Below are 144,179 nucleotides of genomic sequence, written 5' to 3'. Positions count from 1 at the left end.
CAGTGCAGCTGCTGGAAAGGACAGGATGTTGATCAGAAACCTACCTCCGCAGGTCGAGGGACACAATAAAACCCAGATTTGTCCAGGAGGAACCAACTCTGACTGAAGTGGGTCCTGACTGAGTTCACACTCCATGCATTTGCAGCCTTCCCCGCCAGGAGCGGGAGAGAGGGATTCTCTTATCAAACACCACCCCTATGTTACAGGGTGGGCATCCTTTGCCTGGCCCTCACCTCATCTAAGCATTCCTTTCTATGGCACAATCCATCGTTGAAGAGGAGACAGATGCTGGAAGCCCCCATCCAGAAACCAGCACCAGGCCAGGGCAGAAGACTGTAACAAGCATAAATGTCTGTTCAGACCCTACAACGTGTACCCCCAGTGTCAGCATTAAAACAACAGGGCAGCAGGGACCAGAGAAGGATGAAGACACATTTCTGCCCACAAAGAGCTGTGTTGGAAAAGATGGTGGGCCAAGCAGACAAAGCTGCTGACCGGAAATAAAGGCAAGGAGGGGGAAGAGCTCATCAACCGGGGCTGTGGTTCCTGGCAACCAGGGGCTGGGAGGGCAGGCGTGGTCCACCACCGGTTTTTGTTTTGTGGAGGGGACATTATGACGGTGTAGACTGGAACACACAGGTTGAGAGGCTGAGAAGGAGGCTGGGGAGAGAGAGATACTATCAGGCAGTTCTAGAAGAGACATTTTGGAAAACAGAGAGACATTGAAGTGGGACTGGGAGAAATTTTGTAGAGCTCTCAACTTTCCCCCAAACCTTTCATTACAACGAATTTGCAGAGGAGATGAATTCATGTCAATCTGGGGAATATGGATGATCGTTGGGGCCCCAATAATGGATTGAGACCAACTCAGAGGGTCAGAACTGGGGTTGGCCAGGGGATCAGATACTCCTGGGTTATAGAGCTTGAAGTGGGGTTAGAGTCTCCAGAAGGGGAGGCGGCAGGGGGCTCAGGCAGCTGGGAACGGAATGCTTTCTTTGCTGGGCCAGGAATGATGGCTGGGAGAGAAGAGGGTGGGCTGGGGAGTTGTCCAATGGGACTTGTCAGATGGTGTGAAACTGTGATGGAAAGTCTCAAGCCCTGGACAAGTGAAAGGATTTATTGGGATGGAAGGAAGGGAGCTGAGAGTGGGTAGGACACAGGTCACTGACTCTGACCTCTTCCAGCCTGTGTATCAAAGAATTTAACCTACCTCACCAAAAAGATGGGGACATTATTTGTCATCTCTCACCTGCGCTGATGAACAGTTTCTGATGGGGCCCCTGCCTGCGGTCTCTCCCTTTCTCCAAAGTGTCCTTCGCATACTGTGGCGCTAGAAGAATCTTTTGAAAGTCCAGCTCTCTGGGATTTCCCTGGTGGACCAGTGGTTAAGACCCTTCCAATGCAGGGGGTGTGGATTTGATGCCTGGTGAGGGAACTAAGACCCCGCATGCCACGCAGTTTGGTCAAATATTTAAAATAAATAAAGTCCTTCAATGACCTCTCATCAGCTACACCCTGCCTCCCCTACCTGAATTCATCTAATTGCTGAGCAGGGCACACAGCACCATGTAATCAGGCCCCATCCATCTTTTCAGCCTCATCCATGTCACTTCCTGTCACTCCCACACTCCATCACACTAAACTACACACAGGTCCTCAAACACAACTTGCTTTTACACATCTCAGGGACTTTCCAAATGCTCTCCCCACCCCCCACTCCCACCTTTACCTGGAGTTTTTCCCCAGTTCAACCGCCAACACCCCAGAGCCTCCTGTGACCCTTTCCTTCCACCTACTACTGTATTTCTACAGCATGCTGTATACAGCACTTCTGCATTGCTCCATCACCAAGTTATCATCTGTGAATGTGTCTGTAACTAGTGAAAGAACAGGGCCAGATGGTATTCTTTGCAGCCGAGCAGCATAGTGCCTAGCTCATTCCTGGTATTCAGAAAATTTTCAATGAATGACTGAGCTTGCAATTCAAAAGGGCCCACAAAGATGACATCTTTTAAGGAGTCTGTCCAGCTAACAAAGACACCCTTTTCTCATAGAACTGACCCCAGACACCAACTGGACTGGAGATGGCCATCTGATCTGAGCTGGGCCAAATGGACTCCTTCTCAGAAAAGAGGAACTGACTCTAAGAAAAGCAAATTTGCTTCTGAAACTACATGTAGTGCATTCATGCTTACTTGCTCAGTCGTGTCTGACTTTTTGCGATCCCATGGATCCCTCCGGGCTCCTCTGTCCATGGAGGTGCTCCAGGCAAGAATACTGGAGCGGGTTGCCATGCCCTTCTGCAGGGGATCTTCCTGACCCAGAGATCAAGCCTGCATCTCCCGCATTGCAGGCAGATTCTTTACCACTGAGCCCCCAGGGAAGCCCACAACACGTAGACTCTGGGATATAAAGTGTATGGGGAATGCAAACTCTACCATCTAAAATGGACAGTAAAACGTCATTCTTTAAATAGGAGAATGAAGTAACCATCTAGAGGACTTCATAAAGCTTTCTGATCCTCAGTTCTAGCCCTCCCCTGAGACTATGACAGATGCCTGTCCCAAGCTTCTGTGAGGTGACCCTCTTTATGGATAGCCTGCCTCCTATTCTGTTTTTGAGCTTCATGGGATTTCTGTTACTTTAAATTCCTGACCACACAAGCCAAGCTTTGCCCTTGGTAGAATTTCTTGAGGGTTCTTTTCTTCAAAACACTTCTATTTTAATACAAAAATCATACTCAGGCATAAATTAGACTTTAAGTCACCATACACAGGCAGAACCCAGCTGCATAATTTATGGGGCCTAATGTAAAATGAAACTGTGGGATCCTTTGTTCAAACGTATAGTTAGGGCTTCCCTGGTGGTCCAGTGGAAGAATCCACCTTGCAATGCAGGAGGCATGGGTTCGATCCCTGGTCTGGGAAGATCTCACATGCCATGGGGCAACTAAGCCCCCATCCTACAGTCACTGAGCCTGTGTGCTTGAGCCTGTGCCCTTCAACTACTGAAGCCCGCGTACCTCAATTAGGAAGCAGCCCTCAAATGCAGCAACAAAGATATGCCACAGACAAAAAATAAATTAAAAACATTTTTTAAAATTTTAAATTACAGTTGAGTGAGTGAAAGTCGCTAAGTTGTGTCTGACTCTTGGCAACTCCATGGACTATATATAGTCTATGGAATTCTCCATGCCAGAATACTGGAGTGGGTAGCCTTTCCCATCTCCAGGGGATCTTCCCAATCCAGGGATCAAACCCAGGTCTCCCGCATTGCCAGCGGATTCTTTACCAGCTGAACCACAAGGGAAGCCCAAGAATACTGGAGTGGGTAGCCTATCCGTTCTCCAGCGGATCTTCCCGATACAGAAATTGAACCAGGGTCTCCTGCACTGCAGGCGGATTTTTTACCAACTGAACTATCAGAGAAGCCCAAAGTACAGTTAAAGGCACAGAAATACTTATAAAGCTTTTTATTTATTTCTCCAGTCTCTCTTTCAGCTTGTCATGGTGTTTATTTGCTATTTAATGTCTGGGTAAACAAAAATTACAATATAAAATCCTTAGCATGAATCGCTTATCTTTATATTGTGCAATGCCCATATGGAGAATCACCAAAATGACTGTATTTCTTGGCTTCTCCCAGAAGATGCATCCAACTGGCAACAAGAGATGAGCCCAAGCTCCCCCGTGCACTGATTTGTCTAATGGAGGACTCCATCAGGCACAGGGCACTTTACAAGGCAAGAACAGATCCTCATAAGCTTCTGGAAGTCCCACCCTGAGACTCGGGCCCAGCAACCCTAACAAATGTTATGCCCTCCTTCCCACCAGTCCCCAGATCTATGTGTTCTGCCAAGTGTCAGGGAAGTCAAGCCACGCATCTCCCATCCCAATAAGCTGGCTGATCCAATTCACAGTAGGCAGGTGAATCCCAGGGTCATTACTTCCACATTGAGATGTGCTCAGTATCTGGTGGGTAAGAAACCCATGCTCACCAAGTTCCCTGCTGGATGTGCCATGAAGCTGCCAACCTGGGGCAGAGATGGCCACCATTATGTCTACCCCTAAGCTTCTATGAAGGATACAGACCTTCCCTGCATACACTGCACCCTAACCAGGGGCAGAGGGCACTAGTGTTCACTGGTTTCGGGAGAGAAAGGCAGGATCTTGGAGTACCAGCAAGCTGAGAAGTGGGTGGTCAAGAACCCATCCCAGAAAGATGCGTAGACTTCAAGAATTAGTACTTGCACACATGAGCCAAGGCCCAAGCCCCCAGCACGTGCATGGAAGTCCTACTGGACTTCACTTATAAAGCACACATTCAAAGATAAAAGTAAGAACTTCAAGATGGCTAGCTACCAAGCAGTAGACCCCAATTCAGTTCAGTTCAGTCACTCAGTTGTGTCTGACCCTTTGTGACACCATGGACTGCCGCACACCAGGATTGCCTGTCCATCACCAACTCCTGGAGCTTACTCAAACTCATGTCCATCGAGTCGGTGAAGCCATCCAACCATCTCATCCTCTGTTGTAGACCCCAACTGCTGGGCAATTCTGAGCATGGAGCTCTGTGTGACTGCACTCATCATATGCCCATGAAGTTGACCCTCGACACAAGAAAAAGAGTTCTGTGCAGGCATGCATGCTAAGTCGCTTCAGTCGTGTCCCCCTCTTTGCGACCCTATGGACTGCAGCCCACCAAGCTCCTCTGTCCATGGGATTCTCCAGTCAGGAATATTGGAGTGGGTTGCCAGGCCCTCCTTGAAAAAGAGGTCTAAACTTTATTAAGTAAAATAAGAACAAGAAGCAGAAACAAAAGAAGAAAAACACACTTCAAATACGTATTAAATTTAGGACACCCAGACGCATACATCAAGATTACCATTCACTCTCAGCTGAAAGATGAGCTAACGAGCAGATGTCTCTATTTCTTTCAGCCCAGACTGTAGAATTGACCAGGAGCTCTAGAATGTATAGAGAAAATGGAATTAGATTTATAAGCATTAAGTCAGGCTTTATTCCAAAGTATAATGCCTTTAGCTAGTCAGAGAGTATGTCATAAAGTTAGACTAATCCCAGGGCGGAACAGACGAGGAGATATTACCAGTTTGCTTTGCCCTAATAAGTTATATTTTTACGGCTTAAAAGTTCAACAGGAGCTTCACTTTCCAGAGGTTTATACAAAAAACTTCCTGTTGGCATTGGCTCCAAACAAGGCCTTTCGTATTTCTGGCATCTTTTGCTGAGATAAGAGATCCAGTCGACTTTCCAGAGTATTAGAAACCATTATTCTCTGATCGCTACTGTAGACCTCCACACCTCCAGTTGTGTCTGCAGCCAGTTGCACCTCTTTGTCAACTTGAACTTCCACACATCTGTGGGAGACTGAGGTGTACTGGGGGATGGCTCTTTGCACTGCAACCTCCACCAGGAGGTGGTCCTGTGGCCTGCAGCGTACAATCACCACAGGCTCCAGCAGTCGTAGCAGACCCTGGAGCACTAGTTTATCCAGCAGCCCCTGGTAAAATTTTGGGTCTGTCACAATCCGGCTAAGTCTCAGCTTTGCATCATTCAGCAACTCTGAGATGAGGTCGTTTTGGGCTCTCAGGACTTTCAGCCTTGCCTGATTCCTCATGGTAGACATCTGGATTTTCTTCTGCTGCTCTATCTGCTTCTCTTTCTTCTCATAATACTCCATAATCTTCAGTCGCTGGGTTTGCACAAGGCGTCCTTTCTCAATGTTGAATTCTTCCTCAGCCTTGGCATCTATTTCTTCGGCCTTCTCATTAGCTTCCTGCTCAATGAAAGCCATCATGTGCTTAATCTGCTTTTGCACATCGACATCACTCAGGGCCATGGCTGCTCCTGCAAAGAGAGGCAGAGGAAGAACTGGTGGACCCTCTGGTTCCTCAGACTTAGGGCAGAATTTCAGGTATGTTTCTGGAACTCCACTTTATGAGCTGCGGAGTGTATGAGGGGAGGAAGGATAGAGTTAGGGTCCAAAGGGAACGATCACAGAGACCATTTATTCACGACTCATTTCACAGATGAGGAAACTGAAGCCCAGAGAGGGAAAGCAACTTGTCCAAGGTCATACCCTGGTAGAATCAGACTCAAACTTGGGTTCCCAGAGTTCTGTTTCTACTACACTCACCACCTTTTTGTGATCAAATACTATGAGATGATCAAGACAAAAGATTTCTAGCCAGCAATGAAACAATCACAGATAACAAGTGGAGAGAATGGAAAGGTCAAATTAATACAAAAATGGAAAGTGTAGGCACATTTCAGGCTGGAGAGGGCTGGGGGAGTCATAAGAAACTTGTGGTTAAACAGGATTCAATCCAGGAAGATTGCCTAGAAAAAGAAAGATCTTTAGTGCTTCAAATGATACGAAGAGAAAAAATACTCGTGGACAGATGGTGGCATCCTGGAGAGAACTGGAGGTGGGAGAGGTGGATGGTAATCCCTTAACTGGAAGTGGTTTCCAAACCTAGATGTACGTATAAATCACCTGTGGACCTTTCAGGAATACAGCTTTCCAGGCCCCACTCCAGAATACTGAATTAGAATCTCTGCCAGTAGGGTCTGGGTGGGAATCCATATCTTTAAGTCTCTCTGGGCCCTCCTACACTGTTGGTGGGACTGTAAATTGGTGCAGTCACTATGGAGAAGAGTATGGAGGTTCTTCAAAATACTAGAGTTGCCAGATGATCCAGCAATCCCACTCCTGGGCACACATCCGGAGAAAACTATAATGTGAAAAGATCCCTGCACCTCTAAGTTCATTTCAGCGTTATTCACAAAAGCCAAGACATGGAAACAATCTAAATGTCCATAAACAGATGCATGGAAAAAAGACGTGATATATATATATTCACACACACATATATACAATGGAATATTAGTTTGTCATAAAAAAGAATGAAATAATGCCATTTGCAGCTATATGGATGGACTTAGAGATTATCAAGCTAAGCAAAGTAAGTCAGAAAGAGAAAGACAAATATCATATATATAACTTATCTGTGGAATCTAAAATACGACCCAAATGAACTTATCTACAAAAAAGAAAGAAACTCACAGACATAGAGAACAAACTTGTGGCTGCTAACGTGGATGGGACGCAGGGGCAACTATATTCAATATTCTGTAATAAACCATAATGGAAAAGAAAAAAAAAGACTCTCTGGGATGCTTAATGAGCCCAGGCAAATGATAAATGAAATTTTTTAAATGACATATGAAAAAATAAGGCTAGCAATAAAGAGGCAAAAAATATTAAAAAGAACCTAACAAAATTTGAAGCTAAAGAATATAATAGCTGAATTGAAAAATTCACTAGAGGTGTTCAACAACAGACTTGATTATGGAGAAGAAATAATCAGCAAACTCAAAGATAGGCCATTTGAAATTATCCATTATTGTTGGAGAAGCAAATTTTTTTTTAAGTGAAGAAAGTCTAGGGACATATGGAACACCATCAAATGGATTAATATATGCAGTAGGGAAGTCCCAGAAGGTGAGGAGAAAGAAAGAAAGGAGCAGAAAGCTTATTTGAAGAAATAATGACTCCAAACTCCCCAAATCTGAGGAAGGCAATGGACATCCAGATTCGCAAGCAAAACTGAAAAGCCAACCAAATCACATCTCTAAAACAAATCAGTGAAAGATGGAGACAGCGAGAGGGACAAAAAATGCAAGAAGACAGGCAGGAAACAGTGAAAAAACCGGCAACAGCGCAAGGAATTATTTAAGACGTAAACAGATTAAACTGCACAATCAAAAGCTGTAGAGGGGCTAAACGAAATTAAAAGCAAAACAAGATCCAGTCATATGCTGTCTACAGGAGACTCACTTTAAGAACACACATAGACTGTGAAACACCTCCTTTTACTTTCAAGTGAAAAGGCAGAGAAAGATAGTCTGTGCAAATGGTAACCAAAAGAGAGCAGGAATGGCCGTACTTAAGTTATATAAAATATACTTCATGTAAAAAACTGTCATAAGAGTAAAAGAAAAACATTTTATAATAATAAAGGTCAATTCAACAAGAAGATATAATAACTATAAATAGCTATGTACCCAACATCAGACTACCCAAATATATGAAGTAAACACTGACAGGACGGAAGAGTAATAGACAGGAACACAATAATAGTGAGAGAGTTCAATATCCCATTTTCAATAATGAATAAAATATCCAGAGAGAAGATCAATAAGGAAACAGAGGACTTTAACAATGATATAGATCAAACAGACCTAACAGAAAATATTCCATGAACAGCAGCAAAATACACATTTTTCTCAAGCACAATTTTAACATTCTCCAGCACAGATTACATGTTAGGTCACAAACCAAGTCTTAACAAACTGAAAAAGACTGAAATCACACCAAGCACCTTTTCTGACCACAATGGAACGAAACTAGAAATCAGTAGCAGAAGGAAAAATGGAAATTTCACAAATATGTGGAAATTAAAATGCTCTTGAACAACCAATAGCTCAAAGAAGACATCAAGAGGGAAATTAGAAAATATCTTGAGACAAACAAAAATGAAATACAACATACCAAAACTTGGGATGTAGCAAAAGCAGTGTTGAGAAATAAGTTTATAGTATTAAAAGCTTACAATTAAAAAGAAGAAAGGACTGCCCTAGTGGTCCAATGATTAAGAAACTGCCTGTCAATGCAGGACACACAGGTTTAATCCCTGGTTCAGGAAGATTCCACCTGCCTCATGATGACTTAAGCTGGTGCACCACAGCTACTGAGGTCTGCACTCTCTAGAGCCTGCGCTCCACAGCCAGAGAAGCCGACACAATGAGAAGCCTGCAGACTGCAACTAGAGGAAGCCTGCTCACAGCAACAAAGACCCAGCACAGCCAAAAATAAAATGCATATTTTAAAAAAAAAAGAAGAAAATTTTCAAATAAGCAGTCTAATTTTATACATTTAAGGACCTAGGAAAACAAAAACTAAGCCCAAAATTAGCAGAAGGAAATAATAAAAATTAGGGCAAAAATAAGTGAAATAGAAAAATGGGGGGGGGAATCAATAAAACTGAGAGCTTTTGAAATGATAAAACTGACAACCTTTAGTTAGACTAAGATAAAAAGAGAAGACTCAAAATTAAAAATGAAAGAGAAGATATTACTAATGGTGCCACAGAAATAAAAAGGATTATAAGACATTACTATGAACAACCATATACCAACAAATTGGAAAACCTAAAAAAAATGGATAAATTCCGAGATACATACAACCTACCAAGACAAAATATAAATAGAAAATCTGAACATAGCTATAACAAGTAAGGAGATTGAATCAGTAATCAAAACCTCCCAGTGAAAAAACCCCAGGACCAGATAACTTCAAAGGAGAATCCTACCAAAAAAAAATTAAAAAATCAATGTCAACTCCTTACAAACTCTTCCAAAAAATGGAAGAGGAGGGAGCACCTCCAAATTCATTTTAAGAGGTCAGCATTTTTTCTTGGGCTCCAAAATCACTGCAGACAGTGACTGCAACCATGAAATCAAAAGATGCTTGCTCCTTGGAAGAAAAGCTATGACAAACCTAGACAGCATATTAAAAAGCACTTTGCCAACAAAGGTCTATTTATTCAAAGCTACGGTTTTTCCAGTAGTCATGTATGGATGTGAGAGCTGGACCATAAAGAAAGCTGAGCACCAAAGATTTGATGTTTTGAACTGTGGTGTTGGAGAAGACTCTTGAGAGTCCCTTGGACTGCAAAGAGATCAAACCAGTCAATCCTAAAGGAAATCAACCCTGAATATTCACTGGAAGGACTGATACTGAAGCTGAAGCTCCAATATTTTGGCCACCTGATGAGAAGAACTAACTCACTGGAAAAGACCCTGAAGGTGGGAAAGATTGAAGGTAGGAGGAGAAGAGGGGATGACAGAAGATGAGACGGTTAGATGGCATCATCGACTCAAGGAACATGAGTTTGAGCAAGCTTGGGGAGATGGTGAAGGACAGAGAAGCCTGGTGTGCTGCAGTCCTTGGGGTCACAAAGTGTTGGACGTGACTGAGCAACTGAACAACAATAATTACCCTGATAACAAAGCCAAAGACACTAAAGAAAAGAAAACTGCAGCCCAATATCCTTGATGAACACAGATGTAAAAATCCTCAACAAAATATTAGCAAACTAAATTCAAGAGCACGTTAGAAGAATTATACACCATGACCAAGAGGGATTTATCTCTAGAATGCAAGGATGGTTCAACATATAAAAATCAAGGATCAGACAAATGATCATTCAACATGCAAAAATCAATCAGTGCAATATACCACATTAATAGAATGAGAGATAAAATCACATGATCATTTCAATAGATGCAGAAAAGGCATTTGAGAAAGTCAGACACACTTTCATGATTAAAAAAAAAAAAAACAACCAACAAAGTAGGAATAGAATGAAATCACCTCAATATAATGCAGGTCATATATGAAAAGTACACAACTAACATCATTCACCTGGCTTCCCAGGGGGCGCTAGAGGTAAAGAACCTACCTGTAATGGAGGAGACATAAGGGACATGAGTTCAATCCCTGGGTCGGGAAAATCCCCTGGAGAAGGAAATGGCAACCCACTCCAATATTCTTGCCTGGAGAAACCCATGGACAGAGAAGCCTGGAGGGCTATGGTTCATGGAGTCGCAAAGAGTCGGACACAACCGAATCGACTTAGCACACATCATCGTTCATACTCAACAGTGAAAAAATGAAAGCTATTTTTCTAACATCAGGAATAAGGCAAGGATGCCCACTCGTGCCACTTTTATTCAACATAGAATTGGAAGTCCTAGTCACAGCAACTAGACAAGAAAAAGAGACCAAAATTGGAAACATACAAGATCAACATACAAAAATCAATTGTTCCTATAATATTAAAATGAATAGTCTAAAAAGACAATTAAGAAAATAATTTCAATTATAATATCATCAAAAAGAACAAAATACTGTGACTAAATTTAACCAAGGAAGCTAAATACTTGAAAACTTAAAACTACAAATTACTGTTGGAAGAATTTAATGACAAAAATAAATGGAAAGATAACCTATGTTCATTAGAGGACTTAATACTGTTCATACTACTCAAATCGATCTACAAATTCAATATAATCTCTATCAAATGCCCAATGGCATTTTTTTAAGAAATAGAAAAAACAACCCTAAAATTAATATGAAACCACAAGGAATCCTTCACAGCAAAAACAGTCTTGAAAGAGAACAAAACTGGAGGCATCACACTCCTAACTTCAAAATATATTACAAACCTATAGTAATCGAAACAGTATAGTACTGGTAGAGAGATCAATATAACAGGATACAGATCCTAGAAATAAACCCACACAAACACAATAAAATGATCTTCAACAAGGGTGCCATGCCTACACAATGGGGAAAGGACAATCTCTTTAACAAATGGTACTAGGAAAACTAAATATCCTCAGGCAAAAGAATTAAACTGAACCCTTATCTTACACAGAAATCAACAAAAATTGGATTAAAGAATCCCATATAATCCAACAATTTCACCTCTGGAGATTTACCCAAAAGAATTGAAAATGGGATCTCAAAAGAGATATTTGCATTCCCATGTTCACTGGAGCTTTACTCACAATAACCAAGAGGTAGAAGCAACTTAAATGTCAATTAATGATTGAATGGATAAAGGAAATGTTGTATATACATTCAATGAAACATTATTTTGCCTTAATATGACAAGGAAATTCTGTCATATGCTATATCATAGATGAACCTTGAGGACATTATTATGCAATGTGAAACAAGTCAGTCACAGGAAAAATACTACATGATTACACTTAAATGAGGTATCTTAATCAACTTCATAGAAGCAGAAAGTATAATGATGGTTTCCAGGGGCTGAATGGTGGGGAATCAGGAAGTTGCTGTTTAATTGGTACAGAGTTTCAATCATGCAAGATGAAAAAGTCCTAGAAATTGGCTATACAACAATGCGTATATAGCTAGTACTGTACTGTACACTTAAATTTTTTGTTAAGAGAGTAGACTGTATGTTACCTGTTTTTTTTAACTGAAAAAAGAGAATGCTGTTCCTGAAAGATGTACCACTCACCAAGCTTGTTGGAAAAACACACCCATGTTCATGACAAAGACCAAGACTTTGGGTTCAACTTTGCAAACTGTCATCAGAAGTTAAAAAGAAAATAATTTAGCCCATCCATTCTCCATTATTTTAGGATGTAATTTTCCTTAAACTGCGCTTTTGTAAACAGAGCAAAACATTCTCTGTTCCTAAATAAGACAAGTCCATTAAATTATTTTTTAAGGCTCTCTGGGTAACCCTGCTGATCACCAGCTTTGAGAGCCACTGTAAATGAAAGACAGAGAGGGGGAGATGCAGGAAGTTGCAGGTTAAGTGTGTAGAGGAAAAAAATGTACCAGACAAATCCTTACCAGCCCCCCGCCAAGGGCCAGCCTTTGCTCTGGCGCCGGGCATCTGCAGGCGGAATGTGGAACTTGGAACACCTACTGGAACCTGGCACTGTTGCTTCCTTCTTTCTGCAGACGACCCTCTCAGTCTGACCTGGCAGCTCAAATCGAAAGAGCCAGGCTGTCACTGGGGAAGGCGAGCCAAGCCCACCAAAAGGAGGCCAAGAGGAATTTCCTTGGCACACAGGCCTGGGCTGGGGCTGTGCTTGCACACCCAGAATCTCAATTAAGTTGGCACACGGTGGGCTTCAACTCTGGGGTGGGCTCACCTTAACCAAACCATCAGAAACAGATATGTATGTGAACCCAGGCAGCCAGTTTATTAATTTACTAATGAAAAATACAGCCGTCAAGCTGGCAGGTCATTGGCCTCTTTCTTTGTATGTGAGTCACATGGGAAGCCAAATGCAAAAGTTGTCTAGTGAGAAACCAGGGCAAACAAAATGTGCCAGATGGTCTCTAAGAATGGCACGCTGGCCACAGGCGCTGGCACGCTCTGGTCTATAAGCAAGGACATCCTCTCCAAGTCCAGACAGGGCTTAAAGGGGGCATCACTGGCTTCCACAGTGTAAGTAATCTTCTGGAGTAAGATTGCTGGAATTGAGATCCTCGTTCTACACTTAACATTTGTATGACTTTGGGGAATCAGCTCATGCCTTGAAGGCTCAGTTTCCTCATCTGTATAATGGAAATAGTATAGCATGCACATCATAGGATTATTGTGGGCTTAAAGAACTGAGTGTTTAGCATAATGCTAAGCACACAGTTAATCATCATGCGTGGTAGTTACCATCATCATCAGCGTCATTACTACTACTGCTACTACTTTATAACTGGCTCTTCTCTGCTTTAAGCCTCATCATCGTCCCTCTGTGTATGTACAGAGTACTTATGACTGCTTTGATTTCCATTCTCAAAAGTAAGTAGAAACACATCCTAGTCTTGCTTCCTTGTATTAAACTTAGTAGCCTTGCAAGAAGCTCGAGAACCTCCCAGCGCTTCACGGCATATTCACCCGTGGTCTCAGGTGGCCAGCCATATCCTTGGTGATGGGAGGTGAAGTCCTGGAATTTCAGGGCTCTTGGGCTGGGGGTGAGGTGGAGTCATCTCACAGCCTGTAACAGTCCCTGAAACTGCAGTCCCAAGTTCTCATACCTCCTCTGGGACTCCCACTTCTAATCAGTCTCTCGGTGCTGGGACTTGGAAGCAGCTGCAGGGTGGGGTAGAGCTAAAAGTCAGGAATTGAGCAAGTGTCTCCACAGGAACGCGGCTGCCCGTATAATGCATCCGGCTGATGTAACTTCCAGTCTGTCTGGGATGGGGATTATGAACTCACATGAGCCTGTGGCTCAACCAAAACAGTGAAAAGGAGCTAAGAAATATGAAACATACATGTCTGCTCTTGCACGAGGGCACAGGACTCTCCCGTCCCACAAGGCAGGCTTGCACTGTAAGTGGCATCTGTCCTGCCCATGCTTGGTAGGGGACAGCACTAGAGGTCTCAAGACAGTCTTACTCCCATAAACTATTCAATACCAAGGTCTCTTCACTGCCCCCCAGACAGAGCAGGCTCAGCCCTACCTAAGTCATGTAGCTTGTGATCACACAGTTCCCTCAGCTAAACAGCCTTCCTCTGCTTCTCTCCACTTAACTAAATCACATCTGTATCTTCAGCCCAGTGTGAGTCCCACCTCCTTGACCTCTGGACTCCTCCTCAAAATGACAGCATGGCCTATTTTCCAGATATAATTCACAGTCTTTTGATGCTCCAGTTACCTTGCTTCCTCCAGGAAATTCCTTGAGGACAAAAATCTCCTTCTCTAGCAGGGGTTGGATCCAGACAGGCACTCGTTAAACATGAATTGATTGGATTAAAGGCTTGAGGCTGGAGTGGGGGGAGTACTTTTTTTAATCGTGAATTATAACACACATTCAGAAAAGTATATAGCTTAATGAATTATTAGGAGGCAAACATGCAGTAACCAGCACCCAGGTCAAGCACAAGGACATTACCAGCACCCCCAGAAACCCCTCCTTATGACTTTGGGGAAGAAGATATTTTAAAACTGATGATTTTATATTCATAGGCATGAGAGGTGTTCTTAGAGGAAGCGTGGGCTTGGAAACCTCTCTTCACCAGTCCTCACCTACAGGAGCCTGTGTGCACCTTGGAGGATCCTCACCACGAGAGGGAGGAGGGAAGGCAGGCATGCTTGAGGGGCCGAATGTGTCTGTCAGCCTGGAGCCCTGTCCAGACCCTGATGCTACTGTTCCTCATTCCAGCTGGGATTTGTAAGTCTGAGGGGTCATGTGTCCAGGTCTGGGCTCCCTAGTTTAAAGACAAACAGCACCAAACTGGGGCCTCCAGACACTTAGAGATGACACAGTGAGCAAGGGAAGGGTGCACAGGGCAACTTGCAGGGCCCAGGAAGTGGGTGAGGAAATTTGGAAAAATAAGGACTCCTTTGCGGGGTTTAAAATACTTAATATGTGGAAAGGGGGTGTCTCCTTTTCTGTCTCTGGACAAACATTTGCTGAACATCCACTACATGCCAGGCACTATGTAGGCACTAGAGATAAAGAACAAGCAAACACCAGCCCTGCCTCCCAAGCCCATGATGTCACAGGGGGGACCAACAGGTCAACAGGAAGTCACACTACAGGGTGGCCTGTTAGCAATCAGCAGCTCCAAGACAGCTAGGTGAGGACTTCGCTGGTGGTCCACCAGCTAAGATGCCAAGCTCCCAATGCAGGGGGCCAGTGTTCGATCCCAGATCAGGGAACTAGATCCCAGATCAGGGAACTAGATCCCATACACTGCAATTAAAGATCCCACATGCCACAACTAAGACCTGACATGGCCAAATAAATATATAGTGAAAAAAAAAGGCTAAGCAAATGAAGGGATCCAATGCCTAAAAGCCCCCTCCCAAGTTCACCATGGGCTCTTTTATAATAAACTGCTCTGCAACCATTAAACTATGTAGTGGGTGGTTTGAAACACACCATTAGTGACAACAAATGCTTTAGATGCAGGTCACTTCCCTGGTAGCTCAATTGATAAAGAATCCACTTGCAATGTAAGAGACCCAGGTTCTATCCCTGGATCAGGAAGATCCCCTAGAGAAGGAAATGGCAACCCATTCCAGGATTCTTGCCTGGAGAACTCCATGGACAGAGAAGCATGGTGGGCTACAATCCACGGGGTCTCAAGAGTCAGACACGACTTAGTGACTAAACCATCGCCACCACTTGGAAAAGGTAGCAAGTTGGTATATTCATGAAGGAGAGTTTTCCAAATAGATAAGAATCAGTCAAGCTGTTAGGGATATCTGTCTTGAAGCAATGCCTTGGGGTTTCCAGAAGGTTTCTGGCTCAGAAATGTAGAAGGTACCTGGACCCAACGTAGGAAGGAATAAGAGCAAGCAGAGGACACAGGCTGAGTGGCTGCAGACTGCAGTAGAAGGAGTGGTCCTCTGGGCAAAGGGTCAACCTAGGAGGGAGAAGCACAGACGGGCATTGAAGGACAGACACTTTTGAGACGCAGGAAGAGAAAATCGGAGTCTTTAGACAGGGAGAACGCTGTGGGCAGAGGCACTGTGCTAGGAATGTGTAGGAGGTCTGAGCGCAGAGAACAGATTGGATCAGCAGCAGCAGGCAGGCCTCCAGTGGCGGTGGGAGTGAGCGATGTCTAGAAAGCCGGAGCTCAACTGGGGAAGATTTGAAATGTCAGACTGAGGGCTAGGACACGAGGCTAAGGAGACCCATTAAAGGCTTTGAGTAGGGATGTAACTTGGCCAAACCCGAGTTTAGAAAGATTAGCCTCGTGGTGGTGAAAGCTGGTGAGTCTGGCTTTAAGTAAATGCCAGGTCAAGGAGACCGCATGGAGGAGGGCTTGGACAAGAACATGAGAACAGGTGGAAGGAGATGTGGTGCAAGAGCTGGCAGGTTTGAAGACTCAGGGTCTGGCCCCGGCAGCACCTGCCGAAGCTCCACCCACAAGGTTGAGCTGCTCAACTCAATGTGATGTGGGAAAGCAGGTGTGAAGCACACAGCTCCTTCCAGAGCCAGTTGGGGGTAGACAGAGCAACAGCCAGAGTTCATTTGGTTTGGAATTAAAGGAGAGGAATTAAAAGACCCGTCCTCCCAAAGAGGAAATTCGAAGCGTTCACAAAGCTTTATCTCTGCTTCAGTTGCTAACTAAGGGGACACATACAGTTTTAATCTAATAACTCCATCCCAGTGGCAAAGCAGGCTGTGATTGGGACTGGAGAAAGCTAATGCCCAAAAGAAGCAGGCAGGTAATATAAAGGAGAGAATCAGGTAGGGTCAGAGACATTTCTTCCCCAAATAATGTACATTAAGAATTTACAACTTAGTTTCTCCTTTTCACACATCTGCAGGAAGGTTCCTTCAAAGGTTCCTCCAAAACAAAACCCCTCCGTTTCATCCCTGCCTAAAGGGCCCAGGCTTCTGAGTCTTTTGGAAATGGGGACTTGGGGGCACAGGTTCTCATATTTTAGAGAAGCTGGAAATCCCATTTGAAAAGTAAAATCCTTTTATCTTTTTTCTTTGTCTTATTGTGGTAAAATATACATAACAAATTTTTGTCATTTTAACCACTAAGTAATGTTCAGTGGCATTAAATACATTCACACTGTCGTGTGACAGACATCACCAATCACCTCCAGAATGCTGTACCCATCAAACACTAACTCCTCATTCCTTCCTCCCGCATTTCCTGGCAACCACTGCATTACTTTGGGTTTCTGTGCATTTGACCACCCTCAGTTCAGTCCAGTTCATTCGCTTAGGCATGTCTGACTCTTAGCAACCCCGTGGACTGCAGCATGCCAGGCCTCCTTGTCCGTCACCAACTCCCGGAGCATGCTCAAACTCACTTCCATCAAATCGGTGATGCCATCCAACCATCTCATCCTCTGTCGTCCCCTTCTCCTCCTGCCTTCAATCGTTCCTAGCATCAGGATCTTTTCCAATGAGTCAGTTCTTCACATCAGGTGGCCAAAGTATTGGAGTTTCAGCTTCAGCATCAGTCATTCCAATGAATATTCAGGACTGATTTCCTTTAAGAATGACTGGTTGGATCTCCTTGCAGTCAAAGGGACTCTCAAGAGTCTTCTCCAGCATCACAATTCAAAAGCATCAATTCTTTGACGCTCATTTTTCTAGAGTTGACTACTCTTGAAACCTCTTGTGAGTGGAATCATTTGTCCTTTGTGACTGACTTATTTCACTTAGCAAAATGTATTCAAGGTTTATCCCCGTTGTAGCGCTTGTCAGAATTTCCTTCCTTTGTAAGGCTGAATAACATCCCATTGTATGTACCTGTCACATTTTGCTCAGTCGTCAGTGGCATTTGGGTTGCTTCTACCTTTTTGCTAATATGAATAACATTCCTCTGTGTGGGTGTGCAAATATCTGTTCCAGTCGTTGCCTTCAATTATTATAGGTATTTACCTAGAAAGGGAATTGCTAGATCACATGGCAATGCTCTGCTTTTTTGAGGAAACTGTGCCATTTTCCACAGTGGCTCCACCATTTTATATTCCCACCAGCAATGCAACAAGCATTTCAATTTCCCCATATCTTCACCAATATTTGTTATTTTCTGTGTTTTTGACAAAAGTCTTCCTAATGGGTGTGAGGTGGTACTCGTTATAGTTTTGATTTGCATTTTCCTAATGATTAGTGATGTCGAACATCTTTTCATGTGCTTATTGGGCATTTGTGTATTTTCTTTGGAGAAATGTCTGTTCAGGCCCATTTTAAAAACCAGGTTGCTTTTGTCGTTTAGTTGTAGGAGTTTTCATCACTTTGTGGTCCTGAGCTCTCCAGCTGCCATTCAGGTAGCCAGCCAGTCAGCAAACAAAGCTCCTAGATAGGGTTTTTCAAAGTGTGGGCTGTGAAACCAAAAGGAATAGAAAATCCAAAATTCATTACAGGTAGTGAGCTTAAGTGTTGCTTGTCAAATTCTTGTCATATACGTGATGCATACGTACATACACATTCTGGTGCACAATGGAAATGTATTTAACTGTGATTTAACATATAAAACCAAAGAATTGGTACTTTTGAACTGTGGTGCTGGAGAAGACTCTCGCAAGTCCCTTGGACTGCAAGGAGATCCAACCAATCCACCCCAAAGGAGACCAGTCCTGGGATTTCTTTGGAAGGAATGATGCTAAAGCTGAAACTCCAATACTTTGGCCACCTCATGGGAAGAGTTGACTTCTTGGAAAAGATCCTGATGCTGGGAGGGATTGGGGGCAGGCGGAGAAGGGGACGACAGAGGATGAGATGGCTGGATGGCATCACCAACTCGATCCACATGAGTTTGGGTGAATTCCGGGAGTTGGTGATGGACAGGGAGGCCTGGCATGCTGTGATTCATGGGGTCGCAAAGAGTCGGACATGACTGAGCAACTGAACTGAATATACAATACATTTGAACAACAGTGACCTCCGGACTTTCATGATGGTCTAGTGGCTAAAACTCTGTGCTCCCAATGCAGGGGACTTGGGTTTGATTCCTGGTCAGGGAACTAGATCCCACATACTGCAACTAAGACCCAGTGCAGCCAAATAAATAGTACTTTGAAAAACAAAACAACAACAAAAAACTTTGACCTCAAGTTAATTGAATCCAACCTCCTTAGAAGGCAACCAGTATTACTCAAGCACACCCTGGAAATTCTCCCTCAATCAATTTATGAAAGTATTCATCCCCAAAACACACCTCTTCTAGGTGGGGATGGGGATGGGTGGAAGTGGTCTGAGATTCTGGCTACATGATGTATGAAGAGCATGGTCAAGCAGGCATATCCAACTTTTTGTCAGCCCACGTACTGTAGCCTGCCAGGCTCCTCTGTCCATTGAATTTTCCAGGCAAGAATGCTGGAGTGGGCTGCCATTTCTTCCTCCAGGGAATCTTTCTGACTCAAGGGTTGAACCTGTGTCTCCTATGTCTTCCTGCATTGGCAGGCAGAGTCTTTATCACTGAGCCACCTGGGAAGCATGAGCAACTTACATGGCTAAAATCTGAGCATGCCCCCAGGGGCTGGGCAGTCACAGGACATCATGGGATGGTAACTGAAGTTAGGAACTAGGCTGCCCCTGAAGTAAGAGGCCTCTCTCTGCCCTGGATGCCCCCATGGACCATAACTGGTGTCATGAGAAGTGCAATGGATGGAGCATCAGAGGTAAAGGGTTCAATCCTGATGTCACTCACAGGCTGGGTGATCTGGATAAGGGCTCACAATCTGTTTGAACTCCCTCTGGATAAAGACACAAAGCCTCTCTGTTTACAGAGAGGGTGTTAAGCAGGAACTCTGTGAAAGCCAAATGCAGTGAGGAGTTACGAAGCTGTGTTAAATGCTAGGTGAACCACAGGTATCCTCATTCACAAAACACCACCCCAATCATCCTGCCCTTCCCAGAACCTCAAGCTGCCTTAAGGTAGGAGCAGGCCAGTAGTCAGAGCCCTAGAAAGCCTCCAGGCAAGTGGAGGGTGGGCTTGAGGTCATCCAGGGGCCCCAGGACACAAGCTTTTCTGAGGCAGCTGGCTGGCCAAGTCTCCAGCTGGTGGGCCACAGTCAGGGACAGCCTAGAAAGAGCAGATGCTCTGCTTGTTCAGGAACATCAGGAGCAATGTTTGCTACCAGTTCCCAGTTCAGGGGATGCATTCAGATGCCAAATGCTCCTCTAGTATTGACTTAATGCTTGCTGCTATAGGTCCTGACTAGCTTCACCTCTGCTAAGAGACACAGCTCAAGCCCAGAAGTAGGGAAGCTACTGGCTTGCAAGGAAGAGAGTGTATCCACTCAACTGTGTCCCTCACGGTACACAGGGACTTCCATATGACATAGTTGGGAAAAGTGCTCTTTCTGACCCCCTCTTTGCTCATCTTAACACTTTGCCCAGAGATCAAACCAGTCAATCCCAAAGGGAATCAACCCTCAACTGGAAGGACTGATGCTGATGCTGAAGCTGAAGCTCCAAGCCACCTGATGCAAAGAGCTGACTCACTGGAAAAGACCCTGATGCTAGGAAAGATAGAGGGCAGGAGGAGAAGGAGGCAACAGAGGATGAGACGGTTGGATGGCATCAGTGACTCAATGAACATGAGTTTAACCAAACTCTAGGAGATAGTGAAGGACAGGAAAGCCTGGTGTGCTGCAGTTCATGTGGTCGCAAAGTATCGGACACAACTTAGCGACTGAACAACAGAGTCCAATACATAGCATTTAAGCATAATCTGTTGGACTCATAGATAAATGGATGGATAGTGAGGAAAGAGCCTTCTGTATAGACTGTCACAATCCTAGGGATCTGCAACTCTTTTTCAGATGGAGGAGAGAGGAATGTGAAGACATGCTGCAGTGGTTGTCCCAGGGAGATACCTCTTCCTATTCCACCCACAAACTGGGAACATAGAGCTCAATAAGAATTTAACTCCCTGTGGCGTTTCACTTTGTGCCTGCACATGAGTGGAAACAGTGACAGATTTTATTTTCTTGGGCTCCAAAGTCACTGCAGACACATGACTGCAGCCATAAAATTAAAAGACACTTGCTCCTTGGAAGGAAAGTGATGACAAACCTAGATAGCATATTAAAAGGCAGAGATTTCACTCGGCTGACAAAGGCCTGTAGAGTCAAAGCTACGCTATTTCCAGTAGTCATGTGAGAGTTGGACCGTAAAGAAGGCTGAGCGCCGAAGAATTGATGCTTTCAAACTGTGGCGCTGGAGAAGACTCTTGAGAGTCCTCTGGACAACAAGGAGATCAAACCAGTCAATCCTAAAGCAAACCAACCCTGAATATTCATTGGAAGGACTGATGCTGAAGCTGAAGGTCCAATACTTTGGCCATCTGATGCAAAGAGCTGACTTGGTGGAAAAAGACCCTGATGCTGGGAAAGACTGAAGACAGGAGAAGGGAGCAACAGACGATGCAATCGTTGGATGGTGTCACCGACTCAGTGGACAAGAGCTTGGGCAAACTCTGGGAGACAGTGAAGGACAGGGAAGCCTGGCATGCTGCAGTTCGTGTGTTCACACACAGTTGGACACCACTTAGCAACTGAACAATGAGCAACTTAACATAAGCAACAGACTCAAGAGACTACTCCCTCCTCTCTGGTACTCAGTCTTGAAAAATCTCCTCAACTCAGCAAGACCACTAAGGTCAACTTTGGCTCAAATGTGCACTGCGATTCAGAAAGTACTTCCAGCAGAAAGGGTAATAGAGTTTGTCTCATTTGTTCCTTTCTTTCAGAAATCACAGTCCTGGGCTACATTCAATGTCTAAAAAGAGGGATTTAGGTATGGTAGAAGTTGGAATCTCTGCTTGCACTGCGTGAAGCACATTGAATCAAGCAATCCAGTCCTCCAATATCTTCTCAGGAGGCTGGAGTTGTGAGGAACAGAAGCTGGAAGTGACAGAAGAGGAAATTTTAAGGATCATGCTTGGCTCACAGGATGGTGGCAGGCTAGAGAAGCTGCTCGGGACTGTCTTTACAGGAACCACGCCCAACATACGCCTCAGGACCTGCTCCCATGAGAAAACCACTTCTGGTATTGTTGCTGCCAACAAATTCTAGATAGTCAGTGTATACAATAGTCACTTCTGCACCAGGAACTCAATTACACCACAACCAACACCACCACCCACCCTATGTGCTACTTCCTGTATTCAGCACTGAGTTGTGGGCCCAGCACCAAAGCTGCAAGAGTGTGCTCTGTATTTAACTGTAGTCACTCCAGCTCTTGAGTCTAACAAGGAAAGCAAGAGTCTGTAACAGCTTCCACAAGAGTGATCTTTTTCTTCCCACCAAGACTTACAAAGTGGAAGATTCCCCACATTCAAAATGTGCTTATAACACTCAGTGACCACAGGATCCACTATGGAAAAATAATCATCAACAAACCTTGGATGGTTTTCTGGTACTGTTAGAACTGAAGCCTGGAATAAAATCATTAATTTCCTTTCTGGAAGATGGATCTATGATCTGGCCTCCTTTGAACCTTACAGGAGGTGGCCACTCCCAGATCATAGACGTATTCTGTACCAGCAGCCTCTAAGAAGTGTCCTTTTCTATGATTCAGCAATGGTGGCAATGCCACCTGTTATAATGACTGGTCTCCTGACCTAGGCTGCAGCAAAAGATGGTTAGAAATGAAGATGGGAAAACATCAGTAAGGGTGCTTGAGCTAAAATTCTCAGAGGCTGGGATTTACTTCTGAGTTTCTGGTATGTAATGAGCTGGAAAAAAGGAGATCTCGATGTATTCTAGAAACATAACTAGAAGTGAAATCAAGTGAGCCAGATGTATTGGATTTTTTAAATCATCCTGATCATCAGGAACCACCGATCTTTAAGAAATTGCTGCAGTGTTTAAGCCATTAACATCTCAGCTAAAAAATAGTGTAATACATTACATCTGACCCCTAAGAGAAAAGGATGCAGATGGGAGGTTTTAGTGGTAGGAAGAAAAAGAGGAATAGGTATGGCACACAGTGTGATGCTACAGATGTGGGCCAGGTGGAGTCTGGGAAGCAGGAGAGCCCTGGGGAGTGAAGAGGCTGCAGTCTGAAGAGACTGGGCAAGTATGGAGGAAACAAGCATAACTGAAGAGCAGAGGAGGGACTTTCTTGGTGGTCCAGTGGCTAAGACTCTGGGCCTCCAATGCAGGGGGCCCGGGCTTCAATCCCTGGTCAGGGAACTAGATCCCACATACTGCCAACTAAAGATCCTGATGGCTGCGACAAAGATCAAAGATCCAGTGGGCTGCAACTAAGACCAAGTGCAGCCAAATAAATAAAAGAGCAGAAGGGACCAGGTAAAAGAATAATTACCATTTTACCTCCTTGCCAACAACTCCAAGAAGGAAGTTTGAACGGGGAAAGGAGTAACTACTGTCAGCCAAGAATTAGGGACTCACACCAAGCTTGGATTCACGTACTGACAAATCAACTGACTGAAATTTAGAACGAATCACAGATTTGACTAGGATCCTTCTCACCTCCTTCTTCCCTTGAAATCTGCTTTTTCTTTATTTCTAGTATAGCTTGGGGAGACCTTGAATCTTTGACTGTTGGCAACAATCCAGGGGTAATAGGTATTTTTGGTTGCCTCCCCAGCATATATTACCCACCATGCCTACTGTCCACTGTACAGGAAACATAGAATTTGAGGGGGAATAAAACTCTGGCCTTGGGGTGGGCCCTGGCAGGCCTAATAAGGATAGTTCCAAGCCCCTGTCCCAGCAGCGGTTTCCGGGACAGCCAGTAGCCCAGGCCTAAGGCAATGAGCATCTGACATTCTGCTGGCCACCGTGATGAACTCAGCTAATCTGATGAGAGGAAGTCCAAGAATTTTGTGTATTAAGTGAATCAAGAGAAGCTCTCTCTCCTCCTGGGCAGTGTGGTATATGGGTGGTAATGCCTGGACCTGGTATAACCATTTTGTTTTCAAGAGAGAAAGCAACATAAGTAGGACGCTGACCCAGAGAGAAGAGAAAAACTGAGAGAAGTGCAGGAAAAAAAGTTGATTCAGGGTTTTGATCAAGCCATACTTGAAGCCTGAGCTACTTCTGGTTGTTTTCAATCAAAGAAGTCCATACATTCCCTTTGCTGTTGAAACCATTTGGGGCTGACTTTCCTTTTACTTGGAACCCAAAGCGTCATGACACCGAATGATCTACTGGAATCCAGTTGTCCATTTCTGGAGTAAATGTGAAGGGGACACAAACAAAATGACTGAAAGCAAATACATTTTAGAAACTTAGTGTCCTTCTGGAGTTCTACTCTCAGCTTGGTTTAGGCAGTTGGCCACATGTTTAATCATCAAGAGGAGACCAGTAAGTTTTGAAAAGTTAGGAAGAAACCTAAAGAAGTAAAGAGGATAACACAGAGAAGATTTAAAAGGAAGAGAGAGAAGGGATATGTCAATGGAACCATAACATAGACACCTCAGAGTATCCCAGCCCTTTTCTGCATTACCAAGCCCTGTGAACTTGGTCATCTAAACTTCCTGCTTCCTCTTCATTTTCACAGCCATGCCTGATCCAGAGCTTCTTGACCTCTCTCCTCCTCACTTTCTCTGCCTTCACTCTGGTCCCTTCTAAATCCATGTTATATACCACTCCCAGAGTGATCATCTCAAAAGATAGCTCTAAACTTGTCATTCCCAACTGAAAACTTTTAATGCCTCCTTCCTGTAGAACACGGGAAACAGCATGAGCTCAGATCAATTATTTTGAAAGCTAGCTCTGCCACTTAGCAGCTACATGACTTTGAGTAAATGTCTTAATTTCTCTGCACATCATCTATCTTGACTGTAGTGATAATACTATCATAGACAAGATTGCTTACCAGTGACAGAAAATCAATCTATACCATCTAGGCAAAAAGGAAGGGAGGACTTATTAAGTGACCAACTGAAGTCTGCTAGTATACAACAGAGTTTCAGGGATACCCAGAATCAGGAACTCACAAATATCCTGTGTCATCCCTGCCACTTTTAAGGGGGATGGGTGGAGAGCATCTCTCTCCATTTTTGTTTCTCTGTGCATTGTTGCTTCATTTCCTTGAGTTGACTATTTTGTAAATGTCTGAAACATGAAGCAGGAATGACCCACTGCCTTTAGGCTCTTGTCTTCCAGTTTAGTTAGTACCAGTTTTGAATCCCAAATTCAAACTTCTCAAGAAGGGTTCTGGTCATCCCATCTGGCGTCAAGGGCCCAGGGCTAATTAATGGAGGTCAAGGACAGGATGTGTAAGAAGAGGGCATCTACCATTTAACCATATGATCAGAACTTCCCTGGTGGTCCAGGGGTTAAGGCTCCATGTTCCCAATGCAGGGAACCTGGGTTGCATTGCATGCCACAACTAAAAGATCCTGCATGCTGCAACTAAGACCTGGAGCAGCCAAATAAATCAACAGGTAAATGTTTTTTAAAAGAGAAAATAAACCACACGATCACAGAAAGAACGTGTAACACAAGCAAAGGGTGTTGTTTTGGATAGAGAAGCCAATAGGTATTCTCTATGAATTTTATTTTCTGTGGCTATTTTGGGGGTGTAATAGGATGACCCATGAAATGAGCAGCAAATACCCAGGACAGTGCCTGGGCACAGTACACAGTGACAGCACACAGCAAATCCTCCTTTCCTCCCTTCCTCACAGCCTTACTCCCAGAGCCACTGTTTACCTAGCTAGTGCCTTTGTCTGGATAGCAAGGAGATCAAACCAGTTGCTCCTAAAGGAAATCAACCCTGAATATTCATTGGGAGGACTGATGCTGAAGCTGAAGCTCCAATACTTTGGCCACCTGATGTGAAGAAATAACTCACTGGAAAAAGACCCTGAGCCGACTCACTGAAAGCAGGAGGAGAAGGGGATGACAGAGGATGAGACAGTTGGATGGCATCACTGACTCAATGGACATGAGTTTAGGTAAACTCTGGGAGACAGTGAAGGACAGGGAAGCCTGGCGTGCTGCAGTCCACAGGGTCGCAAAGAGTCTGACATGACTTAGTGAATAAACAACAAAAACAAATTAAAAAGGTGTCCTTCTTTGGGTGGATGCCACCCCACAGGCACAGGTCTGATAAGCAGAAGTTGCCTCTGTGATAAAAACGTGCCCCTTCTTCCCACGTACACAGCCTTAGGCCAGGGTCATGGCTTTGCAGGTATCACGTGGGCCTTCCTGGGTATCCTATTTCTCCCTCTGCCTTTGTGCAGTGCATAGACTGCCCAGCCCAGGTTGGCCCTGCATGCCCTGAACGTGGCATCCAGAGGCCCATGGCCTGGTGGCATCACACAGTTCTCAATTAAATACAAATCAGTTCTTTCACACCACTAATCCTGCATTCTGTCCACCTGGCATGGCTCACCATTCCCAAGAAGTCGTGTGCTGTTTCTTCTTTCTGTCTTTCCCAGGCATCCTTATCTTATTTTACTCCTATTAAACCCCAGGCCAATGACACCCTTCTGCACACCCAGAACTAGGTCCTAACAGCCTCCCTGCACTTCCCCAAGACTGTTCTCCATCCCCTACCACAGCACTGAACACATTATATAGTACTTATCTGTTGAGATCTGTTTGGTCCTTCTAGCTAACCTATCAGTGAGCTGACCTGGGCATCTGGGATAATACTCCCCTCTGCCTCCTACTCCATATACAACTGGTGGAATCAACCCAGAGCTTGAAGTACTCCTGGCAGTCTGTTTTGGCTTTTCTACAGGCCAAAGGGATGAGGTCACCATCATCAATGAAGTCACCATTGCATGATTCATCTGACATCAGTTCCCCACTTGGAATGTCCTGATATTCCCAGAACTTCTCCCAAAGGATCCAGAACCTAGAGACCCTTCCATCTGTCAAGGTTCTGGAACTAATCATCCAGCTCTCTGGATCCCCAGTAAATATCTACCCTTCTGAAAAGCAGCAAAAGAACTCAGAGGCTGGAGTCTTGAATGGAGGAAACCTCCATCCTCCCAGTCCTGGAACAGACCTCATTATCCCTCATAAAAGCCTTCCCCATGTCTCTAGCAGCTGGCCCAAAGCCTTTACCAGGATCTTTCAGAGCACACTGTGAAGAGCTCTAGAGTTGTCAAAGGTCAGCCTTGATCACAAGCTATGGACAAGCTCACATTTAAACCTGAGGCCCCGAGAAGAGAGGTGGCATGCTCAAGGTCACACTGCCAACTACTGTCAGTTCAATTGCTCAGTCATGTCTGACTCATTGCAACCCCATGGACTACAGCATGCCAGGCTTCCCTGTTCATCACCAACTCCCGGAGCTTACTCAAACTCATGTTCATTGAGTCCAATCATCTCATCCTCTGCTGTCGCCTTCTCCTCCCGCCTTCAGTCTTTCTCAGCATCAGGGTCTTTTCCAATGAGTCAGTTCTTTGCATCAGGTGGCCAAAGTATGAGAGTTTCAGCTTCAGCATCAGTCATTCCAATGAATATTCAGGACTGATTTCCCTTAGGATTGACTACTGTCAGAGTTGGAACCAAATGTCTTCTCTTGGCTGAGTATGCAGTAGCTCCTTCACCTCTCTTAATAGACTCCTTTCAGAATTCTAGTCCCAGCAAATGCTGCCTGAAGAAGTGGTCCTGCAGGCAAAGGAGGCAAGACCTCCTTTCTTCCCCTGTAGACGGAAATGGCAGAGATTGGCCTTGAACTGAGATCTGACTTCAAGACACTGAACTGCCTTCCTCAACCCGGGCATTCAGTACATATAAAGTGTCTTTCAGATTGACTGCATAATCTAAAGCAGCTGGCAATGTAAATACTCACACTCAAACATGATGGAGGGGTCTGGTGAGACATCCAGTGGGACACCACAAGGAACTTCTGAAAAGCCAGGATGTCTTTCAGGACAATGGAAATCAGATTTGGGATTTGAGAGTTGAGGCCTCGGAAGCATGGCGTGAGTACATAACTAACTGAGCATTTCCCACGGTGTGTTCCCAGAACCTGAATGCTGGAAAGAGGTGGAGACCTTTGGGTTAACCACTTCACCTGTCTGCATCTCAATTTGTTTACCTACAATCTGAGAGAGATCTCAGGGAGACCGTATGGTTGACCTCTGCGGTGCCTCTCAACACAGCGTTTTCTGATCCTGTGAACTGATGACAGGAAGCGATTTATCTCGCATCAGCAAGGGGAGGGAGAGTGTGGTGTCACCGTGGAGTGTATCATCCCCGCCTTCCCTGTCCTCCAAGGCCTAAACTTAGAAGCAGCACTTTTGGCCAGTGAACAGATGGGTGTTTCCAAGCTTCGTCCAGGCGAGAGGGCAGGGGTTGTCGCCTGGCTCACTGGCCACGTCTTTGAGCTCTGGGGTGTATCACTCCTCAGGGATCCCAACCTAACACCTTCGAGGGATCCTGGGACTGTAAAGGGGCCTCAGAGAATGTCGCCTCTAGGGGGAGCACAGGTACATCCGCAGCATCCAGAGTCTCCCAGTCTACCTTTTCTGGCAAGGGGGACGGGGGGTGGAGAGTGCGTCAGTGGTTCAAGATGCTGTAACTCCCTTAGTCACCAGTTTCATAGCAAATGATGTGGACAGCATGGGTTGGGTTGGTGGAGGGGAAGGAGTGGAAACCAAGCCTCAGTTCAGGAGTTCCTACTTTCCAGCTCAGGGACTACCGCCACCCCTCCCCTGTCACCCCCGTGCGCCTGAAAAAAAAAAAATTTTTTTTCCCCCAAACTCTCTTGGCCTTTCTTCCTTCCCGATTTCTAGTTCTATTGTGCATTTAGAGGCTAATAGAATGGATCCTGCCTTCCGGGTGGAGTTTAAATATATATGAATAATTTTGCACGACTATTGCGTCATCATAAAAGTCGTCGTGGACCCCCCAAGAGGGCTCCACGTCGTCTCCCAGCTTCGGGGCCTTGGGACGCTTCTGGGCGCTGCGGGCACTTTCGCGAGGAGCCCTCGGCTCCGCCCGAGCGCGGGTCTCTCGGCCCCCCTCCCCCAGTCTCACCTTCCTCCCAGCTACGCGGCTCCTCGGCTCCTCCTCCACGCCCCCTCCCCGCAGCCCCCGCGCGGAGCCAAGCTAGGGTGAGCCGGCAGGGCAGAGCGGCGGCTGCGGGCGGGGCGCGGGGCTCTGGAGCCGGCGGGCGGGCGGGGGCGCGAGGCTGGCTGCCCGCAATCGGGGGAGGCGCCTGGGCCCGCCCTCCTCCGGGGCCCAGCGGGGAGGGGGCCCCGGCCCGGCGCGGGGCGGGGTGAGCCGCCTGGCCCCTCCCCTCCGCTGCCCTCCCCAAAGTTGCCGTCTCCCCCGGGGCCGGCCAGTCTTATGATCCAGTGGATCCTCCTGGGGAGGCCGGGCCGGGGAGAGGGCGCGGGCGCCGAACGGCGGGGGCAGCGGGCGGGCGCAGCGACCGGGGCCTGGGCGGGGATCCGGGCAGCGACCGAGGCGGCGGCAGCGCCCCGGGCCCGTCGCCCCCTCCCCTTGGGCGGGGGGAGCCGCTGCATGGGGCCGGGGGGTCGGCCCTGCTGCGCTGAGCGGCGGCGGCGGCGGCGGCGGACCCCCCAGGCGGGCTGGGGCTAAGCCCGGGGCCGGGGCGGGGGCTCCGGGGAGACCATGCCCGGAGGCCGGCCGGCCGCAGCATGGCTCACGGGCCCGGCGCGCTGATGCTCAAGTGCGTGGTGGTCGGTGACGGGGCGGTGGGCAAGACGTGCCTACTCATGAGCTATGCCAACGACGCCTTCCCGGAGGAGTACGTGCCCACCGTCTTCGACCACTACGCAGGTAAGCTTCGGAAGTGCTGACTAAGGGGCAGCTCCCCAGGCCGGGAACTTTGGAGCAACTTTGGACGAGCCCCCTCGCCGCCTCCCCTGCGTGCGCTCCCCGCCCCTCCCCCGCCGCGCCCTCCACTGGGCGCCCGGCCCCACCCCCAGGCTATCCCTCGGGCAGCCCCCTTGCCAGCTAGACCTACTCCTCTTCCCACCCCGCCCCCCCAATCCTGGAGCCCAGTCCCGCGTCCCGCGTCCCGCGTCCCGCGTCCCGGCATTTCCCAACCCCCTCGGTGCTCCGGGCCGACCTCCTTGACCTTCCTACAGTCGCCTTCCCAACAGTCTCAAACCCCTAGGGGGAAACGTGGCTACGGGACTTGGGAGAAGGGAGTGGGCAACTGGGGGCCACTTCATCCCAACCTCACCCCCCACTTCACTGTGAGCCTGGGAAAAAGGGTGGCATCTCCCTGGGAGCTCCCGCCTGCGAGCGCTGGTTTGGGAGGCGAGGGTCCTGGTGGGGAACAGGATTGCCCCAGAGTCTAGGTAATTGAGCTTCTCTCCCCGCCCCCACTTCTGCCCTTGCAGTCAGCGTCACCGTGGGGGGCAAGCAGTACCTCCTGGGACTCTATGACACAGCGGGACAGGTGAGTGTCTTGGCCCCGGCCAACACCCCGCTCCCTTTCCCCAATTTAGGATGATCGCGAAGAGCCTTTAGAAACTGAGGTGTCTAGGAGCGAGGGTGTGTCTGCGAGGGTCCCTCTGGATCAAGTATTTCTTTGAGTCAGCACATTGGGAAAAAGATAAAACCTCAGCAGCAAAGGCAGACCAGCCCACCCCATGTGAACCCCTGGGCTGAAAGTTTTTGCCTGTGTGTGCCTTCGGTGTGGTGCCTGGTGTGTGGGTCCCAACTCCTGTTGCAAAGTGGCAGCAGCCAATCCTGAAGCGCCCTTATTTTTAGTTGCAGATGACCAGGTCTCCCCTCACAGCCTTTGTCTGGTCCCTCATTGGTGAGTGGTCTGCCTGCCCGAGGAGCCTGATTGGTGGGAAATGGCATCATCTAATATGATGGGAAGGCATTTGGTCCTGGTTATGTTTATTACAACATCATTGCACTCTGGGACTCAAGTCCCTGGAAACGTAATTTGTGGTGTTACTGAGGACCACAGGGAAAAAAAGAAAAGAAACAACAACCATCCAGCCACTCCCTGGGGCAGGGAGAGGAAGGAAGGGTTAGGAGTTCAGCCTGAACCTTGGAGGAAGAGCTTTTGTTGTTGTCATTCCCTAGGAAGGCCAGGTGACTTTGTCTGGGTTTTCTTTGGTAGAAATCACTGTGCAGAAAGAAAATGCACCCTCCTCCTGTCAGCCTCTAACCATTATTGGCAAATTAGAGGTGGCTTCTGAAGGACTGAAGTCTCCTTTCTGACTCTGTCCCAGCTCCACCCTTTTCCCAAACCCACTTTTGCTGTGGGCCTAAGATGTGTGATGAAGTTTTGCAAAATCCAGCCGTGTGATTAGACCTGAAAATTCAGATGGAAGTTTCTACGTGTTATCCTGACTTGAGTTCTTCAGGACATGTGGGCAGTTGAGGGCCTTAGAGATTGTCTGTAGGGAGTGTCCAACAGTGCAGTTTCCTTATGCGTAAAAAATTCAGACCATTCCCCTGGGCATATATTATATGCTAGATGCTTAGCGTTGAGTCTGGCACAGACTTGGTAGGTCAGTAAAGAGGTGGTTTTCTTTGTAACTCATCTAGATCTGGGTTTCAGAATTGTAGTGTCAGGTTAGATTCTGGAAAATGTCTTCTCGGGGGGCACCTCAATGTGACCTCTGGTTTCTGTACTGTGAAGTTAGCGGAGCCTCTGAGAGAGACTGTTAGAATAGACTCTATAGAGTAGTCTCAAAAGAGAGACTGTTGGCAGAGAGAGGTGCCTAAGGCCACCCCCTCTCACCAAACTGACCCAGGTCAGTATAACCGGTTCTTTTTAGATTTTTTTTTTAATGTGGATGATTTTTGAAGTCTTTATTGAATTTGTTACAGTATTGCTCTGTTTTATATTTTGGTTTTCTGCCCGGGGGCATATGAGGTCTTAGCTCCTGATCAGAGATAGAACCTCCACTCCCTGCATTGGAAGGCAAAGTCTTAACCTCTGGACCACCCGGGAAGTCCCAGTATAACCAGTTCTTAGCTTTCCAGGACCGCTTTTCATTACCTGCCTTGTAGCTACTCCTTCTGTCATGGATGGCAATAGGCAGAACCCATTCAATCAAATAAGACCAATGTTTAAGCAGTACAGCTGGTAAACAACAGGTTGAAATTATTGGTTGAAAGGAGAGAGGTTTTTAAGAATTGTCTCTAATTTTAACTTCTCTCACTAGTGCCTCTTCCCTTTTCTTTGTTACTTGTCACCATGACTGTGTTTTGACCACGAGCCCCGTTCAACAGGACGTGTATATGTCAGAGCTGTTCTGTGCACATTCAAATCTGACTAATATTTGCTGACTTTCTTCTTTGTACATATCAGGCCAGGGTCATCCACATGCAAATATTATATCATCTTCTCCACTAAACAACCCCATGAGATAGGTGATCCACTTTCTTTGCAGATGAAGAAAGCGGCTTAAAGGAGCTAGGTCGATGATCTAAGGTCACGCAGCTGCTGAAGGGCGTTGCTGGGGTTACATCATGGGTCTGAATCTACCCTAGTTAGAGGTGGTTATATACACAGGAAGCCATGGGAGGTGCTGATATACTATGGGAGGTGCTGATATACCACCTGGGTTGATTGGGTTGCTTGTGTGTCTCTAGACATGGTCCCTGGAATCTTCACAGCTACTCTCTGTGTGGGGGTTATATGCCAGTCCTGCAAAGGAAATAACTCAGGTCCGAAGAGTCAACTGCTCTGTCCAGTGGAGATTGTAAGCTGTATACCTAGTGGGATCAACCTATTAGTGATCAAAGTTTACTCTTTTTACCCAGTGGTGGATCACCTATTCTGTTGACCAAGAGGTGGACTTAGGCCCCCTTGGTGTTTCTCCCAGTGTCTAAGACTTTTCTTAGCAATAATTCATCTTTCAGCATCCAAGCATTTATTATTAATAAGCAATCTTATCGATATAATCCTCAATGAGATTAAATGAGTGCCTATTTTGTACCTGTGTGTGTCTGTGGTCAGTCTCTTCAGTCATATCCGGCTCTTTGCAACTCTATGGTACCTAGCCCTGCACTAAGCACCTGGGGGCTACAAAGAATAAATTTAAGATAGGGATCTGCCATGGCCAATGACAGCATAGGTGAAAGTGTTTGAGTTAGATACCATGTGTGTTATATAGGAGGTACTTGTGTTATACTTGGGCATTAAGGCATCATACCTTTATGAATTGATATCAGATTAATCTTACAATAATACTAGTGATCAAGAAACACATATACATGTAGAGAGAAATTTTAAAGTCTAATGGGCACCGGAAAAAAAAGCCCATGGGCTTTGGAACCAAATGAGCTTGGGCCCGGATCTCTACTTGGCTGAACTGTTCTTGTGATTCTTACCACATTATTAACCTTCTTTGTGATCTAGTAAAAATGTAGATAATTAAAATCTGCCCTGCACTGTTGTAGGCCAACTTAAATTGTTTAATGTGTAGAAAGCAGCTGACACTATTCTTCATTCATAGTAGTAGATGTGTAATAAATATTTGGAGAAATTACTGTGCTCCACTGTGGGCAGTTTTGTGGGGTGAAGGGGTCGCAGGTGGAAGAGGGCAGCGTGTTATACTTGGAGTTGATAGAAATTCCACTAGGATGCCAGATCCTAGAGCCTTTTGAGTGGAGCCGTGGTGCCAACTTTGTCCTTCAGAATTCCCACAGTCCCCATCACATGTACCCCATGGGTACATGGACACAGTTGAATGCTCCCTTCTCTAAATGCCCTGTTGTGTCAGATGATTTTCCTTTCTCAATCAGAACATACATCCCCAATGACAGAATTCTTAGCAAAATGAAGAGTTCAGTGTAGAATTTGAGGACCAAGTAGGATATGTAGGTTTCAGTGGATGCTACTTTGGGAGGTAGGTTGGGATGGGGAAGGAACTTATTCAGATGTTCACTTCTGGGTACTTCCCTGGTGGTTCAGTGCTTTGGATTCTGCACTTCCAATGCAGGGGGCACAGGTTTGATCCCTGGTTGAGGAGCTAAGATCCTACCTGAGGCCAGAAAAAAATATAAAAGGTTTTTAAAAATAAAGTATAATGTTCACTTGTGTACTTGTGTGCTCTCTGTATTTGAGTCATTGCAACAGCACCTTCCTCGGGTTGGTTGGGAGTTCTAGTCTGGTCACCTACTCTTGGGTTCCCTCTTAAAAAAATTGTTAATTTTTATTTTTTAGCTGCCCTATTTGGCATGTGGGATCTTGGTTCTCCAACCAGGGATCAAACCTGAGCCCTCTGCTTTGGCAGCATGGGGTCCTAACCACTGGACCACCAGGGAAGTCCCACTGGGTCCCCTCTTTGACCCCCGTCGAGTTCAAAGCCATGTATCAATGGCCCAATTTATGTATTAAAGAGCATATTAGAACAATTCAAGAGGTGGCTGTAGCAGATGACCTCTTGCCTTCCAGAGCAGGCAGTTTCCCCCTTCACCTCTGCTGGTGGCGGAGAGAGAGAGAACATGAGTGTGATGGGCACTGTTAGTCCGGTCACGTGCTCTGCCTGGACACATCCCTCAACACCACCAGATTAGGCCAAAGGGAAGTCCCCCTCTCTTGGCCAAGACCCTGGGTGGCCCAGGAGAAGGCCCAATATTTTACTGCCAAGCCTTTCAGAGTGGAAGTTGAGGACACTCCCTCCTCTTCCCTGGGGCCTGTTGAGGGTCTGGCTTCCGGCCTGGGCCTCTGCAGTGCTTCTCCTTTCTTGCCCAGCTTTCAGGGCTCTGAGGTCAGCTCTGCAGCCCTTCTGTCTGCTCACAGAAGGGCTAGAGGGTGAGATTTTTCCCTCCTGCCTCTGTACAGGGAGCTTGGGGGAAGTGGAAAGGGCTCTGGCAGATGAGCTGGTGGGAGCTGCCTGGCAAGCTGCTCTCCAGCACCCGGCTGATCTCTTAATCCTTGGCAGGAAGGCAGAACTTGATACCTTGAAGAGGGAAGGACAGATGCCCAGTTTATCCCAGGTCCCGGAATACCTACACTCAAGAGGGTGTGTGTTGGGGCTGAGTTTGGGTTCCCAAGAGTTCCAGATTTAGTCACTGCCTCAGTGTGTACACATCCATATGTGTGCTTTGGGGTGTACTGTTGCTATATGTGTTAACTTGAACACACACAAGTTCAAGGATGCATACAGGAGAGCTATAAATACCTTAGCTCAGGTGTCCCCAGGGGTTGGTGCAGGGACAGGCGAGGTCTGTTTCTTACTTGTCGTAACGCAGCAGCTGTGGCTCCCTTGCAAGCCCTCTGGGTGCCCAGGAAAGCACTTCCCTTCCAGAAGGGAATCTCCAGGGCCGGCAGCCTGGGAATGCCCCACCTTCAGTGTTTCCTTGGGCAGCACCCAAGGGCCCAGGGTCACGGGAAGGGGGAGGGGAAAGCCCAGGGAATTGCCATTCATGGAACACCTCCTGCCTTCAGGCCAGCATCCTCACGAAACCTTCCGAGGTGGACTCTTCCCTGCTGAGGGAGTTGAGGGAGTGGGCTTGTGAAAACCAGACCCAGAGAAAGGTTTTCCTTAGTTTGGAGGGGTCTGCAGGGAAGATCAGTGGGACTCAGGAAGTGCCTACTCTCGTCACCAGGCCTCCAGGTCCCTGTACCCCCTCACTCATCCTGAGGGGCCAGGGAGCAGAGTTTGAGAGGAGCTGCAGTGTCCTTTTCAGACACCAGCCGCAACAGGTGAGATGCTGGCACTGAGCACCCTGGTTTCCCTTAGTAACCTACTGTAGCTTTGTCATCTCTGCGTTTTGCTAACCTTTTTAGAAGCTATTTATATCTCTAGCCTGCACTGCATCATAGGGAATGCTGGTTTCCTCCCCCGCCTGGGGAAGGTGGATGGCCTTTTTTTGCTCCAAAGCCTTTGCGGTGGCCAAAGGTCCTGTGTCCCCTGTCTTGGGACTCTGATGCGGGTTTGGGATGTGGTCCTCTGATCCATCTGGCTTCACTTCTGTTATGATTCTCTCAAAGTTTGGTGACATTTACGCTCTGGGAACCAAAGCTTCACAGCAGGTGTATCAGGAACGGTGTCACAGGTGTGCCCAGACACCATCCGCTCGGCTCTGCGGGGGACGGGGCAGTGTGCAGCCTCCAGGGAGCTGAGCACATGCGGTCCTTTCTATGTGTGCCAGGATGTGAAAAAGGTGGGAAGCACTGCTTTAAAGCTCATGGGTCAGAGGCCTTATGGGGCGCTGGGTGTTTGCGGTTTTGTTGTGGAATTTGGGGTTTCAAGAGATGAGCCCTAATGGTATTAAAACAACACAAAGCAGAGCTACTCTCCCTGGGGCTATCAGTTTCTAGCAATGACACATGTGTTGGCAGCAGCTGGTACTACTGAGAGGCCTCAGACACAGAATAGCAGTATACAAGGAGGAGGAAAGAGAGGCTGTTACAAAGAAATTAAGCCCAAGACCACACATGTCTTTAAAATTCGTGTGCCTCAGCTGAATTTGTTTGCAGTCAGAGGGCTTGGTTTTGCCCTAATTTGGCGTGCTTGGGTCAAGGAGCAGCTTTCCTTGCCCTCAGCAGTTTGCTGTTCCTCTTTTAGTTCCTGGCAGACAGCTGCTTTGCACGAGGAAGCGAGGGGAGACCCAGCCAGGGCGGCTGCGCACGGTGGCAGGCTGGCCGCGGCGAGCTGTCAGAGCCCTTTCCCGGGTCTCCCAGCCCTCCTGAGTTCAGTCCTTCCAGATCTGCTCCCTGCAGGTCTGGCTCCATTCCCTCTAAGCTCTGTGAGGACAGGCAACTGTATTTCTTTTTCTCCATCATGTTTCCAGCTCGTAGCCCAGTGTCTGGTGCGTGGTAAGCCTACAATGAATATTTCTTAAATTGAGTTGATTCCCATTTGGCTGCCAACCCATTTCTGCTAAAAGGTTAACCAAAGACTAGGGTTATTGCTCTTAAATAAGAGCTTCTGGTGTACCCCCTTTCTTGGGAAAAAAAGCTTTGTAAATTTAGTAGGAGTTTCTTAAGTTTCAAAGAAGTGACAGGCATGTAGGTAAGCAGCAGGCCAACAGTGTTATCCCCTCTTTCGGACCCTGGGGTCCTTTAGTATCACCTGTGGGTCCGTCCCCCAGTGCCGTCTCAAGCATCTTTCCTGAGGCTTCTCAGTCTCAAATCCCCTGGGGAGGAGGCAACTTGGCAGTAAATGTATGGGTGTTGGATTGTCTGGAACATCTTTGAATCCCGCTTCTCGTCTCTGTGTGAGAGCGTCAGGCAGCCCAGCTTCTTCCCTCCCTATAAAGTGGGGAGATAATGGCCACCTTGCAGGGTTCCATCAGGGTTAGAGATGGTCCCAAATGGCCTGGCACTCAATCTGTGACAATGGTCCAGGTCAACTTTGGGGGTTTCACCAGTTCAGTTCAGCTGGTGTTGATTCAGGGCTGGCTCTGTGTGTCAGTCTCCTGGGGGAGGAGAAAAGGGGGATCAGATGGCATAAGGGTCCTCCTATGCAACAGGGAATACTCCACGTGTGAAACCGAGAGCCACATGGTCCCGCTGAGAGGAGGTAGTCCAGACAAGCTTTTGAAAGTTGTTGGCTTGCAGGAAGAGATAGAAGGCAGCGCAGTAGGCTGGTTACAGTGGTGGGCCCCCACATTGGACTGCCAGGATCCACTTCTCAACAAGGGTCTTGACCTCTCAAAACCTCAGTTGCCTTATCTGTAAAATGGGGATTATTAAATCAGAGCTTTCCAGCTCCCAAGTAAGGGATTTTTCTCAGCCTCAAGGCAGCTGGGTGGGGCCTAGGATGGGCAGCCCTGGGCTCAGGTTGTCCCTTCCAGCTCAATCAGCCTGACCTCAGTCACTTACCCCAGGGCCCCTCTACCCCACCCATTGTGTGCTGAACACATATCTCTTTTCTGTCCTGTGGAGTGAAAGCTTGAGAAGCAATGGGCTAAATGAGGTCACACAGGCAGAGGTGCATGGAGAACTGATATTCTGGGTAGAGAGGAAGAGCATGGGGAGTGCAGGCGTGGAGTGTCCCTTATGTGTCTTTTCATGGTACCCCAGATCCCTGCTATCAGTGTCAACATGTGGAGTAGGGATGAGTACTAAATTATGGAGTTTTTCACCTGGTGACAGGTTAGTAATTAGAGAGATATTAAGCTGGTGCTGCGTTACTTGTTGATTTTAATAGAAGAGCAGAACATGGGGGAAGGGGCTGCTGTTTCATTTAAAGCGACTGAGTAGAGGCTTAGCCACCACTTGTCCCCATCCCCACACAAGCCAGCCCTTTCCAGACAGAGGGTGGACTCTGGGCTTCAATAATGACACCCTCATCATTGAATGGTATTCTTACAGGGTACAAAGCATGTTTCATGTCATGCCTCCATGAGGCCTCTCACCTGCTCTGTGAGTAAAGAAAGCGGGTTGCCATTGTCTCCTGTGCAGGTTCAGGGAAGTTAAGTAACTTCTTTATACCACAACAGCTGATAAAAGGCAAAATGAAGGTTGAGGGCCAGACTGCCCAACTGCAAGGCCTGGGTTCTTTATGTTAAATCGCTCACATGAATCAGCTTGATGGTGTTATATGTCTCCTTTATATCATGTACACTCCACTGGTATTTCATTTAACAGTGTATTCCAGGCCTGTTGCTTTTCTGGATGGAAGAGCGAGTGGGATGGGGCACCCACTCTTGGGACACCAGGGGCTGCTCCTGAAATGACCGTTAAAGAGACTCCCACCGCACCCCCACCCTGGGAGATTAAGGGCATTTCCGTGTGTTCATTAACTTCCATTCTTGCTGAAAGAGGCCGTCCCCTGCGTGGTACTGGAGGCTGCACTGCCACTGAGGCTGTGGAAGAAGCTTCGTGCTGCTACCCGTGTTGCCTCTTCCCAGGAAGGAGGACCGGGCTGTGCTTGGTGCACCTTCGTGTTGTCAGCCCTGCTTGCCTGCCAGCCCTGACTTGACTGGAGTATGTGTGCGGCAGCAACTGGGCAGGGCCGTGACAGCCAGCAAATGGCAGGTGTCTTTTCCATCCCATAGGGGCTGCCCCAGGCTTTCCTTTTCTCCCTTTAGGAGTTTTCTTATTTAGGTAAAAATTGCTGTTTTCCACCTGTTTGTCCCTCTTCCATCGGGTATGCCCTGCATATGCACCCAGAGGCTCCCTCTTGCCACCCGTGCCTCATTTTGCCTGCCTTCCTGCGTATCCCGTTGACACCACCTCAGCTCCCACATCCCACAGCCTGGGCTGCATCCTGCCACTGAGGCTGCCAGGACTGGATGAAAACGTTCATTCACTCAGTCAGCAAACATTCCTTGAGCACCAGTCTGGGCCACCGGTACCTGTGCCAGGGGCGGGGCTTAGAAGACAGGTCAGGCCCTGCTGCCAGAAGCTCACAGTTCAGCAAAAGGGGCATGGGAGTAGGTGCCTGTTCATCAGGGGACGCAGAGGGGGCTGGGTTCTGTCCTTCCCAAGCAATGACCTGCTCCTAAGAGCTAAGCTACCTAGAATTCTCCAGGTCGATTTTAGGTGAAGAAAGTGCCAGGTTGGATTCTTACATGTACTCAATGCTCAGCAAGGGTTTGAATTACTACGTGTGTGCATGCTGAGTTGCTTCAGTCGTGTCCGACTCTTTGCAACCCTAGGGACTATAGCTGCCAGGCTCCTCTGTTCATGGGATTCTCCAGGCAAGAATACTGGAGTGGGTTGCCATGCCCTCCTCCTGGGGATCTTTCTGACCCAGGGATCAAACCCGAATCTCTTATGTCTCCTGTGTTGGCAGGTGGGTTCTTAACCACTAGCACTACTTGGGAAGCCCTTGAATTAAACTACACTGATTCTCAAATGTGGTCCTCAAGCCAACAATGTGTCTCTTAGGAATTTGTTAGACATCCAGACTCTTAGGCTTCACCCCAGACCTCCTGAATCAGAAAATCTGGGACAACTCTGGTATAACAGGCCCTCCAGGTGATTCTGATAGAACTGAAATATCAGAGCCACCATTAATGAATAACTGAACCTCATGTATCTCCTCATAGCAAGGCACCTCCTCTCCCCCAACACGTGTGTATATACACACATACACACACACGTGCTGTATACCTGCTCTGCTTACACATTGTCTCCAGAGTGCAGTACATAACGTATTCATCTTTTAACTCCTATCCATCCAAACACGCCTACACACCCCTCGTCTCTAGTTCTTTACATGCGGTTGGGACGCTCTGTATGTTGGAATGAATTGAATCATTCAGCCAATGGTGCCGCCTTCCTCACTCGTCTGGTGGAGATGGGGCCAAGGCAGTATCAGCAGCAGAAAACGGAAGCAGAACTTCTTAAGCTGCCCTTGGCTCCAGTGGTATGCTGTCTGGGCCAGGGTGTGCACACAGTAGGCTCCATGAGTATACTTTGATGAAACCCAAGTGTCAAGCCATGTTCTCCCCTGTACTGTAAGCAGCCAGACACATTTGAGGCTTAGGCCCTGCTGTGTTCACTGTAGCTGAGGTTAGCACTCTGGGAGGTGACAGGCCCGCCCCTGAGGACAATGCTGCTTCGGTTTGTGCTAAATTAGTTACAGAGCAACAGGTGGGCATGACATCCTTTTATATTGAAACTCCCCAGGCAGGTCACTGGGACAGGCCATTACTCAGACACTCTTCTCAGCTGTAATTACTTTTCAGGCTGACCATGGCTGGCTGTGTAAGTGTCCTCCTCCAGTCCCCTTCCCTTCCCCCACTTTTGAATTCCTCCTTCATTCCTTTCTTTCCTCCTCATTTTTTTCTCTTGCTCTTTCTTCTGTTCAAAACTTGTTCCAGTGTAGAAAGACCATCCTCTTTCAAATGAGCTAATGGTTGGGATTATAAATGAGTTGGCTCAAGTGTGCCCTCTGTAAGAGTTGTAAGAAAGCATTTAATTCTTATTGTCCAGCTTGATTAAAATTCCATTTACCCCAGCTTAATTTTCAAAGAGCTGTCCTTCCCAGTTAGCTGATTAAGGATTCCTAATTAAGGTGTTTCTCGTGGCCTCCCTGGCCCTGGAGGAATGGGGAAGGGCTGGAGGTGAGAGGGTTTCTTGCAGTCTTCAGACAGGGGCCTTGTCTGGCAGGAGGGAGTTTCTGGTCTTTATCCAGTCTGCAGAAAGTGAGAAGGTCCTTCTGAGTCCCAGGCATCCCATGAGCTCCTCCTCTGAGGCTCCAGCCCTCTTAAGGATTGAACTCCTTTGAATTTCAGCTGAGAAAATCATCTATAGGCTCTAGCCTAGCACTTCATTTTATTCTTGTGTAAATCTTTACTCAGCCCCGGATTGTAAGCCCTGGGAATGGGGAGGAGCGGGCTGCAAGTGGCACGTGCACTCAGCACAGCTCACAGCCAGGTGTGTGTTGGATTTAGGGGACTCTGTCAGAAAGATAATCATGGAAAGTACTTTCCCCGTGACTTTACATCTCCTCCATCAGCTCGTTTTAAAGGGGATTCTGACCTGTCTGGATGTTATTGAAGTTCTTTAAAATCAGGTTATATGTGGTCATTATAAGATGTTGTTCACTGAAGCATAGTAAAACTCTTTTCTTAACTCATGGATGCCATTAGCAGAAAGGCTTCCAGGCCTATTTGGATAAAATACTGGACAGGATGTGTGCTGTTCTCCAGCAAGTCTGGATCTCTAGGATCCCTTCAATGTGTTTTATGTTAGGTGTCTCTCTGTTAAAAGCAGGGGGTTGGTGGGGAGCCTTGACATCCTGCTGGTGGGTCAGGCATTGTGGAAGCATCAGTCTAGGCAAGCTGGTATTATGAACAAAGCGATTCCTCAGAAGTTTCTCATGGGCCAGACTGCTTGATGTATAAGTTTACTCCTCTTTCCTTTTTAAAAGTTGAGGTATTATTCATATTCAGCAGGTTTTACATATTCACAAAGTTGTATAACCATCACCACTATTTAATTCCAGAACACATTCTCATCATTCCCCAAAGAAACCCTGTACCTACTAATACTCTCCACTCCCCTCTCCCCCTAGCTTTTAGCAACCACTAACCTACTTTTTGTCCCTGTGGATTTGCCAGTTCTGGCCATTTCGTACAAGTGGAGTCACACAATAAGTGACCCTCGTGTCTGGTTTCTTTCCCTTAGCATCATGTTCTTAGAGTTCCCTCATGCTGTAGAGTAACCCGTACTTCATTTCTTTTTGTGGCCGAATAATCCTTGCCTGTCCTTTTTATTCCTTTGTCTCAGTCTTCATTACATGAATGTTCTGCCTGAACCCTGGAAGCCGCTTTCTGAAGTTCTGCCGGTCGTGTCTTCTGGTGCGGTCTTCATCGCGGCCTGCAGAAGGGGTCGGGGCTGGCCTCCCTCTGCTCTTTCAGTGTTCCAGTTCTGCTGCCTGTGTTCATAATCCTCCCCACCTCCCGCCATCCACACCCTTAAGTACATGAGTATCTGTTAAATATAGGTGACATGAGGAGCATAAAGATCCGTCAGATAGGATTCTTCCTCTGTAGGAGCTTAGAGTCTATTGCAAAGAGAAGATACAGACTGTGAAAGTGAAAGATGCTCAGTCGTGTCCCACTCTTTGTGACCCCATGGACTATACAGTCCATGGAATTCTCCAGACTGGAGTGGGTAGCTGTTCCCTTCTCCAGGGGATCTTCCCAACCAAGGGCTGGAACCCAAGTCTCCCGAATTGCAGGTGGATTCCTTACCACCTGAGCCACCAGGAAAGTCCATGTGACCAAATGAAAGCAGAAAATGGGATGTGCCAAGAAAAGGTAGGAGTGTGAGGATCGTCATAGAGGTGCCTGACTGCCATGCTGCTTGCCTGGAGCCTCCCAGAGAGCTCAGCCCTCAGTGGGGCCATTGAGACTTAGAAACCTGATTTCACTGAGGCATTCACACATCATCAGGTCCATGGGTCTGATTTGTGTTAATTCATACAGATCCAGATACAAACAAGGCTGTGGAGGGATTAACTTTCCATGTGGTCTCATTGGAACAGTGGACACAAGCCATAAACCAGCAGCTCACACGGAAGAAAAGCCAATAGCCAAAGAACACACAAAATGCAGAGATATGAAAATAAAACCTTTTTTTCACTTATCAAATTGAACATGAGAAAAACTGATATTCAGAAGTCAGGGAAGAGGATGCTTTATGTACAGTTCAGTAAAAACTGATACAGTCCATTTGGAAGTTAATTTGGCAAAGATAGTTACATTTTCAATGATTCATTTCTATGAATTTATGCCAGGGAAACATTCAGTGTACACAAAGATTTACATAAAATAATGTTATTCAAAGTGATACTTATAACAATGATAAATATAAACACAATGCCTAGTAAAAAGGGATTTGTTAAACGATAGCATGATGTGTATTAGAGTAATCACAGCCATTAAAAACTGCTTTCAACGGATATGTAGAGATATATGAAAAGGCTGGTGGTATGTTAAGTGTGAAAAAGCAGGAATCAAAACTGTAGCATGATTACAACTTTGAAAAAGATGCATAATGTGTAAGAAAAAAATTGGTACAAAATTGTCAAAATGTTAATCTGTTGGCTCTAGGTGGTGATGGTGAATATTTTTAGAAATTTACTTCTTTATTCTGTTTTCCTTCAATTTATACAAAAAAGGTTGCTTTGTTTTATTGAATTTATACATACAAATGGCTTAAGTTTTAAAGAGTCAACAGTTCTATAGGATCCTGTTATGGAAAAACAAAAGATTCCTCTCCACTTCTCTGTAGAAAAGTCCTTCCACTCCCCCAAGGCAAGTACTTTCAATTCTTAGCAGTTTATTTTGGTAAGAGAAATCCTCTGTTGCCTTCACACTGTGAATGATGAGGCTTTAGCTCTCTTTCAGAGTATCTTCCACTTCCCATCCACCCATCCCCAGGAGCAGTATGGTCATTTTCGTTTGATTATTGACCCATCGTTATATCTACTTCTGCGTTAGCACAGCTGAGCCATGCAATGTACTCTAATTACTTTTCCTTCTTTGTGCTGCGTTTTGTTTCCCTGGAATTACTACTCATTTCGCTTCTTCCTTTGCTAAGTTTCCGTTGTATGTCTATTTCATCCTGAACTTGCCTTTCCAGGCATTCCAGTGTATCAAGTCTTCTGTCCGTCTCTTCTTGGAGACTTTTGCCATGAGCCTGCTGTTCTGCTTCAGACTGGGCTAGTTGCCTCTAGCTGCTACACAGCTGTCATCCTGGGATCTTCCTTCATCATTACTGGGCTTCCCTTTGGCTCTATCTTATGTATTCCATCCTTATTTTTATTTTTCTTATCTGCATAGTCTGGTTCCTCATTTTGGTAGAGCGTCTATTTTATCAGTTTCCTGAGAAAAGGTGCGTTGTAGGCAAATTTTTTGATGCCTGTGTGTTTGAACGTGTTTTTATTTCCATCATACTTGATTGACATTTTGAAAATAGATTAGAAATCATTTTTTTCTTCAGAACTTTAAAGGCATTGCTCCTTTGTCTTCCACTTTCAGTTTCTGCTGTCAGAAAGTCTGACCCCAGTCTGGATCTGGATTCATTGTCCAGAACCTGGTTTACCTCTCTGGAATTTCACACTCATGGTCTTTGGGTTAGGGTCCAGCGAACTGTTGTGAGACCTTTCACTCTAGAGGTTCATGTCCTTCTGTTCTGAGAAATTTTCCTGGTTTATTTCTTTGATTTCTTCACTTCCAGTTAATCTCTTCTGTTACACTAGAACTTCCACGGTTTAGATATTGGAGCTTTGGGGTGGTTCTCTGAAAGTCACTCAGTCATGTCTGACTCTTTGCAACCCCATGGACTATACAGTCCATGGAATTCTCCAGGCCAAAATACTGGAGTGGGTACCCTTTCCCTTCTCCAGGGGACCTTCCCAACCCAGGGATTGAACCCAAGTTTCCCGCATTGCAAGTGGATTCTTTACCAGCTAAGCCACAATTGCCTTATATTTGCCCTTTCTGTGTCTTTTTGCTCTATTTTGGGAGAGTTCCTCAGTTTTGTCATCTACCATTACCCTTTGCTTGTTTAATGTCATTCTAGCAGAACCTTTTCCTGTTCTTTGGATGTTCCTTTCTCTTTTTCTTTAGCATCTTCTAAGTTTAGCTTGGCTTACTTTTGGTTTGAGTATCTTCTCTAATTTCTCTGAAGGTTTTTTTTTTTTTTTGTCTTTTTAAAAAAATTTATTTATTTTAAATAAAGATGAATATTTTTAATGATAAAAGGTACAATTCACAAAGAAGATAGACCGCATAAACCATTAGACACCTTAACAACAAAGAGATAAAGTTACATAAAGCGAACATCAGAAGTCTCTGCGGGTATTAATGATAGGTTTTTGAAATTTTTGTTTTCCCACAGTCTTTTGCTTCAGTCTCTGCCTTTTGCGGCAATTTCTCGAGTGTCTAATTATATTTATGAGAGTGACACTGGAGAATGTGGAAAGTGCTGTGTATACATGGGGCTGGATGACTCTGGTCCTTACTGAAGGTCTGGGTTTCTCACCCTAGCACCATTGTATTTTGAGCTGGACAGCTTGTTGTGGGTGTTGTCATGTGAACTGTAGGATGCTTCGCGCATCCCTATTGCCTTTCCCATCCCAGTTATGATGATCAAGAATGTCCCAGACATTGCTAAGTGTTCCCTTGGGGCAACATCACCCCTTACTTCCCGTCCCCGTTTGAGAACCACTGCTGTAGGGTGAGCTGTCTGGGCCTTTTCCCTGGGGAACCTGGTCCTTCCTCCTGCATTAGTCATGTTCCCCAGAAAAGAATCTTCTTCTCTGCTGCCTGAGATGGTCCTGCTAGGCTCCACTGTTCTGGCCTGTGTGTTAGGTATGTTCAACTGGGCCCTGTGTCTTCCCACCCAGGGAACCCTCTGTTCTGCACTTTCCTGGGAATAAATATCTCTGCCTTTTGTCAGGGTTGGGGAGAACATTCATCATGATAGAGAACGGTATCTGGGGTGTAACTGCTTTACAAGCAGACTATCAACCCACCCCTTGTTTGTGGCTCCGCTTTCAACCCACTTTCAGAACACACTGTGTGAGCTCCCACACCTTTAAAGGGTTCTGTTGAGCAGAACAAGGTGCTTTATAACTTCCCCTCGTTGTTGGCCCAGGATCCGGGATTTGGCTCCCAAGGAGGGTCTGCATATCAGTTCTTACTTGTTCTTTGGCTTTCTACCTTCTAAAATTATGTGGCTGCTTAATTTGTCCTGTGGCTTTATGCCTTTTTTTAAAATTACTATATATGGCAGAGGATTTGGGAAAGATCAAAGATAGATGCACGTGTTCAGTTGGCTAAGATTTAACTGAATTCTTCTCCAATTTGTTTTAATAGTCAGAAAACATACATATGAAGAGCAAAGCTATAGTGATAGATACCTGTTCAGTGCCTGTTATCCAGTGTACCTTCCCTTAGCATTAAGGTACCAGCGAAAATTAATTCATTAGAGGCTTTCTTGGGATTCAGGCTTTGGAACAAAAGGTGGTAGAGGCTGTATGAATTTCATCTGGATCCTGGAACCGTATGGTTAATTGTCCCTTCCATGTGAGAGCTTGGCTTTCTAGTGTCCAGGATCAGTTTGTCCACCAAGTCCAACATCTTACTGTTGGGCAAAGCTGGATGGGCATGAATATTTCTGATTATTCAGTTTCTCCTTTGCTAGACTCTACTTAAGGGTTGGGAAGATCCCCTGGAGAAGGAAATGGCAACCCACTTAAGTATTCTTGCCTGGGAAATCCCATGGACAGAGGAGCCTGGCTGGCTACAGTCCATGGGCTTGCAAAAGAGGCAGATATGACTTAGCAAATAAACAACAAGAGTCTACTTAGAATCTCTATGGTGAAGGTGAAGTCACTCAGTCGTGTCCAACTCTTTGCGACCCCATGGACTGTAGCCTACCAGGCTCCTCCGTCCGTGGGATTCTCCAGGCAAGAATATTGGAGTGGGTTGCCATTTCCTTCTCCAGGGGATCTTCCCAACCCAGGGATCGAACCCAGTCTCCGGCATTGGAGGCAGACGCTTTAACCTCTGAGCCACCAGGGAAGCCCGTAGAATCTCTATAGATAATGATTTTTAAGTCAACATTTTTCAGACAGGCTAAAACATACTCTATCAGGTTACAGCTTCCTTTAGTTACATTTTATTCACCTTGATCAGATTTGGGTGTTTTCAAGCATGTCAGTGATTTCTTAGTAATGTGATCTCTTAGTAATGACCCGTATTGCAGATAACTAATGACAATTATGGTTTCATTTTCATGACTTTCGTTCTTAACATGTTGCTTTGTGTCAAACTGTTAGGGTGTCCTACTATAGTTCCGCTGTATTTATTAACTGCATCCCCAGATACTGACATTGGGAAGCAGGAAGGAGCAATTCCACTTTGAGGATGGGGACGGGGAAGGTCAGGACAGTTTTCTTAGGTGAGGAGGTGATGGGAGTATGTGCGTTTGAGGTTAAGAGGGAATATGGGTAGGACAAGGTATTCCATGCAGCCTTCTCTAGTCCTCAGGCGGTAGACATAGCATATGAATTCCTGTGGCACTTAGCGTATGTGTCTCTTTGTGCCTGTATCAGGGGGCCTTCTTTGGACCTGTGTATCCCATTTGATCATAACAACAACCTCTGAAGTAGGTGATATTATCTACCCCTCCTCCTGCCTTTGCTTAAATGGATGAGAAAACAGACACACTGAAATGACTTGTGTAAGTTACACGCACAGCCCAGGAGAGCAATGCTGGACCTCAGAGCAGGCCCACAGGCTCCAGATCTGTAAGTCATTATTCTAATTAGTGACTTCCCCTGCTGCCAGGGTCTTACTAGATTGCTTAACTGAGCTAGTGGCTCTCTGAAAGGAGATGTACACTGTTTGATTTTCCAGGAAGCACATAACACAGACTCCATAAAAGGGTTGACATGTCAGCTTGGACGGGACTCAGCTTAGTGGGTGACTTAGGGCGGTGCTGAAAGCTGGAACCTCACAGATTGCTGGCGATTTGACCAGACTCTGGGGTCCACAGCTCTGCAGTTGAAAACTGCCTCCAGCCCCACGCTAACGGGCCCGACCGCTCCAGCCACGGCCTCACAGCACTTCACCCGCTGCTCTGGGTTTGGCTGCTGCTCTCTGCCCTAGTTGAGGGGCAGCCCCTGTCCCAATGCTGCCTTCGAGTCTTTCAGAGGATCTAGGAAAGAGAATGGGCATTCGAAACCGCTGGAAATGACTGAGGTTTTTCTTGAAAATTTTGTCTCCTCATCTGCTGCTTTTTGAATTTGTTGCTCTGGTTCTTGGTGTTTTGGCCAGTGTCACATCTTCTTCTAGCCAGATTCTCTGTGGTGGGCAATCCAGCTCCCGGACTGGCTGAGTTTCTGGGAGCACAAAGATGCTGATGCAAATGTGGGTCCAATGAACCTTTCACAGGCAGCAGCTGAAAACCGCCTGTGCTGAGTGCAGGGCCGGACGGCCACATCAAAGTCCGCACACATCTTGACTTTTTCACTTCTCAAGTCTTGTTAACCATTGTTTTAAAACAATACTTTTGGGGTCTATTGATTTGGCTATCTTCAGCTATTTTAGTAAAACCTCGAATTTCAGTTCTTGCCTGCCGTGGTAAACATGCTGTTAGTAAGCAGCCAAATTTCTCAGTGTGTTTCTCACAAAGTCGATTTTCAGTCCTCCTTTTCCTCCAATTTATTCCTTTGCATCAAATCTCCTGAAACTGAACAGAGAATGTGTGCCATCGGGTAGGGTGATAAGTTTGCAGCCACCACACAGGCTCAGTGTCTGTCGTTTAATCTTCCAACAGTTGAGTCCATTTTATAGAAGGAAATGGAAACAGTAAGTAACTTGCCTGAGGCCACATAGCCAGTAAGACTATGATTCAGAGATTTAAAAGGTCTGTGTCTTAAATCTACTGCTTGCTTAGAACAAAGAGGCCATGAGGGTCCTAAACTAGTGGATAGGAGAAACTGCCTTCCTGCCTCACTTCTGCCCAACTCAACTGTGACTTTGGACAAGTGATGAGCTTCTCTAAGCCATAGTTTCCTCATCAGTGTATCGGGAGCCAAAGGTTTGGTGGGCTGGTCGGACTAGTGTGGTAGCGGAAGCAAGGCTGTGCTTTCTCTGCTGTGAAGTGAAATAAGGCTAAGGTAGCATGGTGCAGCCACTCCATAATAAGCCTGGCAAAGAGCTCTGCTGGCAGCCTCCTGCAGAACAGGGGGGCCAGAAATGGAGGGAGAAGATGATGCAGGTTATGCAGAACTGGCAGGGTAGGGGGTGTGAGACGTGCCTGAAGGAAGGTAAGTCGTGCTCCACAACGTGGAAGCGTGTCATGGTGATGAACGCACCACCTGAAGAGTGGATGTCTTGGGAGTTTCTGCCAGGGACTCTGTGGGGGAAGAGTATTTCTGCCATGCGCAGGCACCTCTCTGAATTTTATAGAAATCTGTGTGTGTGTGTGTGTGTGTGTGTGTACACACGTGTGGGGGTGCCCACAAGGACCTGGCTTTGCACACTTGTGAACCCATGTATTTTCCTTAAATTAAGGTGAAATTCATACAATGTAACATTAATCATTTTTAAGTGTACAATTTAGTGGCACGTAGTACATTTATGGGCTTCCCTGGTGGCTCAGATGGTTAAGAATTTGCCTGCAATGCAGGAGACTCCCATTCAGTCCCTAGGTTGGCCATCCTCTGGAGAAGGGAATGGCCATCCATTCCAGTATTCTTGCCTGGAGAATTCCATAGACAGAGAAGCCTGGCAGGCTACAGTCCACAGGGTTCCCACAGAGTCAGACATTACTAACACTTTCACTTCACTTCTTTTCAGTACATTTACAATGTTGCACAACTGCCACCTCCGTCAAGTACCAACGGAAATTGTGTGTACTTCCTAAAGGGTCTGTTCTGTGACAGTATTTGTGAATGACATTAAGTGATCCTGATTTTGTCTACCTGCCCGGAAGCCTCCTTCCCCCATCTGCCTGTACTATGTGTTTGGCCAGGGAGTGTAGTTCAAGTATTCAGATTCCAGATATGTTTGCTAGTTATGATTTAACTCCTCTGTGTAGCGTGGCTGCCTCAGGTGGGCATGGAGAAAACCAGCGTTTCAGGCTTAATCAGAGGGTAGTTCCTGAGTCTTCTCTTGCTGTTTGTCCCTAGTGTATTAGAAGTTTGTGTGTAAAGGTGTCTTCCAATTAGAGACTTTAGTCATCATCAGCCTCTTTCTCTGGAGAAGGTAATGGCACCCCACTCCAGTACTCTTGCCTGGAAAATCCCATGGATGGAGGAGCCTGGTGGGCTGCAGTCCATGGGGTTGCAAAGAGTCGGACACGACTGAGCGACTTCACTTTCACTTTTCACTTTCATGCATTGGAGAAGGAAATGGCAACCCACTCCAGTGTTCTTGCCTGGAGAATCCCAGGGACGGTGGAGCCTGGTGGGCTGCCGTCTATGGGGTTGCACAGAGTTGGACATGACTGACCAACTTAATAGCAGCAGCCTCTTTCTCAGCTTCAAAGGCAAAGAATGTAGGCCTTAGTCCACAGTCAAGAAAAATGGTGTTTCCTCTGGATTTGGCCCATCCATAACTCCTAGTTCTATGTTGGCACCCTTGCCCACGGGAAGCCTAGGTGACCTGCATCCACAGTGCCCAAGGGTCCTCTGAAGCTCAGGTGTTGGAAGGGTAGGAGGGCTGCTCCCCTGGAAGTGTCAGGCCTGCATTGAAAGTATCCAGGCCTGCATTGAAATAGCTAGCCCTGGGCAAAAACTAGTCCGCTGTGATACAGGGACCACAGCATTGGGCAGAGTCGCTGAACAGTCTTCAGGGGCTGCAGGGATGGGGCCAGTTCAGTTCAGTTGCACAGTCATGTCTGACTCTTTGTGACCTCATGGACTGCAGCACGCCTGGCTTCCCTGTCCATCACCAACTCCTGGAGCTTGCTCAAACTCATGTCCATCCAGTCAGTGATGCCATCCAGCCATCTCATCCTCTGTCATCCCCTTCTCCTCCCACCTTCAATCTTTCCTAGTATCAGGGTCTTTTCCAATGAGTCAGTTCTTCACTTCAGGTGGCCAAAGTATTGGAGATGGGGCCAGTGAGTGGTAAATCCTTCCATACTTACTTTGGCCAGGGGGTAAGGAATGAAACTCCATGATTGGCTTAAATCCAACCAAGACTTACTTTAAGCTAAATATGGGGTCATGTGTCTGGATAGAGGAGAGATAGGTCCTGAACTAAACTAGTTTTGGAAAGAAGGAACAAGCAGGAAAAGGATGCTGGGTAGACAGTCAATGATCTCCTCCATCCAGGGTAGAATAAGTGTCAAGACAATGGAAAAAAGGTGGCAGTGAGAAACGGCAGCAGGAAGTAAAATACTGGAAGAATCGCTCAGTCTGAGGCTTTGTTCCTTCGAGCTCACCTTATTATTTAGGAAGATGGGTTGACAGGCAGTTGGATTCTTGGCTGAAAGTGGTAACAGCAACTTGAAAATTTCACCTGTTAGTGGAGAATTCAAATACTTTATCCACTGTCTCCAGCTTTGTAGCTGGTGAAGGAGATGCAGGCCTCTGTGATCTGGCTGCATTTGGCTCTTCTGACTTCACCTCCCACGTGCTATCCTCGTTCATTCAGCAAGACTTTAAAAGCAGCTACTATAAGCCAGACTTTGAAGAGTCGTCCTCTGCCCTCAGGGAGTCCTGCAAAGGATACAGATTTAAAAAAAAAAAAAAGAAAAGAAAAGAGGCAGTCTATTACAATGTAAGAAATGGGATGACATTGTGTTACAGACGGAGCTTAATCTGAATTGCGGGTTTGAAGAAAGTTTGTTGAACCAAGAGATTTTTAGACCAAAGTTTGAAAGGTGGGTTGAAGTACTCAGGTGAGGAATGTGGAGAGGGGTCAACAGACTGGCTGGGCAAGTGACTGACTTACTTTGTGTTTGATGTTGATACTGAGTGAGGCCTTCCAGGGCTCTGGTTTGATCCTGATTGAGTTGTGATATCTTTTCATGAGATGGTGAACCTAGGAGGGTTTAAAAATTTGAGAAAGAAGAAATGACTTCATTTTAGAAACGTGAGATTTCAGATGTGTCCGATTCAGCCAAAAGGAGACTTCCAGAGCTGAGTCCAGAACTCAGTCAGAGAGCTTCTCCAGATGCACTTTCCATTGTCAACATCGCGAACTTAATGGGCCCAGAATTGGCCCCTTTCTCTAGTTGTGGACCCAGCTCTCCACCCTCAGTCTTCCTCATCGCTGTAAAAGGCATTACCCATCCAGCTGCACACACTGAACCCTGGATTATTCCAGAAGCCTCGCCAACCTAAAAGCCTAAACCTCCACATCCATCACCTAAACTTGAGTCTAATTCCAGAGTATATCTAGAATCCACCATTTCTCTAGCTATCAGCTGCTTCCACTTAATCTAAGCCACCATCTTCTCTCACCTGAATTACTATTATACTGTCTCTCCTTGTACTCCTGCCCACCGCATTCATTCACCACAAAGCAGACTGAATTGCCTTTAAAAAAAAAAACAAATTCCATGACACTCATTCCATAACTTTCCGTTGTAGTAAGCTCTAAGGGTCCAGGCGGGCTCCCCCTCCTGTCTCACCTTGTCATGCTGGCCTTTCCTGCATTAGTGTCTGTCAGGGCTTTCCTGCCTTGGGCCTTTTGCCCCTGCCATCTTATAGTGGCTCCTCAGCGCATCCCTCAGATCTCAGGTTAGACATCACTCCCTTCAAGAGGTCTTTTCACACCAACCAGGCTGAAGCTGGTCATCCTGGTTGCCCTCTATCCTGGATCTTTTCCTTCTCAGCATATCCCAGTTTGCATTCATAATCATTTTCGTCCCAATTTGTTAAATACCTGACTCAGTTTCTCTCATATATATATATATATATTTAATTTGGCTGCCTTGGGTCTTAGCTGCAGCATACAGGATCTTTCACTGCAGTGAATGGACTCTTTAATTGTGGCACAAGCTCAGTAGTTGCAGTGTGTGGGCTTAGCACTTGGCCGCGTGTGGGATCTTAGTTCCCTGACTAGGGATCAGACCTGCATCCCCTGCATTGCAAGGTGGATTCTTAAGCACTGGACTGCCAGTCCAGTGGTTATTTATTAATTTTTTGGCTGCACTGGGTCTTCCTTGTGGTACACAGTCTTTCTCTAGCTGTGGGGAGCCAGCTTGGTTGCCCCAAAGCATGTAGGATTTTAGTTCTCCAACCAGGGATCAAACCCATACCCCCTGCATTGAAAGGCGGATTCCTAACCACTGGACCACCGGGGAAGTCCTTGGTATTGATACATAGGATCTACACCCCTTGCTTTTATTTATTTAGTTGGCTCTGCCATGTCTTAATTGAAGCACTCAGAATCTTTGATCTTCATTGCAGCATGCAGGAACTTTAGTTGTGGCATATGGAATGTAGTTCCCTGACCAGGGATCAAACCTGGGCCCCCTGCATTGGGTATTGGACCACCAGGGAAATCTCTTTCTCCCCTTTTGACAACAATTTTTAAAATAGAGTTCTCCTATACTTATCTTCAAATGAATAGGTAATATAACCTCTCTGTATACATAAATTTTAAATCAGTGTTACATCTTGGCAGTAGTAAGAAGGAGAAATAAAAGGAAAGTAATTCATAATAAAAGCATTTATTTCAGTATTAAATTCCTAAGTTCCCAGGGCTGAGTACTTCAGAAATCATAATGAAGTCATCAGGTGAACAACTGTAGCAATAACTCCAAAAGTTCACTAACAGGGTTGTGTTTTAGTTTTAGCAGTTAGGGTACTAGAAGTAGTATTGCCAGTGGTGTACAATTTTTGGTAGTGGTAAACAAGTCCTGTAATGTTTGAGCAACACCAGGTAAATCTACCTTTGTCTCATATGCAGCAGAGATAGGTCCTAGAGTCACTCAGCGCCTAGCAAGATACACTCATCAATCATGTGGGATCCAGGACCGGTTTTCATTACACAGGTCAAGTAGCACCCTGGCTCCCAGTCCCCAAATGCTGGTAGGGTTCCCACGTTCATGTTGACAATCAGCAATAACTCCTGCATTTTCCCGGTGTCCCCTGAACCTGGAGGAGTCCTGCCCTAGTGGGGAAGCACTTGCCTCTGCTGTGCAGTGAACTCCACGAGGGCCGGGTACGCAACTGTTTCTCGTTGGAGCACACAGGGTTTAGCACCTAGTGGGTAGTATTTGTTGGAATACATGAACACATGACTATTCCATCCATGTGAAATTTGTCCCGAAAGAAGTTAGAAAAGGAACGCACTGCACAGAAGTGTGACCTGACATTGACCATCCTTCTGCCTGCCTTAGGCCAGCTGACCTCTGTTTCAGTGAAAGAGACTTGCAATTATAGCTCCAGACAATGTAGAATTGCAGCTCTAAATCCTGTACAATGAAGGAAGTCATCTCACCACACACACAAGAAATTGCACTGGCTCTGAAGCTGTGGTTTGTCTTTTTTTGGAAAGTCAGGCTTGTCTTGTTGAAGCGCTCAAAACACTTGACCAGCTCTCTCATTTATCTTAACATGTGTATGCTATATTTATTCTCCTCTCACAGATGGGGAAATGAAGCTTGCCGAAGGGCCATATTTAGCTAAGTCTTGATCCCCTGCCTTGGGGGGTCAGCTTAGATAAAACAGTACCCTAAAACTCAATTTTTATTCGGTAGTTTAAACCTCCACCCACATTAAATCTGTTACTAGGGCTGCTCACAAGGGTAAAAAGTGTTAGTTTGAGCGTGTCTCACCATGTGACGTGGCAATCTAGTTCAGGTCTCTCCTTCCAGAGATGAGGAAGTGCAGGTTCATGAGACACGGGTAGATAACGGCACAGTCAGTGCTCCAGCTGCTTGTCTTTCTGCTGCCACGCATTTACATTTCTCTCTTTTTTCCTCCAGCTAACCTAAACAGGAGTTACAATCACTCAGACAGCCAAAAGCAAGATAATAATGGAGAAGAAGCCAAAGATCTAGTTCACTAGCTCCTAGATAATTAGTAAATTAACTGGGAAAAGGATTTATTCTAATCAAAATATATGAAGATGACAGTTGCTTAAAGTTAGAAGCTGAGCCTTCAATTTCAAGAACTCTCGCCAGGAACTAATCAGGCTTATGATAAGTAAACACCATTTCACAACTGAACAGAAGATGTTTTTTTAAAAAAGGGAAGGAGGGAGGTAGGGAGGGTGGAAGAAAAGAAGAAAGGAAGGGAAAATGATGTTAAGAAAGTAAAAAAAAATTTTTCAAGTTTTTGAAAAACAATGACCTTTTAGGAAGTTCTAGCACTTAAAAAAAATTCTCCCTAAATTTTATTTAGTCCAATAAACGCATCGTCAATGCATTTTGAAGCAAACTTACCAAAGTACTCCTCCAAAGAACCCAACCCAGCTTCCTTGAAAAGTTATTTTTAAGGGGCTGAAAAATGATATTTCACAAAGTGAAATACAAAACGAACATAAAAACGACAAAAGAACTACACAAAGAAGATGAGGTTTCATAGACCGCTATTGCCAAGAATTATTATAGAAATGTTGATCATTTATAAGATTTCTGACAAAATGCTTTTGGTCTTCAGAAGCCAGCCGCAGTCCATGTGCCACTTGGCTTTAGAGTAGCACCCTTTGGGGGTTGGAGTGGTTCGGGGGCCATGCCCGATACCTATTTTGGGCTTCTTAGCAGAAACAGATGTTTCAGATGGAGATGACTACTCCTTCATTTACCACAAGCCACCAGTTGTCAGGGACATCCTTACTCAGTGGCCTTACATTTTATATATCTTGAAGTAGTAGTAGTCTGGGACTTGGCTGTTAAAAGAATTATTCAATTGCAGTCCCACTTCTTATTCTAGGTTGTTAAAGAGGAAAACTCTTACAGGTTTTGATAAATATTTTCTAAAGTAACATCCTGGATTATTCGGAAGCATAATATATTCTTACAGCACTTTATAGTTTTCAAAGCACTTGTCATTGATAGTCTCCTATTTCACAGACTGATAAACAAAAGCTCTAAGAAATAAGTGATTTGACACAGGGCACATGCTAGCTCGTCACATATGTTCCAATCCTCTCCCTCCTGTAAGGGCCAGCTCAAATGCCACCTCTTCTAAGAAGTCTTTTCTTAGCGCCTCCTAATTACTGCCCTTGGTTTCCACCACATTCTGACTTGTAATATAATGTCCGCATAGGTTTGTTTCCCTTGCTGTGAACTCCCTAAGAGCAAAAACCGTTATAAACGTTTTTGTCTCTTCTCTATCAATTCTTCCTCCTCAGTGCCAACCTTAGCATGTTCTCGCAGCAGCACCACAGTTTCGTCTGTTCTAGGCTATGGCTTTGAGGTATGCAAAGTTCTAGTGAGGTACCCAGGCACACCATGGGTGTTGCTGCTCTTGCTGCTCATTCAAGCTCGTTGCCACATTTGCAACATGCAGATGTCTTATGAGCATTTATAAAGCGTGTTACAAGTTAGAAATGGCTGAATCTTGTCCTTCATTTCCCTGATGGTTGCACATTCTGGACACATGGCAGTTGCTTACTAGTGTCTTAAGCATTTATATGTTCACCTGCTGCAGTTTACAGTTTTCTTTCTCCCATTGCTGTATCTGACTATCTTTTCCTGTATTCATGTCTTGAATTCCCAACGAAATATGAGCTTCAGAGGGGATGTTTATTTCTTTTATTTGTGTGTACATGTCCTTGGAACCTCTTTGCTAATTTTCAGTGACCAGTATGTGATCAGTTCAGTTCAGTTGCTCAGTCATGTCTGACTCTTTGCGACCCCATGAATCGCAGCACGCCAGGCCTCCCTGTCCATCACCAACTCTCGGAGTTCATTCAGACTCACGTCCATCGAGTCAGTGATGCCATCCAGCCATCTCATCCTCTGTCGTCCCCTTCTCCTCCTGCCCCCAATCCCTCCCAGCATCAGAGTCTTTTCCAATGAGTCAACTCTTCGCATGAGGTGGCCAAAGTACTGGACTTTCAGCTTTAGCATCATTCCTTCCAAAGAACACCCAGGACTATTCTCTTTCAGAATGGACTGGTTGGACCTCCTTGCAGTCCAAGGCACTCTCAAGAGTCTTCTCCAACACCACAGTTCAAAACCATCAATTCTTTGGGGCTCAGCTTTCTTCACAGTCCAACTCTCACATCCATACCTGACCACTGGAAAAACCATAGCCTTGACTAGATGGACCTTTGTTGGCAAAGTAATGTCTCTGCTTTTTAATATGCTGTCTAGGTTGGTCATAACTTTCCTTCTAAGGAGTAAGTGTCTTTTAATTTCATGGCTGCAGTCACCATCTGCAGTGATTTTGGAGCCCCCCAAAACTGTTTCCACTGTTTCCCCATCTATTTGCCATGAAGTGATGGGGCCAGATGCCACGATCTTAGTTTTCTGAATGTTGAGCTTTAAGCCAACTTTTTCATTCTCCTCTTTCACTTTCATCAAGAGGCTTTTGAGTTCCTCTTCACTTTCTGCCATAAGGGTGGTGTCATCTGCATATCTGAGGTTATTGATATTTCTCCCGGCAATCTTGATTCCAGCTTGTGCTTCTTCTAGCCCATAATGTGACAGAATACCACAAAAAGCATGGCAGAGGCTACACTACCCAATGTGAGTGGTTTGCTTAAAGTACACATTTTGGATATGTAGTTTAAGTAGGTGTACACATTCTAAAAATGTGTATTTTAAACAGAACTCACTAAAGTGGGAGGGAGTACCTAGGTCCGCAACGAAGGGAACAAAGGTCGTGCAAAAGTGGGCACCCTGAAGAGCACTGCTGGCTGAACTGGGCGTTAAAAGGGGTCTTCTGACTGATGGCCATTTGCTCCAGTTCTCTGTTGCACCTGAAGGTGTTTTGTTTCCTCTCAGAGCACGTTTCATTGGTCTCATTGTCTGTGGGCTCTTGTCAGATCATCAACTGTGATACTGTTGAAGGGTGAAGCCGGTCATCCTTACAGGTCAAGCACTCTTGATGAGCACGGAGAGTCTAATCAGTCACTGAGCTACCAGAACCCACTGTAAGAAAATGGATCCCACTGGTACTCAGCCAGCTGCTAAGAAACTAAAGCTTTTACTAAGCAGTTCAGCAATCCTGTTGACCAAGTTCACCACTGTTTCTCAGCTTTTAACGTAAGACAGTTGTCTTTAATACACTGAGAATATTTCAGTTACCAGGCTGAAATGTTTAAACATCTACCTTAAAAAAATTTTTTTGGACTAAAATATAATCAATTTATGAATTAGGAGAACATGAGAATTGACTTTGAGGAATTAAGACTTTAAAAAGAAAGGGCAGTTCCACATTTAACTTTCTTTGTGTTGTCAAATTTTAAATATATAGCTAGGGAGGAAAGAGTTACATGCTTCAGTTTATTTATCCCCAAATCTAAAATTGCACATTGTGTTCTCTCAAGATACTGCACAGTAGATGTAAACAATTTTATATGATGCATGGTACAGTATGCACAGGGAATCATTTTTTTAAAATTTGTTATCTATTATTAGACTTCTAATTACTTAGGCTAGATGGAAGCAGAAAGGTTTCATTCTGATAATCACTGCCAGTGGTTTAGCTGGAGATTATAGGCAGAAGTTCATATTAGATAGTTCAGACTTAAGTAACATCTCTTTCCAAGGAATTCTAAACACACTAGTCTTTTTTTTTTTCAACCTCAGTTCTTCATATTTTAACTTTTGCAACAAAAATCTACAATTTAGCAGATCTAGAAATGATTCGGCACCCCACTCCAGTACTCTTGCCTGGAAAATCCCATGGACGGAGGAGCCTGGTAGGCTGCAGTCCATGGGGTCGCTAAGAGTCGGACACGACTGAGTGACTTCCCTTTCACTTTTCACTTTCATGGATTGGAGAAGGAAATGGCAACCCACTCCAGTATTTTTGCCTGGAGAACCCCAGGGACGGTGGAGCCCGGTGGGCTGCCGTCTATGGGGTCGCACAGAGTCGGACACGACTGAAACGACTTAGCAGCAGCAGCAGCAGAAATGATTAGTCTAGGTTCCTTCCTTTGTGTCCACATGTCTCTCATTGAGGTTATGAAAAGAATGCTTACAGTAGACTTATGTTCCATAGAATATTTGGATGAATGTTAAGCATTTCTAGAGAACTTTACATTCAGTTACTTTTTATGTCTTCCCTCATAGCTCAGTTTAAGAATCCGCCTGCAATGCGGGAGACCTGGGTTCGATCCCTGGATTGGGAAGATCGTCTGGAGAAGGGAAAGGCTACCCACTCCAGTATTCTGGCCTGGAGAATTCAGTCCATGGGGTCGCAAAGAGTCGGACATGACTGAGCGACTTTCACTTTCAATACCCTCCTCGAGAAAGAATGCATGTTCTGTTTCCCTGATGAGATAAATTTTTCATTTAAAAAATCTAATTTGATTTTCTTGAAAAATATATAATTCTTTTTTGGGGGGTTACATTGTAAATAGTCTTAAGGCTCTTGAGTCCCCAAATGATTAATTAGTACAGTAATAATATATCATTCTTTTATAGTAATCTGAAAATTATACTGTCCTCAAGAGACCTCAGTTTCATTGGTGTGTTTTGATGCCAGGGTAGAAAATTTGTGTTTCTCACTAGAAGAGTTTCTTCTCTGTGGTTGGAGAGAGAGAGACGCAGAGCCAGGACTGATACGGGATTGATGGGACCCTGTGTGGATGGCAGAAAATAGGAGAACCAGTTTCCCGTGAGATTGAAGAATTTATGTTAAAGCAGTGAAAGTGATTTTTATGTGTCTGGCACTCTGCTGAGTGCTTTAGTTGTGTTATCTCATTTATTCCTCATAATCCTATGGGATAGTATCCTCATTTACTAATTCTGTGAAAACTAGATCTCGAAATATGGTGGAAGAGGAATTTGTAGCAAGAACCCCACCCTCCTTCCCTGACCATGCTGTGTGCAAGTTTGCTCAGGAACGGACAGCTGCTAGATAGAATGCTAAGATCAGATGCTGTCCCTTTAATTCTCCTTCTTAGCATGCAGTTTGAAATTGGAGTAGAGTACAGAAAGTATACTTAATGCAACAAATTGTACTATTTAACACTCAAACTGATGTTTGTTTGGTTTTTGCTTATTTTGTTTTTTAATTTTTATTGGGGTAGAGTTGCTTTACAATGTTGTGTTTCTGCTGTACAACAAAGTGAATCAGCTGTGTGTATACATACAGCTTTCCTCTTGGACCTCCCATCCCACCCTTCTAGGTCATCACAGGGCCCTGAGCTGAGCTCCTAGCCCTCTACAGCAGCTTCCCACTAGCTGTCCATTCTATGTGAATGGACTCAAACTGATTCTAAAACATGTTTTTTTATAATAGTCCTTTTGTAACTGGGGTGCCAACATGGTTTACACCCATTCTATTTGGCTGCTGCTGCTGCTAAGTCGCTTCAGTCGTGTTCGACTCTGTGCGACCCCAGAGATGGCAGCCCACCAGGCTCCCCTGTCCCTGGAATTCTCCAGGCAAGAACACTGGAGTGGGTTGCCATTTCCTTCTCCACTTGAGCTCATCATTAATAATTTCTTAACACTATAGCTCTGCTTTCAAAACCAGTTAGAAGCCTCCACTTTTAAAACAAATGTTCAAGAAGACTGAGGGTGGCATTTCCCGTCTTGTCCCAAGCCAACACCTGAGAAATCTTTCAATACCCTTGGCCCCAGACTGCACGTGTGCCCTTAGAAAGCATTGCAAAAAACCAGAAGGGTTAACTCCAAAGTCAAGAGTTTGAGATAATAATATGCTTGAGTGTAACACTGTAGTAAGAAAAATGTCAGAAGATGACATGAAAGGAAAATCGTCCCATGAGAGAAATACTACCACTGAAATTCCAAGTGGAAGATATTTTTAATACGCCTTTAGTTCCACATTCATGCCGTTCTAGTAGTGAAGGGTCATTTAAGAGGGGTGGCAGCTTAGGCCAAAAATAAAATTTCCTTGAAACCAGATGAGAGGCTAGCCCTGACAAAAATGGAATCCTGATTCTGCTCACTCCCTGGAATGGAAGCAAGCAGAATTTTGTGTCCTAGGAAATAATCTAAGCAAACAGGATATTCACTGCCTTTTGTGATGGAGACACGTTAAAAGCGCCATTGATGGTGCAGCTCTTCTGTGGACTATGCAGCAGCACTTTAAAATTGTATGTCTGTCAAAAGATTGAGGGCAAAAGGAGAAGGACGCAGCAAAGACCGAGATGGTTAGATAGTGTCACTGACTCGACGCACATAACTTCGAGCAAACTCCAGGAAATAGTGCTTCCCAGGTGGCGCTAGGGGTAAAGAACCCACCTGCCAATGCAGGAGATAAAAGAGATGCGGGTTCAGTCCCTAGGTTAGGAAGATCCCCTGGAGGAGGGCATGGCAACCCACTCCAGTATTCTTGCCTGGGGAATCCCATGGACAGAGGAGCCTGGTGGGCTACAGTCCGTGGGGTCACAAAGAGTTGGACACGACTGAAGGGACTTAGCATACTCACATACGAGGAGACAGTGGAGGCCAGAGAAGCCTGGCATGCTACAGTTCATGGGGTTGCCAAGAGTTGGACATGACTTAGCAACCGAACAGCAACAACATATATTGTAATAACCTATGAGGGAGAAGAATCTGAAAAAGAATAAATTATATATGTGTGTCAGGAAGATCCCCTGGAGGAGGGCATGGCAACCCACTCCAGTATTCTTGCCTGGAGAATCTCCATGGACAGAAGAGTCTGGTGGGCTACAGTCCATAGGGTCTCAAAGAGTCAGACACCACTGAAGTGACTTAGCACACACATGCACATATATATATATATAATCACACATATATATTCATTGTATATATATGAGTCACTTTGTTATACACCTGAAACTAATGTGACATTGTAAATCAGCTACACTTCAGTTTAAAATCATATGGCAGTCTAACGTGTTCTAGTCTGGCACCAGCTCCAAGACATGCTGAAAGGTGCAGAACAACATGGATTGCACCGTCTCTTCTATGTACAGATGTTTAAATACATAGAGCTCTAGGCATATACATGCACAAAAAACAACAGGAAAGACACATCTGAAAAATCTGCAGTTCAGGAAAGTGGAAACTGGGGAGTAAGAAGGAACTGTAGATTTATTCCATGTGTTTCCATCTTTAATTCTTCACACAAACATGCACGTGTAACACATATACACAATTAAGAAAACTGTATAAACAGGGAAAACAAAGATTTAAGGTCTCAGTGAAGCTGTATAGTGGTTAACGCATGGACTCTAGAGGGAAGCCGCCCGTGTTTAATCCTGTCTCCTTTACTTGCTTATTATGCTTCCTTACACAAGTCATTTAACTTGGGCGCCTCGGTCCACGCAAATGCAACACAGAGAGTGGTTCTTATGTCATATAGTTGTTACAAGGATTAAATAAGTAACATGAGAGAGCATATTGGTATGTTTACATAGTAACATTCAGTATATAATATTAGTTATTATACATGACTGTACCTGTTTAGCCACAATCAATTCTGTGTGCAAACTTTTCAGTTAAAGATGATTCCAGTGAGAGCTGTGGTCATCACAATGTATTTCCTCAAAGTTTCCTTGTAGTTGTTAATGATATTGTCATGTCTTTAGCCCCCTGGTGTTCAGAACTTCCAAAAGAAGAGCAGCAAAAATGAATGGAATTATGTTGATGGATGTAGAATGCCATGCGTTTCATTTGTGGAATAGTCCCGACCATGCTTTTTGACCATCTAATCTAATATGCATATTTATTAGTAAACTCACAGTGCTGGAAATAATGAGGTTCTGCTTTCTGCCTTAGGAAGACTATGATCGTCTGAGGCCTTTATCTTACCCAATGACTGATGTCTTCCTTATATGCTTCTCTGTGGTGAATCCAGCCTCATTTCAAAACGTGAAAGAGGAGTGGGTGCCAGAACTTAAAGAATACGCACCAAATGTACCCTTTTTATTAATAGGAACTCAGGTACGTATGCTTTGATTTTACCCGTTCAAGAAAAGCCTTTCTGGCCTGCCTCGTGACGTTGCTCTTAGATGATGGCCCCAAGATTTAGCAAATGAGATACGTGTTTAATCTCAGTTGTTTGTTATAATAAATTCTGTCACACTTTTGGAAAAGGTAATGTCAAAGCAATTACTATATTAGTCTGTTTTAAAAATCAAGTTTCTTTGTAATCTTTTCTTTTTATATGTGGGGCTTAAATGGTACTACATGTTTTATCTTTAAAGACTGATGCTATGATGGGATATTATCAACTTTTCTTAACTAGATTGATCTCCGAGATGACCCCAAAACTTTAGCAAGACTGAATGATATGAAGGAAAAACCTATATGTGTGGAGCAAGGACAGAAACTAGCAAAAGAGGTAATGCAACCTTCACAGAATTTAAAAATAAATGTAAACGAAGCTGAGGTAGTGATAGAAGCAGAGATTTATCGTGCATTCACCGTATGCCAGGCACTGTGCCGAGTGTTCTACATGCATTCGATCATTTAATCCTTGCATCAGCTCGGTGAGGTCGATGGACCAGTTGCTCTGGAGGAGAAACCAGAGGCATGGCAATGTCAGATAACTTGTCAGGTAGCTTGTAAGGTCCTGCAGGTAATAAATGGCAGAGCTGAGTTCAGTAAAGACCTGACTCCAGCCTTTAAACCTGTGCTACACTGCCAACAATATTTTCCTAATAAGCCATGTATAGAAAGAAGTGTCATAAAAAGGGGCTTCTTAATCAGGCCCTGTCTTCAGTGAAGACCCATGGAGCAGGCAGTGGAGTGCAATTGGAGGGCAATTTAAATCTGCAGTTAAAAAACAAAAAGTTATAGCTAAGTAGGAGAGGAAATGTGTTGCAATCTTTTTATGAAAGGTGGAAAATATTATCATTCTAAAAATACAACTCTGATGCACAAAATGCCTCTTAACTTATAGTCTTCCTCTCCCCAAAGAAAGGCATACTTTTTTCTCCATTTGCTCCTAATGTTATTGGATTCTATTTTTAGATGTTATGACTTTAATAGGACTTTTGTGGAAATGAAATCTAATAAGGTCTTTTTAAAAACACTGTCATCAAGAGGCAGAAAAAAGTGAGAAAACTTTTTGGAAAATAGTGTTTCCTAAAGCAAAATAGAAATAGTTTCACTAACAAGTCACTTTACAAATTCCAAATACTAAATTCTGTCATCTTGGGAGAGAAGGAATTTCTAAATGTCATAAAGGTAAAAGTCATAAATGAAAACATTGATGATTTAATTACATAAAAATTTAATACATCAAAATGCCAGAAATAAAATTAAAAGTCCTACAACAAACTTGACATTTATGGCAGAAAAATGGGTTAATATCCTTAGTGTACAGGAGCCCCATTGCATTTGGATTAATCAGAAAAAGATAGGTATACCTATGCTGGGAATTATATATATATTCATACACTCCAATAGGAAAAGGGACTCAGATTCTTCAAAAAATGTGGATTGCCATAGAAGATAAGAAATACGTTCATACTCCTTAGTGGTCAACTGTAAGTTCAATTTCCATCTATAAAATTGGCAAAAACACTGTCCCAGCAGGGCAAAGGCTTCCCTGGTGGCTCAGACGGTAAAGAATCTGCCTGCAATGAGGGAGACCTGGGCTCAATTCCTGGGTTGGGAAGATCCCCTGGAGAAAGAAATGGCAACCCACTCCAGTATTCTTGCCTAGAGAATTCCATGGACAGGAGCCTGGTGGGCTACAGTCCGTGGGGTCGCACAGAGTCGGACATGACTGAACGACTAACACAATGGGGCAATGAAGCGGGTACTCTGTTGTTCTGTTGGTCAGTGAGTAAAAGCAGCCTCAACAGCATGCAAAAGCCTTAAGGGCATGAATGCTTTTGATCAAGCAATTCCATAGGTAGGAGTATATCCTAAAAAAATTATATAGGATGTGCTTAAAGAGATGGCATAAAGTTGCTGCATTGTTTATCACAGCAAAAAACAAAAAATCCTGCACCTATTAAAATTTTATATTATAGTGTTCATGCTTATTATATAGTTTAAGGGGAAAAAATGGTTGCAAAACACTATGATCCCATTTTTAGACCTGTCAGCAGCATATGGCACAATTGGTCCCTTCTTGAAACACTTTCACTTGGCTTCCTTGAATGCCCTCTCTTGGGCGTTCTCCTCTCTCGTTGGCCTCTTCTCCTTCTCCCTGTCTCCCTGTCTCTGAATGTTGGAGAGTCCAGGGATCAGCCCTTAGCTTGTTGGATGTCTTTCCTTCTATATCCACACTCAGTCCTTAGGCCTGTTGAGCTTTTATCAGTTAGTGGTTTGAACAATCTACTACTGAGCTCCCCAAATTCCCATCTGCAGCCTGGACTTCTAGACTTGGTAGTCTAGCTTTTCACCCAACAAGTCCATCCTTGTGGTAAGCATCTCAAAATTAACACGTCCAATACAGAATTCCCAATTTTATCGTCCAGGCTTATCTTCCCAGTTACTCAGGTTAAAAACCTTGAAGTCACACTTGACCTTGTTCTTCCTCTCATACCATACAGTGAACCCTTCAGCAAAACCTGTTTTTTTTACTTTCGAATATATCCAGAATATGTATGTTCCTCACTATCCCCTCCTTTGGCAGCCTGGACCAGGCTCCTTCCCTCTCTGCCTGGATTAACTGGAACAGCTTCTCACTCACCTTTCTGCTTCTGTGTCTGTTAACCTGTTCTCCACACATCAGCCATTGAGTCTTTAAAAATAGAAGCTCCATTAGCTGACTGCTCTGTGCAGAATCCTTCCGTGGCTCCCCAGCTGACTTTGAATAAATGAAACCCGCACTGTGGCATCCAGGCCCAGCCACCTCTGCCTCACTCATTGTGCTCCAGACATACGGCCTCCATGCAGTTTCCCGTTTTCTGCCTCCCGGCCTTTGCCCTTTCACTGCTTCCTCTGCCTGGGAGTCTTCCTGATGTAGACACTGTTCATCCCTTCCTTTTAGATATCTGATCCAATATCACTCTCTCAATGAGATCTTGCCTGACCTGTCCCCACTCCCTATCCCAGGGAATTCTCCAGGCCACAGTACTGGAGTGGGTAGCCTATCCCTTCTCCAGGGGATCTTCCCAACCCAGGGATCAAACCCAAGTCTCCCACATTGCAGGCGGATTCTTTACCAGCTGAGCCACCAGGGAAGCCCAAGAATACTGGAGTGGGTAGCCTAGCCCTTCTCTAGCGGATCTTCCCAACCCAGGAATCGAACTGGGGTTTCCTGTATTGCAGGTGGCGTCTTTACCAGCTGAGCTACTAGGAAAGCACTCCCTTTTAGATCTCTGCTCCAATATCACTCTCTCAGTGAGATCTTGCCTGACCTGTCCCCACTCCCTAGCTCCTTCCCAATTTTTCTCCAAACCACTTCTACCTCTATATTTATTAGTCCATGGTCTTCTTCCTCTAAAATACTTTTCATTGAGAGTTGCATAGGGACTTAATTTTGTTCCTTGTAGGAAGGAACAAATTCCTTCCTCTGATTTGGCTAATCAGTGCTCTGTAAGTTTTCAATGAATGGACGGAGGATGGACGGAAGGATGGATGGATGGATGGATGGATGGATGGATGGATGGAAGGAAGGATGGATGGATGGATGGATGGATGGATGGATGGATGGAAGGAAGGATGGATGGATGGATGGGTGGGGCCCCTCTCAGAGTAGAAGCCAAAGTCCTTACTCGAGGACTATCTTGAGGCTACCTCACTGACCTCAACTCTTGCCACTACCCCTGCTCACCCTCTCCCCTGCCACTCTGGCTTCTGTCCTGCCCCCTGAATGTTCCAAGCACGTTCCTGCATCAGGGATCGTTACGTCTGTGGCTCTGTATGCCTGGAAACCCTGCCAGTAGGTATCCCTCACTGCTCAGACTTTACCTTGCTGAGCAGCTTTCACTGACCATCACCACCACTGTCATCTGCACCCTCTCCCTCCAAGTTTTAACCCGCAGCATGTGCCACCATCTCTATATTCCTTCATGTGTCCCTCCCCCAGTAGAACTTAGGCAAATGTAAGCATCACACAGCAGGGGTTTTGCTCTTTTGCTCAGTTCATAGACATGATTCCCAGCACCTAGAAACAGTGCCAGGCATGTAATAGGTATCCAGTAAACATTTGATGATTGAAAGAATTTTTTCAGAGAAAGTTTGAAAGGATTTACACTAATATTTTAACAGTTAGCTATCTCTAGGGAATCATAAATATGATTTCATTCTTTTTGCATTTTATGATTTTCCTTATAATGGTATGTTTGTGTGGTACCAGTTGTGTAAAAAAGATTTTATATATTTGTGATTTTTTTTTTTCTCCCTCCCAGATAGGTGCGTGCTGCTATGTGGAATGTTCAGCTTTAACACAGAAGGGATTGAAGACTGTTTTTGATGAGGCTATCATAGCCATTTTAACTCCAAAGAAACACACAGTAAAAAAAAGAATAGGATCAAGATGTATAAACTGTTGTTTGATTACGTGAGAAACATCTTCAGTGGCCAAGGAAACTGTACATTTCTCTCAGAAAGCATATGAAATGCTACAGCTGTACCCAGACCTCTTATAATGAAGCAGTTTAAAACTTGAAAGGAAAAAAAAAAAACCAACCCTGTCCTCAGAATTCTATAAAAGTTCATTAAGAATGTTTCTTAAAGGTCCAAGAAGCAGCAAATAGCATCTGAAGCCACAATCTATTATAAATACTTTATTTCAACTAGAAGGTACAATCTCTCAGGGGTTTCATAGTTTAAAAAGCTACAATCACATCATGTAACTACATAAAAAACAGTGCTGTTAAGTGGAACTGCCTGGCCTAGACCATATACATTTCTGCACAGTCTTTATGGAATCTGCACAAAGAAATCTCTTCTCCCTTTGCTCTGATTAATTGTTCTTGTATGTGAGTTTCTTTCTATTCCAGTATATCCAGAGTGGTGAAATAACAAGGCCAGCCACGTAGCCAAAGGTTGCTCCAAGCGTGCAGGAGATGGGCCATTCCTGAGGAGAGAATGTATGAGATCAAAAAGAACAAATGTTTTACTATTACTTGAGCACAAGTGTAACCTAAATATTTCTATATTAAAGCTTAATGTGCTTTCTTAAAGAATGCCAAAAGTGTAATAAGGTCATAACTGCATTTATCATGAACACTAAAAATGTACACACTTTAGTTACTGTGCGTTCAACTGTAACAAGGCTTCTGGCGACTGTAGATTTAGTTTGATGCTCCCCAAGACTGCATGAGATACACGCTGAGATTACAGACTAAAAACTCTGGGTCAGACTTTGTCATAATCCTGGACTCAACTTAGCTCTCTGCACTAGCTGGTAGTTTTTTTTTAATTTTCACATTGGCTTGTATATCAAATGAGACAAAAAGTGTGTATGCTGACCAAACCACAAGACACTTTAAATCATGTAAAGACAAATGACCTAGAATTCAAGCATGTTACATGGAATTTATAACAAAGCAGCTGCTTTCATAATAAAACTGATGTCGCCTTTCAGACACAGATATTGAAACACAGTAGGAGTTACAGAGCTACAGCTTAACATGTACATCTAGAGTATAAGGTAAATGGCGTACTGGCTTCCAAATACCCGTTTTTCTCCAGTCATGTTACATTTCACAATATTACCTCTAGCCAGAAGTAAATAACATTGATTTATCGATCATCCATGAGCAGTGCATGGTGGTCCCACGGTAAAAGGTCCTGCTTTAAAAAAAATTTTTTTTCATGTTTATCTGTGAAGCTCATTTGGTATACTGGAGCCATTTCTAATTTTTCTCTAGGGAAACAGGCCGTATAACTGTGTTAGAGGTGAACCATCTTAATGATAGTTCTGTTACCTAATTAAGCTTCCTTGTTTGGTCTGCTGTTGATGTACCTTAGTCCAAATGCCATGTGACGGACAGTGTGTTAGACAAAGATTCAGTGTGAACCACTGCTGCAGTTCAGAGAAGCATAATCTAATACATAATTTTTTTCCCCATCTTTTCCTACATTTAAACTTGCTGTTGCCTAAATTATGATTTCTTTCTGTCTTTGGTGAGGTTCTGTTAATTTCCATGATTCGAGCTTACAGCTATGTCTATTGCACAGATTGGGTAATGGAACACTAAACTTTTATACTTGAAAATGACAGCCTTAAATGCTCATAGCAGTCACAAATCTAGGATGTATTGTCTTGTAGGTGAGCTTTGTAGAGGTTTTTTTTAAAAATATAAGCATCATCTTCCCCATTGAAGAGTGGAGAATCTACTGGATAACTGGTCAGGAGCTTTCTCTCCTGAACTGGACGGTAGATATCTTCTTTCTCCCAAGAAGTGGTGATTTGTGTTAAGTATCATGGCCTTATGTATGCTCAAATGGAATCTGATGTAACTTTCTCATTTAATACTGGTCTGCTATTTTTAGATAGAACTGAAAGAATTGTATAACTCAATTAGTATATTAGCCAAGTTGTCCGACACATGATATAAAGGAATTAAGACAGTAAAGTATTATATATTTATTTCCAGCTTGCCTTTGGGGATTTGATGGGAATTTTTTTCTTCCTCAGTTCACATATCTGAAACTCTTCACACTTGGTTTCCTAGCCAGTAAAGTTAAAATCTAGAATTTGCCCTGCCCTAAGAGAAATGGACTAGGAATCTAGAAACACAAACCCTAGTGTCATCTGTTTCTTGATTGGGCCTCATTTTTCTCATCTTTTAAATATGGATTCTAATATCTCTTCCTATCAACTGCTATGATTTTCTTCTTTCTTACAGTAATCACTGTGGGACATTACCTTTTTGGCTTCATGTTCTTAATTAAGATGGTAAAAATCCTGTATATAGATTACTAGAACTCTAAGCAAAGATGATTGTATCATCTGAACCTGAGGTGCCTTAGGTACTCTACTGACCTTGATGGGGTTTGGAGTTTCCCATTGCTTATGAAGAGCCTTTTCATTGCTTTGGTTCTTTAGTATCTCTCTCTTTTTTTTTTTTTTTTGCAAAACCCTTTCAGCCACTTTAACTAAAACCAAAGATTTCTTTTGTTCTGTTTATAAACAAGATTATAGAAAAGTTGCCTTATTTTCAGAAGCATGTCTTCATTTAAAACTTAGGTTTCCACAGAAATTCAGGCTAATCACTGGAACAACATAGTGAAATATCTGGAAAATAAAATACTTCAAAAATATCTCACTGACATGAATTTTGCTAGTGAATGAAAATACAGTGCTTCAAATAAGATCATGTATGAATGAATTCAAACTTAGTTTTTTTGCATGTAAGTCATCAGTTTTAAGTCCTTAAACATAGTTTTAGGGACTTCCTGACATCTTATTTAATATTTTGCTTATATCCTTATTCGATCTCTAAAGTTACATTTTAGGTTAGCCTATGTTGAATTATCATATTTCCAATAAGTAGAGCCTGAACTAATGGTTTTTATTGTGAATTATCTTAAGTTACTTTAGGCATTGCTTCCATTTGATTTTAATTATTCAGTTTACGTACCAAATTGAATACTCGTTTGTTGGTTGTTGCTTTTTAAGTGATTGTTACTTTAATAGTGTCCCATCTCAACACATGGGGTTACAAATAAAATAATATGCATAGTTTACTACCTATGTAAAGTATTGAACTTCTTACCTTAGTAGTTTTTATTTAACACTCTATGTAAACATTTGGACTAACACTCGATTTTCCTCTGTTTCGCATTGCTCTGAGTTTATGCATCATCGGCCAATTGTGAGCGCCTGCACTTTGGTAAAGAGCACATTGTCCAAGTGTAGGGAGAATCATAATCCCTCATGAATCCAGCCAGACTCCAGTTTGGGTTACTAAATTCTATTTTAATCACTTTGTAATTTCAGTGTGGCTCTTTGTTTTCAAACACAAAGATACATTTACACACACATTCTTCAAATAGCTGCCATACCTCACCTCCAGTGGAATGCCAGCAATGAAGTAAACATTAACAAGTTTAAAGGTTTCGCCTAACGAGGGGTTAAGGTTTGAAACACTTGCTATTCAACATCTCAAGGAATCCATGCCATCAACAAATCAGAATGCTGGACTAGCTGTAGACACTGTTTGCCAGTGACAAGTCACACTCTCCTGCTTGATCTTCCTTAAAGTAAGTAATCCTTATCTGTAACACAGTCATTTTTAACAAGAGATTTTCTTTACATAAGGGCAAACTTTCCTGATTTCTATAAGCCAAGATAGGGAACGGCACAGAGGCTACTGGAGGGAGTTGGGGTTGGGGAGGGGCGGGAGGCTGCCAACAAACCAGCTTTCCTCAAACAGTTTGTTACTAACCTTCTTGTAACTGCTTTAAAACAATTTAAAAACTATCCTGTGGCAACAGATCATACTGAATTGTCAAACAATCCTAGATTTGTCACGTATTTTCATAGATTTTGAAGTTTTCCATTTAAATGTATCTCGCATAGGGAGATGTTTCTATTTATGGTTCCTCATACTACAAATAGGATTAAGAACACACACACACACACACACACACACACACACACACACACACACACAGGGTATCGAACAGACAATTCAACTTCGTTGCTATAAACATGTCTCCAAATGATGGCCATCTGAGATGGAGCTATATAATTATCTTGTTTTGTTTAAGGAAAATAGAAAACTCAAAGACATTCATGTAAAAGTCACATGTGTTTATCACCAAAAGACCATCTTTTTATCCAATTTTTTATAAATTAAAATTTTTTTAAAAATCACTAAATAAAAGAAAATTTTCTGTGCATATCTTTTGCATAACAAAAGATAATATAGTGAAATTGGGTAAAATTACTATAGTTACTATCAAAAAAAACTTTACAAAAATGAGTAGCTACATCATGTGAATAAAGTACCCTGCTTTACAGTACTACTATTATCCTTGCTCTAAATCAAATAATTCCTTATTTGTCTCAGCACTTGAAAAAAGTCAGTGTTCGCTTAAAATAATCAGCATTAACAAAGGCCTGATACATAGGATCTTAGTACATGGTACTAGCAATAGGTTATTTTTCTCTTAGAAATAAAATAATTTCACCCTAAAAGGCTTTAAAAAAACTTTTAAAATAATACAGATATGTGCTTTTCTGTTAGAAAAATCATTATTATTGCTGCTTGAAAGACACTTCAAAATTATATAAGCTTATTTCTACCTGAAGACCACACTACATTCTTCTGATCAGGCACTGCTATAAAACTCTTGCTTTATATTTTAGGAAAGTAAAATGTACTAATATACAGAGTTTGAAAGCATGTTCTAAGTAGTAGAGAATAGTATTCTCTATATATGTATGTGTGTGTATATATATATATATATATATATATATATATATATATACTGAATCACCTTGCTGTACACCTGGAAGTAACACAACATTGTAAATCAACTATACTTCAAAAAAAAAAAAAAGTCAACAAAAATATGACCCTAGGCAAGTCGCCTAACCTTTCTGTGCCTTGGTTTCTTATTTGCAAAATGAGGATCACTGTAAAACTCACCTCACAGGGTTACTGTAATGACCAAATGAGGTAATGTCCTAGGTGGTACTTACAATCATACCTAAAACATAGGTCTGGCACATAGGACAAGTGACCAATCAATGAGTTACAATGGATAATCTTTCAGTTCATATTTTTAAATAGACACATATGAAATAAGTTGTAATTATAATCTACAACACTATCATTCCTCAAATACACCATCTCTAAAGCTATTTTTTAAAGTATTTCTAAAAAACTACACCTACCTATTTATAGTAGACAGAAATTTCTATCATTTTTAAGAGTCTCCATTTGAATGGCTCTATTCATTCAAAACTATGTATTGAGAGCCTCTACTATAAACCAAGAATTAAGGGGCAAACTAAGATTTTTGGGGGATAAATTTTAATAACACAAACTTTAAAAAATGTGTTGCAATATAATTTTTGGAGAGGTATGTGATGTGAGAGATCTCAAGGGAAAACTGACTTATCTGCAGATCAGAAAACCTAGAAACACTTAGAACAACCCACCACCATTAGGATTACTGACTCTTTCAGATAAAAAACGAAGATAAAACCCAGGCAATTCTAAATTTCACACAAACTACTTTTTAATATGTTTTGTTTATCACCCTTACCATAGATTTACATTTGCATGACTGATAGAATTCATCTTTCAAAACCTACTTACTTTCAAACTTCAGACTGGTTTTAAATGACCATTTACATTTTCCTCTGAATTCGGATTTACTGATGTGTCTTCCAGATGTGCTTAAAGCAGATGCTGCTTGCTGTCTGGTGTAAGAATAAATGAGCAGATGAACCTACTCATCTGGATGCGCTTCTCTGGTTGGTTGCAACTCAGAGCTGGTTGGTTCAGAGCTGGTTGGAACTCTGCCCTGAGCCACGAATTCTCTGCCACTCTCCTGTGACTAAGAACACAGATTTAGGAAGAGCTATTTGTGGAGAGGTCCACAGTCTCCAGGCTGGAACTTCTTGTCAAAGTGACGATATAAGGTGCCTGCCAGGACCATGCACATGAGTTTTCCCTCAGCCAGCACTCTCCTCTATCACATGAAAGTCCTACTAGCGTATCATTTTCAGTATCACTGCCCTACATGAACCCACCTTTTAAATCCCAAACCACTTTCTATCAGTTAAGTATTAGTATTTTTCCCATGCTTGAAGTATGTAACTCACATTCATAGAAATTAATATTTTACTTTGGTTTGTCTAAAACACTGTGTAAGACCTTTAGTAACAGAAACACCAATTAACCTAAAAATATGCACTCTTTCAATAATTAAACCCATAATTCTGGCTTCATCCCTTTCTCTACCATTATTTGCTGTGCTTCATTTAATTTTCCTAATGGTCTCCAGCATCAATTTATTAAAGTATTATCTGTGGCACCTGTGACTTTTAATAATGAATATATGTCTCACAGATATTAATTTTTAAACCTGATAAAACCAGAGAAAACAAAAAATTTCTAAATACAACAATGCCTCATTTATCTAGTATCTGATGGGAATAAGTACAAATATTTAACAACTTTAAATTGTCTTAAAGACAATCTCCATCCATTTTGCTTTTTAACTTTATAAGAAACAAATACTCTCAGAAGAGATTTGATTATGTGTTCAATTCCATTTTGGAGATAGTAGCACTGGAAGTCCAGAGTTTAAAGGTATTTGTTGGTATTCTAGGTACAAAATCCTCATGTATTAGCTTCAAATACTCTCCTACAAATATATTAAATTTTTTGGTATAACATACACTACCAACTGAGTGGTTGTGGCATTTAAATGAGATTCTCATGTGGGGAAAGAAACACAATATAATAACTACTGGACCTTTTCAAAAAAATCTAAGCCATGGCCATTGTTAGAGAAGAACAGGGATAAAGAGAATCATGGTGTCCTGGAGCACTGGATTCCAGTCTTCCTCTAATCAGTCAAGAAACGCTGACCAAGATGCATACTCCTCTCTTCACACGGTGGCTCTCTTATGTGTAGAAATCAGGATGAAACCCACCTTGCACTATGGTTACCAGGATTAAGTTACTTGTGCGACAGTGCCAAGCCTCATGCCTGGTACATAAACAAAGTGATAACTGTGTCTTCCTTCTACTGCCATCTGAAATGTCAGATAGGATTGAAAATTAAGTGAAATCCAAATACCCTAAATGCCCAAATACCAGAGAAACAAAAAGATGAGTCAAAAATCCACTCCACCAATTTAAGGACCATTGTGCAGAATGAATAAAACAAGCTGAGGTAATGCACATCCTCCGGAGAATTCAAATAATGAATTGGCAGTTTTGGGGGAATGCTTAGAAAAGACAGTCATAAACCTAAATGCCTATAACATCAGTTAAGCGGTTAACTGTTGGGTTCTGAACTAAGTAATTTAGAATTATATTATTTAATCCTCACTAGCAAGTGTCAGAGCCAGAGTTTGAACCCAGTAATTTGATGTCTCAGCTCTTAAAAATCCTGTTATCTACCTATTAATAAAATGTGGGTTTAAAAACTTCATGTAAATTTCCTTTGTTTAGAATGACTAACAACAATTCTTAACTTTGTACTAATTTTTTTAATAACGTGAAGTGCTGATTTTTGATAAGTAAAGAATTAAGACATTTTTCAGAAGAAAAGCTGATAACCATATATTCTGAAAACATTTAAAGCATATTAAATCTGAATCAGAATCTTAACTCACAATCTGGATCTAAATTATCATTACCAAACAATTAAATTCCAGTCCTGGTAATATTTCTGTTATAACTTATACAGAATATGTACTTTGTACATGCTGAGTAAGAACTCAACAAATACTTACTGATTAGCTATTTTTATGGCAGATGGAAGCATCAAATTATAATGTAAATAGATTTTCCATAGTCAAAAATTTTGTCAGTTACTGCAGCTATAAATTTTCTCTAGGGGTGAAGAAGGCAGTCTGGGTTATGGACAATTCAATGTTTATAATGTAATAATTAAGGCAGGGAAGAGAAGCAAGATGACTTTGAATTACTTTCAAAGAAAACAATAAAGATGACCAACAATATAGTGGGCAGCCATCAACCATATTCTCTTTCACCAAATTCTCTTGCTGCCTCCTAGAAATGGAAGGCTTCCTCCAATTATAAAGATGCCTGGTATCTTTTGTCATTTGTCATTACTTAAAATTATTTAAAATTCCTATTAGTAAGTGAAAAAACCTTTTCATTAAGGTTATATATTTCCAATGGGCCTGTCCAGTCACTAAATTTTGAAACAACTTAAAAACTGTAAGTATTCTTGAACTTGTTCAATACAGAACTCACATCATTATATAATCTTATGCTTAGCCTCTGGGCACTTAATACACAGTCAGGTTGAGTACAAAGTAGAAAAATGGAACTAAAATATGTGAAAGTTTTTGTGAGGTGGTTTGTGTGTATGTGTTTTTAAAGAAAGTGTAATTGCGTAACCAGATACTCTTGCTTCTCCAAGTTTACTTATTTTTATTAAACATAAGTAAAATCAGATCACAACCCAGAAAAGCTTGCTTTACCACAAACATATCAAATCTTTACTGGGCTACAAGGAATACAGAACTAAAATCTCTTCCTAATACTATAATATTCAAGTTTAAATGATAAAGTATAGACAGAAGTTTTCTTCTTCCGAAATTCTACTTTAGAAAAATCTCCATTCTGAAGTAATGCCATAATCTTTTATCTGGTTTATTGTTTCTCTGGCAGATTCTGTCAGGATCATGAGCCACACTGAGTGCTTATTGTGTAGTTAGGTTTACAAAGGAAAAAACAAACAGAACAGAAAACTCTGATGCAAATAAAAAGTGAAAAAAAAAAAAGACATCATCTCTCTAGTTTATAATTGCTAAGTTAGTAAATAATCACTAAACTGGGGAGGGGCAGGTAATTATTATGTGAATAAAAGATTAATTATACATCACTTCTAACATAATTTTAAAAGATAGTGAATACATATCATAATTTTGAAAGATGATAGTAAATAAGTGGCTCATTAACTTGGAATACTCTTAAAATAAACCAATAGTAAAGATTATTAAATAACCAGTAATATTCCAGTCAAATGAAACATTCCTAATGAAGACCAACATTTGTTACATGCTAAATTAGCTAGCTAGAATTTTTTTTTAAGTCAATAATTCAAATAGAAAATTTATATTAATTTTAAAAGTCTGATACCATTAATTTGGATCCAGTTCACCTCTTACTGTAAATAAGAATTGAGGTAGAAAAATGGGAGTCACTAGCTAGAAGCCTAAACAATCAAAAATGGATAACTGGATTGTAAATAATTGAAATATATATTTTCTACACCTAAACCCAGATTTTAGAAAGATGCATCTGCTCCCCATAATTCAACATCTACTCTGCATAGTCTTTTTTGCCTGTCGTTCCCCCCACCTTTGGCTGTACCACATAGTATGTGGGATCTTAGTTTCCTAATCAGGGATCAAACCCACGCCCCCTGCACCAGATGGCAAAGTCTTAACCACTGGACCACCGTCCCTGCATAGTCTTAAGACGATTTATACAGGAGTAAGATGCAAAGCGTCAACTCATTGGAAAAGACTCTGATGCTGAGAAAGATTGAGGGCAGGAGGAGAGGGGGCAACAGAGGATGAGATGGTTGGATGGCATCACCGATTCGATGGACATGAGTTTAGCAAACTCCAGGAGATAGTGAAGGACAAGAAAGCCTGGTGTGCTGTAGTCTATGGGATGACAAAGACTTGGACACGACTTAGCGACTGAACAACAGCAACAAGATATCAAACTTTTACACTCCAAAATATTCCATCTATATGCAAACTAACAAGCTAATTACACGTTACCTTACTAACTCATAAGCTGATGGCCCATGGTGTGTTATATATTGATACTGTGTATTAGATTTAATTTCATATATCTGAAATAAGGGACTAAGACACAATTTCCCATGTACACTTTTCAGTGATTTTGATTGTCCCCCAATTTAGAAATTGTGACACTATTGAATGAAATTAAGTTTCATAAGATGGTAACTTGAGTACAAGTGAATCTCTATTTCCCAGAAATCACTGAGATGGCCAAGAGAATATAAAAGAAACCTTTATTAATACTATAACCTTGGGAATGGTATCCGTGACACACACATGCCAAACCTCCAGGGACTTCTCTAACATATAAGTAGGTGAAGAACTATTACAGGGAAGGGCAACCCTACCAGACTTACTGAATGTAAAACAACAACTCATTTGTTAGGGAGACACAACATCTAATAGAAACCACAAAGAATGGACTTAAAAAGTAGGCAGTTAAGTGCAAGGCATACAATCTAGCTCCCTCAATGGCCTTTGGAAAGTGAGACACATATCAGAGATTCACTACCTAGGAATTTATTTTAAAGAGAAAACTGGACAAACTAAGAAAAATTTAAGGAGAAAACTGGACAAAACTGCAAGGATGTATGTTTTATGATAATTATGATAATTAATAATAGTGAAAATGAAATAATTTATCCATTCATAAGAAATTAATATATGATTTTACACAAATAATACAGTATTACACCCATGCAACTTGTCGCTGACATGGAATGAGTTCCACAATATACTGTTGAAGGGGAAAGAAACAGATTAAAAATAATATCTGTACTATGAACAGTTATACAAAGAGCTGCAGAGATTGTCACCAAAACACAAATGGGAGCTGCCTCTGGGTGGCTGGATATTTGATAATTTTTACTTATTTTTTATAATTATTAGTACTGCTGAAGTTTTCTAAATAAATGTATACTGTCTTTGTAATCAAGAGAAAAATTCTCATTTTGGAAAAGTATATTTATTTTTTAATACTAAACTTGATTTAGGAGAAATTATCTTGATAATTGGAAACATCCATTAAGATACAGATTAAAAGATCTTTATCATAACATTGTTTATAACAGTAAAATAGTAAGTTATTAGCAATAACTTAAATGATCAATAGTGAATTTGTTAAATTTTAGAATAACTATATAATGATTTACTACAAAGCCATTAAAAATTACAACAAAGAGGTATTCAGCACTAGCTCAGTGACCTTGGAAATATCACATGTCCTCTAGGTATCAGTTTTCTCAAATGTAAAATGCGGATAAAAAGAATACTTACGGTGCTTCACCTAGCTTAATAGCTATACCCTATTGTGATAGAAAATGAAAAATCTGATGTTTATAAGTTTCTTCTAATTTCACAAACACTTATTTCAAAATCAACTTTGCTATATGTTAAAACAGTGCTGGAAGACAGAAACAGGCTAATCTGGATACCTGTAGCACTGAGGCCCCAATAAGTCACCCAGATTACAGTGACAGAGGGAACCAACATACCTACTTAACTGAACAATGAAACAATTTATATATACACTTGTTGGCGTCATCGGTTTTACCCTCACTGTACAAACATTTACTTTGCTGCTTTAAGGAGGTGAAACCAACCTGCCATGGTCTTCCCCAATCCAGTGGAATAGGAAAGGCTCCAAGCCATATTCCTACAAAACTAGAAATTGTAGTGATCTGAAGACTATTCTCCCAAACGGACGTAACTCTGTAAAACACAAATATATAAATCACTGGTGGGATAGATCTCAACTGCTGGGAAATCAAACGAATAGCACACATTAACACCACGCATATGTACGTGTTCTGTCCATTTCAAATAAGCATCTCAAACTGACACATAAATATTTGCCATGAACCATTAACAATTAATTGGCAAGAAGACATAAGTGGTTTTCAGCTGGAAAAGTAACATATACAGATACTGAAAGTCAAACAATACAAAAGAGTATTTGCAATGAATGCTAAGTCCTCCTCTCACCCTTATTATCAACTTTGGTTCCTTTTCCCATAAATGACTATTATCAACTTAGTACATATCCTTCCAGAAATATTTTATACACACAAAACCACACAATTTTGTTTAGAATGATATATGCACACATGTATGTATAAACCCTTCAAAACAAAACTCAAATGTACCACGTCATAAACATGGTTTTGCTGTGCATCTTCCCATTAACAGTTTTACTAGTATCCCATTGTCCCAAGGAAGCATCATTTATTCATCTAGTCCCTTAGGCACATTTCATTTAAGAAAATCAACTCTATCTGGTGGGGAAGGAGTAGAGAATGAGAATAAAATATTACAAAAGATCCAATGCTTTGGGCTACCATTCTTATTTATTAAGTGCACATCTTACAGTGTCAAGGTGGAAAGACATAATTCTGCCTGTCTCTTAGTAAGTCTTGGCTTCAGTCTGCCCCTAATGTGATCACTTAACTGGGTGGAATAAGAATCTCATTACAGTGGAGTAAACCACTCCCCAAAAATGCAGTAACTGGAGTCCAAATATTCAATTGTTTCAAATGCAATGTTTAGCTATTCTGAAGTTTATGAAAAGCAGTTTCTTCCGTTAGTGTGGTAAAGGGGGGAAACATTTGCTTTGTTAGATGACTGCTTTAGAAATAGGCTAATTACTATACACAAAATGTACACTGAATTAAAACCATCCAGAATGACAAGTCAGTCCATAAACCAACTCACCTATCCATCTCATTACTACCTTTCCCTCACCTACACGAGTTAAGAGCTTCAGCCTGTTTCTATTGACAACGGGCTGGAAGAAGATTGGAGGCAAGCCCCATACATCCAAATCTGTGTTATTTTGGGGGCTTAATTGTTCTTCTCTATTTTGTGTAACACTTAAAAATAAAAGTCAATATCTTCAACTAACATTCAACACAACAGAGATCTATTCCAGTCCTACGAGGTGAAAAAACTGATGAGGTGAATGTAAAGAGAGAATTGTACGATTCAGGCAATTTAAAGGTTTGTCTAAGGTAATTTTTTACTTTATGTTGCTGAGAAATGTTGAGTACCTTTCACCAAAACACACACTTCTTGGTATTGCAATGTGTAAAGTGATTTGCCGAGAGATAGAAAACTTGAGAGCAGAGTTTACTTTCTGCTAAGAAAAGGTTTACTTTTTTTCTTTTTTTATGAAAGAGGAAGTTCAGCTGAATTTGGAAGAAGGAACAGTATTTGGTCTTGAAGAAATGGAGAAAGAGATATACTATAGGTTAAAAGAATGTAAGTAAAATTGGTTAAGCCCAAGTGGAAGACTGGGTAACAACACTGGAAAAGTAGGTTAGAGTAGGATTTTTTTAAAAAATAATGGCTTTATTGAGTCCAGGTAAAAAAAAAAATGCTACAGAAAAACCTTTTCCAGCCATACGATTCACTTAAACTACACAACTCAGTGTTTTTAGTATATTAACAGAACTGCACAGTCATCACCCACAAAACAAAACCCTTTACATTAGCAGTCACTCCCAATTTCCCCTTCCCTCTAGATCACTAATCCACTTTCTGTCTCTATGGATTTGCCTATTCTGAACATGTCATGCAAATGAAATCAATGTGTGGTCTTCTGTGACTGGATTATTTCACTTAGCACAGTTTCCAAGGTTCATCAATTTTGTAGCACGTAAAAATGTCATTCTCTTTTATTGCCAAATAATATTTTGTTATACAGATATATCACATTTTATTTTTTATACACATTAGTTGATGGACACCTAGGTTGTTTTGACTTTTTGGCTATTACATCTAAATGCTACTAGAAACATTCATGTGTAAGTTTTGTGTGGACATACGTTTTTCTTGGAGATATACTAAGGAATAGACTTGCTGATAACTCTGTGCTTAACCTTTTGAGGAACTGCCAAACTATTGTCCAAAGCAGCTGCTGCTGCTGCTGCTGCTAAGTCGCTTCAGTCGTGTCCGACTCTGTGCGACCCCACAGACAGCAGCCCGCCAGGCTCCCCCCGTCTCTGGGATTCTCCAGGCAAGAACACTGGAGTGGGTTGCCATTTCCTTCTCCAATGCATGAGAGTGAAAAGTGAAAGTGAAGTCGCTCAGTCGTGTCCGACTCTTAGCGACCCCATGGACTGCAGCCTTCCAGGATCCCATCAGCAGTGTATGTGGGTTCCGATTTCCAGATCCTTGCTAACATTTGCTACGTAGCCATCTTAGTAGTGGTGGAGTGGTATCTCATTGTGGTAGATTTAGGGTTAGGATTCTATAAAAGCCTTAAAAGTCACATTTTTTAAGTCAAAAGAAGTCTCTGAAGGCTTTAAATCCAGTCAGCAATATGAGGTAGGTCTAATAAGATCTATGTACACGTCTAACCTAAACTCCAAGTTCCTTGGGCCAAGGGACAAGATCCATGTCGTCACACTTTTTTTTTTCATTGTTATAAGCACACTTGTGGTCATCTTATATTTGTTAAAATAAGGGCAAATATCCAAGAGGTTGTCCTCTATTTTGTTTGTTTGATGTATGAAGAGTGTTTACAATCTTACGTACAACAAACGCAGAAAAAAATGGAACCAAGACCTAATTTACAAATTAGAAGAAATCTGTAGCCTACCTTTTTAAAATTAAAAAGCCTGAGGCACAACTGTGTTCCTGCGAGTGCCCTACACCATCTCGTGAATTCCCTTTGCCTCTCTCTGTGCTCCTGGGTCTCCATTTTCCTGAATTTCAAGACTTCTTCCTTCTATTTCCCCCTTTTTTTAAAGTACATCCTTTAACATATTCCTGAGAAAATGTAGGGGGAAAACAGATTTTAGAGATGTTTAAAGTCTGACAGTGACTTTACTCTAATTGTTGGCAATCATTTTGTCTCAGAATGTTGAAGGCATTGCTCCAGTGTTTTCTGATTCCTGTTTGAGAAGTTCAGGGCCATCTGGCTCCCAGTTCTCTGTAAGTAACATGTTCTCTATGCCCCACCTTCCCACATCCTCTCTGGGAGCCTCTAGAATCATCTCTCTATTTCTTGTTATCTAAAATTTCACATTAATATGTCTTGGAGTGGGTCTTTTCATTCATTATGCCAGAAATACACATGGGCTTCCTTAATTTAGACTCTCAGGTTTTTAGTTCTTGAAATTTTCATTTGAAGACTTGCCTTTTGATGCCCAGGTCCCTTAAGAATTTTGTTTTTCTTACTCTTTTGCTGGGGATACTATCATTATGAATTAATTCTCTAATCTTCTTGCTTTTTAACTCATTTCCCATATCTTTGCCCTTTTGTTTGACTAAAGGATCTTTTCAACTTTGTCCCTACTTCTGTTGAATTTTTCAATTCCCAAGAAGTCTTCTTCTCTGAATATTCCTTTTGATTACCTCCTGTTCATGTTTATGGATATAAAAATATGTATTTTTTAAAGTTATCTTCTGGTTCTTACACTGCTTTTATTTCCACTGAGTTTTTTTTTTGTTGTTTGCATTTCTGGTTTTCAGCTTAGAAGTCTTCTTCAAATGTCTAGTGTTTCTTCAGTTACCATTCTACTTAAATGCAAAACACTATATATGAAATGTCCAGAAAACGCAAATTTATAGAGACAGAAAGTACTTTAGTGTTTGCCTGGGATGGAGAATAAGGGGGTGGGTGGGAGAGAAGGGTGGGAATGAAGAACAACTGTTAACAGGTATTTCTTTTGGGGTGATGAAATGTTCTTAGACTGTGCTGATGGTTACAAAACAGCACCTATACAAAAAAACTATCAAGTTATACATTATATTGCTTTATTTTTTGGCTGTTATGTGGGATCTTAGTTACCCAACCAGGGACTGAACTTCTGTCCTCTGCAGTGGAAGCACGGAGTCTTAACCACCGGACCACCAGGGAAATCCCCTTGAACTGTACGCTTTAAATGGGTGAGTTTTATGGCTTGAAGTTATATCTCAATAATGTGCTTTTTCAAAAGACAACAAAAAAGTGAAACTCTAATCAGCCGGCTGGAAGCTCACTGTACACGAGTAGCAAGATTCAACTGATGGGCCTCACTGTCCCAGGAACTGGCTAGGAGCCCTGCCTGTTAAAGAGAAATCTCCAATGTCAGTATCTATAGGTGTTTTGGTACCAGTTTTCTCAGAGAGAAATCATTTCAGTATTCTGTCTAGATGGTATAAGCCTGGCTGTTAGTGTTCTGGGCCCAGAAGATAAAAAGGACTAGGCATAAGACTCATTGCTTAGTATGCAGAATTTTGTTTAAGCCTTCCTGAAGAGGGAAGGCTCAGGATCTGGGGGTAGCCAGAGTGGTTGGAGGTGCATCTTTCTCCATCTTCCCTTCACCCACTGTATAACTTCCATTACTATCATATTTATACAGTATTTATATTCTGTTCTGAACTCCAATTCATTCAATTATTTTCTTGATATAGTAACTCCCTTATATATGCACTCAGGAATTCCTTCATCTGGGGAAACTATCTTCTATCATATCTTTGAATTATTTTTTGCTTTGTATTTTAGGGCTACTAACTTGTCTTAAGTTGATCTCCTTTGTATGTTCTCTATATTTATCATTTCTTCTCTAATTGCTTCATTTTGATTAGCTCAAACCCTTCTTGCTGCTACAACTTGATTTTCTAATTTATCTATGTTTCTAATTTATGATCTAATAGTATGATCTGGATTCTCAATTTATTTCATTAATTTTTCAATTTCCTTCTCCACCTCATTTTCTTTAATTATCTCATATTTGAGCTCTTATTTTATTGCATTAATATCCTTAATAACATTTTTTTCTGTGGTAAACTGTGGGGAGCTTTTTTGTTTTTGTTCCTTGGGTAGTATTTTCTTCCAGGCTGAATTCCTTATCTTCTACATGCCTTTTTCTTCTTCTATAGTTTGTTTTTAGCCATTGTCAGACCATTTCTTTTCAACTTACCTATACTTCATATGGTCAGGCTGCCCAAACTACCCATTTGCTTGGATAAAATGAATGCATTATTTGAAGCTGCCTTCCCATCTTAACCAACATCAATTTTTCATGTCTTGAAGTTGCATTTTGAGGACTGGATGTTCTTTTCTATCAAATTTTGGGTGACATGAGGCAGAAGGAAAGAATGGAGGCAGAGCGCCAAGGCAAGGGAAATGGTGTCTTTGCAATATAATCAGAAACATTCAGCTGAAATTTAATGAATGGCGGTTCTACAAATTAAAAAAATTTTTTGACCAGGGCTTATGCATCCCATTAGGAATGAGATGAAACTATAGTAGAACAGTCTGCTTCCTAGGTAAAACCCAGTAGGCAGCAGCCCTGGGAGACTGATAAAGAATATAAACAGCACTGATGGGGATTCAGGAAAACTGGCACTCTGTTGAGGTGAATGTATGTTTGTGTGTGTGTGAGTTTTGATGATTGTGTGCTCAGTTGTGTGATGTGAGGTCAGATGTGCTCAGATGACGTGCTACAACTCTTTGTGACCCCATGGACTGTAGCCTGCCAGCCTCCACTGTCCATGGAATTTTCCAGGCAAGAATACTGGAGTGGGTTGCCACTTCCTACTCCAGGGGGTCTTCCCAACCCAGGTATTGAACCTGGGTCTCCTGCATTGGCAGGCAATTCTTTACTATTGAGCCACCTGGGAAGCTATATATATATATGTATATAATAATAAAGTATATACATGTGTGTGTGTGTGTATAGATTTCAAGTTAGAATTTTAATTTGGTGATGTCTATCAACTTCTTTTGACCTAGGAATTCTACTCCAGAAATCTGGTATACAGAAATCAGTGTTCAAGTATACAAAATTATATGGTACAAAGATGTTCATAACAACATTATTTATATCATGAAAATTTGATAATAATCCTCAATAGGAAATTAGTTAAATCATGGTACATGGAATACTTATAATGATGATTAGCTACCAACATTCATCTCATCTCTGATGATTAGGCTAATTAAACCATGGTGATTCCATTCTTTCCCAATGATTAGTTTAGGAAGATTTAAGGAGAGAAGAGAAGTTGCTGCCATTTCCCTACCAGCCCAATAAGTGAAAAGCAAAGCATATTATAAAGCAGTGACTAGTATAACCAGTTTTGTTTTTAAATTACATATATTTTTGCATAGATAAAATCTGGAACATAAAATCTGTTAGTAACAGCTATTCTTTATGTAGCATTCTAAGATCTTTAACTTTTGATATTTTTCTATTATTTGAGTTTTTGTAATATTCTTTTACAAAAAACAAAAAGCATAAATTTATTTCTAGTCACTGATTTATAGCAGCACTGACATTGATTTATTTTCATTTTATAAATTTCCATAATAAAGCCATTGGAATTCAATGCTTAATGGCTAATTTCTTCATAGTTAAGTTTTATATATATATATATATATATATATATATATATATATATGATTGAGAATAGAATACATAGTGCACTATTCTGCAAACAAACTTAAAAGTGACTAAATATTACAGATCAGTCTTCATGACAGTGAGTTCTAAGTAAATGTCCACACTATGACTCCACTGAAATTCATTTAATCAAATCTTAATTGAAATAAATAAACCATTTCAAATGCCTACTATCTATGTTCCAGATACTGTATCAGTTATCTCTGATAGTTAACAATAAATACTATGGCTCAGACAGGCTGTCATCAAAACAGTGCTTGTTTAGATGGAGTTGATCTTATTAACTGTTGATCTCTATCTAAAAAAAAAGAGGCACTAAACAACTCCTCCTAGTGGCTAAAGATATTTACAGAAGTCTTATAAACTTTCCCCTTCCCCCACTGAATAAAGATTAAAACCAATGCCTCTTTGCTACTAAGTTTTTGTACCCACATTAAGACTAAATTACCTAATTTTAATATATATAAAAACTGGTGATTCACCATCCTTTCACTTTTAATGTCCACAGTGGTTTTTTCGATATAAAGTCCATTTCAACACAAAGATGGCAAAAAGAGGCCTATTGTTTTCACTACAAAAATAGGGCTTATAGGCTGTCTTTACCTTGGCAAGATAATCATAGATTCAGGAACGTATTCAGAAATTAAATTTTTTCATTTCATGAAAAGTGATCAGATTCTGAAACATTCAAATAAAAGCATAAAATAAACTGATAAAAGAAAAAGCAAACTTGAATGAGAAATATAGGATGAAGACAGTCAAATTATTATTTTCCTTTATAAGGAAGTCAACAAATGGAAAAAAAAAAAAGGCCCCACAATAATTACAACACCAAAGCAACAAACTGAAGTAAACTAGTACAAATTGAGTATATTCAGTAATAAAGTATACCAAAAAGAAGTTGCTAGAATTTTTTAGGAAACCAAATGACTTTTCTATCTTCAAGCCTCTTTAAAATAGCATTCTTAAAAAAAAAACAAAAAACTTACAATAACTTTACATGACTTTAAGAAAAAGTCTTGTTAAAACAGTGTCAGTTAATTACATATTCAATCTGAACAGTGTCAGAACTTGCCCTTTACTCTTGGGATGCATCTCTTACATAGTTCTCAAATTCAGAGCTTTAGTGTCTTCAGTCTTTATTTGATTATCATCTACTTAGTGTTAAACATGCAAAAAAATACACTAAAAATTAGGATATAATGACATTTCACTTAAAATAGTACAAAATATTGACTCAATACTGAACAAGATGTCAGCCCAATTCAAAACTGAGCTATTCATACTGAACACCTGAATTAGTTATATTTCAAAAATAATACAAGGGCCAACTTTAAATAAGCAAAAAAAAAGGAAAAACACTCTACTATTCTACTAATGTTTTGTATACAAAACATAGGATGAATGATAAAAACTTAAAGTTCTAAAATCTTCAATCAGTCCTTTAAGGTATTTTAAATACTTTCAGTGAATTAGAACTGTAGCATAAGTACTTCAAATCAGAACTTTAATTTCTGTTGAAAAGGATTACTGGATAGGAAGAAACGTATTATTCATATGTTCTATATAACCTCTTTAAATTTTAATAACATTATTTTAAATTAAAGTTGTGACTCAATATAAAAATGTTAATATATTCAAATAATTTCAAAATAACACACAAGTCATTGTTTTTCTTAGGTATTTCACACTACCATTGCAGAATCACCAGATCTTTGAATTTTTAAAAATTTTGCATAAAAGTGAACATTTAAGGCTAACTCTAACATTAAACAAGTTACTGTATCAGATTATTTCCTACCTCATTCAAAATTGGACATGTGACATATATACTAAATCCTTGAAGTGTGATAAAAGTGATAGGGAAGTGATAGGAGGAAACTGAAATATCACTAATGTATGGTAGAGACATGAAGACTTAAGCTCCCCACGACAAAGTTCAAATCAACTTCACATTAAACATACTGTAAAAACCCTTCCTCCTTCCCTGTGGTTGTCTATGCTCAGCACTCCTTGGTCTGTTACCTAAACCAAGAAAAGTCCTAAGACAAACAGCAGTCAGGACTGGGAGTATGAAGTGTAAAAATGTCTCCTGACAATTGTTAATCCAGGTGACAAACATTTCTTGAGCACTTACTATTTCACAATCTCACTCAATTCTCAGGGTGGGAGGGGCAATACAGGGGCAGGGAATTAAGAGGTATAAACTATCATGTACAAAATAAGCTACAAGGATATATTGTACAACACAGGGAATACAACCAATATTTTATAATAACTGCAAATGGAGTATAACCTTTAAAAATTGTGAATCACTATACTGTACACTTGTAACATATAACATATAATACAACTATACTTCAAAAAAATTAATTATCAAAAGAAAGAGGCTCAGAAAATGTCTATATAATAAGTTCATGATAAATTACTATGAGAAACTAAGAATGGTTACTCTGTTTCCCTTCAGTTTTAAAGTTTGACTTTTTCCAATTTTAAAATATCAGGAATTTATATATATTTGGTCAGTTCTGCTATAATGCTTGCTTTGAAAATTTGAATTTATTCCAATTTGATTGATACATTAAAGAACAATAGGAGTGATTCTGTCTGTGAGAAACACTGAGTGAACACAAAAACTGCACCCAGTTGAACTGAGCAGCGTATGAATACAAAAAACATGCACACCCCTCAAATATCCAGCAGCTAACCAAGACAGTGTTGTACTGGCATCAGGGTATACATTAACGCAATAAGAGCTCAAAGTCCAGAAATGGAATCATGCGCTTATGGTCAACTGATTTTCAACAGAGGTGCCAGGATCACTCAGAGGGATAAATGGCTTTTCAACAAATGATGCTAGGATGACTGGGAAGCCACGTGCAAAGAATAAAGTGGGAGACCCTTACTTCACATCATACATAAAAACTAACACAAAATGGATCAAACACCCAAATTTAAGAATCAAAATTTGAAAGCTCTTAGAAGGAAACACAGGAGAAAATCGTCAACACCTTGGATTTGGCCATGGATTCTTAGATATGACTCTAAAAGTACAAGCAACCAAAGAAAAAAATAAATTAGATTTCATCAAAATTAAAACCTTTGTGTTTCAAAGAACACTATCATGGAAGTGAAAAAACAACAGACAGAAAGAGAGTAAATAATATTTCCAAATCATATATCTGATAAAGGACTTGTATCCAGAATATATAAAGAACTCTTACAACTTAATAATAAAAACAAAAAACTCAATTGAAAAATGAGCAAAGGATCTAAGATATTTCTTCAAGGAAAACATTTAACAGCCAATAGGAACAGGAAAAGATGCTTGACTTCACTAGTCAAAAGGGAAATACAAATAAAAAACACAAAGAGATAATATTTCACACCCATAAGGATAATTAAAAAGTCAAATACTAACAACTGTTGGTGAGGATGTAGGAGGATTGGAGCCCTCACACACTACTATGGACATATAAAATGGAACAGCCACATTGAAAAAGTCTGGCAGTTGTTCAAATGATTAAATCTGGAGTTACCATATGACCCAACAATTCCACTCCTCGGCATATACTCAAGTAAAATAAAAACATTTATCCATATGTGTTACTTATCTTGATCTTGGAATCACTCTGCAATGTATATCAAATCACTTTAAATATGTATAATTTTATATCATCAATTATTCCTCGGTAAAGTTTAAAAACATAAAATAAAAAACTGTTTCATATTTAAAAATATACCCACACAAAAACCTGCACACAGACTCCTTCAGCAACTTTTCAGAATAGCAAAAAGTGAAAACTCAGATGTCTATCAGCTGATGAATGGATAAACAAAATGTGGTACATATGCATCCTTATTATTCAACCACAGAAAGGAATAGAGTACTAACACACGCTACAGCTGGCTTCCCAGGAGGTTCAGTGGTAAAGAATCGCCAGCCAAGCAGGAGACAGGGTTCGAACATGGGTAGGGAAGATCCCCTGGAGGAGGATACGGCAACCTGCTCCAGAATTCTTGTCTGGGAAATCCCCTGGACAGAGCAGCCTGGCAGGCTAGAGTCCATGGGGTAGCAAAGGAGTCAGACATGACTTAACAACATGCTACAACGTGGATAAACCTCAAAAACATCATGATAAATGAAAAAGCCAATCACAAAAGATCACATATTATATGATTCCATTGTTATGAAATGTCCAAAACATGCAAATCTACAGACAGTAAATAGATTAGTGGTTGCTTAGGGCTTATTCAGTTGCTAAGTCTCTGCAACCCATGCTGTATCCCGCCAGGCTCCTCTGTCCACGGAATTTCCCAGGCAAGAATACTGGAGTGGGTTGCCATTTCCTTCTCCAGGGTGCTTACAGCTAGGGGAGAAGAATAAGGGAATTATAGCCAAAGGGAACAGTTTCTTTTTTAGGTGATGAAAATATTCAAAACTGACATATCTGTTGCACATATCTGTGAATACATTAAAAATCACTGAATTGGACACTATATAGGTGACATATATGGTATCTGAATTATATCTCCATACTGTTTAAAAAAACCCCATCTCCCAGCTGTCTCAGTTCCCCTCACATATCTGAGCCACACATTCCACCATCTGCCTTAATTTTTTAACAACCCTCCTTACAAAAGGCAACTCCTCCCACATCTACTTGAGACATGGGTTCAGCCCCAGGACTGGGAAGATCCCCTGGAGGAGGATATGGCAACCCACTCCAGTATTCTTGCCTGGAGAATCCCCATGGACAGAGGAGCCTGGTGGGCTACAGTCCACAGCGTCACAAAGAGTCAGGCACAACTGAACACGCGTGCACATGCTCTTCTGAATACTGAATACCTTTTATGATGTGTTACTGACGAAGTTTCTGAGTGCTGTGCCTCAGTCCCATTTTCTTCACAAGCTCTGTTTCTTCCTGCTTAGTTTTGTATAAGGCAAGGATTTTTAGCTATGCATATGCCATCATATAGTAGAACTGACTGTACAATCAGATAACAATATCACCCTACATGCAACATCAGTGCTATCATCAGAAACCGAAATCAAAGCTGAATAGATCATCAATCCAAACCAAGAAGATTTCAACTGATTTTCACTGTTTAAAAATTTCAAACTAAAATGCTACAAGAAATCAATGCTATTTAGAATAATATGGTAATGATGTGGGAAAAGGTATTCAATGGTGATACAGTTTTGTTTTCTAGAGACTTTATGAACACTAGAAGATGGTCCTGAAGGGAAACAAATAGTATGCATTTCAAACGGAAAAAGTCAGTAATGTATGGAGTCTAGCTACATGGCAAGTATCTGCTCTACTTGGGCTGTTCTCTTCCAAATCACACAAAAATACCACGTTCATTTCAGTTTCTATGATTTCACTCATTCCTCTAGCACGCACTGTCTCCCCTTTCCCCTTAGTCTCACCAAATCTCTTACTCCTGATCCAAATCTTTCATAGATCATCCCCAGTACAGCTCACTCTTCAGGGATCTCCCCTGCTACTGAGTTCCTAAAACTTTACTGTTTACACAAATTTAATCTTATGTTTTTTGCTCATCTCATCCCTGGCGCTTGAATATCCAAGCCCCTCAGGGAGAGAATCAGCTGATTCAGACTCCACAAACTCTGTACAAACTCTAAACAGAGTTAAAGGCTCAAGAAGTTTTTGCTGCTGGATGACAAACAGGACAAAATCATGGGTGCTAACTAACTTCTAGTTTCCTTAGCTATGACTCAACCATTTCTGATATAAGTAATTTCAATGCTTTTTAAGAAGCTAAAATTTTAACTTAGTGATGCTAAAAATACATACAGCTACTAAGGGAATAAAATCCTGTAAAACCTGCACTTTGATGTCTCACTACAGAAGAGGGTGAATAAGAAACTATGGTTGTTAACACTAAACATTTTTTGCTAATGAACGCCAATTCTACATAATAAGATGTATGGAAGCAATTTTATCCGCAGCAATTTTATCACAGTGACAAAGTGTCCCCAAGGAGTGTTTCCAAAGTTTTCTTTCAGTAACAGTTTTCTTTTTCACACAAAAGACTAAGTGAAATTCTACCATACAGCGGGGGAAAAAAAAAAAAAAGCAGAGCTGCTCATGCTGAAGTGGAGGGAGAGGCCTATGGTTCTGCCTGCTCGGGTGCCCCTCAAGGGCACACAACCCTCCCCGGGTCCCAGTCCCCAGCAGCAGTGGGCCCGGAAGGCATCTCTGGGAACCATCCAGGGCTGAGAAACAGTTGCCCTGAATAGAAATGGACCTCGTTAGTTTTTTAATACTAACTAGTTAGTTTTTTTAATAGTTCAAACATCTCTAGAATATAAAATTAAAACTTACCCATTCCTACTGAAAATTCTTAGCCAGGCTTTGAAGTTTGGTCCTAACAAACATAAACAAGGCACGGTAGTGAAAGTGGACAAAATAACCGCAAGTGAAAATGTCTCCAATACCAACCTAGAAAAAAGAAAACCTTCACTAACTTTTTAAGAAGTGTTAAACGTGCGTGGACACATTTTGTGTCATTTTTATTTAAACAGATTTAATAATATAAACTTACTGTCTTACCAAAATGATGACTATTAAAAATGTTACTAATGAAATGCAAACTATAAAAAACAATCTACCAGATATGTGGCTCGAACTATAGAGTTCAGAAGTGTTAAATGCCCTGTGACACTGAAACTGTCCATTTCAAGAAAACCCACTTCTAGATCATTAATTTTTTCCTCAATAGTCTCGGGAACTTTCTATGCAACCAGTGGTTCAATTTAGCTTATACTGGAACCATACGAAAAACTAGTAAACTAGTTTCTGACTAAGGCCTGAGAATTTGCATTTTGATAAAATGCTGACGTTGTTGGTTTTAGAACCACACTTGGAGAACCACTGCTCCAGACATCCACTTTACTCTAAATGGACTAGACAGAAAACTACCGTTTCCTGTTACAACGGTCTTGTCCCCCTCTAGAAAATAACTGCCTATTAATTTATTGTGTGTACATATAACCTGATACACACACACAAATATATACACACACAGCTATGTGTGCGTATGTGTATTACATCACTCATTTCACTATGATCATTTATCACTGCTAAGCTGAACTTTCTTCAACTACCGTGTGCTTAAGACATATTCATGAATCTGCCTTTCCCTAATTAAAAATTTTTCGGTTTAGAAAAGGTATTCAGTCAAATTTTACCTTTCAACTATAAACATTAGCTTATTATGTAATTAAATACAGCAAGCTGCTGCTGCTGCTGCTAAATTGCTTCAGTCGTGTCCGACTCTGTGTGACCCCATAGATGGCAGCCCACCAGGCTCCCCTGTCCCTGGGATTCTCCAGGCAAGAACACTGGAGTGGGTTGCCATTTCCTTCTCCAATGCATGAAAGTGAAGAGGGAAAGTGAAGTCGCTCAGTCATGTCCGACTCTGTGTGACCCCACAGACGGCAGCCCACCAAGCTCCCCTGTCCCTGGGATTCTCCAAGCAAGAACACTGGAGTGGGTTGCCATTGCCTTCTCCAATGCATGAAAGTGAAGTCGCTCAGTCATGTCTGACTCTTAGCGACCCCATGGACTGCAGCCTACCAGCCTCCTCCATTCATGGGATTTTCCATGCAAGAGTACTGGAGCGGGGTGCCACTGCCTTCTCCAATACAGCAATCTACTGACTTTTAAGAAGACAAAGTTTTTGAGCAGTTTAGAATCATGTTTACTAGGAACTGATACGCTGTTTATAACTAATTTATATGTATCATTATAATCAGTTTCCTTAGAAGTTCTAAGGAATTATGATTACCAGTATCATACACTTACTGGTATACGACAATTTCTCATGTACCTCCCTCCTCAGGCAACTGGGTAACAGAAGGCTAGGTAATAGGAGCATTTAGTAAATTAAGTTATTTCACTGTCTTTAAAAAATAAATAAATAACCCTGGCAAGGAAGGGCAATGATGTCAGTATCCTTCCGTGATCCATTAACTGAACACACCATTTTATTTCTCTAATCACCAACAGAATCAGCATTTGGTTTTACCAATGACTGTTTTAAAACATAATTGGCTTAAGGTACACATTTCAGACTTACTCTATTAGCGGTGCTCCATACAGAACAAAAATTATGTGAAAGAAGAAACAAGACGTAAGAAAGTAGATACAGCATTTCAAAAATCTGGTTACCTAAAAAAAGAAATGAACAACTTCAAGAATCAAGAGTGCCTGAAGGACAGCAGATACTTTGAATTTTATCTACAAATACAACTTGGTCCCACATTGAGTGGTACAGGGGACTCTTCTTTGGATTTGCTCCTGAAGTCAGATCACATATACTTAGCACAACACTTTTAAAAAGCTTAAAAGACAAGAACTGACCTCCATATTCCACACACCTAACCAAAAGCAGAGTCAGAAAACATTTCTGTTCCTCTGCTATGTACTGAATTATGCTGTTAAGCAGTATTTATGAAATATTTACCAATAAGAGTGCTAGGATACACAAAAAACAGTCCTTATTGTGTGATAATGTTACACGTGAAATATTTACAGAAAATAACAACTATAATAAATCTTTTTCATTTTAAAACAGAATTCCTAGAAAAACTGGACAAAAAATTACAATATTAAATAATTCCCCAAATCATATTTATGTTACTATAAAAAAGACCTGCATGTTTGAAAATCAGTGTGTGGGACCTACTTGACTTCAAGAAGATCTATCGGTAAAACACACACTGAGCTTCTTATATCAAAAGGCAGCAAACATGTGTTAAATTACCTAATAGCACACATATAGTACTGAATAATGTTCAGTGAGGACTTTTCAAATAATAGTCGTGTTACACTGTAATAAATATTCCAGAAAATAGATTCCAATATCTGAAACTTCAACTACTATTTAGTCAAGGAAGGCCACATTTGAAACAAGAGCAACCAAGGTGGTTTATTTTATAATGTCTAAAAAACTCATTGTGTCTTTCAGAAATGCAAAAGATGCATGAAAATAAACTGAAATGTCTTATAAGGTTGAAAGGTGCAATTGCTACATGTTTTTATCTTCATCATGTTTTATGATGACATAAAACATGACTATATAGGTTCACAATGTTATGATATCCAATGAACTCATGGCAAGAATCTATCAAACATTATGGACAATCTTTCAGCAAGCAATACACTACTGACTTGGGGGGAAAATATCAGCTTCTTTATTCACTGTAAATAGACTAATAAGTGCTGGACTAATACTTTATTCTTCCAGTAAAAGAGAAATTACCTACATGTAAAAATCATTTATCAAGAAATAAGCCTTACCTTGTATGATAATGAACTTCTTTTAGAAGACACATTTGGTTTCACTACTAAATACAATACTAAATTGACGGCAGTTGCAGAAACAGAACAGATGTATAACCATGTCAAATGTGTCTCCAATATTGAGAAGTTCTCCAAGAAGAATGATGGAATGAAGACGCTTAGGATAATTGAAAATATGCATAAAAGATGGGTATACAGTAGTTTCTTGATGTCAGTATCTTTCATGGTGTTTTCTTGAGTGGCTATCTAATGAAAAACAAATTAAGAAAAGAACATAGACAATAATGACTTTTTGCATTGTCCTAAATGCTTCAACGTCTAAAAATAAGCCATGAACCAAAGTCAGTTTTCTATGGGCAAAAATGTCTAAGTGCTAGAGTACAATGGCATCCCACTCCAGCACTGTTGCCTCGAAAATTCCATGGACGGAGGAGCCTGGTGGGCCGCAGTCCATGGGGTCGCTACGAGTCGGACACAACTGAGAGACTTCACTTTCACTTTTCACTTTCACGCACTGGAGAAGGAAACAGCAACCCACTCCAGTGTTCTTGCCTGGAGAATCCCAGGGATGGCGGAGCCTCATGGGCTGCCGTCTACGGGGTCGCACAGAGTTGGGCACAACTGCAGCGACTTAGCAGCAGCAGCAGCAGCTAGAGAACAGGGAGATGCACACGTGGAAACATACATGTGGACTAACATGGTTCAGACTGTTCTCACAGCCTAAAAAAGGACATGTTAACCAATTTCTTACATATTTGTGTTTAGTTTCTACAACATGGTAATGTGCTAGGACTATTTAAGCAATCCATTGTATTTTTCCTTTCCTTTTTTTCTTTGCCAAAATCAGAGGTGAAAACAAAGGACATAGGTTAATAACTTGCCCTTTTGGAATTATAAGCTATGCATTCTAGGAACCCCATAATACACTTTGGGTGGACTGTTGGCATTTTTTACAATTATGGACCTTTGTCTAACATCACAGTAGTTCACATTTTCTAGCAAATGCCAAGTAACACCAGGTACACACTGGAATACTCAAATGGTGGCCAGTGTTATCAAGAGCCTTCAAAGAACATTATGCTAAACCAAGGAATCCCAGTGCTGCAAAAATACCAAAATGGCTATGTCAGTTACAGATGCCAAATTCCAACCAAAAGCAGGGTATGAATGAAAGGAAGAAAAATATTTACTTTCTTTCTATAAAACACATATTTGATGTATGTACATATTTACAAATTACCTAACAGAGAGCTTATACATGGTATGGACTGATGTTAAGTAAGGAGTTAATTATTAAAGTAATAGTCCACAGGTTACACTGTGGTGAACAGTCCAGAAAAATTTCTACATACATACATACAGATATGGACAATGTGCTCATTCACGCAGTCGTGTCCCATTCTTTGCGACCCCACAGACTGTAGCCTGCCAGGCTCTTCTGTCCAAGGGATTGTTCCGGTCAGAATCGAACTCAGGTCTCCTGAGTTTCCTGCTTTGCAGGCACTGTGGAGGAGGAAATGGTAACCCACTCCAGTATTCTTGCCCATAAAATCCCATGGATAGAAGAGCATGGCGGGCTATAGTCCACAGGGTTGCAGAGAGTCGAACAGGACCAAGTGACTGAGCACTCTACCTACCGCTGAGCCACCAGGGAAGCCTATATATATAAACACACACATATATATATGCATATGTATATATTTTATAGACACACACACAGGGCACCCACTAGGGCAAAAGGGCGAATCCACACCGTATCCCAACATTCTCATTAATTCACACTATACTTTTCAAAGGCAAATATTAATACTTTACTGATAAGGAAACAGGCTAAAAGAGATTAAGAAATACTCCAAGGTCTCAAGCTCTCAAGTGCTAAAGCCATTTCAAAATATCCTAGCCTCGCTGATATATACACGCCAAGGGGTCGAGAAGAGAATGAATGGCAAGAAAGGAAACGTTTCTTAAGGGTGCTATGCTCAGCTGAGGGCCGGGGAGGGAAATCTAGAATATATTCTCTCAATAGACAACCCTTCAGATATTTTTCTGGGCCACCCTCAGAATCCCAACTGACCAAGCAGATCTGGACCTAAGACAGTAAGCAGTACCCAAACTCAGATGGCTTGCGGAATGAGTGAATGAACAAAGAGTTGGTCCAGTGCTGCCCTTCTGAGAAACCAGCCCTGTGTCAGGTCCTGGCCAGCCAAGGACGACTCTGGTCAGGTGCCCTCTCAGGTGGCCAGGAACCCGGCATCCGCAGTCAGACCTGACCCGGGCCCTCAAGCCTTGCAGAGGTAGAGAAGGCCCTTCTGAGCGACTCCTAGAGGAGCCTTGCGGGACATTAACCTGCAGCTTCATCCCAAATTGTATCGCTCTGGACTCTGCCTAAGCCTGCCTCAACCGACCGGAGTGTGGGCAGCAAGGGACAAGCTGAGAAGCATAATCAAAGAATACAGACGTGGAGACCAACAGAAACGGAGGTACAGACACAGAAAGACGTATCTGAAAGAGGCCAGTCCATCAGGGCAACCCTTGGGTAACGCCGGAAGGGCGGCGCTCGAGGGGCAAGCAGGCGCCAATTGGCCGGGGACAGAGATTTCCGGCCAGGTGGGCAGTTGGCGAAAGTGGCTTGCAGCCTCAGGAGGCTCGCATGCGGGGGCGTTCGGCTGGGCTTACCTATCTCTCCCGCTCGCCAAACGGAAGCGAGAGTTACTACCTCCCACCATCAGTTGCCACTCACTGCCCTAAGCCTCGCGCAGGCGCAGCCTGTGGGGCGGTGACCCAAGGCCTCACAGCCAATCGCAGAAGTGGAGGGGCGGACCAAGAAGGCAGCCCCGCCTTCTCGCTCGCGTTCATTCCTCCCGCTGCTTTCCAGGTGCAGGATAGGCGGGGCGAAGGGCGGTGGGGCCGGAAGTGGGTTTTAGTAACCCGGAAGGGGAGTTCTTTCTTGGCTGTAGTGTTGGTATCTTCCAGCTGCTGCTTGTTCTGCGGCTGAGGGTATCATCGCGAAAGGATGGTGTGCGAAAAATGTGAGTTAAGGAGACTTTTCTCCGGGAGAAAGAGGCTGGGAGACCCTAATTCGAACTCCCTGGGAACTTTGCCATTCTTTGTTTTTCCGTCGGCCACAGGCCTCCGATTCTTGTCTGTCTTTTTGTCTTGCTATTTGACCATTCCGGCCCATCCCCAATGACCGTACAGTCCTGTATCTGTTGGATTCGGGGTGGTCTCAGTTTTGCCCCGTTTTGTCTATTTCGGTTGCTTCCCCTCGACCCCGGCTATCATCCTGTACTGCTTCTTGACAGGCTCCCTCGCTTCACAGACCCTCAGGGTTGGAATGGATCTTAAAAATCACTTCCACAACATCTGGAGTTGCTGGATTTAGCAAATAAAAGTACCCGACGCCCAGTTAAATTTGAATTTCAGGTAAACAACGAATAACTTTTAGTGTGAATATGTCCTATGCAGTATTTGAGACTTGGCCTTGTTTGCTGCTCCTTACTATTAAGTGCTTTGTCCCAAAACACGCACTTTTATGACATTTTTTACTGAAAAATTATTCTTTGTTTATCTGAAATTTAAATCTCACTGGGTGTCCTGTGCTTTATCTAACAAGCCTAAATGAGGATCCCACCCAATGACTTAAGTGCTCTTTGCATGAATGCCTAGAGTACTGAGGCACGAGGCTAGGAGAATCTTACCATCTTCAAAGAAGTCCCTGTAGTTTTCACTGGCTTTTAGAGAAGTCTTTCCTCCTTATGGACTTCCCTGATGGCTCAGAATCTATAGAATCTGCCTGCAGTGCAGGTAGACCCGGGTTCCGTCCCGCGGTCCGGAAGATCACCTGGAGAAGGAATGGCAACCCACTCCGGTATTCTTCACTGGAGAATTCCATGAACAGAGCAGCCTGTCAGTTTACAGTCCGAAGTCGCAAAGAGTCAGACAGGACTGAGCGACTAACACTTTCCTCCTTATAGCTGCCTTTCGGTGACTCTAATGCTAACCCTTGAGAGTTCTAGAAAATATGATTTTTTGACTTTACAAACTGGTTATAGGTTTAAAAAGAGCTATCATATCCTCAAATACCTTTTTCCTACCGTTAGGTATGTCTGACTCTTCTGCAAAAAAGATTCAAGTTCTCATATCCTGATAATTACATGATCCGTTTTGTTTATATCCCCACAGTATATAAAACTTTGAACACAGACGCCCGTGAGTTTGAATCAGAGTTTTTATATTAGGTGAAAGAATGACCATGGATAGTTTCCTTATTAAATTCTCAGAGTGCAGAAAATAATTTAGTGTTTTTGTATATGGAGCCTGGCATTTGGGAGGACCCCCCACAATAAAGCCTCAGCTTACGTTTTTTGTTTTTTTTTTCAGCTTACGTTTTAAACTTCATTTTTGCTAACCCTTATTTTCTTCACTTCAGCCAAACCAAACTGTTTTGTGTGCCTGTATGTACATATCCCTGAGTTTTCCATGCCTTTCCCCAGGATGTGTCATTTTTCCAGGTTACCTTCATCCTCTTTTCTCCTCTTACCAGTCCCATTGCCACTAACCCTCTCTATTGCCTTTCCCACAAAGGTTTCCTGGATTTCCCTGATCAACGTTATTTTTTTCTTCCATGGGATTTCTCCTAATACTACAATTCTGAATTGTTATACCTGTTATTTTCCAGCTTATATTTTAGTTTAATAGTTCTTAACTTTTGGGGGTGGTTCTCTGAGCCCTTTGAGAATGTGATGAAAGCTATGGACTTAGTATAGTCTACTTAAAAATGAATATACAAAAAGTTTGTATACGGTTTTATCTTACTCATATATCGTCTGTGGCCCACCTGTGAGAATCAGACTATGAACTACTGTTAGGGAAATCAGTGTGCTATAAACTCCTTAAAATCTAGACCTTTATCTAATTCATTTTACTTTTATCTGTACTTTGTACAATGGCTTATACATCAGAGATGCTTAGTAAATATTTATGGATTGAATAGGTTTATCAGATTTGTTTATACATGTACAGTTCAGTTCAATTGCTCAGTTATGTCCGACTCTTTGCAGAGGAAGCCTATTATAAGCCATCGTGTTATCCACAAATTTGACTTGAGAGTCAGTTATCCATTGCCACAGTTAATATCTTAAGTCTCAGTTCAGTGGCCCTGACCGCAACATTAACAGGCTTATACATATTATGACTGGTGATACCATTATGAACTTTAGGCACAATGTAGTGTATTTATTAGAGAGTAAACACTAATCCCCCTTGTTTTTACTATCTTTTTATAACAGGTGAAAAGAAACTTGGTACTGTTATCACTCCAGATACATGGAAAGATGGTGCAAGGAATACCACAGGTATTTTTCCTTTTAGAACGTAGATATTGAATCAGATACTTCCTGTGAATAATGTTTTCATTTTCACATTATTTGTAAGATGAAATATTGTTATATGTACAGCATACTTCATTTATTAAACGTTAAAGAATACTAGATCTCCCAACAGTTTAATATATTCTTCTATTTCATTCTTTCAGTGATGTGTCAGGGTTACTGATTTGGTAGAAAGGAAATAGCAAAATAATTAAATGAATTTTAAGCAACAAGTACATCATAGTATTAATAGTTGATTTGATTAAGCTTAATTAGGGTTAGTATTGAAAGCCCCTTTTCCTCACCTGATTTCTATATTCTTGAACAAATTATGTAAATATTTTCACCGTCATAATCATTAAATACAGTGAGGATTTTTTCAGAGGGAACAAAAAAAAATATTTTCACTATTCAATGTCAGTGGCAGTAAAGTAGTACTGTCTGGATTTTACATTAGATAGAATAAATATAGACCCATTCCCTAAGTCCTACTTTGAGTCTGAGGAATAAGATGATTGCTTTTTTTCCACCACCACACCCTGCCCCCCATCCCTAACCATGCTGTGAAGCATGCAGGATCATAGTTTCCTGATTAGGGATCAAATCAACCCCCTTGGCAATGAAAGCACAAAGTCTTAACCATGGACTGCCAGGGAATTCCTATAATGATTGCCTTTTATCCAAATTTTATTCTCCTAGTAAAAAGTTGTTTTATTTTTAAGTAGTGTCTTTAAAACTTGGCTTTTAAATGAAGATTTTTGAAAATGTTGATATAGGCTAGTCTACCTGGAATGTTAGGTCCATGAATCAAGGCAAACTGGAAGTGGTCAAACAGGAGATGGCAAGAGTGAACATCAACATTTTATGAATCAGTGAACTAAAATGGACTGGAATGGGTGAATTTAACTCAGATGACCATCATGTCTACTACTGTGGGCAAGAATCCCTTACAAGAATGGAGTAGCCATCATAGTCAACAAGAGAGTCCAAAATGCAGTACTTAATCTCAAAAACAACAGAATGATCTCTGTTCATTTCCAAGGCAAACCGTTGAGTATCACAGTAATCCAGGTCTGTGCCCCAACCAGTAATGCTGAAGAAGCTGAAGTTGAACAGTTCTATGAAGACCTACAAGACCTTCTAGAACCAACACTCAAAAAAGATGTCCTTTTCATTATAGGGGACTGGAATGCAAAAGTAGGAAGTCAAGAAATACCTTCAGTAACAGGCAGATTTGGCCTTGAGGTACAAAATGAAGCAGGTCAAAGGTTAACAGTCTTGCCAAGAGAACTCACTGGTCATAGCAAACACCCTCTTCCAACAATACAAGAGGAGACTGTAAACATGGACGTCACCAGATGGTCAATACCAAAATCAGATTGATAATATTCTTTGCAGCCAAAGATGGAGAAGCTCTATATAGTCAGCAAAAACAAGACTGGGAGCTGACTGTGGCTCAGATCATGAACTCCTTATTGCCAAATTCAGACTTAAATTGAAGAAAATAGGGAAAAGCACTAGACCATTCAGGTATGACCTAACTCAAAACCTTTACGATTATACAGTGGAAGTGACAAACAGATTCAAGGGATTAGATCTGATAGAGTGCCTGAAGAACTATGGGCAGAGGTTCATGACATTGTACAGGAGGTAGTGATCAAGACCATCCCCAAGAAAAAGAAAGGTAAAATGGCTGTCTAAGGAGGCCTTACAAATAGCTGAGAAAAGAAGAGAAGCTAACTAAAGGCAAAGGAGAAAAGGAAAGATACACCCATTTGAATGCAGAGTTCCAAAGAATAGCAAGGAGAGATAAGAAAGCCTTCCTCGGCGATCAATGCAAAGAAATAGAGGCAAACAACAGAATGGGAAAGACTAGAGATCTCTTCAAGAAAATTAGAGATACCAAGGGAACATTTCAAGCAAAGATGGGCTCAATAAAGGACAGAAATGGTATGGACCTAACAGAAGCAGAAGATATTAAGAAGAGGTGGAAGAACTATACAAAAAATATATTCATGACCCAGATAACCACAATGGTGTGATCACTCACTTAGAGCCATCCTGGAATGCAAAGTCATGTGGGCATTAGAAAGCATCACTATGAACAAAGCTAGTGGAGGTGATGGAATTCCAGTTGAGCTATTTCAAATCCTGAAAGATGATGCTGTGAAAGTGCTGCACTCAATATACCAGCAAATTTGGAAAACTCAGCAGTGGCCACAGGACTGGAAAAGATCAGTTTTCATTCCAGTGCCAAAGAATGTCACACTGCTGCACAATTGCACTCACCTCACATGCTAGCAAAGTAATGCCCCAAATCCTCCAAGCCAGGCTTCAATGGTATGTGAACCATGAACTTCCAGATGTTCAAGCTGGTTTTAGAAAAGGCAGAGGAACCAGAGATCAAATTACCAACATCTGCTGGATCATTGAAAAGGCAAGAGAGTTCCAGAAAAACATCTATTTCTGCTTTATTAACTATACCAAAGCCTTTGACTGTGTGGATCACAACAGACTGGAAAGTTCTTCAAGACATGGGAATACCAGACCACCTGACCTGCCTCTTGAGAAATCTGTATGCAGATCAAGAAGCAACAGTTAGAACTGGACATGGAACAACATACTGGTTCCAAATCAGGAAAGGAGTACGTCCAGGCTGTATATTGTCACCCTATTTTTTAACTCATAAGCAGAGTACATCATGAGAAATGCTGGGCTGGCTGAAGCACAAGGTGGAATCAAGATTGCTGGGAAAAATATCAATAAACTCAGATATGCAGATGACACCACCCTTATGGCAGAAAGTGAAGAGAAACTAAAAAGCCTCTTGATGAAAGTAAAAGAGGAGAGTGAAAAAGTAGGTTTGAAACTCAACATTCAGAAATCTAAGATCATGGCATCTGGTCCCATCACTTCATGGCAAATAGATGGCGAAACAATGGAAACAGTGAGAGACTTTATTTTGAGGGGCTCCAAAATCACTGCGGATGGTGATTTCAGCCATGAAATTAAAAGACGCTTACTCCTTGGAAGAAAAGTTATGACCAACCTAGACAGCATATTAAAAAGCAGAGATGCTACTTTGCCAACAAAGGTCCATCTAGTCAAGGCTATGGTTTTTCCAGTAGTCATGTATGGATGTGAGTTGGACTATAAAGAAAGCTGAGCACCGAAGAATAGATGGTTTTGAACTATGGTGTTGGAGAAGACTCTTGAGAGTCCCCTGAACTGCGAGGAGATCCAACCAGTCCATCCTAAAGGAAATCAGTCCTGAATATTCACTGGAAGGACTGATGCTGAAGCTGAAACTCCAGTACTTTGGCCACCTGATGCAAAGAACTGAGTCATTTGCAAAGACCCAGCTGCTGGGAAAGATTGAAGGCAGGAGGAGAAGGGGACGATGAGAAGGAGGATGAGAAGATTGGATGGCATCACCAACTTGATGGACATGAGTTTGAGTAGGCTCTGGGAGTTGGTGATGGACAAGGAGGCCTGGCATGCTGCAGTACATGGGGTCACAAAGAGTCGGACATGATTGAGCAACTGAACTGATTGGTTAGAAGTCAAAAAATGAACTTTCTGATTGTTAAATGTTGCATGGTTATGTTATTATGTGAAATGTGTAGAAATAACCCACTAAAGTGTGTGTATATTTCTATGCAGAAAGTGGTGGAAGAAAGCTGAACGAAAATAAGGCTTTGACCTCAAAAAAAGCAAGGTAGGTAAAAGAGCATCTGTAAAGCAGTCGTAAATTTCTACTCTTTTTACTATTAAGTATATTGGAATGAATTTGTTTTGCCTCATTCTGTTGTAATAAAGCATAGACTTAGGTACTTCCCAGGGTGTATAACCAAGCTATCTGTTACATCCTATTGGTTTCACCCTCTTCTTTTCACTGTATCAATATATGAAGATATTATATATTATTTTTATAATTTGACCAGAAAATAGTACTTATTTTTACTAGTTCTTAGTTTTTCTGTGAATCACAGGCAGCAGACAAATGTGGACAGATCATGAGCTCTAAAGTCAGACATAAATTTGAATGTAGACTTTGTTACTGTCTAGTTCTATAACTTTAAGCAAGTCAAAACAGTTCCTTAACTTTCCTGAACGTTGTTTTTTTACCGAGGAATGGGGATAAAAATGTCTCCTACCATAAAAACAATTTTTGACACCATGCTCTACTATATTCAGTTTTTAAAGCCCCATAAATTCTTCTAGCTGCCATCCATTTTCTTGCTTCCTTTTATAGCAGAAGTTTTCAAAAGCTGTATCTAGAGAGTACTTTCCCAGTGTCCTTAAGTTCTATTTACTCCTTCAGCCACTATAGTCAGGCCTCCATCTCTACCACACTTATAAACCTACTCTTGTCAAGATCACACATGATCTTTGAAACTCTTGGCTGCTTCTCAGTTATTACCTTTCTTAACCTTTAACAGCGTGCTGTCTCTCTCTCTCCTTTTTTTGCAACCATTTATTCTCTTGGCTTTGAGATACCACATTCTCCTTTCCTCTTAACTCACTAACTGTTCCTTCCAGTGCTGTTCTCAATCCAGTGCTTCTAGACTCAATCCTAGACATTTTTTTTCCCATTTGTAAATTTGCTATCTCTCTTCAAGTGACTTTAGTCCAGCACCTTTGAATTCAAGCTGTATGTTAATGACTTCCACATGTATATCTCATCATGACTCCTCTGAACTCCAGCCATATATCCAGTTGCCTCCTTGACTTTTCTAATTTGATGTTTGACAGGCATCCTCTTTTTCCTTCAGTCTAATCATAGTCTTCTCATCATGGCTCTGGGGTTCAGTCTACTTGTACAAACCAAAATTCCTCACTGATTTCTTCATTTCATTCGCTTCCCATATCCATTAGCGAGTTCTATGGCTCTACTATCAAAAAGTAACCTGAATCCACCTTCTGTTCATCTTGCTGCTAGTACCCTCTTGTAAACCATCATTATTATTTCTTATTGAATACTGTAATAACTTGTGTCTCCCTGTTTCCTCTCTGATTCCCTATACTTCATTCTCATAATAATTAGCATGGTTCCTTAAAGAATAAGTAACTCCTTTGCTTGGGTTTCTTTTTACATTGAATAAAATCCAGACCCTGTGCCATGGTCTCACGGGGTCCTTTATGGTCTGGCCCCTCCTACCTGTGTGACTTCCCATGGAGCCAACTCTTGATTCAGATTTGCCAAGCGCACTCTCACTGGAAGAGGTTTTGCTTACTGTGCCCTCTTCCTGGAATTCATCCTTAAGAGCTCACATAACTGGCTCCTGGTTACTTGAGTCGCAGCTGAAATGTCATTTCTCCAGGGACAGTCCCTAGTTCAGTTCAGTTCAGTTGCTCAGTCGTGTCCGACTCTGTGACTCCATGAATTGCAGCATGCCAGGCCTCCCTGTCCATCACCAACTCCCGGAGTTCACTCAAACTCAGGTCCATTGAGTCAGAGATGCCATCCAGCCATCTCATCCTCTGTCATCTCCTTCTCCTCCTGCCCCCGATCCCTCCCAGAATCAGAGTCTTTTCAAATGAGTCAGCTCTTTGCATCAGGTGGCTAAAGTATTGGAATTTCAGCTTTAGCATCAGTCCTTCCAAAGAACACCCAGGGCTGATCTCCTTTAGAATGGACTGGTTGGGTCTCCTTGCAGTTCAAGGGACTCTCAAGAGTCTTCTCCAACACCACAGTCCAAAAGCATCAATTCTTTGGCGCTCAGCTTTCTTCACAGTCCAACTCTCACATCCATACATGACTACTGGAAAAACTATGACCTTGACTAGATGGAACTTTGTTGGCAAAGTAATGTCTCTGCTTTTGAATATGCTATCTAGGTTGGTCATAGCTTTTCTTCCAAGGAGTAAGCGTCTGAATTTCATGGCTGCAGTCACCATCTACAGTGATTTTGGAGCCCCAAAAAATAAATTCTGACACTTTCCACTGTTTCCCCATCTATTTCCCTAACCAGCATCTAAACTAATGTCTTCCTTCCTTCCTTCCTTCCTTCCTTCCCCTCCTGTCCACCACAATATCCTCTTTGAATTTTCTCTACAACAGGTATTACTATCTTAAAAGTGTGGTTGTCTCCTTACTTACTGTCTGTCTCCTCTCACAAATGTCAGCTGGATGAGGACAGAAGCTTTGTCAAGTTCATCTTTGGCTTTTAATAATAAAGCTTCTAATACATAAAGTGCCTTACACATAAAGGTGTTTATTAAATAATGAGTATAAATTAGCATAATAGACTTAAACTTCAGTGCATTGTCTCATTGGGTATTGTTGACTGACCTGTTGATGTCTTCTGAGATCATTCAGTTATTATTGACCAAGTTGTTCTTTAATAGAGCATACAGTTTTAGGTCCTAGTTCCTTTATGCTCCCAAACTTACTTCAGTGTCATTAATAAGTAGCTATTACTTTTGGGTATTTTAAATGTCTCACTTTGGGAAGTGTACATAATATTTCTGAGATATTAAAATGTACATTTTGGAAAAATATATAGTTCTAAGAAAAAGTAATCTCTAGACTTGTACATGCAAACAAATTGAGCTTGTTATTCAAAGGAAGAATCAGGTTCAGTCTTAACTTCCCTTGTGGGAAGTAAAGTGACATTCTTTTGGATTTAGAAAAATTAACCTTTGAAAATGAGCTATTGTATTGTACCCAAGAGAAGAAACCAGGTCTGGACAGTATTGGTGTTCATTATATGAGTTCAGTTACAAAAAGTTACTGCCAATTTGATGGGAAGTATTTCCTCTAAAATTATCTTGCACACCAGTTACAGTAAGGTGACATTTTCATTTAATAGAAACTTTTTATCCAAAAAAGTTTACATCAGTTAATTGAAAATATCAGCTAAACTAGGCAGTCATGAAGAGATACACATACCTTATTTTAAGTCAAAGCGCATAACTATACATATATTTCATCAATCATTTTACATTGAGACAAGGCTTTTTGAATATGAATCTACTTTATCGTTTGCCTTATATAAATCATAACCAGAATATATATTTTCAGCATCTTTAAAGTAGCTCAAGAACTGACACTTCAAGTGCCAAGCCCTTCCATTTTGATTTTTTTCTCAATTTGAGTTTTCTTACCCATGACTAATGCTGTAGCAGTTTTCATGATACACTCTTTTCTGGTTGTCAAAGCATTCACTTAGTTTTTAGTAGAATCGCTTACTTTTTTTGTACTCTTCATTTCATGAGTTTCCATAATGTTTAACTGTAACACTTGAATAGATTGACAAATACAACTCTGATAAACAGGTTTGGGATTAAGTACAGATGACTCTTTATAAGCATACAGCTTACATGGAAGGGGCAGAAACGTGCAGGTATGTTAAGAGAGTAGCCAGTTAGAAGAGTGCTATGCTATCAATTGTAGAGTTTTATAGAGGGACCAGAAAGCATAGATTAATCACATTTGTTGCTTAAGTGAGGTTATTTAAGAGTATTTCTATCGTACTGTACATTTTTCTTTCTTTAAAAAAAACTCTAGGTTTGATCCGTATGGAAAGAATAAGTTCTCCACTTGCAGAATTTGTAAAAGTTCTGTACACCAACCGGGTTCTCATTATTGCCAGGGCTGTGCCTACAAAAAGGGTGAGTTTCTCTCAATACCACGTTTATATTCATATCAAATGTACTTCTTTTGATACTGATTTGGATAACACAGTATAAGAGTAGCCCTTCATAAAACTTATTTGTCAGATAAATGCTCTTTTTTCTAAGGCAAAGTATACAGAACTTGTCATAGTTGAAAGTATATTCGTTTTCTCTTTTCTGATGCTGTTTAATTTTTTTTTTTTTACCTTCACCAGTGACTTAAATAAACCAAATCATTGATATTAGTTAAATATTTGATTGGTATAATTAGTTGTTAACACTTGATTGCTTACATGAGTTTTCTGTTTGTTTGTTTGTTTTAGGCATCTGCGCTATGTGTGGAAAAAAGGTTTTGGATACCAAAAACTACAAGCAAACGTCTGTTTAGATGTATTGACGTTTCGGGTTTTCCGTATGATTTTACTTTTTGCTTTGAATTTTCAAGGCATAAGTTAGATGTTCAAGTTACAAGATAACATGTCTTAAGACAAATAAACCAGGGAAGTAGACTGGTATTCTTTCTTTTGCTGTCAAGAAGTTCAGCAGCAATGTAACTAGTTTTCTGCCTTAAGCTTTTCTTTACAAACATCTTATTTAACTGGAGTAAGTAACAAATCTAACAAAAATATTTTCCTAGTTCTGTATGCACTTTTTAATTTATCATTACTCATATAATTTTTATTCTTTTTCCCTCTACATTATAGATATTGCAAAAGTAAGAAGGAAGTTATTGATATATGGCTTTGAATTTGGCATTCAGACTTGTGATCCTTCCCTCATTCCCTTTTGGTTGTGTAGTTTTAGGATCAGCAGTTCCTTAATTAATCAGCATCATAGGGCATTCAAATATCTGAGCCCATTATTGTTAAATAGTTCCTTAAATAAATTAGCCCAGACCCAAATTAAACAAAAGTTGTTTTTATGTTATTTTTTATTCATTTGTGAAGCCAAAGTGTCAATACCTTTCATATGAGAATAGGAACTCAAGGAACAACCCACATATGTTCAAAAAAATACAAAGTATTTCAGAAAAACACATATCACCTTGAATTCAGACCATCATGAAAGCCAGAACATTGTGCATCCATAATGATGTATAGTGAACGAATCACCATTCTTTGGGAAAATGCTTTGAAGCAGACACCAAAAATTTTTTTAACCTCCTCTTCTAAAAATAAATACACAAAGCAAACATTTTGACTCTTTTTTTAAATATACATATATAGTATAGACTGCTAAAAGACTACTTTGAGATTTTTTTTTAAACTATACAGTTGTTGATTTACAATGTTGTGTTAATTTCTGCTGTGTACAACAGAATGATTCAGTTATACGTATATATACATTGTTTTTTAAATTCTTTGCCATTATAGTATATCACAAGATATTGAATACAGTTCCCTATACTCTGCAGTGAGACCCTGTTGTTCATCCATTCTGTGCGTCTGCTAACCCCAAACTCCCAATCTATCTCCCCACCGCACAGCCCCCTTGGCAGTCATAAGGTTGTTCTCTTTGTGAGTCTGTTTCTGTTTCTTAGATAGGTTCGTTTGTGTCATATTTTAGATTCTGCCTTTAAGTGACATTATATGGTATCTGTCTTTCTGACCTCACTTACTACAGTGATCTCTAAGGCCGTCATGCTAATTGGACATTATTTCGTTCTTTTAGTGGCTGAGTAATATTCCATTGTATGTGTGCCAGTCTTTTGAGTTGAAGTTTTGTCTGAATATATGCCCAGTAGTTGGATTGCTGGATCATATGTTAGTTCAATTTTTAGTTTTTTGAGGAACCTTCATACTGTTTTCCATAGTGACTGTACCAACTCATATTCCTACAAACAGTGTAGGCAAGTTGCCTTTTCTCCACACCCTCTCCAGCATTTGTTGTTGGTAGATTTTTTAATAATAGCCTTTCTGACTGGTGTGAGGTGGTACTTCATTGTAGTTTTGATTTGCTTTTCTCCAATAATTAGTGATGTTGAGCATCTTGTCATGTGTCTGTTGGCCATCTATACGTTGTCTTTGGAGAAGTGTCTAGGCCTGTTTTTGCATTGGGTTGTTCAGGTTTTGTGTTGAATTATATGAACTGTTTGTGTATTTTGGAAATTAAGACTTGTCAGTCACATCATTTGTAAATCTTTTCTCCCAGTCTGTAGGTTGTTCTTTTCATTTTGTATATGATTTCCTTTGTTATACAAAAGCTTATAAGTTTGATTAGGTCCGATCGGTTTAATTTTGCTTTTGTTTCTATTGCTTTGGTAGACTGACCTCAGAAACGTTGGTACGATTTATTTCAGAGAATGTTTTGCCTACATTCTCTTTTAGGAGTTTTATGGTATCAGTGTCACATCTTATACTTAAGTGTTTAGGCCATTTTGAGTTTATTTTTGTGTATGGTGAGAGGCTGTGTTCTGTGTGTTCTGACTTCATTGATTCACATGCAGCTGTCCAACTTTCCCTTAACACTACTTGCTGAAGAGATTGTCTTTTTTCCATTGTATATTTTTGCCTCCTTTGTTGAAGATCAATTGACCATAGGTATGTGGGTTTATTTCTGGGCCATCTGTTCACTTTCAGGTTTCAGACAAAGCCTTTTCTTTTGCTGCCTTTAGAAGTACAGGACTTCTGCTTTTGAAACAAGCTAACTGTGGGAGGCCAAAAAAAGTATTCCCCATTGCCAAGTGCAGTATAAATATGTATCACTATAAAATGGTAGACTAGATACAATGATGATACACATGGTATAGATACCACATTTTTATTTGTTTTAAAATTACTGTGGAAAGTATTTAAAGTTTTAACTGTTTAATTTTATCTATAAGGTTTTTTCCCCCTAGGATATGTTCTTATTCTTACCCAGAAAGATCACAGCGATAATGCAAAATATAATAACAATAGCTCTGAGGGCAAAAAGTATCTTCTCATGCTTTAATTTGGGATTTTAAACTAAAATCAACACAAGGGACACATAATAGGACCTGGTTAAGAGAGTGACCCAGATCCATTAAGAGCTGCATTGGTCAACTTTGGGAAAGTACATTTTTCAGGTATCAACTGGGATGTGGATTTCCACAACTCATATTTCCTATTCATGCCCGACTAGCCTTCTACTGTAAATGATCCAATGGCCAGACTCAGGTTGTTCTATGAAGATATTTGTCAGTGTTATACCTCAGAGTAGTATAAATGTTATAAACCTTCATATTATTGAAATAACAATGTGACTGCCATAAGTTGAATAGAAGAAAGTCCCAAAATAAAACATAAAGTATTTTTAAAAAGAAATTAAAAAATAGAAAATATAACATTAAGATGACAGGATTAAGATCATATTTAGCTTTTATCAAGTTAAATAACATTTTTTTAAAAATCTCATTGTTTTTAATGTATGTATGTCAGAAACAAATACCAACAGAACACTTAAGTGCTTTCACTCATTAAAATATGCAGCCATCAAAATAATACAAGATTTATGTATTTGTGCAGAAGTTTATGTATATAAATAGAAAACATCTGAAAGCCACTGATAACGGTTTTTCTCTGTGGAGTAGAACTAAGGGTTGAGAAAAGAGACTTAACCCTTTACAGCCTCATGCCAACTACTTAGTACTTTTTAGCTTATAATTCTTTTACCTGGGGGAGCAGGAGAGTACTAATAATTTTAGTATCCTAGAAATAAGTATTTACATGCATAGATATGTATTTATTTTTTGAGAATTTCAAGCAGAAGAAATATACACATTGTTCTGCACTTCAGATCATTAATGTTTCTCCTGTTTCCTTTACCATTTTCTGTCTCCTTACACATTTTTTTGACCACATGATGAATACATTGCAGACATCATAGCCTTTAATACTACATATGTGCTTCATGTGAACAAGCATGTGAAGTATGGTTATCAAATTCAGGAATTTAACATTAATATTTTCATCTAATCTATAGTCCTTGTTCCAGTTCCATTTGTTGTCCCATTGGTAAATTTTTTTACAGCTACAGGATCTAACCCAGGGTCATATGTTAGATTATCATGACTCTAATCTGGACCAGTTCTTCAGCCTTTCTTTGTCTTTTATAGTATTTGTTTGGAGAATACAGGACAGTTAAAGTATAGGTTGTGCTTCAGTTTGGGTTTTTCTGATTCTTCCTTATGGTTAGATTTGGATTATGCAGTATGGGCAGAAACCCTGTGAATGGTGTGTCCTCTCAGTGTCGTACCCTGGCTCTCAGAAAGTCCCCTCGCCTCTTATTGGTGATGTTAATTTTGTCACTTGAGTAAGATGTTGTCCAGTTTCTCCACTGTATCGTTAGTTGCTGTTTTAACTTTTGCAATTAGTAGATAATTTGTGAGGAGAAACTTTGAGGTTGATTGATGTTCTATTCCTTGTCAAACCTTCCCCTCCTAGATTTAGCATCTTTTGATGATTCTTGTCTGAATAAATTTTTACTGTGATGTTTACAAAATTGTGATTTTTCTACCTACATTATTTCTATATTAATTAGTTGTCATACTACTCTAAAGAAAAGGTTTCGCTTTATCTATTTATCATACATGTAGAATAAATGCTTTATTTCTGATCACTTGAATATTACTTACAGGTGATTCCTTTTACCCCAAGTAACTTAAATGTGTATTCTCTAAGAATAAGGATATTTTCTTATATAACCACAGCATAATTATCAAAATCAGAAAATTAGCATTAATATAATATCTAATATTTTCCACATTTCACTGGTTGTTCCAGTAATGGCCGGGGAGAGGGGCAGAGGTGAATTGGTCCAGGATTCAATCCAGAATAACACATTCCATTTAGTTGTCAAGCCTCTAGTCTCCTTCAGTCGGGAGGAGCTCTTCAGTCTGTCTCTCAGAAATGTCAAGGGCGTGAAAAACATAGACTACTTATGTATATGAAGTGTCCCTTAATTTGAGATTTTCTGATGTTTGTTTATGATTAAATTGAGCTTATGTCTTTTTGGCAAGAATATCATAGAAGTGACACTGTTCTTTTCAGTGCCTCGAATCATGGTACTGGTTGTTCCATCACAAGCTGTTCATTTTGATCACTTATTTTTGGTGGTATTTGCTAGATTTTTCCACTGTAAAGTTTCTAATTTTTTTCAAGTTAGCAAGCATTTTGTGGGGAGATACTTTGAGACTGTAAATATTCTGTTTCTCAGCAAACTTTCATACACTAAGTTTAGCATCCAGTGATGCTTCTTGGCTGAATTGTTACTCTGATGGCTGCCAAATGATGGTTTTCCAGTCCTATCATTCCCCCACATTTATTAGTTGGCATTCCAGTATAAAGAAAAGATTCCTTTTCTCACTTCTTTTAGTATGAACTCATAAATTCCTATTTTATTCATGTTACTCTCATTTGTTTTAACGTCAAATTGTTCCATATTTGGTCAGTGGGAGACCTGGCTTCTGAGTCTTTTTGACATGTTTTTATCATTCTTTGAGAAATTTCTTACTCTCCAGCCCAAAATGTTCCAAGTTTATCGTGTTGTTTTCCCTTCACCCATCCCTGGAATCAACCGTTTCTCCAAAGACCTTTAGTTTCTTTCAGTGGACAGTGGTGTTTAGAAACTAAGATCTAGACCTGCTGGCTTGTCATTGCTTACAGGACCCTTCAACAGAAAGAACCAAGAAACGTTTATTAGAAATCACCACTTTCTCTAATACCTTCAATTCCAAACCAACCCCACAGGGTTCTTTCTTGCCTTTACCCATTTGATATTTGTGTCTTCTTCCACAATGAGAACCTGGGTCTCCAGCATCATTATTGCAGAACTCTGAATTGTTTAATATTACTCATGTATTTTGCAATTAAAAATAGTTTTAAGTTTCTTAAAAATGTAAGTAAGCCAACAGAATGATACATGTGAATGTCATTCATCAGCCTGTTAGTGCAGGAAAAGAGCTTGGTAACTTTTGTGCTTATGCTGCCTCCCAGATGAATTTGGTAAATGAATAACTGATACTAAATACTTGTTTTCATTCAGCTAACATTTATTGAATCTATACTATGTTCTCATCCCTAATCAGACTACTTTTATTGGCTCCAAGTTTTTTGCTCATAACCATCAGCAAGAATGTGATAAACCATCAATTAATGTAGTATTATAAAAGTAACGTACAGAGAAAATATATTGAAAGAATAGTAACTAAAGAGAGAGACTGTTTCAAAAACAGCAATTCTAACCAAAAAAAAAAAAAAAAAAACCTAGACCAAGGTGATACTCAGAGAATGGAAATGAAGGGACACATTCGAATGACCTTTTAAAAGATTTGACTGCCTTGTTGACTAAATGAGGAAATGAGAAGTTGAGTTATAGTGGGTCTCCTTTATATGTTCTCATAGTAAGTTCCTCCACCAGAGGGCAATGGTGTTCTTTCTTGGTTTTTAATTTTCCATCATGCTAAAAGATTTGCAGTTTTAGACGTACAGATCAAATAGATACTTATGTCTCCAACAACATTGTGAAAAGATAGCCAGAGAAACTTAGTCGTACAATAAAAATCCTGGACAATATTTATTTACATGTAACAAAGTGAACTCACTCAGTCGTGTCTGACTCTTAACGACCCCATGGACTGCACCCTACCAGGCTCCTCCGTCCATGGGATTTTCCAGGCAAGAGTACTGGAGTGGGGTGCCATTTACATGTATACATATTCATATAAGTGTATAAAATTTCTGTGTATGTATCAGCTGGCAGGAAATAATGATTCTTAGAGCCCAGAAATGAAGGAAAGTCCAAAATGTACATTAGTACCAAAGCCTTGAAAGAATTATCTTCCAATCTGTCAGTGTCTAAAACCTACTTAAAGCATCATGTGCATAGAAGACAAAGCCTTGGACTTGTGTAAGGTGGGAAGGTTAGATCAGACATAGGTGCATAAAGTACGGATCCCTACAAAGCATTGTTTTCAGTGGATTTACTATAAAACCCCACTTACACACAAAAAGGCAGCGGGAGTATGTTTTTATCCTAGCCTTAGCCTTGGGAAGACATGGGGTAGAAAATTAAAATCTCTCCTTAAGAACAAGAATGAGATAGACATTTTTAGGCAAGCAGGTGAGTTTAAACCAACCAAATCCTCAGTAAAGGACATTCCAAAAGGCATATTTCAGGAAGAAGAAAATGAGCTCAAAAATTAATGAAATACAAGAAAGAATGGTCAGTTCCAGAAAATGATAAATTTTCAGGTAATTATAGACAAACATTGATTATGAAACATGTTAACATGTAGTTTGTGGAGTTAATAACTAAAATACTGGAAAATAATAAAATAGTTGATCAGATTAAGTACTCAAGAAGAAAAAGATATTACAAATTTTCAACTTGGTTAAGTTCAAAAATACATTTTAAAGCAGTATATGTTAAAATTTCTTAACAAAGAATAAAATAAAATGTATTTTCCAAACCAAGGTATATGGAGTAAGGGAAAATATATCAATCCAAAAGAAGTCAAAAAAGGAGAGTGCAGGGAAAAGACATTTAGAGAACAGAAGAGACAAAGTAATATGGAAGATATAAATTCAAATGTATCTCTAACACAAATGATGTGAATATACTAAATTTTCCAGTTAAAGGAAACATTCTGTCACAGTTCTTTGAAAGTTTCAGCCATTTGCTGAATGTGCATTTATAGTAAAAGGATGGGAAAGTATACCAGGCAAGTACTAATTAAAAGAAAACTGATGTGGCTATATTAATATAGAAAAAGTAAGTCTTAAGGTCAGGAGCATTGCTAGAGGAAAAAAAGACCACTACATACTGATGAAAGGTTAAAGTTTCCAAGAAGACAAAAACAAGTCTTGGTTATATACTAATGCAAGCTAATATACTAACTATAACTAGTATAAGCTAATAGCTTCAAAATAATATAAAGGAAAAATTGATGAAACTGTTTTAGTGAAAGATTTTACATACTTCTTGCACTAATTGATCAAACAGACAAAATATAAAACATTCAGTAGGATTTGAACAATACAGTTAATAACTTGATCTAATGGACACAGAAAAGATCATGTCAGTAACTGAATAATATGCATTGTTAAGCATACAACAGTTACCAAAAAACCATGTACTAACCCATAAGACAGATGTCAACAATTTTCAGAAATTTGATATCAGAAAGACCAACCTCTAATGATAACACAGGTTAGAAATCAACAACAGAAAGATAGTTTTTTTTAGAGTCTGTATAGTCAGCCCTCTATCCTTGGGTTCTGCATCCACAAATTCAACCAACCACAGATTGAAAATATTCCCCCCAAAATTTCCAGAAAGGTCTGAAAAGCAAATTTTGGATTTGCCATGTGCTGGCAACTATTTAGACAGCATTTACACTGTATTTACAGCTATTTACATAGTAGTATAGGCATTATAAGTAGAGGTGTTTCAAAGTATATGGTAGGGAAGGTGTACATAGTTTTTTTTAATATAAATTTATTTAATTGGAGGCTAATTACTTTACAATATTGTATTGGTTTTGCTATACATTGACATGAATCCGCCACAGGTGTGCATGTGTTCCCCATTCTGAACACCCTACCCTCACCTCCCTCCCCATACCGTCCCTCTGGGTCATCCAGTGCACCAGCCCCAAGCATCCTGTATCATGCATCAAACCTGGACTGGCGATTCATTTCACATATGATAATATACATGTTTCAATGCCATTCTCCCAAATCATTCTGACTGGTGTGAAATGGTACCTCATTGTGGTTTTGATTTGCATTTCTCTGATAATGAGTGATGTTGAGCATCTTTTCATGTGTTCGTTAGCCATCTGTATGTCTTCTTTGGAGAAATGTGTGTTTAGTTCTTTGGCCCATTTTTTAAATTGGGTCATTTAATTTTCTAGAATTGAGCTGCAAGAGTTGCTTTTTTATTTTTGAGATTAATTGTCAGTTGCTTCACTTGCTATTATTTTCTCCCATTCTGAAAGCTATCTTTTCACCTTGCTATAGTTTCCTTTGTTGTGCAGAAGCTTTTAATTTTAATTAGGTCCCATTTGTTTATTTTTGCTCTTATTTCCAATATTCTGGAGGTGGATCATAGAGGATCCTTCTGTGACTTATGTCGGAGAGTGTTTTGCCTATGTTCTCCTCTAGGAGTTTTACAGTTTCTGGTCTTACATTTAGACCTTTAATCCATTTTGAGTTTATTTTTGTGTATGGTGTTAGAAAGTGTTCTAGTTTCATTCTTTTACAAGTGGTTGACCAGTTTTCCCAGCACCACTTGTTAAAAAGTTTGTCTTTTCTCCATTGTATATTCTTGCCTCCTTTGTCAAAGATAAGGTGTCCATAGGTGCGTGGATTTATCTCTGGGCTTTCTGTTTTGTTGCATTGATCTATATTTCTGTCTTTGTGCCAGTACCATACTGTCTTGATGACTGTGGCTTTGTAGGAGAGCCTGAAGTCAGGCAGGTTGATTCTTCCAGTTCCATTCTTCTTTCTCAAGATTGCTTTGGCTATTCGAGATTTTTTGTATTTCCATACAAATTGTGAAATTATTTTTTCTAGCTCTGTGAAAAATACCATTGGTAGCTTGATAGGGATTGCATTGAATCTATAGATTACTTTGGGTAATATACTCATTTTCACTATATTGATTCTTCCAATCCATGAACATGATATATTCCTCCATCTATTAGTATCCTCTTTGATTTCTTTCACCAGTGTTTTATAGTTTTCCATATATAGGTCTTTTGTTTCTTTAGGTAGATATAAGTATTTTATTCTTTTCATTGCAATGGTGAATGGAATTGTTTCCTTAATTTCTCTATTTTCTCATTATTGGTGTATAGGAATACAAGGGATTTCTGTGTGTTGATTTTGTATCCTGCAACTTTATATATTCATTGATTAGCTCTAGTAATTTTCTGGTGGAGTCTTTAGGGTTTTCTATGTAGAGGATCATGTCATCTGCAAACAGTGAGAGATTTACTTCTTCTTTTCCAATTTGGATTCCTTTTACTTCTTTTTCTGTTCTGATTGCTGTGGCCAAAACTTCCAAAACTATGTTGAATAGTAGTGGTGAGAGTGGGCACCCTTGTCTTGTTGTACATAGTTTATATGGAACTACTACACCACTTGATATAAGGGACTTGAACATCTGCAAATTGTGCTGTATGGGGGGTGGTGCTGAAAACGGTCCCCTGCAGATACAGAGGGACAACTGTATTTGGATAAAAGATGCTTCTAAATAACTGAGTCCAAACAATCACAGTTGAATTAGAATTTACTTAAGATCAAATAATGAAATAATTTATTAAAACTTGTGTGATACAACTAAAGTGGAATTCAAAGGGTTGTGTATAGCTTTAAATGCTTATCTAGGAAGAAAAGAAAGTCTGACAGTGAGCTAAGAATTGAACTGAAGCTAGAAAACAAATCCCAAAAAAGGAAGGGGAAGAAATTAATAAAAATAAGATTATAAATGAATCACATGTAAAACTAAGGTACAATAGGAAACGAATAGAGCTCAAAAAGTTTATTCTTTGTAAAGACTAGTACTTTAAAGCCTATAGCAAGATTGATTTTTAAAAAATCAGAAATAGACAATTTTAATAGATATTAGAGCTTAATTCTAGATACAGCAAAGAAAGAGGATACTGTGGACAGATGTCAGTATATTTGAAAAATAGATGAAATGGATATTTTCCTATAAAAATAATGATTGAAATTGACAATAATAAATTTAAAAACCTGAAAGATCCTATAATCGCTAAAGAAATTTTATCAAGAATCAAACATAAGAATGAGATAATTTTGCAGGTGAATATACCAAAATTCTAATAAGTGATTCCAGACTTAAACCTTTTCAAACAAGAAAAAGTGGGACTACTCAACTCACTTTATAAGGCTAGTATAACCTTGTTACCCAAATCAGGCAAGTAGTGTAAAGAAAAGAAAATTACAGAGCATTATCAGTCATGAGCAAAGATGGAAAATATTAGAAAACTAATTGCTCAGTTCTTAACAGTTGATAATATTTTGTGACCAATGCAGGTTTATTCCAGAAATGCAAGATTGGCCAACATTTTTAAAAAAATCTATTAATTACCCATATTAACAAATAAATGAAAAAAAAAACTATATGATCATTTTTGGTAAAATCCAACAAACAATGAAAACTAGAGTGGAAATTCTTAACCTCCTAAAAGGTAACATCAAAGTCCACACATGTCAAGTGTTAAATGTATCACCCTTAAAACTAGTAACAAGACAAGAATGCCTACTCTTACCACTTCTTTTTAAAAATATTTATTTTTATTTGGGTTTCCCTGGTGGCTCAGATGGTAAAGAATCTGCCTTTTTATTTACTTGGCTGTTTGGGGTCTTAGTTGCACCACATGTGATCTAGTTCCCTGACCAAGGATCAAACCCAGGCCCCCTGCGTTGTGAGTGCAGCCTTTAGCACTGAGCCAGCAAGGAAGCCCCTCGCCATCTCTGCTCACATTGTACCAGAGACTCTAGCCAGTGCAGTAAAAGAAGACAAAGAGGAAAAAAGTACAGAGGTCAGAAGGAAAAACCAAAACTAATTGTGTGCAGTATTTCAGTGTGTTGTGGCTCCCCAAAGAATCCCCAATGAGTTATTACACTGAATAAAGAGTTTGTGCAATTTATTGCTAAGGAGATCAGTATACAAAAGCAGAATGCATTTAAGCATACCAGCAAAAACTAAATGTAATCTGAAACTATATATAATAGAAACCAAAAATAAATATAACAAAAGGTGTCCAAGTCTTTCTTTTGGAGAAAGTTATAAAATTTACTGAACAGGACAGAACTCAGCAAGCTGATCATAACGTTTATATGGAAGAGCAAAGGGCCAAAAGACACTTTTAATGATTAATAACTTCGAGGGACTTGATGTACCAAATATCAAAGTTTATTATAAAATTGAATTATTAGGACAGTATTATACCAGCACAAAGACAGAGCAACTAAGAGTAGATGAATACATGTGTGGAAAGGTGGCATATGATGCAAGTGGCATTATAAATCAGCAGGGAAATTCTTCAGGAAATTAAAACTGGATCCTTGTAAACAAAAGCCAAATCCAGGACTTAGATGTGAAAGGCAGTCCTGTTGTCCAGTATCAGAAAGCAGTTTTCTAGACTTGTCTGGATTCCTAATTGTTTGGTCCCTGTAGTCCATCATGGTCATAAGTGAGAGGCAAGTGTAGTTTTATAGTTTTTTTTTATTCCTGCAGTCTCTGTTTCCTCCATGTCGCTTTTATCTGTCTGTTTAGATCTCTGTTCTTGTTTTCCTCAAGTGTCTGGTCTTTTTTTCTTTCTTGGGGAAACCACTGGAAACTCTGCTCATGTTGGTAGAAGTTGACCATGAGTTTCATGTAAGGCAGAGGTTATCAGCAGTAACACTACTGACATTTTAGATTGGGTAATCGTTTGTTGTGAGAGGCTTTCCTTGTGCCTTGTAGGATATTTTAGCAGCATCCCTAACCTCTACTCTTTAGATGCTAGAAACTCCCACCTCACCAAGTTTTGTGAAAATAGAAAATGTCTCTAGACTTTGCCATATGTGTCTTAAGTTTAGAATCACCGATTTGGGGTGATCTATCTAAGGTATTTGCAAAGGGACTCCTAAAGTCAGTATATTTAGATACTTCTTTTTGAGATAGTCATATTCTGCACAGATTAATCGTCCAGTTTCTCTTGGCTGAAGGATAAAGTGGCAGAAGAAGGAGGAAGTCTTAGTATTCAATATACATGCATCCACTTATTTTTTTTTTGTTTTAAGTGCCACCCACCCTCAACCATGACTGGTTTTCCTCCAACCAGAATCCATCTGTTTTCCCATCTTTGAAGCCTAAACCTCTAGACTTTGGCCAGAGTGTGGGAGGGGTGATCAACCAGTGATGAGGAGTATGGGAAGAGGAGAAATCCAGGAAGCTACCTGGTCCTCAAACAACCTTAATTCAACCAGTCTTCCTTATTTCAACACTCCATTTAATCCCTCTTCTGAAGATGCCATCAATCCTTGAGTTTTTTCAGAATTCTAGAGTCCAGTAGTCATGTATGGATATGAGAGTTGGACCATAAAGAAAGCTGAGCGCCAAAGATTTGATGCTTTTGAACTGTGGTGTGAGAGAAGACTCTTGAGAGTCCCTTGGACAGCAAGGAGATCAAACCAGTCAATCCTAAAGGAAATCAGTCCTGAATATTCACTGGAAGGACTGATGCTGAAGCTCCAATACTTTGGCCACCTGATGCGAAGAACTGACTCATTAGAAAAGACCCTGATGCTGGGAAAGATTGAAGGTGAGAGGAGAAGGGGACGACAGAGGATGAGATGGTTGGATGGCATCACTAACTCAATGGACACAAGTCTGAGCAAGCTCCAGGAGTTGGTGAAGGACAGAGAAGCCTGGTGTGCTGCAGTCTATGAGGTCTCAAAGAGTCGGACATGACTGAGCAACTGAACTGAACTGAGAGTGCTTATACAATTTGTCTTCACTTAATGTCAGCTTACTAACTTGTGGTCTCTCAAAGACTGCCAAGTTCATTACTATTTGTCTGCTTTCTACTCTCCAAAATTTGGTTCTTTTGGTATCCTCTTTCACTCTCTTTATCCTTAGGATTTTTGCCACCCCTTTACTGTATTTTTATGTGGGGAGATTGAGGATGAAAACTAGATATGTTTCATTCCACTGTTTTTATCCAAAAGCTTCAATTTCATGTACTTTTAATATTTGTCATGTTTTTAATTGTATTCAGACACTTACCCTTTGGAATGTGGACTATCAGGTGGAAGAGAACAGATACAGCCTTTTTTCTTTCCCACCCTTTCTTATAGATAATATTATAATTGGGAAGTAGGAATGAAGAGAAAGATGTTAACAGAGCTTATTAGAGATTAACTGGTTGAAATTGAAGTTCATCTTGAAGGGTTATGGGAGATAAGAATACAATAAATAAGGTGGGATCAGATTATGAAGCCTAAAAGACTGGCTTGTTGATATCATATTGAATCCAGGAGGCAGTCAGAAAGCATTATGGACTTTTTATCTGAGAAGTGATTTGATGAAAGTAGATTTTATTAGTATTAATCTCAGAGCTCTGACAACATATGGACAAGAATAGGGAATGAGTAGAGGCAGAGGAGCCTTCCAGGACTGTGGCTGAAATTCAGATAGAGGGATAAACTAGGCCATACTGGGAAGCATGGGAATGGGAAGGATAGGTTTAAAAGTCATTGTCAGGGAAAATTTGATTGTTACCTCCAGCAGATATAGAAGTTAGATCATAGTCGAACGTATAGAACCTTACATTCATGCGTGGTAGATCTGAAACACCAAATAAAATGTCATTTGTGGCAAGAAGTGTGCCTGGTTGAACACCACGTGATTTACTGAGAAAAGGCCCAATCAAGACAAGTCAAGAAAAGGGAAAGAGAGGCTATTATAAATTCACAGAGTGGTTGTGCTGGAATATAAAGATTCCTGAAGAACAGCCAGTCCTCTGGAACAGAAACGCTTTCTCTTTTTCACTTCTGCTTTTATAGTGAACACATCTGGCACAAGGCCCACAAAGGGCCGTTCTAATTCCCAAGGTCACGTGACCTTTCTTGCTTCATCTCTCCCACCAACTATTTCTTCCCTCTAGTGTTTCAGTTCAAACTACTGAAAGAGAATTAGGGCCCAGCTCTACATTTCAGTTCAGGGCACACGTTACACATGCCTGAGCCTCAGTGGCCAGTAGTGACAGAGGATGGGTTGTGCTGTCCATTCAGCAGCAACTGCAAATATGGCAGGCACATTGACTCACCCAGACAAAAGAGTTGTTTTAATGAATCTGAATTACAACAGAAATGAAACTTTTTGGTGTACAGTTTTACCTTTTGAAGTTGGTCAGGTCAGCTACAGAATCCCCAAGCTACCTTACAAAGCTACCATGAGTGGTGGAAATGTGAAAAGACTATGGGATTGGCTTAGTGTGCTTATTCCTTCTGTGCAAGTAGTTTGCACTTCAGACTAACAACTCTGAATCTAGCACCAGGTCTGCTGCCTGCAGGCCAACTAGCCTCATGACAGCACCTCATCCAGGTTTGCTTATGTAATGTTTGTAGAAAAAGGGCAGTTTGCTGACAAATGGACCAATACACCCTCATCTCAGCCCCACAGAAACTGGTCTGCTGAGGTGCTCCAGGAAGCTCGTAATTCTTTCAAATGAGCTTGCAATTTTTCTACATCTATATAGTTGTTCAAGAGTCAGCAAACTATGACCCAAACTGTGACCCACAGACTGCTGCTAAGTCGCTTCAGTCATGTCTGACTCTGTGCGACCCCAGAGACGGCAGCCCACCAGGCTCCCCCGTCCCTGGGATTCTCCAGGCAAGAACACTGGAATGGGTTGCCGTTTCCTTCTCGAGTGGATGCAACTGGAAAGTGAGAGTGAAGTCACTCAGTCGTGTCCAACTCTTCGCGACCCCATGGACTGCAGCCTACCAGGCTCCTCTGTCCATGGGATTTTCAAGGCAAGGGTACTGGAGACCCACAGACTAGTTGCCTGTTTTTGTATATACATTTTTATTGGAACACAGTTATGACTATTCATTAATAGATTGTCTGTGGTTGCTTTCTTGTACAACAGCAGAGTTTCAAAGCTAAAATATTTACTACCTGACTCTTCAAGAAAAATTTTGCTAACTCTTGTTCTAGATAATTCTAGAAATGATCAGCATTTGGGGAAAAATCTTGAGTAGATATAAAAGGTTAGTGGCTGCACAGTAGTGGTACAGTGTTTTCCCATGCTGCTACTTTTATTGTTTCGTAATTCCTTAATCACCTTATGGGCCACATTTGGCCAGAAGTCATTCAGACATCTCTCAGGGTTATCTTACTGGCCTAAGCTAAAGCTCATGTTATTCTACACTGATGGATTAAACTGTTAAGTAATTCAGTCTAGATGACTGTTTACAGTTTAATGCAAATGTCTTTAGTTCCAATTATTTACCCTAGGATTTTATTTTCTTGCTACATGCACTCAAGAGTCATAGTACATCATTGTTTCCTGTGTGATCTGGAACGTTGGGGTCTCTTGCCAAATGCAGTCCTTTGATTTGTTTCCACATCACTGAGTTGGCCTTCAGGTGATGTCATTGACATTCCCCAAACAGGATATTAAGTTTTACACAGCTGGAGAAACATCATCCTACTTCATGATTTAGTGGGCCAGAGATCCTCCTGCCTTCTCACACAATCCTTCATCTATAAAATAAGTGTTACTTTGCTTTCTTTGTGGATTGTTTTCAACAAACCTCTATTTTCAAGACTCTCTCCTCAAACTCAGGTGAGCATACTCAGCTAAGATAGCCCATTTGGAACACATGAGCTTTGGCCAAGAGTTTAATGATAAAAATAACATTGCTTACAAAAGTTCTCTGGTGTCTGTTGGTTTTGCCAACAAATTCTTCTTCTCTTGAAATACAGGATCTTTTTAAAATTTTGTTTAAAACCATTTCTTATTTTTATTTATTTGGCTGCCCCGGATCTTAGTTGCAGCAAGTGGAATCTTTAGATGAGGCATGTTAGCTGTTAGTTGCAGCATGTGGGATCTAGTTCCCTGACAAGGGGTGGAACCTGGACCTCTGTATTGGGAGCACGGAGTCTTAGCCACTGGGCCACCAGGGAAGTCCCTGAAATATAGCATCTTTTAAGTCAACTGCCATTCTGTCTCCAAGAGGCCAGGGGGAGAGTTTGTGGCTGTTGCGTGGTGAAGGAACCGCCCCACTCTCAGGCCCACCCATTTTGCCCCTAGGCTCTTGATTTAGCACAAGTTGAGAAACAGGGAAATGAAACATTCTGGCTTAGGCTTGCAGTTAACAAGATCCTTTTGAATGAGAAAAATATGTGTTCATAATCATCAAATTTGAAAGGTGCGGGGGACGACCCGTGAAGGGTCGAATCCTGGGAGCTGCTCCGCAGGTATGCGGAGCCTTAGGCGTTGACCTAAGCTCCCTGTCCCGCCACCCTCAAGAATTTTTACAGCCCTTAAGGCTCCAGGCCGTCTTGCTCCAGGAGGTCTGGCTCTTGCAACATGTCTTAGAAGATAGATTACTTATGCATACATTGGTAGGGGTCTGGTGATAGTATTTTGAGATTAAAGAATAACCCTGTACATGTCTTAAGTCACGTACTTTACCCTATAAATACCGTGGCCTAATAAAGGAAGGCATCAGACATAGTGGGTCTGATCCTCTCAACCCCATCTTTTCTCTCTCTCTCTTATTTTTCCACGCGGGGACGCTCCGTTTCTCTCCCCTTGCAGGTGCGACTCTTGCTTGTGCTGGCCGCGGCAGGTGGCGCCCAACGTGGGGCCCGAGATCGACAGCTTCTCCTCGCCACTGCTCATATTAAGTCGAAAAGAGTGAGTATATAGGTATACTAGCGACTATCAAGGAAGGAGCAGTAAGGTATATCGTTGAGAGTATAAATATGGGACAGACGCATAGTCGTCAACTCTTTGTACATATGCTATCTGTAATGTTAAAACACCGGGGAATTACTATTTCTAAACCTAAATTAACCAATTTTCTTTCATTTATTGAAGAAGTTTGTCCTTGGTTCCCCAGAGAAGGCACGGTGAGCTTAGAGACGTGGAAAAAGGTAGGGGAACAAATTCGGGCTCATTATACTTTACATGGCCCTGAAAAGGTTCCTGTAGAAACTTTATCTTTTTGGACACTAATTCGGGATTGCTTGGATTTTGATAATGATGAATTAAAACGTTTAGGAAATTTATTAAAACAGGAAGAAAATCCTCTTCATGTTCCTGATTCGGAGCCCACGTATGCTGTTCCCAAGGGAATTGAAGGTGACCCTCCCTTTTGTAACTTATCGCGTCCGCCGGATAATGATGATTCACTTTCCTCCACGGGTGAGGCGAAATTAGACGAAGAGGCTGCTAAATACCATCAAGAAGATTGGGGTTTTTTGGCACAAGAAAAGGGGGCGTCAACATCTAAAGATGATTTGGTTGAATGTATAAAAAATCTCACTGTTGCCTTGCAGAACTTAGGAATTAAGTTTCCTAGTAACAGTTTAAAATCCCCTTCTGCTCCCCTTCTCCCTCCTGCCTATGCTCCTTCCGTAGTTGCTGGTCTCGATCCCCCTCCGGGGCCTCCTCCTCCTCCTCCATCTGAGATGGTGTCTCCGCTACAAAAGGCATTGAGACAAGCACAACGACTTGGTGAGGTTGTCTCCGATTTTTCCCTTGCTTTTCCTGTCTTTGAAAATAATAACCAGCGTTTCTATGAAGCACTGCCTTTCAAGCAATTGAAAGAGTTAAAGGTCTCTTGTTCACAATACGGTCCTACCGCTCCATTCACTATTGCTATGATAGAAAATCTGGGTACTCAAAATCTACCCCCAAATGATTGGAAACAAATAGCTAGAGCTTGTCTTTCAGGGGGAGATTATTTATTATGGAAATCTGAATATTTTGAACAGTGTGCCCACATAGCTGATATTAATCGGCAGCAAGGTATACAAACCTCCTATGAAATGTTAATTGGTGAAGGCGCTTTCCAGGCTACTAATACTCAACTTAATTTTTTGCCTGGTGCATATCCACAAATATCAAACGCAGCCAGACAGGCATGGAAAAAACTTCCTAGCTCCAGTACTAAGACAGAAGATCTTTCAAAAGTCCGACAGGGACCTGATGAGCCTTATCAGGACTTCGTGGCACGACTCTTAGATACTATAGGTAAGATAATGTCAGATGAAAAGGCTGGGATAGTATTAGCAAAACAATTGGCTTTTGAAAACGCTAACTCTGCCTGTCAAGCTGCTTTAAGACCTTATAGAAAGAAGGCAGATCTGTCTGATTATATTCGCATTTGTGCTGACATTGGACCTTCCTACATGCAAGACATTGCTATGGCAGCGGCATTACAAGGAAAAAACATTAAAGAGGTACTTTTTTAGCAACAAGCCAATATTTCCTTTTATGGTCTTACTATGCAATATCCTATGTGCTTTTCTTATCAATTACAGCATCCTCACTGTATACAGGTGTCAGCTGATATATCATATCCTCGAGTGACTATTTATGGCATCGGTGAAAAAACCGGGAAAAGATCGCACCGTGACGGGGCGGGACCTCTCGACATTCCGTTTTGTGACAAACATCTAAGCATCCGCATAGGAATAGACACTCCTTGGACTTTATGTCGAGCCCGGGTTGCGTCGGTGTACAACATCAACAATGCCAATACCACTTTTCTATGGGATTGGGCACCTGGAGGAAAGCCTAATTTTCCTGAATATCGAGGACAGCATCCACCCATTCTCTCTGTAAACACTGCTCAGATATTTCAAACAGAACTGTGGAAACTTTTTGCTGCTTTTGGTCATGGTAATAGTCTATATTTGCAACCCAATATCAGTGGGAGTAAATATGGTAATGTAGGAGTTACGGGATTTTTATATCCCCGAGCTTGTGTCCCTTACCCATTCATGCTGATACAAGGCCTTATGAAAATAACATTGTCATCAAATATTTATCATTTAAATTGTTCTAAATGCATACTTACCAATTGCATAAGAGGTGTTGCAAAAGGAGAACAAGTTTTAATAGTAAAACAACCTGCTTTTGTAATGTTACCTGTTGAAATAACTGAAGCTTGGTATGACGAGACTGCTTTAGAATTGCTACAACGCATTAACACGGCTCTTAGCCGCACTAAAAGAAGTGTGAGCCTGATTATTCTGGGTATAGTATCCTTAATCACCCTTATAGCAACTGCTGTTACTGCTTCTGTATCTCTAGCACAATCCATTCAAGCTGCTCATACTGTAGATTCCTTGTCATATAATGTTACTAAAGTAATGGGAACACAAGAAGATATAGATAAAAAAATAGAAGATAGATTATCAGCTTTATATGATGTGGTTAGAGTTCTAGGAGAACAAGTTCAGAGCATTAGCTTTCGCATGAAAATTCAATGTCATGCTAATTATAAATGGATTTGTGTTACTAAAAAGGCTTATAATACATCCGACTTTCCTTGGGATAAAGTGAAAAAACATCTACAAGGAATTTGGTTTAATACTAATGTCTCTCTAGATCTATTGCAGTTACATAATGAAATTCTTGATATTGAAAATTCTCCTAAAGCTACTTTAAATATTGCTGATGCTGTTAACAATTTTGTGCAAAATTTATTTTCTAATTTCCCTAGCTTGCATTCACTATGGCGAAGCATAATTGCTGTGGGCGCGGTTTTGACTGTTGTGCTTATCGTGATTTGTTTGGCTCCTTGTCTTATTCGTAGTATTGTTAAAGAAGTTTTACATGTCAAAATTCTGATACATAAAAACATGTTGCAACAGCGACACCTTATGGAGCTTTTAAAAAATAAAGAGAGGGGAGATGCGGGAGACGACCCGTGAAGGGTCGAATCCTGGGAGCTGCTCCGCAGGTATGCGGAGCCTTAGGCGTTGACCTAAGCTCCCTGTCCCGCCACCCTCAAGAATTTTTACAGCCCTTAAGGCTCCAGGCCGTCTTGCTCCAGGAGGTCTGGCTCTTGCAACATGTCTTAGAAGATAGATTACTTATGCATACATTGGTAGGGGTCTGGTGATAGTATTTTGAGATTAAAGAATAACCCTGTACATGTCTTAAGTCACGTACTTTACCCTATAAATACCGTGGCCTAATAAAGGAAGGCATCAGACATAGTGGGTCTGATCCTCTCAACCCCATCTTTTCTCTCTCTCTCTTATTTTTCCACGCGGGGACGCTCCGTTTCTCTCCCCTTGCAGGTGCGACTCTTGCTTGTGCTGGCCGCGGCAGAAAGGTATGGCTCCTGGAAATTCGGGCCGTTTCAGAGCCCCCCAAGTTTGCCCTCCCCCCAAAGCCCTGGTGCTGCTTCTCTCAAGTTCTACCTATTCCTTCCTCTTCCCCAGAAGCCTTCTCTGACCCCTCCAGGCTTGCCGCAGTGTTTCACTACAGCCTGCATCTTCCCATCATGATATTGACATCACTCCTCCTGTCCTTTCCATGGGTTCCACTCCATCCCCAAATGAATTGTAAGGTCTTGAAATACAGTGACCGTGCCTTTTCTGTTCAACAGGACTCTTAAATAAATTCACCAAGACCAAAACAGGGTTGCTTGTTCTCCAGAACATAGCATAGGAATTCAGTGGTTATGAAAGAATGAACAAACTTCAGATCTACCTGCTGCTGCTGCTGCTGCTAAGTCGCTTCAGTCGTGTCCGACTCTGTGCGACCCCATAGACGGCAGCCCACCAGGCTCCGCCATCCCTGGGATTCGCCAGGCAAGAATACTGGAGTGGGTTGCCATTTCATTCTCCAATGCATGAAAGTGAAAAGTGAAAGTGAAGTCGCTCAGTCTTGTCTGACTCTTTGCGGACCCCATGGACTGCACCCTACCAGGCTCCTCCGTCCATGGGATTTTCCAGGCAAGAGTACTGGAGTGGGGTGCCCGTTGCCTTCTCCATCAGATCTACCTAGGGCAGGAATATCAGAGTTAGTGGCGGTTGCCTTTCCAACAGCCCTAGGGGCAAGGAAGTTCCAGAGAGAGCCTGAGAGGAGAGCCACAAGTGTACAGCAGTGCACAGCACCTCCCCTTTCTTCCCATCCTTACCCTTTCTCTCCCAACATCCAGCCTGACTGGTTGGAGAGCCTTCATATTCCACAGAGGGAGCTTTCAACTTTCACCTCATCCCTAGAAAAGATCCTTTTATTATTCATCATCATATCTAAAAGTCATTTAGTCTTGGATGCAAACACTGCAGAAAACATGAAGAACCTTACAAAAACTGCACCACTGCTGGGAGTCTTATTTTAATTATTCTCTGAAAGTTCACTCTTTGCTCAGTGTCTGATTTCATTTGGGGCTGGTTTCCTCTCTTGCAGGCCCTGGACCCGTGAAATCTGTATTAATTTATATATGTGGCAGAATGGTACAGCCTATCCCTTTCCCTGTGTTTAACTGCCTTCTTTCTTCCCCTCACTCAGGCAACTAGTCTAGTTTGTGCTTCTTACCCAGAGGAGAGATGTGATAGCTAGAAGTAGAGAAATGAGTGTCAGAGAAAATGGCTTTTGGTTTCAAAAGTTGCACTTAGGCTAAAGAAGAAAAAAACTTGCACCACAGACAAAATATTTGGAGGAAAAGATAATAAGCATAGAAAAGAGTTCTTTATCCCTGGGGGGCGGGAGATGAGTTCCTGAGAAAATACGACGTTTCCAGGTCCTTTGCACTACTCTGCAGGGTCACCCTGGAAAGGAGGCACAATCCTAGATGGTTGTATGGGGTCTGGGAATAGAGAAAATGTTTCTTAGACCCTCAGGAGAGCCCTGGGAAGATTTCAAGACCTCAGAGAAGAACTAGGTGCATGGTGGCTCCCTGATGAAGGGCCTTTAGGTAGGCTGGTAGAATTTTTCATGCCCCAGTGAGACATACAGCTTCTCTCCTTGTGCCTGAGAGGATGCCAGAGAAATGGAGGGTGATTTTGAACCTGAAGGGGTCATGCAACCAGGGTAACGGGTGTCTCAGTAAGTACCAGCGTATGTGGTAGAACAACCTTGGGGAGCAGGTTCAGCACTCCCTCCACTCCCCCTCCCCCACCAGATGCCTTGACACCTCATAAACCCCTCCTAGGAACTAGACACAATCTGGGGAAAGGGGAGGTTGAAATCTACAAATTCACTGAGATTAAGTTACTGATGATGCCAAGAAATGGAAGACTGGAATAAAATTTAGGTTCTATTTCTTACATAAATGTGTAGATCAACACATGTATCCACTGCTCATACCTTATATTTAGGGGTGACATTTCCCACAGAGCAGCTGTGTTCAAGCAGCCATTAAAATGTCTCCTTAGGTTTTAAGTTTCTAGAAACCAAATGGTGAGTGTACTATGCAACATATGCCGTGAGAGTAGAGCCAATAACTGGAGGGAAAGGTTCTCTCCTAATGGTAAAGTGTCCAAATTCCCTGACCCAATAACAAAGTCAAATGATCCAAGTATAAAGACTGCGTGTCAACATTGAAAAAAATGTTTTTGCTTAAATTCAAGTATAATATTAACTCTACTTTTTTTAGTATCCACCTATTAAGAAAATACATAACAAAAAGCTAAGATATAGTCAGCAACATTGTAAGATAATTTCACTCATCATAAAAACATTTATGCATATTTGAGAAGGAATCCATATGGATGTGCACATTTTTCACTTAGTCTACAGACAGAACATGCCTGTGGGTTTGCAGATTCCCTCAGGTAACTCCACCGCTCCCAGGGGTCTGAGGTCCACAAGTGGGAACCCGCTGGGCCAATTCATTTGAAATTAGTCTTATTTGGCAACTCCAATATGTGTGATGGTGATGTCTTGCAGGAATACCTCTTTTAGTATTCCAGTCTGTGGACTCTGGCAGAAATAATAGTTTGTTGCAAAACAGATCACTCTTTTTTGTTTGCAAAGTCTTCATACCCGCTGAATCACAGCTTGCTTTTCACTTCTCGTAACACCTTGCAACATCGCAAAATATTTGCTGGAGTTTGTGAAGGGCGGCTACAGAATTAGTAAACTGAAAGGAAGCCTGCCTTCACTCCCACCCCTGTCAGCACCTTCTGTTCTAGCAGACCGAAAGGCAGCTTGAGAACTCTGATTGCTTCTCCAGATAAGGACTGCTCTTGGCACTGTTGCCTCTTCGAGAATGGAAGCAAAGGAAACATTGGGGAGTTGTGCAGGTGCTGGTTCATGGTACTGTCACTTCACAGAATGAAATCAGTAAATGACTCCATGAAGGTAAATTGCTATGGTAACCAACCTTCTCAACTTTTCTATCTGTAAGTGAAGACAGTATGGGCTGTTTCTATTTGGGAGTATATAATCTGGTTTTAATGAATGACCACCATGCTCTAACTCCTGCTTAACTAGGCTTATACAATGCTAAGCCAGGGAGGGACCTTAGCAAGTGTCTAGCTCACATCCCAGGTTGATAGATGAGGAACTGACACTCAGAGAAGTGAAGATATGCAGCTAACATATCTCAGACCTGATCCCTTGTTTCCTCAATAGTTTTCTAGTGCTCTTTTCCTTTTACCGTGCTGCCTTCTGAATGGACTCACCCAACTTCCATGAGTGGATGAGAGAAACGGGACCACCGTTAGACATAAGGCCACCATCATTTCTTACTGAGAGGTGAAAGCAAATATTATGGATATGCTAGCGTCTTAACTTTCCCGAGTTATCACAGATTTCATATTCCACCAATTTTCATTTATCCAGCTCATATGAGGAGAGTTAATATCACACGAGTTTAAGCAAAAAAAAATTTTTTCAGTGTTAAAATGTCAGCTTCACACTTAATCAGATCATTTGACTTGATATTATTGGGTCAGAGACCAATCTAGATAGTATATTCAAAAGCAGAGACATTACTTTGCTGACTAAGGTCCGTCTAGTCAAGGCTATGGTTTTTCCTGTGTTCATGTATGGATGTGAGAGTTGGACTGTGAAGAAGGCTGAGCGCCGAAGAATTGATGCATTTGAACTGTGGTGCTGGAGAAGACTCTTGAGGGTCCCTTGGACTGCAAGGAGATCCAACCAGTCCATTCTGAAGGAGATCAGCCCTGGGATTTCTTTGGAAGGACTGATGCTAAAGGTGAAGCTCCAGTACTTTGGCCACCTGATGCGAAGAGTTGACTCATTGGAAAAGACTGTGATGCTGGGAGGGATTGGGGGCAGGAGGAGAAGGGGATGACCAAGGATGAGATGGCTGGATGGCATCACAGACTTGATGGACGTGAGTCTGAGTGAACTCCGGGAGATGGTGATGGACAGGGAGGCCTGGCGTGCTGCGATTCATGGGGTCGCAAAGAGTTGGACACGACTGAGCGACTGAACTGAACTGAAACTGAAGTTGGGTCAGAGAAGTTACTATTAGGAGAGAGCATTTCCCCCAGTTATTGGCTCTACTTTCATGGTATATGTTGGGTCATCCAAGGTACTAGGGGAAGACATAGTGTGGAGAGGCAGGGTGTGACCTGAGGAGATGATCCAGTGTCACGGTTCTATCATACATAGGGTAGAAAAGAATTAGAATGTACCAAAATTATATGGAACAGGTATAGTAAGAATAAAATAAACTTCTTTTGTTTATTTTCAAGTTTTATTTATTTGTTTACTTTTGGCTACACTGGGTCTTCAATGCTGAGTGTCTGCTTTCTCTAATTACAGTGGGCGGGGGCTACTCTAGTTGAGGTGTATGGGCTTTTCATTGTGATGGCTTCTCTTGGTGGAGCTCGGGCTCTAGGGCATGCAGGCTCAGTAGTTATCAAGCATGGTTTAGTTGCCCTGAGGCATGTGGAATCTTACTGGACCAGGGATCGAACCCGAATCCCCTGCATTAGCAGGCGGACTCTTATCCTCTGTACCATCAGGGAAGTCATACAGTTCAGTGATTCAGAAAACATCCTTTAGGAATGTGCAAAGCCTAGTTTCTTCAACCGGAGAAGGCAATGGCACCCCACTCCAGTATTCTTGCTTGGAAAATCCCATGGATGGAGGAGCCTGGTGGGCTGCAGTCCATGGGGTCGCGAAGAGTCGGACACAACTGAGCGACTTCACTTTCACTTTTCACTTTCATGCATTGGAGAAGGAAATGGCAACCCACTCCAATGTTCTTGCCTGGAGAATCCCAGGGACGGCGGAGCCTGGTGGGCTGCTGTCTCTGGGGTCGCACAGAGTCGGACACGACTAAAGTGACTTAGCAGCAGCGGCAGCAGAAACTAACACATTGTAAAGCAACACATTGTAAAGTCCACCCTATGCCAATAAAAATTAATTTTTAAAAAAGCAAATAAAAATCTAAAGTTAAACTGAACAGTAAAATTGAGGAGCATTTTAGATAGAGTACTATTTCATTTTAAAGGGACATGTGAATACTGATACTTAGTCCCCAAAAGTCTGAAATCATCTGGAGATCCTGTTAAAATGCAGATTCTGGTTCAGCAGGTCCAAGACGAAACCCACAGTTCTACACTTCTAACAAGCTCTCAGTGGTGTCAAAGCAACTGGTCCTTAGTCCACACCTCTAGAAGAAAGGGACAAGTTTACTTGGTGCCGATATCTTTATATGTGTTTTCTGTGGAGATCGACCCTGACGTTTTCAGATCTACAACTACCCTCAGTCATAGGAATCTTTCTGCCTCTGAATTCCTAGTACACTTATTATACGTATCATCCACAAGCTCTTAGGTACTACAGTGTGTTATGTCCTATATAGGCATGTCTTGTATTCCCTACTAGATTATAAGCCTATCTGTGTTTGCTCAGCCCTGTGTATACAACATAGATGCTGAGTGAAGAACTACTGATGACTGATCGATACATTGAAGATCATTCGCCACTTTCTCAGAATGCTACACCTAGCTCATGAGTGAGCCCAGAGCTTAAATCAAGTGTCTGGTCTAAGAGACACTGAGTCTATTCTGCGTCTCATTTCCCCTCTCTAAGTTGGTGTTTTAGAAACCAGTGGGTGTGTGGAGAGTTCTACTTGGGTATGTGATAAAACAACAACAAGCCGTGAGGGGAAAAAAGGTTGGGGTAAGAGTGGGGAGGCTGTCACAGCAGGAAGCATCCCCACTGGCTGGATTAGATTACCAAAATAAAACCCCTGGAAAGAGCACAGGCTTGGGGGCCGACAATCCAGGGTTCAGAGCCTCATGTCTCCCGCAAGTGAGTCGGATAGTTTTCATGCAGAGTAGTAGCTCCATCTAGTGGCTTACTGCCGACTAAGTTCCCTCACGAAATTATGTCTTCTAGTACAGTTGAGGGAGAAGGCAATGGCACCCCACTCCAGTATTCTTGCCTGGAAAGTCCCATGGACGGAGGAGCCTGGTGGGCTGCAGTCTCTGGGGTCACACAGAGTCGGACACGACTGAAGCGACTTAGCAGCAGCAGCAGCAGTACAGTTGATGGTCATTTGATTCATCCTTTCATTTCATTCAACAGCATTTACTGAATGCGGAGCATTTGTCTGCTAAATCTAAAACAGCGAACAAGTCAGACATGGTCCCTGCCTTAAGGGCGTTCGTGGTCAGATGGAAAAGACAGAAAGTAAATAATTTGTCAAGTACATTTTGGTTTTTATTTTTGTCTTTTAAATTTTTACTATTTTTGATTGAAGTATAGTTGATGTGTAATCTTATATAAGTTACAAGTGTACACTATGCTGCTGCTAAGTCACTTCAGTCGTGTCCGACTCTGTGTGACCCCATAGACGGCAGCCCACCAGGCTCTGCCGTCCATGAGATTTTCCAGGCAAGAGTACTGGAGTGGGGTGCCATCGCCTTCTCCACAACTGTACACTATAGTGATGCATAATTTTTAAAGGCTGTCTTCCATTTGTAGTTATTATAAAATATTGGCTATATTGCCCAGTTGTGTAATATATTCTTGTAGGTTATTTTATACAGGACAGTTTGTACCTCTTAATCCCCTTCCCTCTGGCCTCTCACTACTGGTAATCACTAGTTTTTTTTTTTTTTTTTAAATCTGTGAGTCTGCTTCTTTTGTTATAGTCACTAGTTGATTGTATTTTTAAGATTCCAAGTAAATTTGAATTCAAATTACAAAAAGTCGTATGAAAAAGTATGGCATCCTTCTTATACGAAGTATGAGTCTGTAGTAAGGCATCCTTAGGGAAGTGACGTTGAAAGTAAGAAGAGAAGAAGTTGGCCAAGTGACATCAGGCATGAATCAGACACCCAGCAGCATCTCTCTGGAGACCTCAGCTCCCGTTTTAGATCAAGACCAGTCCATTGGGAGCTCCAACCTTGAGCTATGGCCTCTTTCATCAGTCATTTAGCCTCTATCGGTCCACCCTGTGCAAATCACTTCATTTACATCATCACTGATCTTATATTATCCTTTTATGACAAAATTCAGAGAGGTTCACTCACTCACACAAAGGTCTAAAACGACACAGAGACAGGAGTCACACCCTGATCTCTGCCTCCAAAGTCCATAATCTTTCTTCTACTTAATGGGGTCTCCCTAAAGCCAAGGCCAGATCTCTTTATTCTGCTGCTTGCCTTCCCCTAAAAGGAAATCATTATGAGAAGTGTTTAGGAAGAGTGAAAATGTGAAAGGAAAACAAAATAATAGCTTGGTGGGTCATGTGTGAAGAGCCTCTTACTGAGGGACCTGAGTCACTCTTTGTCTCACCTTGTCTGCCGTGATCTATGGGCAAGCCCTGCATTGGACCCCAGGCTTCAATAACTGCCCCAGCCTAACTTTCATGGCCTAACTTTCAGACTCTCCCAGTCTGGCCCATTTCTCGGGTGACCAAATCAAAATGGTTTTCTAAGAAATGTCCCAGTTGTAACGCTGAAAGTCCTGTGTTAGAGAAAACCTCTTAATCCTGGGCAAACCAGAATGGTTGGTCACCCTACACACCACACAAGCCTGCCACTTTTTGACCCATTGAAATTTTGCTCTTGGTGTTAAATCACAAGATCATAGGAACATTGTTGGGGAGACTTTCTTTCCTAATGGAGGAGATTGCTCCAGTTTACTTTTTTTTAAAACACTGACAAACCATAACTAGCCAAGCCAGCAGAGCAGTGCGTAGCCCATGAAAACACATGAACTGTCACAATGGAATTCTCAGGAAGAGAATCCCATGTGTCACCCTGTTCTGATCACTTCTGTAGCTCAGTCTGCCCATCTTCGTAAAGTGGAAATCAAAAGCCCTGCGAAAATTTCCAGAAGAAACAAAATGGGCCATGATCAACAAGGAAGTGGATCATGGTTAGCGATATGTGCTCTGAAATCAAACCGCCTGGCATCTGCCCTGCTCTGCCAGAGGGTCATTTGTAAGTTCACCAACACTTATGGACCAGGCACGCTTCTGAGCACTTAGACATTCAGCTCCTTTAAACCTCATAGAAGTCTTAGCAGGTTGGTACTGTTATTCATCCCATTTTACAGAGACTGAGGTGAAGCACAGAGAAGTTATTTAACTTGCTCAACTCACACAGGAGCAAGAATCTTTGGCTGGTTTGTTGACATCTCTGTTCCCCTACTTCCCCCAGAAAAATGGGGATAATAAATTATGATGCCTACTTCATTGGATTGTTATGCAGATTAGCTGAGACAGTCTGTAAAGCCCTTAGCAAAGGGTCTAGACCATAGTAGGCTCTCCATATTGAATCACAAAGTATGTACTGCTTAACTGGAGTGACAAAACCCATGTGCTGTAATTATCAAAAAATATAACTGGCAGTTTAGGATAATGGCTAAATGAGTAAGTAGAAGTCTGGGGTGAGGCAGGATACATAAAAAGCCCTGAGTTTAGGAAAAGGAGGGCACAATTAAAGATCTTATTTACATGAAAGACAATTCTCCCATCTCTTTGGGGAGAAATGGCAAAGAAGATGTCTAAGGATTGATGATTGGTCCCAAAGCCCTAGGCTTTCCTTTCCCAGAAGAGGAACAGTAAACAAGTCCTCGGTTCTGGGAAGAAGTTCTTGAAAGCCCCAGATAGGTGAGCTGAGGTACCTGGAGAAGCCCCCTAGAGGGCCTGAGCTGGACTGGCCAGGGAGGCCTGAACATGCTGCCTTTTTGGGCCTCTGGGGCAGGGCTCCAGCCCACACTCCAGATTTCTACCATGACTTGCTTGCCAGTGTGAAGCCAGTTACCTTGGCATTATCTCTCTGGCTTCCTCCATTTAGACTCTCATCTTTGGCTCATAGAACTCACTCCTCTCTTCTTCACCTGTTCTATTTTTTATTTGCTCCCCTGATTCCAGGGAAGACACAGGACTATCTGCCCCAAGCAGGGGGGAACTTGAAGGCAGAGGGGACTGGCCGGGTGAGAGGAGTACTGCTTATCAGAGATGTGGCAAGGTTACTTACAAATAGCTGTAGACTCTTGGCAGGGTCCTAGAAATTCACTCAGGTCCCTCATCAGAGAGGGCATTAAATTTCATTTCGTAAACCTAGTAAGAATTGTAATTAGCAGCATGGAGAGAACAGGAGTCTTCTTCTCTGGGCTGAGTGACCAGAGCAGTAAGCCTTGAATGGACATTGCTTATCCAATCAACCCATGGTCCCTTTCTTCTTCTTCTTCTCCCACCTCTTACAATGTGGGTGAAGCTGTGCTCTCAGGCTCAGGGACTTCTTCCTTGTTGCACTGCTTTGCCTGCAAATGGATTCTCCATCTCTCCAAAGCCCTTTTGAATAAATGACTACATTGGATGGGACCGGGTTTGCATTTCCATTTCTCGTCTGGATGTTGCTCTCTTCAAATCTTTGGCGTCCAAGGCGGGAGATTCCATTTCTCCCCCTTGTGTGGATGCTACACCCTGCCTGGAGCCAATGCCTCTGGACCCCTTGTCTGTGTGGATGAGTCAGATGATGGTTGGTGCCTGACACATCATCCTTGGTTTCTGGGCTCTTGAACTGTGGGTAGGAAGTTGCAGAAGGGAGCCACCACATAGCAGAGTGGGTGGGGTACAACAGTGGGGAGATTCCCTCACAATGATTTTTTGGGGAGGAAAGGAGCACCTGGGAACCCAGGTGGTCAAAGGCAATTGAATTGTACAAATTTAATGTTGCCCAGGGAGACACAGCTAAGAGCATCATGTGCCTCTAGATTTCCTCTAATGAAGCTTTCAAGAAGAGACTGGAATTGGGCTTGAAGGATGGACCACCCACATTGTGCATTCAGGTCTGCATTTCAGCTCAAGGTGTTGCAGGAAAGTGGAGCTGGAGAGGATGGTCATGTCCCAGGTCTCGGGTGAGTACCTGGGATGGGCTGCCAAGTGAGGGTCCTCGGCTTTGTGCAGGAAAGAACTCAAGAGTGAGCCATGGTAAAGTGAAAGCAGATTTATCCAGCAAGATACACACTCCACTGACAGAGGGTGGACCAGCTCAGAAGGCAAGAGGCAGCCCCAGTGCATGGGGGCCCCTGGGAAAGTGAGAGCAGCCGTGGGGGTGGTTAGTTTCTATGGGCCGGGTAATTTTATAGGCTAACCAGTGGGAAGAATATTCTAACTGTCTTGGAGAAGGGGTGGGGATTTCCAGGAATTGGGGCACGACCCACTTTTGGCCTTTTATGGTTGGCCTCAGAACTGTTCTGGAGCTTGTGGGTGTGTTATTTAGCATAGGCTAATATATTATAATGAGTGTATAATGAGGCTCAAGGGCTGCTAAGTTGAGTCTTCCTCCATCTTGGATCTAATCAGTTCTAACCAGTTGTTGTCATACCCTCTCAGATTTGAGGTGAGCCTGTCTATGAAATAAGGTGTGGACATATTTTTGTTTATTGTGATTTCAAAGGGCAGGGAGGAGAGAATGAAGATGAGAGAAGGAATGAGGAACTAGCGTTTGTTGAGCCCTTTGAGTGCTTGAGATAGAGGCCTCACATGCATTAACTTTCTCTTCCTCACATTGACCTTGGGAGGTGGTGTTTATTCCACTTTACAGAGGAGGAAACAGAAGGTATATTGTAGCACAAGTATCACAGCTAGCAAACAGAGAAGCCAGTTGCTACTTTGTTATTTAGTGTAAAAATTAATGAAAACATTCTGAACAATTCAGTCCTAAAAAATAAAAAAAGACTTCATGAAGCATTCCATCCAATCCAGTGGGCTGTGTGACCTGGGACAAGTCAGTGAACCTTTCTGGGCTATAGTTCGAATATCTATGTCAAGAAGCTATTCCAGAATGATCTACCATCTAAGAGCTTCTGACCCAGTCTCTAATCACTCTTGTTCTCAAAGGACTTCCTCTTGCCCAGCCCGAATCTCTCAATAACTTAAATTGTACTGATAGGAAATAACAGCTTAGTACTCATGAGGAGTACATCAGGAATTCACATCTTCCTCGGCTGGGCAGCACTGGCAGAGCTGTGCTATAACTCTCTTAAACCAGGCCCTCGAATAGGCAGGAGAATGGAAACACATAGTGAGTGTGGAAGGGGTTCTGCATCGCCTGGGTTTCCACCTCACCACTCCCCCACAGCCACTGCAGCCAGCGTGCCTTTTTTTTTTTCTTTTTTTTTTTTTTTTTAATTTTAAAATCTTTAATTCTTACATGTGTTCCCAAACATGAACCCTCCTCCCACCTCCCTCCCCATAACATCTCTGTGGGTCATCCCCATGCACCAGCCCCAAGCATGCTGTATCCTGCATCAGACATAGACTGGCGATTCAATTCTTACATGATAGTATACATGATAGAATGCCATTCTCCCAAATCATCCCACCCTCTCCCTCTCCCTCTGAGTCCAAAAGTCCGTTATACACAGCTATGTCTTTTTTCCTGTCTTGCATACAGGGTCGTCATTGCCATCTTTCTAAATTCCATATATATGTGTTAGTATACTGTATTGGTGTTTTTCTTTCTGGCTTACTTCACTCTGTATAATTGGCTCCAGTTTCATCCATCTCATCAGAACTGATTCAAATGTATTCTTTTTAATGGCTGAGTAATACTCCATTGTGTATATGTACCACAGCTTTCTTATCCATTCATCTGCTGATGGACATCTAGGTTGTTTCCATGTCCTGGCTATTATAAACAGTGCTGCGATGAACATTGGGGTACATGTGTCTCTTTCAATTCTGGTTTCCTCGGTGTGTATGCCCAGCAGTGGGATTGCTGGGTCATAAGGTAGTTCTATTTGCAATTTTTAAAGGAATCTCCACACTGTTCTCCATAGTGGCTGTACTAGTTTGCATTCCCACCAACAGTGTAAGAGGGTTCCCTTTTCTCCACACCCTCTCCAGGATTTATTGCTTGCAGATTTTTGGATCGCAGCCATTCTGACTGGTGTGAAGTGGTACCTCATTGTGGTTTCGATTTGCATTTCTCTAATAATGAGTGATGTTGAGCATCTTTTCATGTGTTTGTTAGCCATCCGTATGTCTTCTTTGGAGAAATGTCTATTTAGTTCTTTGGCCCATTTTTTGATTGGGTCTTTTATTTTTCTGGAATTGAGCTGCATAAGTTGCTTGTATATTTTTGAGATTAGTTGTTTGTCAGTTGCTTCATTTGCTATTATTTTCTCCCATTCAGAAGGCTGTCTTTTCACCTTGCTTATATTTTCCTTTGTTGTGCAGAAGCTTTTAATTTTAATTAGATCCCATTTGTTTATTTTTGCTTTTATTTCCAGAATTCTGGGAGGTGGATCAGCCAGTGTGCCTTCATCTTGCCCCTGCTCCGTCTGCAGCTCAGTGCTCCCCCACAGCTGGCCACCTGCACCAAGGGAAGAGCCGGTGGCCACCATGCTTTATCCTGGGGCAGGCCTAGCCAAGACGAACAGGTTGGACTTGCATGGCCTCCCCTGTCCCCTGGGAGAGCACTGCCCAGGTAGGGACAATAAGATAATATTTATGAGAAAAAGTATAATCTACAGCAGCACATGCACCTTGAAATACTAGGAGCTCTGAATTGCAAAGGCAGTCCCTGGTTCCCTGTGCAATTTGTACTCACTTGGTCTCGGTGGGGAAGGGAGCACACATCCACACATACATATGCACGTACATGGACACACATACACACATATGTATTTATATGCATGTATGCATACCCAACTGTCTTCTTGGAGTTTGCTAAGCCTCTCACATGAAGCATCAACAGCCCTAGGAAATTGTACTTATGAACTCTAATTCCACTGGAGCTTGCCAGCATTCCAGGGCCAAGTCAAGGCTTTTAAATAGCTGTGGACTAGATTCTAACCTTGGAGCACAGGCTGGACAAAAAAGGGCCTAAAAATGCCAGGGAAGCCAAAGTCTACCTTCCTCATCATCCATGTTCCTCTCTCCTACCCAGCCTCCTGTATTTACCCTGCAATGCATACACCAAAAAATCAGTAAATCCCAAAATGAGCACTTGGCTGTAAGAGAGACAGATGCCAGTTGAAGCTTTGTGTGTGAGGGTGTGTGTAGCTGTGCCCAGCGCTTGATCCAGGGATGGCCACCAGAGGCAGTGTCATAATTTAAGTCAAGTTGTCTTTGGCACCCGCCTGCGGCTCACAGATTAGCCTCTTTGTTCCCCTCCCAGCCCTCCTCAGGCACCCATCCAAGCTGCTCTGTGCACTTAACTAAATTTATAGAACGCTGCTCCACTCGGCACCGTGCTGAGGAGTACAGAGTCATTCTGGTGTCAGGTCTGCTGCAAGCTCTACGACCTTGGGCTTTTCAAGTGACTGTGCTCTTGCTCCACCTTAGAGATGCTGGCAGATGCAAGAAAGATGATGAGGAACTCGGACTCAGAGGAAAAGCCTAGTCTTCTCACCGAAAGACTGGCAAATACCCCCCTACCTGTATGTTTTAAGTTAAAATAAGGCTCCCCAGGTGGCGCTAGTGGTAAAGAACCTGCCTGTGAATGCAGGAGATGTAACAGATGCTGGTTCGATCCCTGGGTAGGGAAGATCCCCTGGAGAAGGGAAGGACAACCCACTCCAGTGTTCTTGCCTGGAGAATTCCATAGACATAGAAGCCTGGCGGGCTACAGTCCATGGGGTCACAGAGAGTTGTATACAGCTTAGCAACTAACACTTTGTTTCTTTCAAGATGCTTAAGGCTTGTGTGTTTCATTGTCTTATCTGCTCTAACCAAAGTTTTCAAGTAATGATTAACAATAGTCCCAATTGCATTTGATGAGAACATCTACAATAATATCCTAATTCCCACCCTTTTTAAAATTAGCATCTACAATTTGTAAGAGAATAAAGAGGCACTGTTCCATGTCCAGTTCTAACTGTTGCTTCCTGACCTGCACACAGGTTTCTCAAGAGGCAGGTCAGGTGGTCTGGTATTCCCATCTCTTTCAGAATATTCCACAGTTTATTGTGATCCGCACAGTCAAAGGCTTTGGCATAGTCAATAAAAGCAGAAATAGATGTTTTTCTGGAACTCTCTTGCTTTTTCAATGATCCAGCAGATGTTGGCAATTTATCTCTGGTTCCTCTACCGTTTCTAAAACCAGCTTGAACATCTGGAAGTTCATGGTTCACGTACTGCTGTAGCCTGGCTTGCAGAATTTTGAGCATTACCTTACTAGCGTGTGAGATGAATCCAATTGTGCGGTAGTTGAGCATTCTTTGGCATTGCCTTTCTTTGGGATTGGAGTGAAAACTGACCTTTTCCAGTCCTGTGGCCACTGCTGAGTTTTCCAAATTTGCTGGCATATTGAGTGCAGCACTTTTACAGCATCATCTTTCAGGATTTGAAATAGCTCAACTGGAATTCCATCACCTCTACTAGCTTTGTTCACAGTGATGCTTTCTAAGGCCCACTTGACTTCACATTCCAGGATGTCTGGCTCTGGGTGAGTGATCACATCATCATGATTATCTGGGTCATGAAGCTCTTTTTTGTAGAGTTCTTCTGTGTATTCTTGGCACCTCTTCTTAATATCTTCTGCTTCTGTTAGGTCCATACCATTTCTGTCCTTTATCGAGCTATCTTTGCTGAAGAATTGATGCTTTTGAACTGTGGTGTTGAAGAATACTCTTGACAGTCCCTTGGACTGCAAGGAGATCCAACCAGTCCATTCTAAAGGAGATCAGTCCTGAGTGTTCATTGGAAGGACTGATGCTAAAGCTGAAACTCCAATACTTTGGCCACCTCATGCAAAGAGTTGACTCATTGGGAAAGACCCTGATGCTGGGCGGGATTGGGGGCAGGAGGAGAAGGGGACGACAGAGGATAAGATGGGTGGATGGCATCACCAACTTGATGGACATGAGTTTGGGTGAACTCCAGGAGTTGGTGATGGATAGGGAGGCCTGGTGTGCTGCGATTCATGGGGTCGCAAAGAGTTGGACACAATTGAGTGACTGAACTGAACTGAACTGAAGGAGGCACTGCACTGGAGGGGAAAGGGAGGAGTTACTGGGAGGGGTGGGGCTTGGGGGTGAGACTAGAGCCAGGCTGATTGACAGGAGAAAGGATCAGGCTGGGGAAGGACACAGAGCATGAACCCAGGTCTGGATGCAAGGCCAGAGTTGGGGGTCAGGGAGGAGATGGGGTTGCTGGGACACAGGAACTTGTAAGCAAGTAAACAATAGGACATAGAATTGGATACATGG

At 41.7% G+C, this 144,179-nt stretch overlaps 5 protein-coding genes across 6 annotated transcripts; 3 read left to right on the top strand and 2 right to left on the bottom strand.

Annotated features, from left to right (window-relative positions):
* Positions 1 to 5,178: 5,178 nt before the first annotated feature.
* On the bottom strand, positions 5,179 to 5,859 carry ATP6V1E2 (ATPase H+ transporting V1 subunit E2). Its single transcript, XM_068985747.1, has one exon. It carries the CDS (start codon positions 5,857 to 5,859, stop codon positions 5,179 to 5,181), a length of 681 nt encoding a protein of 226 aa, XP_068841848.1.
* Positions 5,860 to 29,659: 23,800 nt separating this feature from the next.
* On the top strand, positions 29,660 to 67,972 carry RHOQ (ras homolog family member Q). Its single transcript, XM_068966009.1, has 5 exons — positions 29,660 to 29,801; positions 30,371 to 30,429; positions 62,725 to 62,889; positions 63,194 to 63,289; positions 67,260 to 67,972. Exons 1-5 carry the CDS (start codon positions 29,660 to 29,662, stop codon positions 67,413 to 67,415), a joined length of 618 nt encoding a protein of 205 aa, XP_068822110.1. The 3' UTR covers positions 67,416 to 67,972.
* On the bottom strand, positions 67,676 to 97,791 carry PIGF (phosphatidylinositol glycan anchor biosynthesis class F). Of its 2 annotated transcripts, none has more exons than XM_068965991.1 (6): positions 97,743 to 97,791; positions 95,064 to 95,312; positions 93,841 to 93,932; positions 92,085 to 92,201; positions 78,943 to 79,051; positions 67,676 to 67,930 (listed from the first exon to the last, which is right to left on the bottom strand). In XM_068965991.1, the coding sequence occupies exons 2-6, from the start codon at positions 95,289 to 95,291 to the stop codon at positions 67,817 to 67,819; spliced, it is 660 nt and encodes a 219-aa protein (XP_068822092.1). In that variant the 5' UTR covers positions 95,292 to 95,312; positions 97,743 to 97,791; the 3' UTR covers positions 67,676 to 67,816. The 2 variants fall into 2 exon arrangements, with proteins under 2 accessions (XP_068822092.1, XP_068822099.1); XM_068965998.1 differs by lacking the exon at positions 97,743 to 97,791 and adding an exon at positions 97,525 to 97,586.
* Positions 97,792 to 98,004: 213 nt separating this feature from the next.
* Positions 98,005 to 109,219, top strand: CRIPT (CXXC repeat containing interactor of PDZ3 domain). Its single transcript, XM_068980924.1, has 5 exons — positions 98,005 to 98,095; positions 100,355 to 100,420; positions 104,099 to 104,153; positions 107,949 to 108,052; positions 108,379 to 109,219. Exons 1-5 carry the CDS (start codon positions 98,080 to 98,082, stop codon positions 108,441 to 108,443), a joined length of 306 nt encoding a protein of 101 aa, XP_068837025.1. The 5' UTR covers positions 98,005 to 98,079; the 3' UTR covers positions 108,444 to 109,219.
* A 16,523-nt stretch (positions 109,220 to 125,742) lies between these two features.
* On the top strand, positions 125,743 to 128,707 carry LOC138084098 (uncharacterized). Its single transcript, XM_068978209.1, has 2 exons — positions 125,743 to 127,015; positions 127,097 to 128,707. The coding sequence occupies exons 1-2, from the start codon at positions 126,242 to 126,244 to the stop codon at positions 128,492 to 128,494; spliced, it is 2,172 nt and encodes a 723-aa protein (XP_068834310.1). The 5' UTR covers positions 125,743 to 126,241; the 3' UTR covers positions 128,495 to 128,707.
* The last annotated feature ends 15,472 nt before the right edge of the window (positions 128,708 to 144,179 follow it).

Source organism: Capricornis sumatraensis, chromosome 1 (assembly GCF_032405125.1).
Source record: "Capricornis sumatraensis isolate serow.1 chromosome 1, serow.2, whole genome shotgun sequence".
Classification (NCBI taxonomy): domain Eukaryota; kingdom Metazoa; phylum Chordata; class Mammalia; order Artiodactyla; family Bovidae; genus Capricornis; species Capricornis sumatraensis.
The sequence above is the reverse complement of the archived record's forward strand: the minus strand, read 5'-3'. Positions and strand labels throughout refer to the sequence as shown.

Coding starts and splice junctions, on each gene's coding strand:
- ATP6V1E2 (XM_068985747.1), bottom strand. CDS start 5,859: ATGGCCCTGAGTGATGTCGATGTGCAAAAGCAGATTAAGCACATGATG.
- LOC138084098 (XM_068978209.1), top strand. CDS start 126,242: ATGGTGTCTCCGCTACAAAAGGCATTGAGACAAGCACAACGACTTGGT. Junction 127,016..127,096: donor AAGGAAAAAACATTAAAGAG/GTACTTTTTTAG, acceptor TATCAATTACAG/CATCCTCACTGTATACAGGT.
- CRIPT (XM_068980924.1), top strand. Junction 100,421..104,098: donor TGGTGCAAGGAATACCACAG/GTATTTTTCCTT, acceptor ATTTCTATGCAG/AAAGTGGTGGAAGAAAGCTG. Junction 104,154..107,948: donor TTGACCTCAAAAAAAGCAAG/GTAGGTAAAAGA, acceptor AAAAAACTCTAG/GTTTGATCCGTATGGAAAGA.
- PIGF (XM_068965991.1), bottom strand. CDS start 95,291: ATGAAAGATACTGACATCAAGAAACTACTGTATACCCATCTTTTATGC. Junction 93,933..95,063: donor GAAGTTCATTATCATACAAG/GTAAGGCTTATT, acceptor TTCTTTTTTTAG/GTAACCAGATTTTTGAAATG. Junction 79,052..92,084: donor AGAATTTTCAGTAGGAATGG/GTAAGTTTTAAT, acceptor TGTGTTTTACAG/AGTTACGTCCGTTTGGGAGA.
- RHOQ (XM_068966009.1), top strand. CDS start 29,660: ATGGCTCACGGGCCCGGCGCGCTGATGCTCAAGTGCGTGGTGGTCGGT. Junction 29,802..30,370: donor CGTCTTCGACCACTACGCAG/GTAAGCTTCGGA, acceptor CTGCCCTTGCAG/TCAGCGTCACCGTGGGGGGC. Junction 62,890..63,193: donor TTTTATTAATAGGAACTCAG/GTACGTATGCTT, acceptor TTTCTTAACTAG/ATTGATCTCCGAGATGACCC.